The following is a 121,490-nucleotide window of genomic DNA, read 5'->3' as shown; positions in this document are numbered from 1 at the left end:
TCCATCACTTCGTTTTTGCTCTACAATAGAAATATAGAACATTTGATGTCAAGTGTGACACAGTCCCTTCCAAGGGGGCTGGTATGTTAATGCATTTTCTTGCTACAGACATGTCTGAAAATGGTATTCGAAAGCACTATGAACTGAGACATATTTGGGTGATTTTGGTTGCAAACAAAGCCTTGTCCAAATGTCAGTTTTATATGGTAACGGTAACCATGGCAGAGACAGCAATGAGGTCTTTCATTAAGAAAAGGGAGCCTTGTTCTGATGTAAATGCTGATCATTTTGTATTCAGTGACTGTTTCACAGGTAAAATTGGAATGATCAATGTTATGATCAATGCTGTTAAAAAAACGTATGCTCTTATGTTTGGATAGTAGCAAGCTGTAGTATGTCTATGCCTGCCTTCACATGTGTGTGTCTGACAGTCCTCGAGTGTGAGAGACAGTGTGTGTGTGTGTGTGTGTGTGTGTGTGTGTGTGTGTGTGTGTGTGTGTGTGTGTGTGTGTGTGTGTGTGTGTGTGTGTGTGTGTGTGTGTGTAGGATGCACAAGCATGTAAGTGTGTGGCGTGGTGTTTGTTTGAATGGATGGGAATGAGGTCATCCTAAAGATGGTGTCATGATGATAAGTGATGGGACTGACTTGGAGATGGTGTCTCATTTCTATATGAACAATCTTTTTATTCAAATGACAATTATACTGTATGTAGCTACTATTAGTAATAATCAGATACTGTTTAGCGTTATACATGTTAAACTGTAAATATAACTGTGTGAATAAAGCTTTAAAATGAGATGTGGCTTTGACTTTATTGCCTTTCAGGACAGTGTGATAGAATGGTATGCAGGATTCTGCGACTCCTCTCCTTCTGACCCAGATTTCTGCCTCCCACACACACAGAGAAAGAGAGACTGCAGCTCTGCTCTCTGTACTGCTCAGAGGCTGATGCAGAGAACACGCACACAGACACACACACACACACACACACACACACACACAGACACACACACCCTCGAACTCACTGCCGTATTTTGCACCCAGCCCCATCCTTACCTTCCCAGCCCCCACCCACATCATTGTGCATCCAAACCCCCAAACCAGACACACCCTGTTTCTGTCTCTCATTCACACACACACACACACACACACACACACACACACACACACACACACACAGACACACCGAACAGACAGACACACAAGCACACACACAAGCACAGATGATGCTGAGCAGAACAGTGGATGCTGCGTGTTACTAGGCGACAGCAGTCTTTCTTTGACAATGCTGATAGATTATGGGTGGGGCTTGGGATGTGTGTGTGTGTGTGTGTGTGTGTGTGTGTGTGTGTGTGTGTGTGTGTGTGTGTGTGTGTGTGTGTGTGTGTTGGAGGGGGGCTGTAAAAAAGAATTATATGGTGTCATCTTATAAAAAAGGTTGAATTAAAAATTAGGAGAATGAGGAAAACACAAGATTCGACCGTAATTCACTTTAGGTACATATGGCGTTGTCCCCTCCCCCACCCCTTCTCCTTCTCCAGCGCCTTGCCTCAGCACCGCGGACAACGACCTGCCTCGTGCAAGGTCCGTTGCCATAGAAACGCCGTGCTCGCCGGGAAAGGGGGAGAATGTGCTGAGCTCTCGAGCAGTGTGTAATTTGATATTCTGACATGCGCCCCTGCTCGTCTTACACTACACCACGCTGCAGTCAGACTATTACCCTCATGTGATATGAAGAACATATTTTTGGAATCTTTAGAATATGTTTCGCACATTCACTCATTTTCGGTAAGAGAGTTATGAATATGACGGAGGACACGGCTAGATAAATCTGTACAGCTAATGTCAGCGATGTCTTACTCAGTATGCACAGCTAATTTTATAGCTGTGTTTTCGTTGTGTGTCATTAAATGCTCCATTTCCTTTAAAAGAAAAGAAATAGTGCTAGTATAAAAAAACAACGGCTGTCAATCATAGTGAATCTTGTACATTTTAGACAGCATTAACGGAGCTGCATATAGTATACAGGTTACCGGTATGGAAGGCATTATAAGGACATGAGGCATGAGACATGTTCAGCTGGCGTCAGAGCTGAAAAGCCCGCATGCTCACAGCAACACAGTTGTGACCGCAAAAAAAAAAAAAATCAGGTCACGTGGTCTGCCCCCAGTCACCACATAGCGTCGCTGTTCACCAGTGTTAGAGTGTTTTTTGCCATGGCTGGGAAAACCAATCACGTTCTCTGGATGCTGTGCAAATCCTACTCAGCAGAAGCAATGTTACAAGGGCACACGAAGAGGTGCACCACTCTTCTAATACCACATGCAAGCACACTTCATCTACACTATTACACAATAATCTTTAGAATGTGAACTAACGACATAACTAAATACATATTTGCATTAATAAGAAAAAACCTGGCTACAGTTTTATAATTATGCAAAATTGAACTGTTGCATAGATAACTGTGCTTTACAAAATATGCAGCTGTAAAATTCATGCTGCTCTTTTGACTGTCATTCGATTTAAGTAGAAAAATGCGACCATCAGAGTGCCTCTGTGTGTGGTCTGCATCCAATGAGCATAATTGGGGTTTCTTACTCCCGTCATCCTTTCCCGCCGCGCAGGGGCGCTGTCAGATCATTGACGCATTCCACTGGGTGTATCACTACCAGCCTCCATCCCAGATGCAGCTTCGCGACGGGGGAAACAAAAAGGAAGAGGCACAGAACGGACCAACGATGAAGGCTGCGCATACTATTATTAACATCACATAGAACATGACCAGTCTTGTCGGTAGTGTGGTTAATATTTGTCAATGAAATTCTGAGAATGGCGAGGGAAAGTGTTCGAAAGAGATTACTCGGATGGACGCCCCTTCATTTTGCGTGTTTGTTCTTTCTCTGGAGAGGTATAGCGGCTCAGATACGGTACACCATCCATGAGGAATTAAAGGTTGGATCTTCGGTTGGGAATATTGCTAAAGATCTGGGATTTGACTCTACGACATTACCTGATCGCAACCTGCGCATAGTCACAGGGTCCAAACAGGAGCTGTTTCAGGTAAACCAGAGAGACGGTGCTTTGTTTGTCAGTCAAAGGATAGACAGAGAGGAGTTATGTGGCAAAACGAGCCCGTGTTTGGTTACTCTCAAAGCTGTGATCGAGAATCCATTAGAGATGCATCAGATTAATATTGAAATTACTGATGTAAATGATAATCCTCCTTTATTTACAGACGAAAATTATAATTTTGAAATACTGGAATCTGTGACAACGGGCACACGATTCCAGCTGGAGGGTGCACATGATCCCGATTTAGGGAAAAATGAACTGCAGTCTTATAAACTCAGCCAAAATCAGTATTTTCGTTTAGAAACGGATGACTCTGGAGACGAGGGTAAAGTTCCCTTTTTGATCTTGCAAAAACAGTTGGACAGGGAGCATACTGGTAAATTAAATCTAACGCTGACAGCTTTAGATGGTGGGAAGCCACAGAAATCCGGTGTTCTGAATATCACTATCATTGTATCAGACGTAAATGACAATGCACCTGTATGCAATAAATCTAAATACACAGTCAGTGTCAAAGAAAACGCGCCAGAAGGGACATTTCTAGTGCGGGTTGACGCTTCTGATGCAGATGAGGGGGTCAACGGGGAAATTGTGTTTTCATTACGAGGCAAATTCAGAAACGGTGCATCTGATGTTTTTACACTGGATAACAAAACTGGAGAATTGAGAATAAAAAGTGGCCTCGACTTTGAGGAGAAGCAGGTGTATGAACTTAAGATTTTGGCCGCAGACAAAGGAGCAGTTTCATTATCCACACACTGTAATGTTGTAGTTAAGGTGGAAGATGTGAACGACAACCAACCAGACATTGACATCACATCACTGTCCAGCCGTATACCGGAAGACGCGCCACTGGGTACGGTCGTTGCATTGATGGGAATAACAGATCGAGACTCCGGAGTGAATGGGCAGGTAGTTTGTTCAGTACCTCACGACATACCGTTTGATCTTAAGCCGTCATCAGATGGCAATTTTTACTCCCTCATAACCAAAGAGCACCTTGATAAAGAATCCAAGGGAACATATAGCATTGAGATAACAGCTAGGGATTTAGGAGCACCCCCATTATCTTCAACTAAGATAATTCAAGTGGAATTAGAAGATGTAAACGACAATAGTCCTGTATTCACTCAAAGCCCCTATACATTTTACTTGCCTGAAAATAATAAACCTGGCATGTCTATTTTCACTGTTAGCGCAAATGACATGGATGACGGAGATAATGCACGTGTTTCATATTCACTGGATAGAACAAGCACTGGGCACAGCGTAACATCTTTCTTAAATATCAATGAAGACAATGGAACTATTTACGCATTGAAAAGTTTTGATTTTGAGACACTGAAAACATTCCAGTTTCATGTTATTGCCAAAGACTCGGGAACTCCACCACTTAGCAGCAACGTGACTGTAAATGTGTTTATTATGGACCGGAACGACAACTCACCTGCGATTCTTTCTCCAGTAAGCGCAAATGGTTCCGCTGAAGGAGTGGAAGAAACACCACGCAATGTGAACGCAGGGCATCTGGTGTCTAAAGTGAGGGCCTATGACGCAGATATAGGATACAATGGCTGGTTACTCTTTTCACTGTTGGAAGTTAGTGACCACACCCTCTTTGGCTTGGACCGCTATACAGGACACATAAGAACTCTCCGTGCATTCACAGAAACAGACGAAGCTCGGCACAAAATCGTCATATTAGTGAAAGATAACGGGAACGTTTCACTCTCAGCTACAGCAACTGTGAATGTTAACGTGGTAGAGCCCAAAGAGGCTTTTGCAGCATCCGATGTAAAAAGCTCGATACACAACGACGAAGAACACAACATTACATTCTATTTGATTATAACTTTAGGTTCGGTTTCCGTGCTTTTTCTCATCAGCATCATAGTATTGATAATCATGCAATGCTCCAAGCCAACGGACTACTCCTCAAAGTATTTACAAGATCCAAACTATGATGGGACATTGTGCCACAGCATCCAGTACAGATCTGGTGACAAAAGATACATGCTGGTTGGGCCCAGAATGAGCATCGGTTCTACAATAGTTCCAGGAAGCAATGGAAATACTCTGGTTGTACCTGATCGCAGGAGGACAGCTTCTTGTGAGGTAAGAGTTGGTCTTTTGTTTAGTTGGCATGTCTCTCTTGTATTCATTCCCAACTCTCTCTCACACACACACACACACACACACTCTCTCTCCCACACACACGCACCTACTTATTATGTGGCTGTGTCTGTCTGGGTATCAATGGTCATGCGATTGCGCAACTATGGAGCTCTCCGAGGTGCTGAAAAACTGTACTATTCTCTTATTTTACGTGTGTGTATCGTCTGGTTTGTTCCCCATATTCTGTGCAAGAAAATAACGTTTTAAATGCGCAGGTTCTGACATAAACCTCTAACCATCTTAAAGAAAATGGCTGCTTTCCATATGCACTTTACAACAGCAATGAACCTAGTGCAGGGTGCGTGCTATGTTTCGTGTGGCCCTCTTTATGCATTTGGCCCTAAAGACTGTCAACAGTCTCCAAAGATGCAAAACCAGGCACAGTAATTTCACTCATTAGTGCTGTAGATAAAGACTCTGGTGTCAACGGAAACATGTGTGTAGTATTTCCGGTGATGTGCCATTTGAGTTGAAACCATCAGTTCAAGATAACATGTATTTCCTGGTTACTAAAGGGAATCTTGACAGACAGATTGTGTCATATCATATTATGCCATCACAATAGCTGCGTTCGACTTTGGCCAGCCGCCACTTTCAACATTCAAAACTTTGACGTTCAGATATCGGATGTGAATGATAACCAGTTTCTCCAGAATCCACTTGAACTTGACCTGTTTGAAAACAGCGTTCCAGGTGCTCTTTCTTCTATGTCAGTGCGACTGACAAAGACTTGAACGAAATTGCTGCGATATCTTATCAAATTGCTCGAGGAGTTCATAGCGAAATGGCGTCGTTTCTCAATATCAATTCGGAAAACGGTAGGATTAGCGCGCTCAAAAGTTTTGACTTTGAAAGAGTAAAAACTTTCCAATTCCAAGTAATAGCGACTGGTTCTGGAAGCACGTTTTTAGGCAGTAATGTAACTGTAAAAGTGTTCATTCTGGATCAGAATGATAACGCTCCAGTCATCATATCTCCAATAAGCACAAACGGCCCTGCTGAGGGCGTTGAGGACATTCTGCGCAATGCCAACCCAGGATATTTGTTCACTAAAGTGAGGGCGCACGACGCAGACACTGTGCCACAGCATCCAGTACAGATCAGGAGATAAACTGTACATGTCAATTGGTCCCAGAATGAGTATCGGCTCCACTATAGTCCCAGGCAGTAATGGGAATACACTAGTCGTGCCGGATCGCAGGAGGAGAGCTTCTGGGGAGGAACTTTAATTTCATGCACATTTACCTGTTATCTACTCGATTTAGCCTTTATCTTCAGAGTGGCAAAACCGCTGTTTAATGAAAGCTCTCTTATGGCGTATACCAACGACGGGCGTCAAGTCAGGTTTACATGTATGATTTAAGCAGACTTTCATAGTGCGACTTCGAATGTCTCTGACGGAGACTGACAAACATCCACACGGTGTCAGTGTTGACTTGGAAAGGACTGGCCCTGCCCTTTATATTGCTCGGTGTGATGTTTGTCTCATTCTTTCCGAGAAAGAGCCACGGGTCGGTATTGCTGGTGGACATATTGTAGTTGACCATGTTATGTTATATAGAATGTCACTTTTTGTAACAACTGGACACATTTCGCATCATATATGAATCAGTAACTGGATATTGACTGGGAGTTCAGCGAGGATATTCCGCTATGACAGACCCTGGACAAAGACACAGAGGGGAGTTGTGGTGGCTTGCTTTATGTTTCCCGTTGCTGTTGTCTTTTGGAGAGCGGACTTCTGCACAAATAAGGTATTCCGTTCCAGAGGAAGCAAAGGAGGGAACCGTTGTCGGCAACATTGCTAAGGATTTAGGTCTCGAAGTGAGTACTCTGGTTGAGCGACGGTTTCGAGTCGTGTCTGGGTCTAAGGACGCGCTTTTCCAGGTTAATCAGAACAATGGCGTGCTGTATGTTGAAAAGGAAATCGACCGGGAGATGTTATGCGATGGCAATGAAGCCTGTGTAATTAATCTGAAGTTTGCTGTTGAAAATCCGTTAGAGATACATTATATTGCAATTGAAATAACTGATATAAACGACCATTCACCCACTTTTGCTGATAAAGAGAAACGTATTGAAATCGCAGAGAGTACGCTTGCTAGTGCTCGATTTCAACTCCAAACAGCGCATGATCCTGATTTAGGGACACATGGTGTCCGTTTGTATAAATTAAGTCAGAATGAACATTTTGATTTAGAAATAAGAGATCGAGGAGATGATAAACTGCCTTTCTTAGTACTTCAGAAACCCCTCGATAGGGAGCGCAAGGCTGAGCATACTTTGATTTTGACAGCTACTGACGGAGGCAGTCCACCAAGATCAGGGCAACTGAACATTACAGTTTTTGTACTTGACAGCAATGACAACCGACCTGTTTTTAGCAAGGATGTATATTCGGCAACATTAGACGAAAACGTAGGCGTGGGGACAACTGCAGTAAAGGTATTTGCCACTGATTTAGATGAAGGTCCAAATGGGGATGTGGTGTACACATTCGGAAGTGACGTTAACTCTAGAATGTACGATATATTTAGTCTGGACAGCAAAACAGGGGAAATTGTAGTGAAAGGTGAGATAGATTTTGAGAAAACTGCAGTTTATAAGTTGGATATCCAGGCATCTGACAGTGGACAGCCTCCTTTGACAACAGACTGCAGAGTCATAATAAAAATTCAAGATGCTAATGATAACACACCTGAAATTGAGGTTACATCTTTGTCCAACGTGGTTGCTGAGGATAGTAAACCCGGAACCGTGATTTCGCTCATTAGTGTGACAGATGAGGATTCCGGTTTGAACGGCAAAGTACAGTGCACCATTACAGAAAATGTACCATTTGAGTTGAAACCTTCAATTCAAGATAACATGTACTCACTGGTAACAAAGGCACGTTTAGATCGAGAAAGCCAATCTCACTATGATATCACATTGACAGCAACTGACTTTGGCCAGCCACCTCTATCTGCATTTAAGACTTTAAACATTGACATATCAGATGTAAACGATAATAGTCCAGAATTTCCTCGAAATCCTCTTGAATTGTATTTAGTGGAAAATAATGCAGCTGGCGCATCTATATTTTCAGTAAATGCTTTTGATAAGGATTTGGATGAAAATGCAGAAATTAAGTATCATATCCTCAGAGGAGATGGAGCACAGACCGACATGGCTTCTTTTCTGAATATCAACCCTGATAACGGCCACATACATGCACTCAAAAGTTTCGACTATGAAACGATTAAAAAGTTCAAATTTCATGTGCTAGCCACTGACTCTGGGACTCCGTCCCTTAGCAGCAACGCCACAATAAACGTGTTTGTTCTGGACCAAAACGACAATCCTCCAGTTATCTTGTCCCCAGTCAGTGCTAACGGCTCTGCTGAGGGTGTGGAGGAGCTTCCGCGCAATGTAAACCCAGGGCATTTAGTGACCAAAGTCAGGGCGTATGATGCTGATACTGGATATAATGGCTGGTTACTATTTTCTCTCCATGAAGTTACGGACCACACTTTATTCGGTTTGGATCGCTATACGGGGCAGATAAGGACTCTCCGTGCATTCACAGAAACAGACGTGGCTGAACACAAATTAGTTATTCTTGTAAAAGACAACGGTAACGTTTCTCTTTCTGCAACTGCCACCGTGGTAATTAAAGTTGTGGAGCCCAAAGAAGCTTTTGCAGCGTCAGATCTGACAAGAACCGTTAAAGACGAAGAAGACAACGTAACTTTCTATTTGATGATAACTCTGGGATCTGTTTCGGTGCTTTTTATAATCAGCATCGTTGTCTTGATAGCTATGCAGTGTTCAAAACCTAATGACCATTCTTCAAAGTACTTGCAAGACCCGAACTATGATGGAACTCTATGTCACAGCATCCAGTACAGATCTGGTGACAAAAGATACATGCTAGTTGGGCCCAGGATGAGTATCGGTTCTACAATAGTTCCAGGAAGCAATGGAAATACTCTGGTTGTACCTGATCGCAGGAGGAGAGCATCTGGTGAGGTAAGGGCTGGTCTAATTCTTCACTCGCACAGTTTACGTTTGGTCGGGGTTTTAAATGAGAACATGTCTGAGTTGTTATTGTTTCGGTATTGGTTTTACTTTTATTGATCCAGTTTTAATAAATTGGGACACATTGAATGAAATGGTTTATGACTTTGCAGGTGTAAATGTGCAGTGAGAGAACAGGTTGTTTCAAGTGCGAAAATCTTACACGTTGTGAGGGGGAAACAGTCATACTCTGAATGGAGCTCTCCAGGGTCCTGGATATTTCTGCTAATGTGTGCTTTATGTCTGCCATTACCCAAGATTTTCAGGGGAGGTAAACGACAGCTTTAATTTCAGGAGCATTTCATTATTATTTATTGGACTTCCTTATCCACTGTGGCCACAGATAAACTAGCTTCTGTTTGTTCTATTATCCACGTGGTGTCAGTGTTGCCTTTGAAGGGAGCTGGCCCTGCCTCTTATAGTGCTCGGTGTCATTTCAGTCTCATTCATACAGAGGAAGAGCTCCAGAACGGCATGGCATCCCTTTTGAAAATGGTTTACTATATTGCCGACTGAGTTTTGTTATCAAAAATGTCACGTTCTGTAGCAATTACACATTTTGCAGCATCCATGAAGCAGTAACAGGACATTCTCTGGGAGTTTTGCGAGGATTCTCCGCGATGGCAGACGTCGGACAAAGACACGGAGGGGAGTTGTGGCGGAGTGCTTTATGTTTTTTGCTGCTGTTGTCTTTCGCAGAGCGGATTTCTGCACAAATAAGGTATTCCATTCCCGAGGAAGCAAGGGAGGGAACCGTTGTCGGAAACATTGCTAAGGATTTAGGTCTGGACGTGAGTACTTTGGTCCAGCGACGGTTTCGAGTCGTTTCTGGATCTAAGGACGCTCTTTTCCAGGTTAATCAGAACAATGGCGTGTTGTATGTTGAAAAGGAAATCGACAGGGAGATGTTATGTGATGGCAATGCAGCCTGTGTAATAAATTTGAAGATTGCTGTTGAAAATCCGTTAGAGATACATTATATTGGAATTGAAATAGCGGATGTAAATGATCATTCGCCCACTTTCGCTGATAAAGAGAACATTTTAGAAATTGCGGAGAATACGCTTGCTGGTGCTCGATTCCAGCTCCAAACAGCGCATGATCCTGATTTAGGGATAAATGGAGTACGTTTGTATAAATTGAGCCTAAATGAACATTTTGATTTAGAAATAAGAGATAGGGGAGAGGATAAACTGCCTTTTATAGTACTTCAGAAACCACTCGACAGGGAGCGCAAAGCTCAGCATACTTTGATTTTGACAGCTACCGATGGAGGCAGTCCACCAAGATCAGGGAAACTGAACATAACCGTTTCTGTGTTAGATATTAACGACAACCGCCCTGTTTTTAGCCAGGATGTTTACTCGGCAACATTACAGGAAAATGTCGCGGCTGGAACAACTGTAATAAAAGTATTTGCAACCGACTTAGATGAAGGTCCAAATGGTGAAGTTATATACTCCTTTGGAAGTCATGTAAACTCTAAAGTTTATGACATTTACAATTTAGACAGCACCACAGGGGAAATTATAGTTACAGGTGGAGTAGACTTCGAAAAAAATGCTGTTTACAAGTTGGACGTTCAGGCCTCTGACAATGGACAACCTCCTATGACCACTGACTGTAGGGTTATCATAAAAATCCAAGATGTAAATGATAACAGACCAGATATAGAGGTCACATCCTTGTCCAACGTGGTTGCTGAGGATAGTAAACCTGGCACTGTCATTTCGCTCATTAGCGTGACAGATGAGGATTCCGGTTTAAACGGCAAGGTGCAGTGCAGTATATCAGAAAATGTACCGTTTGAGTTGAAACCTTCAATTCAAGATAACATGTATTCACTGGTAACAAAGGCACGTTTAGATCGAGAAAGCCAATCTCATTATGACATCATAATTACAGCAACTGACTTTGGCCAGCCACCTTTATCTGCATTTAAGACTTTAAACATTGACATATCAGATGTAAACGATAATAGTCCAGAATTTCCTCAAAATCCTCTTGAATTGTACTTATTCGAGAATAATGCAGCCGGTGCGTCTATATTTTCAGTAAGCGCTTTTGATAAGGATTTGGATGAAAATGCAGAAATCAAGTATCATATTCTCAGAGGAAATGGAGCACAGACCGACATGGCTTCTTTTCTCAATATCAACCCAGATAACGGCCACATACATGCACTCAAAAGTTTCGACTATGAAACGATTAAAAAGTTCAAATTCCATGTGCTAGCCACTGACTCTGGGACTCCGTCCCTTAGCAGCAACGCCACAATAAACGTGTTTGTCCTGGACCAGAACGACAATCCTCCAGTTATCTTGTCCCCAGTCAGTGCAAACGGTTCTGCTGAGGGTGTGGAGGAGCTTCCGCGCAATGTGAACGCTGGGCATTTGGTTACCAAAGTGAGGGCATTTGACGCTGATGTTGGATACAACGGCTGGCTACTATTTTCAGTCCAGGAAGTAACGGACCACACTTTATTCGGTTTGGATCGCTATACTGGACAGATAAGGACTCTGCGTGCATTCACAGAATCAGACGAGGCTGAACATAAATTAGTAATTCTTGTAAAAGACAACGGGAACGTTTCTCTTTCTGCAACTGCCACTGTGGTAATTAAAGTTGTGGAACCCAAAGAAGCTTTTGCTGCGTCTGATCTGACAAGTGTAGTGAAAGACGAAGAAGACAATGTTACTTTTTATTTGATCATTACTTTGGGATCTGTTTCGGTGCTTTTTATAATCAGCATCGTCGTCTTGATAGCCATGCAGTGTTCAAAACCTAATGACTATTCTTCAAAGTACTTGCAAGATCCAAATTATGATGGAACTCTATGCCACAGCATCCAATACAGATCTGGTGACAAAAGATACATGCTGGTTGGACCCAGAATGAGTATCGGTTCTACAATAGTTCCCGGAAGCAATGGAAATACTCTAGTTGTACCTGATCGCAGGAGCAGAGCTTCTGGTGAGGTAAGGGCTGGCCTAATTCTTTTACGCTGTTTGACACCGTCTTCTCGCACTGTAACATAGTTGCAGATGGTTCTCAAAAATATGAGAGCAGTAACACATATGTCCAATCATGTTTTGCCTCAGTCATGTATAGTCTATCTGTTCTTCCGTTCTTCCTACACTGCTATACATTTAGGACCGATCATATTTCTCCTACACATTCATATACTGCCCCCCCCTCTCTCTCTCTCTCTGTGTTTGCGTGTGCGCGAGCGTGCACGGGTTCTGCGTGCTTGCGTAATGTACGTGCTGACTAGCACATTTGACTTGGTACATTGGCAATTAGAAGGAGAGGTTTGTTTTGCTACTGTGTGTGTTTTGTACACGTTCACAAGCAATGGAGTTGGTTATTCACTGCCATCTGGAAGGAGAGGTTTTAGCAATCAGTGATACTGAGATTAATTTACAAACCCTACGACTGTGTTTGTCACTTCTTCAGGTGTCCATTCCTTCCTTTCTAAAAGTGTTTTGTAGTGTGCGATTGTGTAATGAACGCATGTCGGTGAAATCCCTTGATGTAGATCTCCTTTACCAGATGGTGTCACTATTGCACAAGATAACTGCGTAGACATTCAGCCCTGCCCCATATCCTACGTACTCGGCATTGTTCTGAACCACCGAGAGATGTGCAGTCATTCTGACTTCTAACGGAAAGCCTGGTTTTCCGAGGGATTTATCGTTATCTGATGAACATGCTGTACTTTAAACGTAAGATCAATCGCAAACTGTAACTGGGAATACAACATTTTGATGTAGAAAATTCGGCAAAGCCACGTCAGTCATGATGGGAGACCGCGGACAAAGGCACAAATGGGAATACTGTTGGTTTGCTTTCATTTGCTTTCTGGTTCTGCTATTCGGCGAGCAGGCTTCTGCACAAATACGGTACTCTATTTCCGAGGAAGTGAAAGAAGGGTCAGTGGTTGGAAATATTGCCAAGGATTTGGGTCTTGATGTCAGTACTTTAACAACGAGACGTTTCCGCATGGTATCCGGATCCGAGGACAGTCTTTTCCAGGTAAATCAGAACAATGGAGTCCTATATGTTCACAAAAATATCGACAGAGAGGCGTTGTGTGATGTTAACGCCGCTTGCTTGATCAACCTGAAAATAGTAGTGGAAAATCCTTTGGAGATTCATTATGTAGGAGTTGAGATTGCGGATGTGAATGATCATTCACCGAAATTCGCAGAAAAAGAGCTGCTTCTTGAGATCGCAGAGAGCACCCATCCAGGAGCGCGTTTCCAGTTACATGCAGCTCGTGATCCAGACGCTGGAATAAATTCAGTTAAGGCTTACAAATTAAGCCAAAATGACCACTTCGATCTAGAAATAAGAGATAGGGGAGACGAAAAAATCCCCTTTTTGGTTTTACGGAAATTACTTGACAGAGAACAGCTTCACAAACATATGTTACTCCTAACTGCTGTTGACGGAGGGAATCCGTCCAAATCAGGGACTCTGAACGTGACTGTTTTAGTTCTAGATATTAATGATAACCGCCCTGTGTTTCAGCATGAGGTTTACACAACAAATTTGCCAGAAAATGTACCTGCTGGGACTATTGTAATTACAGTAAATGCAACGGATTTAGATGAAGGCGTAAACGGTGAAGTGGTATATGCTCTTGCCAGTAACTTACACCGCAAAGTATATGAAGCTTTTCAGTTAGACAGCAAAAGTGGCGAAGTAAGAGTTAAAGGAGCGATTGATTTTGAAGAAACTGATGTTTATAGATTAGATGTTTTGGCCTCTGATAAGGGCCAACCACCAATGACAGTTGACTGTAGAGTTATTATTAAAATTGTAGACATAAATGACAATGAACCTCAGATAGAGGTTACATCTCTCTCTAACCTGGTATCTGAAGATTCAAACCCTGGAACTGTTATTTCCCTAATTAGCATCACGGATAAAGATTCCGGCGTTAACGGTAAGGTCTTATGCAGCGTAGATGAAAGTGCGCCATTTGAACTAAAACCATCTGTACAAGACAACATGTATTCCTTAGTAACAAAGGAGCGCTTAGACAGGGAAAGTATATCAAATTATGATATCACATTAACGGCAACGGATTTGGGCCAACCACCACTTTCAACCGTTAAAACACTGAACATACACGTTTCCGATGTGAATGACAATAGTCCGCAATTTTCTCAAAATCCTCTTGAACTTTATTTAATGGAAAACAACTCTCCCGGCGCATCTATATTTTCTGTCAGCGCCCATGACAAGGACTTAAATGAAAATGCACTGATATCTTACCAGATAATCAGAGGTGATGGTATGCTAAATGATTTGACATCATTCCTCAACATTAATTCTGAGAATGGAAACATACACGCGCTTAAGAGCTTTGACTTTGAAACTGTTAAAAAGTTCAAGTTCCAGGTGAGTGCTGCAGACTCTGGAACACCATCTCTCAGTAGTAATGTCACAGTTAATGTTTTTATCTTGGATCAAAATGACAACGCTCCTGTTATCCTATCACCTGTAAACGCAAACGGTTCAGCAGAGGCCATAGAGGAAATTCCGCGAAATGTGAATGCAGGCTATCTGGTCAGTAAAGTCAGAGCCTATGACGCTGATATTGGATACAACGGCTGGCTGCTGTTTTCATTTCAAGAAGTCAGTGATCACACACTCTTTGGATTGGACCGCTACACTGGACAGATAAGAACTCTCCGTGCGTTCACAGAGACAGATGATCCGCGGCATAAACTGGTTATACTGGTGAAAGACAATGGCAACGTTTCACTTTCTGCCACAGCGACTGTGATCATCAATGTTGTTGAGCCCAAAGAGGCTTTTGCTGCATCTGATGTCAAGACTGTAATGAAAGACGATGAAGAAAATAGCGTTACGTTCTACTTGATCATTACTCTAGGATCGGTGTCAACTTTATTTCTTATTAGTATCATCGTCTTGATTATCATGCAGTGTTCTAAATCTACAGACTATTCATCCAAAGATCCAAATTATGATGGGACATTGTGCCACAGCATCCAGTACAGATCTGGTGACAAAAGATACATGCTAGTTGGACCCAGGATGAGTATCGGATCTACTATAGTTCCAGGAAGCAATGGGAATACTCTGGTTGTACCTGATCGCAGGAGTAGAGCTTCTGGTGAGGTAAGGGCTGGCCTAATTCTTATCTTGCACTTTTTACACTGTTTGACACCGTATTCTCGCACTCGCATAAAGTTGCAGATAGTTCTCAAAAAATTAGACCAGATACACCTGTTTAATATGTCAAATACAATTCTGCTTCAGTCATGTATGGTCTATCTGTTCGTTCTCCCTACATTGCTATACATTTAGGACCGATCATATTTCTCCTACACATTCATATACGGCCCCTTTCTTGCTCTCTCTCGCTCTCTCTCTCTCTCTCTCTCTCTCTCTCTCTGTCTGTTTGCGTGTAGAATAGAATAGAATAGAATATATGTATTTGTCATTGCACAAGTACAACGAAATTGAGGTAGCAGCTCTCAGACACAAAAAGAATAAAAATATAGATTGAACATATATATATATATACATATATATATACATATTTACACTTTAAAGACACACGACATATAACACAACAGAGAGACAAATACAGGTCAGTTTTGTGCATTGTTAAGTGCTATGATGGCTCTGGGATAGAAGCTGTTTCTCAGCCTGTGTGCGCGCGCGTGCTCGTGTGCAAGTTTGATTGTCTGCGTACTTGCGTAATGTACGTGTACACTAGCACATTTGAGTTGGTAAATTGGCAACTAGAAGGAGAGGCTTTTTTTGCTAGGGTGTGTGTTTTGTGCTTATCACTTCTTCGTGTGTCCATTCCTTCCTTTCTTAAAGTGTTTTGCAGTGTGCGATTGTGTAATGAACGCGTGTCTGTGAAATCCCTTGATGTAGATCTCCAGTACCAGATGGTGTCACTATTGCACAAGATAACTGCGTAGACATTCAGCCCTGCCCCATATCCTACGTACTCGGCATTGTTCTGAACCACCGAGAGATGTGCAGTCAGTCTGACTTCTAACGGAAAGCCTGGTTTTCCGAGGGATTTATCGTTATCTGGTGAACATGCTGTACTTTAAACGTAAGATCAATCGCAAACTGTAACTGGGAATACAACATTTTGATGTAGAAAATTCGGCAAAGCCACGTCAGTCATGATGGGAGACCGCGGACAAAGGCACAAATGGGAATACTGTTGGTTTGCTTTCATTTGCTTTCCGGTTCTGCTCTTCGGCGAGCAGGCTTCTGCACAAATACGGTACTCTATTCCCGAGGAAGTGAAAGAAGGGTCAGTGGTTGGAAATATTGCCAAGGATTTGGGTCTTGATGTCAGTACTTTAACAACGAGACGTTTCCGCATAGTATCCGGATCCGAGGAGAGTCTTTTCCAGGTAAATCAGAACAATGGGGTCCTATATGTTCACAAAAATATCGACAGAGAGGCGTTGTGTGAAGTCAATGCCGCATGTTTGATCAACCTGAAAATAGTAGTAGAAAATCCTTTGGAGATTCATTATGTGGGAGTTGAGATTACAGATGTGAATGATCATTCACCGAAATTCCCAGAAAAAGAGCAGCTTCTTGAGATTGCAGAGAACACTCTTCCAGGAGCACGTTTCCAGTTACATGCAGCTCGTGATCCAGACGCTGGAATAAATTCAGTAAGGGCTTACAAATTAAGTCAAAACGACCACTTCGATCTGGAAATAAGAGATAGGGGATACGAAAAAATTCCATTTTTAGTTTTACGTAAATTACTTGACAGAGAACAGCAACGCAAACATATGTTACTCCTGACCGCTGTTGATGGAGGAAATCCGTCCAAATCAGGGACTCTGAACGTGACTGTCATAGTTCTAGATATTAATGATAACCGCCCTGTGTTTCAGCAGGAGGTTTACACAACTGATTTACCAGAAAATGTACCTGCTGGGACTATTGTAATTACAGTAAATGCAACGGATTTGGATGAAGGCACAAACGGTGAAGTGGTATATACTCTTGGCCATAACTTGAACCAGAAAGTGTATGAGTTTTTTCAGTTAGACAGCAACAGTGGTGAAATTCAAGTTAAAGGAGCAATTGATTTTGAAGAAACCGAAGTTTATAGACTAGACATTTTGGCCTCTGATAAGGGCCAGCCTCCAATGACAGTTGATTGTAGTGTGATTATAAAAATCTTAGATAAAAATGATAATGAACCTCAGATAGAGGTGACATCTCTCTCTAACCTGGTATCTGAAGATTCAAACCCTGGAACTGTTATTTCCCTAATTAGCATCACGGATAAAGATTCCGGAGTTAACGGTAAGGTCTTATGCAGCGTAGATGACAGGGCGCCATTTGAACTAAAACCATCTGTACAAGACAACATGTATTCTTTAATAACAAAGGAGCGCTTAGACAGGGAAAGTATATCAAACTATGATATCACACTAACGGCAACGGATTTGGGCCAACCACCACTTTCTACAGTTAAAACACTGAGCATACACGTTTCCGATGTGAATGACAACAGTCCGGAATTTTCTCAAAATCCTCTTGAACTTTATTTAGTGGAAAACAACTCTCCCGGCGCATCTATATTTTCTGTCAGCGCCAATGACAAGGACTTAAACGAAAATGCAGTTATCTCTTACCAAATAATCAGAGGTGATGGTATGCTAAATGATTTGACATCATTCCTCAACATTAATTCTGAGAATGGAAACATACACGCGCTTAAGAGCTTTGACTTTGAAACGCTTAAAAAGTTCAAGTTCCATGTGGGCGCTGCAGACTCTGGAACACCATCTCTCAGTAGTAATGTCACAGTTAATGTGTTTATATTGGATCAAAATGACAACGCTCCTGTTATTCTATCACCTGTAAACGCGAACGGTTCAGCAGAGGCCATAGAGGAAATTCCGCGAAATGTGAATGCAGGCCATCTGGTCAGTAAAGTTAGAGCCTATGACGCTGATATTGGATACAACGGCTGGCTGCTGTTTTCATTTCAAGAAGTCAGTGATCACACACTCTTTACATTGGACCGCTACACTGGACAGATAAGAACTCTCCGTGCGTTCACAGAGACAGATGATTCGCAGCATAAACTGGTTATACTGGTGAAAGACAATGGCAACGTTTCACTTTCTGCCACAGCGACTGTGATCATCAATGTTGTTGAGCCCAAAGAGGCTTTTGCTGCATCTGATGTCAAGACTGTAATGAAAGACGATGAAGAAAATAGCGTTACATTCTACTTGATCATTACTCTAGGATCGATGTCAACTTTATTTCTTATTAGTATCATAGTCTTGATTGCCATGCAGTGCTCTAAATCTACAGACTATTCATCCAAAGATCCAAATTATGATGGGACATTGTGCCACAGCATCCAATACAGATCTGGTGACAAAAGATACATGCTGGTTGGGCCCAGGATGAGTATCGGTTCTACAATAGTTCCAGGAAGCAATGGAAATACTCTGGTTGTCCCTGATCGCAGGAGTAGAGCTTCTGGTGAGGTAAGGGCTGGCCTAATTCTTACTTAACAGTTCATGTTTTTTTTTTTTCCTTTTGGTTCATGATGTACGAGTTGACTGATATTGTTGTTACTGTTATTGTTGATGTTGATGGTATGCAGTTGGGATGGATATTTGTGTGCTATGCTGTGCTGTGATACAAGACGTAGATAAATGTGTCAGAAATCATTTTGCGCCTATTCATTGTGTGTGGGGGGGGGCACCCTATTTGCTGTTCTGGAGCTCTCCATGGTGCTGAATTGTATTCCTGCTGTCAGGTCATGCTTAAAGCTGTCTAAAACACGACCTGATTCATTTACCTGAATATTACACAAGCTAAAATTGTTTTCAAACTGGGTGCCTCCTGTTTTTCAGCTTTTAAAGTCAGACATTTCGGTTGTCATTCAGCAATATCGCATTCAGCAACATCACCGTCTGCGCCAGACGGTGTCACTATTATACAAGGAAATTCTTCAATGATTAAGCCCTTCCCGTTCCTATGCGTTGTGGATGTTGTATTATTTCTGACTGGTTCACTGAAGAACTGGGTATGTCGCTCCGGAGTAGACACGCAGGCTGAGACGGATTTACGTATATCACCATGGTACTAAAGATGAAATGATATACTTTATTTGAAGACCGATTAAGTGTTAAGACCGGGTACCTGATTCACACTGATCTTTGGGAAACACCACGTAATTTACGATGGAATATCGAGGACAAAGGCGCAGATGGCTACACTGGTGTGTTGCTTCGCTGTTTGTATTGTTGTGCTTCGGGCAGCATGCATTGGCACAGATAAGGTATTCTATTCCAGAGGAAGTGAAAGAAGGATTCGTTGTTGGAAATCTTGCTAAAGACCTGGGCATCGACGTCAGAACATTAGCAGACAGACAGTTCCGTATAGTTTCTGGATCCAAGGAAGCTCGTTTTCAGGTAAATCAGAACAATGGAGCCTTATACGTGATAAAGAATCTCGATAGGGAAGAACTGTGTGAGGGCAGTGTCAGCTGCATGGTTAACCTGAAAACTGTAATTGAAAATCCTCTTGAAATCCATTATGTCGAGGTTGAGGTAACTGACGTAAATGACCACTCTCCAATATTCCCAGAGTTAGAACAGAATTTTGAGATAGCTGAATCTACAGCACCGGGAGAGGATTTCCAGTTGCACCCGGCACGCGATCCTGACCATGGGCAAAATTCAGTCCGTCATTATAAATTGAGTCAAACCAGCTATTTTCAGCTTGAGCTACGGGACAACGGGGATGATTCTAAAATGCCTTTTTTGAAATTAAAAACGGCCCTGGACAGAGAACATCAGTCGAAACATAATTTATTATTAACTGCTATAGACGGGGGGAATCCGCCGAGATCAGGTAGCATGAACATAACTATACTCGTGTTGGATAACAACGACAACAGGCCTGTGTTCGATAAAGATGCATATTCTGTAACCATTCCAGAAAATATTCCAATTAACTCCCTTGTACTTAAAGTCAATGCAACAGATATGGATGAGGGCCTGAATGGTGAGGTAGTATATTCTTTTATAAAAAGCCTTAAAAGAAAAGTATACGATACTTTTGACTTAGATAAAGATACAGGTGAAATCACCGTAAAGGGAAATGTGGATTTCGAAGATACTGAAATGTACAGGGCTGACGTTACAGCGTCTGATAAAGGCCAGCCCCCTAAAACAACAAACTGCAAAATTGTTATAAAGGTAACTGACGTCAACGACAATAATCCAGAGATAGATGTAACCTCACTGTCTAACGTAGTTCCTGAAGATTCGAAACCAGGCACAGTTATATTTCTCATAAGTGTTTTGGACAAAGACTCTGCAGAAAATGGAAAAGTTAGGTGCAGTCTGTCCGAAGGCTTGCCTTTTGAGTTAAAACCGTCCTTCAAAGATAACATGTATTCTTTAGTGACCAAAAGCACGTTAGACAGAGAACATAAATCGTCGTATGAAATAACAATAACAGCCACAGATGCTGGCCAACCACCACTGTCCACTTTAAAGTCACTGACTGTGGAGATTTCAGATGTGAATGATAATTACCCAGAATTCTCTCAGAATCCTCTAGAACTTTACCTGCTGGAGAACAATGCCCCAGGTGCCTCAATATTCTCCGTGAGTGCCAGTGACAAAGATCTAAACGAGAACTCGGCAATAACATACCAAATTGTTCGGGGCAACGGAACGCAGAATGATATGACATCATTCCTAAATATTAATCCAGAAAATGGACATATTCATGCATTGAAAAGTTTTGATTTCGAAACAGTGAAAACATTCAAATTCCAAGTAGTAGCCACGGATTCTGGCGTTCCATCGCTGAGCAGCAATGTTACAGTAAAGGTATATATTCTCGACCAGAACGACAACGCACCTGTCATCTTGTCTCCAGTTAGTACGAACGGGTCAGCTGAGGGTGTTGAGGAATTACCGCGCAATGTGAACTCTGGGCATTTAGTGACAAAGGTTCGGGCCTATGACGCAGATATCGGATACAACGGTTGGTTACTGTTTTCAGTTCAAGAAGTGACGGACCATACCCTCTTTGGTCTGGACCGCTATACTGGACAGATTCGGACCCTTCGCTCATTTACGGAGACTGATGAGCCACGACATAAACTTGTCATTCTAGTGAAAGATAATGGGAACGTTTCACTTTCCGCTACAGCAACTGTGATTGTTAATGCTGTGGAGCCAAAAGAGGCTTTTGCAGCATCTGATGTTAAAAACACGGTGAATGACGAGGAGGAAAGCAGCGTGACATTTTATTTAATGATTACCCTGGGATCAGTCTCTGCTCTTTTCCTCATCAGTATTATAGTCTTGATAGCCATGCAGTGCTCAAAATCAACAGACTATTCATCCAAATATTTACAAGATCCAAACTACGACGGAACCCTTTGCCACAGCATCCAGTACAGATCTGGAGATAAACGGTACATGCTGGTTGGGCCCAGAATGAGTATCGGTTCTACAATAGTTCCAGGAAGCAATGGGAATACTCTGGTTGTACCTGATCGCAGGAGGACAGCATCTGGCGAGGTAAGGGCTGGTCTCATTCTTAACTTAACAGTTCACTTTACTTCTCTTTGGTCATGGGGTTAAAGAAAAATATACGCACGAAATGAATTGATAATGTTATGGGCATGCGCACACCTGACTCGCCGTGCTGTTTTACTAGTTAAGTTAGGAGTTAGGAGAGGTGGTTATGTTTAGAGAGCATTGCGTCGTGAGATGAGCCTGACAGTGGTGACACCTGAACTTGCATTCACATCGGGACCCCAACCCCCCAAAACAGATATTTAGTAAATATTCAGCCAAGCTGAGTTGCTTTTCTCGTCACTAAATTCTGTGCACACAAAGCTGGATATACACCTCACGGTGTCAGTATTGCACAGGAGGACAGTTTGCCTTCATGATTTGGCCCAGCCCCTTGTAGTGCATACAGGGTATTTAGTTCGGCACAGAACGATGGACACGAGCGGACCGTGTGGCTGGGGAAACGACAAAACAATGAAATGAGGAACTAAAGAAGTCTGGATATCACACGACAGAATTTGGAAGATATGAGTTCATGTTCTTTGTGACGTATTTCATACATCCAGTTTTCAAAAGGCTTGTTTATTTCCTCGGCGATGGAGAACAGGGGACAAAGGCGCAGATGGGAGTACTGGTGGATGGCGTTGCATTTCTCGTTGCTCGTCTGTTTTAAGGAGCGTGTGTCGGCACAGATAAAGTACTCGATTCAAGAGGAGGCGAAAGCGGGCTCGGTTGTTGGCAACATTGCTAGAGATTTGGGTCTGGATGTCAGTTCTTTGGTGAACAGACGATTTCGTATCGTCTCTGGCTCCAAAGACCCTCTTTTCCAGGTAAATCAGAACACTGGCGTAATATACGTGGACAATACTATCGACCGAGAGGAATTATGTGATGGCAGTGGCGCTTGTCTGATAAACCTAAAACTCGTGGTAGAAAATCCTCTGGAAATACATTACGTGGGAGTTGAAGTTACCGATGTAAACGACAATTTTCCAGTGTTTCATGAAAAAGAACAATTTTTAGAGATAGCAGAAACTACCACAACAGGGACACGCTTTGAACTCCAAACAGCTCGAGATCTTGACGCAGGTATTAATTCTGTGCGTTACTATAAATTAGGTCAGAATGACCATTTTGATTTGGAATTAAGTGACAATGCGTATGGTGACAAGAGCCCACATTTGGTGTTAAAAAAAACGCTTGACAGGGAAAAAAATGACAAGCACATATTACTTTTAACTGCGCTGGACGGTGGCAATCCACCAAAATCTGGCACTCTTAACATTACTATCAATGTTCTAGATATAAATGATAATCGTCCAATATGCAGCAAAGATACGTATTCGGTAACCCTTGAAGAGAATGCCCCCGAAGGAACTATCGTAACTACTGTAAACGCAACTGACTTAGACGATGGTATCAATGGGCAGGTGGAATACAGCTTTGGGAGAGCAGCAAAACATAAAATACACGATATGTTTCAACTGGACAAGGAAACAGGTGAGATACGAGTTAAAGGCAAACTGGATTTTGAAGAGAATGAAATTTATAGTCTGAATATTAGAGCATCTGATAAAGGACAACCTTCAATGAATAATGACTGCAAGGTTGTCATTACAATTGTTGATTTAAACGATAATGAACCTGAAGTAGAGGTGACATCACTCTCTAATTTAGTTTCTGAAGATTCAAAACCTGGGACGGTAATTTCTCTCATTAGTGTAACAGATAAAGATTCTGGTGTTAATGGCAAAGTGCATTGTCATATTCCAGATAATTTGCCATTTGAATTGAAACCATCTGTCCAGGATAATATATATTCTTTAGTTACTAAGCAGAGTTTAGACCGTGAACTTGAATCTCACTTTGACATCACTATAACAGCAATAGATTTAGGCCAACCTCCCCTTTCAACAACAGAAACTTTATCCATAGAGGTCTCCGATGTGAACGATAACAATCCGGAGTTTCCCTACAATCCACTTGACTTATATTTACTAGAAAATAACGCACCGGGAGCATCCATTTTCTCTGTTAGTGCATCAGATAAGGACTTGAATGAAAATGCAGCAATTACCTATCATATTGTTAGAGGTGACGGAACGCGAAATGATCCGTCATCTTTTCTTAATATCAACTCTGAAACTGGAAGTATTCATGCACTGAAAAGTTTTGACTTTGAAACTACAAAGAAATTCAAAATCCACGTGATTGCCACTGACTCTGGAACTCCAGCTCTTAGCAATAACGTCACTGTGAACGTGTTCGTTCTGGATCAGAATGACAATGCTCCCGTGATCTTGTCTCCAGTCAGTGCTAACGGATCCGTCGAGGGTGTGGAGGAAATTCCACGAAATGTGAACGCAGGGCATTTGGTGACTAAAATACGGGCCTATGACGCAGATATTGGATACAACGGGTGGCTATTATTTTCACTTCAAGAAGTTTCTGATCACACACTATTTGGTCTTGACCGTTACACTGGGCAACTAAGAACTCTTCGGGTATTCACAGAAACAGACGAATCAGAACATAAAGTCGTTATACTTGTCAAAGACAATGGAAACGTGTCACTTTCAGCCACAGCGACTGTGATCATCAAAGTCGTCGAGCCTAAAGAGGCATTTGCCGCCTCTGATAGAAATAGTATTGTAAAAGATGACGAAGAAAACAGTGTCACGTTTTACTTAATCATAACACTTGCCGCGGTTTCAACACTTTTTCTTATAAGCATCATTGTGCTAATTGTCATGCAATGTTCAACGTCTACGGACTGTTCATCCAAGTATTTACAAGACACAAACTATGACGGGACCCTGTGTCACAGTATTCAGTACAGATCTGGAGACAAACGGTACATGCTAGTTGGACCCAGAATGAGCATCGGGTCTACTATAGTTCCAGGCAGCAATGGGAATACTCTCGTCGTGCCAGACCGAAGGAGGAGGGCTTCTGAAGAGGTAAGCAATCATTACAAACTATAGTTTCAGAAACAGTTTATGTCATTACGTTCCTGGGATGAGCTAGGGGCTGAACCGTTTCTTGGTGTGGCAATTTTTTTTTGATAAGGTACTTGTTTTACGAGAAAATAAATGAGCAAATTTCAATTAACTGTTACACTCAAAATTACTCAGGATAATCCAGCTCCAAAGAAATTAGACGGGTCGTACGCTGACCATGGTGCTGAAACAAATACATCTGCTTTTCCGATGGATAAACCTCGTGCTCATGTGACATTTACTATAGAATAACTGTAGTGCGTTTGTCTGAATATGCTTTCAGGAATTTGGGATGATGTCAGTCCCTACCACTGCTGAAATCAAACAAGAGTATCCATATATGTATGTACATGTTCAAAAAAGAAGTTAATTACAAATATACATGTTAGGTTTGCATTCAATAACATAGCTACTGCGGCCCAGAGGGTGTCAGTATGACACAGAGAAAGGTCTGAAAAATAAGCCCAGCCCTCTCATTGACAGGAGTGCTTTTTCCTTCTATTTGACGTAACACAGTAGCTTGACGTTAGTACTAGAGAATCGGTGGTATCCACAGCACATTTCCTCATTTACAGACAATGGCATACTTAGTAGTCTGAGTAGAATTTTGTTTTCTAACAAGCAATGCATTTTTTGTCGATATACTAACCAAGACACAACTACGTACTCCACAATGGGAGACCGGGGACAAAGACCCAGACGGGAGTGCTGGTGGATTGCGCTGCGTCTCTCCTTGATTCTGTGTTTTCGGGATCATGTTTCTGCGCAGATAAGATATTCAATTCCGGAAAACGTCAAAACAGGATCTATTGTTGGAAATATTGCAAAGGATTTGGGTCTTGATGCTGGAGCTTTAAAAGAGAGAAGATTCCGTATTGTGTCCGGATCCGATGTTGCTCTGTTTCAGGTAAATCAGAACAATGGCGCCTTATATGTTGACAAGAATATTGACAGAGAGGAGCTTTGTGATGGCACGGAGGCTTGCCTAATAAACCTGAAAACCGTCGTTGAAAATCCTCTTGAGATACATTATATAGGAGTGGAAATTACCGATGTCAATGACAACTCCCCGTCATTCTCTGAAAATAATCTCCATTTAGAAATCTCCGAGAACACTCTTCCCGGTGCACGCTTCGAACTACCCTTAGCAAGAGATCTGGATGCCGGAATCAATTCCGTACGTATCTATAAGTTAGGTCATAACGACTTCTTCCAACTGCAGCACAGAGGTAATGAGGATGAGGGTAAATTCTTGTTTTTAGTGTTGGAAAAGACGTTGGACAGGGAGAAAAATGCTGAGCACATATTGCACGTGACAGCAATGGACGGTGGAAATCCTCCAAAATCCGGAAGTTTGAATATTACCGTGTCAGTTCTCGACATAAACGATAACAGACCTGTATTCAGACAGGAAGTTTATTCTGCTACGCTTCAAGAAAACGTTCCACTTGGAACAGTTGTAACTGTTGTAAATGCAACTGATGCTGATGAAGGTCCGAATGGAGAGGTTGAATATACATTAGGAAGATCTTTGAAAACAAAAGTAAATGACATATTCACTTTAGACAGCATCACAGGAGAGATTCGAGTAAAAGGTCCGATTGACTTTGAGGAAAACGAGGTATACCGTTTAAATGTTCAGGCTACCGATAGAGGGACACCTCCAATGACTACTGATTGCAGAGTTATAATAAGAATAAAAGATGTAAATGACAATACGCCAGAGATTGAAGTAACGTCTCTCTCCAACATGGTCTCTGAAAGTTCCAAATCAGGAAATGTAATTTCACTTATTAGCGTTGTAGATAAAGACTCTGGTGATAATGGGAAAGTAGTGTGTCGTTTATCAGATAACATACCTTTTGAATTGAAGCATTCAGGGCAAGATAATATGTATTCACTTGTAACAAAGGGACAACTGGACAGAGAGGCCTTGTCACATTATGATATTACTGTCTCAGCCACAGACCTAGGACACCCACCACTCTCTTCATTCAAAACACTTCATGTAGAGTTGTCAGATGTGAATGACAACAGCCCAGAATTTCTCCAAAATCCGCTTTACCTGTATTTAGCGGAAAATAATGTCCCTGGCTCATCCATATTTTCTGTCAGCGCGTCTGACAGAGACACCAATGAAAACGCTTTAATCTCTTATCAAATTCTAAGAGGCAATGGTTCACAGAATGACATGACATCGTTCCTGAACATTAATTCTGATACCGGGGATATCCATGCGCTGAAAAGCTTTGACTTTGAAACTTTAAAAACTTTCCAATTTCACGTGATTGCCAAGGATTCCGGAGCTCCGTCGCTTAGTAGTAATGTGACGGTGAACGTCTTCATACTAGATCAGAACGACAACCCGCCTATAATACTTTCTCCAGTCAGCAGTAATGGCTCCGCTGAGGGTGTGGAAGAGGTTCCACGTAATGTAAATGCTGGCTATTTAGTGACAAAAGTCAGAGCGTATGACGCTGACATAGGTTACAACGGCTGGTTACTTTTTACTCTCCAAGAAGTTACAGACCACACGCTTTTTGGGTTGGACCGCTATACAGGACAAATAAGGACCCTTCGTGCATTCACAGAAACAGACAATGCTGAACATAAACTGGTCATAATGGTCAAAGACAATGGAAACGTTTCACTTTCAGCAACTGCAACTTTGGTCATAAAGGCTGTGGAGCCAAAAGAGGCTTTTGCAGCGTCTGATATGAAGAGCGCAGTAAAAGACGACGATGAGCTGAATGTGACATTTTACTTGATAATTACATTGGTGTCAGTTTCAGCGCTTTTTCTCATCAGTATAATCATCTTAATTGTGATGCAGTGCTCAACAAGCAAAGACACATCCAAGTACTTACAAGACACAAATTACGACGGAACATTATGCCACAGCATTCAATACAGATCCGGAGACAAAAGATATATGTTAGTTGGTCCTAGAATGAGCATCGGCTCTGCGATTGTTCCGGGAAGTAACGGGAATACCCTTGTATTACCGGACCACAGAGGGGGAACGTCTCGAGAGGTAAGATTCAATGACACTTCTATTATCCTTATAATAGCCTTATTAGGGGTATTTCAAATGTGCTGTTACAATAATGTTTTTAAATCTTTGAGGAATTCTGAACTTGCATAGTGTGCAACCATACCGACATTGAGATGACCAGTGCTATGTGGTCTGAATAATTCATTGTAAGTTGCTCTCTATACTTTCCCTCGATCTATTCTAGACAAGCTAAGGATACATCATTGGAACAAATAATCGTGTGATGTGTATTATGGTTGATGGTGGTAAATTGGTCTGTGAACTGTATCTTGCAGTGGCTTACATGAAAGTCTTATGAATAGGCTTTGTGCAATAATTTCAGTACACATAGTCTTAATGTCAATGGAGCACCAGGCGATGTCAGTGTTACACAAGGAAGTAGTTTTGAGACTAAGCCCTGCCCTCTTGGTACGTCTGAGCTCTTTGTGCAGCTCTGACAGAAATGCGTGCGGCCACATCGATGTAGCCTGTATATGACATCTTCTATTCGCCTACCCGGACTTGAAATGGCACGGCTTACTGATAATACTGATTTACTCAGCTAAATTGAAAAAGAGCATTGCGTCCATTAAGGCCAGATGAATTAGTTGTAAGCTATGTTCGCGATGGGAGACCGAAAACAAAGACGTGGATGGGAGTACGGGTGGACTGCACTCGGATTCTACTTGCTGTTGTGTTTCGCGAAGCAAGCTTCAGCACAGATCCGTTATTCCATTGCAGAGGAGGTTAAAGAGGGATCTGTTATTGGAAACATTGCAAAGGATTTGGGTTTGGACCTCAGTACTTTGGCAGACAGGCGGTTGCGTATCGTTTCTGGATCTAAAGACACACTGTTCGAGGTAAATCAGAACAATGGCGTTTTATTGGTCGGTAGAAAACTGGACAGAGAAGAGCTGTGCGATGGGATCGAGGCATGCTTGATCAACTTAAAAATTGTTGTGGAAAACCCTCTTGAAGTTCATTATGTTGGTGTTGAAATTACTGATGTAAATGACCATTCGCCTAGTTTCTCCGAGAACGACTTGCATTTGGAAATAGCGGAGAATACGCCAAAAGGCGCACGCTTCGAGCTACAAAGTGCTCGTGATCCAGATGTCGGTGTCAATTCCATACGCTCATATAAATTGCTTCCGAATGATCATTTTGACTTGGAGTTACGCGACAGTGGATACGGAGATAAAACTCCATTTTTAGTTTTGCAAAAAACACTAGACAGAGAAAACATTAAACAGCATACATTTAAATTAACAGCAATAGATGGTGGAATTCCACCCAGATCGGGTACTCTTAACATTACAGTTAAGGTGCTTGACATAAACGACAACCGCCCAGCATGCAGTCAAGACGTGTACACAGTACAGTTGCCGGAAAATGCCCCTGTTGGTACCATTGTTATGGCAGTAAATGCAACAGATGCTGACGAAGGCATTAATGGAGAAATTGAATATACTTTTAGCAGAAACATAAAACGTAGGGTGCATGACATTTTTACATTAGACAGTGTCACAGGTGAAATTAAAGTTAAGGGCGAAATTGACTTTGAAGAACATGAACTTTACATCTTAAACATACAAGCCACTGATAAGGGCCAACCCCCTACGGCTGCTGACTGCCGAGTAATGATAAAGATACAAGACGTAAATGACAATAAACCAGAGATAGACGTGACATCCCTGTCTAATGTGATATCTGAAGATTCAAAACATGGGACGGTAATATCCCTTATTAGTGTTCGGGATATTGATTCTGGTGCAAACGGTAAAGTTATCTGTAGCCTCTCGGAATCTTTACCATTTGAGTTAAAACCGTCTATCCAAGAAAATATGTACTCGTTAGTAACTAAAACAAATTTAGACAGGGAGAGGACATCACTGTATGATATCACGATACAAGCTACAGACCTCGGAGTGCCCCCAATGACGGCATTCAAAAGTTTGGTTGTACAAGTATCGGATGTAAATGACAACAGCCCACAATTTCTTCTAAATCCCCTTGAGCTGTACCTACCAGAAAATAACGTCCCAGGTGCATCTATATTCTCTGTTACTGCTTCAGACAAAGATTTGGATAAAAATGCTGCAATCACGTATTCCATTTTTAGAGGCGATGGGAATGGTATTGCGTCTTTCTTGAACGTTAATTCTGAGACAGGAGTAATCCATGCGCTAAAAAGTTTTGATTTTGAAACGACAAAGTCGTTCAGATTTCAAGTGGTGGCGAATGACTCTGGAAGCCCTTCAATGAGCAGCAATGTTACAGTGAATGTATACATTTTGGATCAGAACGACAATACCCCAGTCATTTTATCTCCTGTCAGTGCAAACGGTTCGGCCGAAGGCGTGGAAGAAATTGCTCGAAATGTGAACGCAGGCCACTTGGTAACCAAAGTGAGAGCTTATGACGCCGATGTTGGATACAATGGATGGTTACTATTTTCTCTTCAGGAAATTACTGACCATACTCTTTTTGGTTTAGACCGCTATACTGGACAGATACGGACTCTTCGTTCTTTCACAGAAACAGACGAGGCTGAGCATAAACTGCTCATACTGGTGAAAGACAATGGAAATATTTCACAGTCTGCAACAGCGACTGTTATCATTAAAGCAGTGGAGCCCAAAGAAGCGTTTGCTTCGTCTGATGTTAAAACAATAGGGGAGACAGAGGACAATGATATCACTTTTTACCTCATTATTACTCTAGGATCAGTTTCAGTGCTTTTTCTCATCAGCATAATAGTTTTGATTGCGATGCAATGCTCCAAACGCACAGATTCTTCCAAGTACCTACAAGAGGCTAACTATGACGGAACACTGTGTCACAGCATTCAGTACCGATCCGGGGACAAACGTTACATGCTAGTTGGACCAAGAATGAGCATCGGTTCTACCATAGTACCCGGAAGTAACGGAAATACCTTAGTTGTTCCCGATCGCAGGAGAAGACTCTCTGAAGAGGTAAGATTTAATAGATCATTAAGTTGTCCTTAATGTCATAGAAGTACACTTGCACACTTGTTGGAGTTATGTTTAGTGTCCAAAATATTTCCCCACTTAGCCCCACAAAGTCCCTACATTAGCCCCATGAAAAGTGATGCATACATGTCTCTGTCCATGGTACTGAAATTATTTTAAACATAACAACAGTGCGCGGTCGAAGAAACTTTGTCACATCTACAGATTCATTTCAATTTCTCACTGAGGACCAGATGATGTCAGTGTTGTATTAGCTAACCGGCTGAGATAAAATAAGCCCTGCCCATTTAGCTTCCGTTCAGCTTTTTTTTGTTTCAGACGCAGTGTGATATTTCCGAGCTTGGTGATAGAAAACGGTGCTGTGGATATGAGGCAATGATTTCACATTGACTACAAAAATGTTGAATACTAGTGTTGAGACAGGATTTCGAGATTGATCGTACGTACCAAATACTTTGATCGATACTGATTTGTTCGCTATGGGAGACGGGAGACAAAGGACCAGATTGGAGTATCCATGGATTGCTCTACAGCTCTTTCTGCTTTTGTGCTTCGAGGAGACGGCCTGGGCACAGTTACGATACTCTGTTCCAGAACAGGTGAAAGAGGGATCTGTTGTCGGAAATATTGCAAAGGATTTGGGCCTGGGCGTTAGTACTTTGGCAGAGAGAGGTTTTCGTATTGTTTCCGGATCTAAGGAGGCTATTTTTCAGGTAAACCAAAACAATGGCGTCTTGTATGTTCATATGAATATTGACAGAGAAGAGTTGTGCGAAGGCAATTCAGTATGCTTAGTGAACCTGAAAATAGCAGTAGAAAATCCTTTGGAGATACATTATGTGTCCGTTGAGATCCTGGATGTGAATGATCACTCTCCACGCTTCTCGAAGAAAGAACAACATTTGGAAATAGCAGAAAGCACTCTACCGGGTGCGGATTTCCCATTAATAGCTGCCCGAGATTCTGACTCTGGTGTTAATTCTCTGCGTCTTTATAAACTGAGTCAGAACGAACATTTTGAGCTGGAAGTACGAGACGATGGTGAAGAGAACAAAATTCCACTTTTAAAATTACAGAAGCCTTTAGACAGAGAACATCAATCTAAGCATCATTTAGTGTTAACTGCAATTGACGGTGGGAAACCGCCGAGATCAGGAAGTATAAATATAACTGTAACAGTGCTAGATAATAATGATAACAGACCAGTCTTCAGTCAAAAAGTCTACACAGCATCTATCAAAGAGAATACCCCAGCTAATGCATTTGTAGTAAAGGTAAATGCTAGTGATGCTGATGACGGCGTAAATAGCGATGTGCTGTATTCATTTGATAGCAATTTAAAACAAAATGTTTATGACACTTTTGAAGTAGACAAAATAACAGGAGAAATTCGGGTGAAAGGCACCCTTGACTTTGAGGACACTGAGGTGTACAGAGCTGATGTGACAGCTTCGGATAAAGGCCAGCCTCCTATGACGACAAACTGTAGAGTAATGATAAAAGTAATTGACGTGAATGACAACAAACCTGACATAGAAGTTACTTCGCTATCTAATGTAGTTTCTGAGGGGTCTAAACCCGGAACTGTCATTTCTCTGATTAGTGTCACTGACAAAGACTCCGGTGTTAATGGCAAGGTTCTCTGCAGCTTATCAGAGAATGTTCCCTTTGAACTGAAACCTTCCTTTCAAGATAATATGTATTCCCTCGTAATCAAAAGACAGCTGGACAGAGAACTTGTGCCGGACTATGATATCACCATAGTAGCGACTGACCTTGGTCAGCCAGCATTGTCCACCTCGAAAACGTTTAATGTGCAAATATCCGATGTTAATGACAACTCTCCAGAGTTTTCCCAGAATCCTCTGGAGCTTTACCTAGTGGAAAATAACGCACCTGGTGCCTCTATATTTTCTGTAAGTGCGTCTGACAAGGATGTGAACGACAATGCCGTCATTACGTATAACATCATTAGGAGTGAGGGAGCGCAACAGGAAGTAATATCTTTCTTAAATATAAACTCCGAAAACGGAAATATCCATGCATTAAAAAGTTTTGACTTTGAAAGTGTAAAAACTTTCCAGTTCCAAGTTCTCGCCAAAGACTCTGGCAACCCACCACTAAGCAGTAATGTTACCGTTAAAGTATTTATTCAGGATCAGAATGATAACGCTCCAGTAATTTTGTCTCCAGTCAGCGCTAACGGTTCTGCTGAAGGTGTGGAGGAGATTCCACGCAATGTGAACGCAGGTTATTTAGTCACGAAGGTGAGGGCCTACGACGCTGATATAGGATACAACGGATGGCTACTGTTTTCTCTACAAGAAGTGACTGATCACACGCTCTTTGGTTTGGACCGCTATACTGGACAGATAAGAACACTTCGGCCATTCACGGAAACAGACGAGGCTCAACATAAACTTGTTGTACTAGTCAAAGATAACGGGAACGTTTCACTCTCAGCCACAGCTACAATGATAGTCAACCTTGTCGAGCCCAAGGAGGCTTTTGCAGCATCTGATGTTAGAAGTTCCGTAAACAATGACGAGGACAGCAACATCACATTTTATTTATTTATTGCCTTGGGATCAGTTTCAAGTCTATTTCTGGTCAGCATCATTGTGTTGATCGCAATGCGATGCTCAAAATCTGCCGACTATACTTCTAAATATTTGCAAGAGACAAACTATGACGGGACATTGTGTCACAGCATTCAGTACAGGTCTGGAGACAAGCGATACATGTTGGTTGGGCCAAGGATGAGTATTGGTTCCACTATCGTTCCTGGCAGCAATGGGAATACTCTAGTTATTCCTGATCGCAGGAGGACAGCTTCTGGAGAGGTAAGAGTGTCCCGTATAAATGTACTCTAAACGTCTTTATACCAATGACAAATATGTTTTAGTATGGACTTGACTAAGGTTGATTTACTCTGCTCGCTGGCTTGAAGCAGTAAATATTCATTGTGTTTGTATACCTTTTACGCATGGCAACACATGGTATGACATGATATCCGTTAATGTGGAACAACATTAATAATAAGTGTGAAGACGTAATCGGACGCATTTCACATGAAATAGAATGGAACATCTAATACAAGTTTGCATAGAACTATGGTGTACTTCGTCATCACATAACCATACAATAAGATTGTAAACCAACAGAGAAAGGGTGGAGTCAGTTTTTATCTTACCAGGTTTACCAAGGAAAAAGTATGTGTTTCTTTTAATGCACAGACAAAAGTTGATTGTGCAGATGGATTTTGTATAGTTTGTGGCCATATTTCAGCGTAACTAGGCATTCAGAACAACGGAGATACAGAACTGTCCATTGTGCGGAAAGTTGCCTTCCTCTTGTTTGTAATGTTTGCTGTTAATTCGTTAAGCATCCGTAGTTAGAGAGATAGATGCATGACTATATACTTTGATGCCCCTTGAAGGGAAACTTGTTGCACACATACAAACATAGTTCTTTGCCTTGAATGTGTACCTCCATGGAAAACATTAAAGATGACGCAACACTGTTGGAACACTCATAGTTATATCCTCAATTTAACTAGAACTCAGCACTTAATGTGTGTATATAGCCTATTCTATGCTCGTTTGATCTCTGCATATACTGATTTGTTTTCCACGCATGGCTCGAAACGACTATATATTGAACACAACAACTAAACTGAGACAATTCATCTGTTCCGTCCAATAGTAAAACATTTGACTATAAAAACAACATTCTGGCTTTTTGTAGCAATTTCGTAAACCACATGATGTCAGTGTTACCCAAGCAAAAGGTAGAAGGCTGAAGTCCTGCCCCTTTTCCGGCGTACCCCTTTTGGTTCCACTAGACATAAATGTTCTTCCGAGCAGGCTATATGTGGCATGAGAGCGTAGCTTCGGTGATGTTTAGTCGATGAAAAAGCACTAACCATTTCTTAAAATGACATGTACGTTAGATATTTAAGACGCAGCATTTTTCAGACTGGCGCCGATTCAAATTTCTCGTTCAGGATGGGAAACTGGAAAACGCGCAAATGGAATTGCTTGGAGCTTGCAGTGTGCTTCGCTTTGTTGCTGTGCAGCGGGATACCAGTTTCTGCCCAGATACGATATACTGTTCCGGAGGAGGTGAAAAAAGGATCTGTTGTTGGAAATATTGCTAAGGATTTGGGTCTTGATACAGGTACTTTGGTGGAAAGGCGGTTTCGTATTGTTTCCGGATCAGAGGAGCCTCTTTTTGAGGTAAATCAGAACAATGGCGTTTTATACGTTCATAAAAATATTGACAGAGAGGAACTGTGTGATGCAAGTGGCGTCTGTTTGACAAATTTAAAGATTGTTGTCGAGGACCCGCTAGAAATTCATTATGTAGACGTGGAGGTCACTGACGTTAATGATCACTTTCCCATGTTTCAAGAGAAAGAACAACATTTTGATATAGCGGAACACACCATTGTGGGGACACGTTTTCAAGTCGAAGGTGCACATGATCCAGATGTGGGAGCGAATTCTGTTCGTCTTTATAAAATTAATCAAAATGATCAGTTTGACATTGAGACAAGGGAGCGACTCGAAGAAAAAATTCCCTTCATTGTTTTGAAGAAAGCCCTTGACAGGGAGACCCAAATTACACACAGGCTTGTGCTAACTGCGATAGATGGAGGAATCCCTCCGAAATCAGGAACCCTAAATATCACCATCACGGTCCTTGATTCAAATGATAACCGCCCTGTATTCAGTCAGGAGACATATGCTGTTGACCTAAAAGAAAATGTTCCTGTCGGAACAGTTGTGATAAAAATAAAGGCGACAGATTTAGATGAGGGTTCAAATGGTGATATTGAGTATTCACTCGGCAGAACTTTAAAAGGTAAGGTGAATGAAGTATTTCAGTTAGACAGCATAACAGGTGAAATAAGAGTTAAAGGGAAAGTTGACTTTGAAGACACTGAGATATACAAACTTGACGTAAAAGCTTCAGACAAAGGACAACCACCTTTGACAGTAGAATCAGGCCTGATTATTAAAATAATCGACGTGAATGATAACACTCCAGATATTGATGTGACGTCACTTTCCAAAGTCGTGGCGGAAGATTCCAAACCAGGTACGGTTATTTCGCTAATCAGTGTGACAGACAAAGACTCAGACGACAATGGAAGGGTTTTGTGTACTCTGCCAGAAAATATACCGTTTGAATTAAAGCCATCATTTAAAAATAACATGTACTCTTTAGTGACTAAGGGACATTTAGACAGGGAACAGACGTCACATTATGACATAACAATAAAAGCAACTGACTTTGGTGAACCTCCCCTGTCTAACTTTAAAAGTTTAAAAATAGAGATATCAGACATCAACGACAACAGTCCAAAATTTCCACAGAATCCTCTAGAACTTTATTTGGAAGAAAATAATGCCCCTGGCGCCTCTATATTTTCTGTTACCGCATCTGACAAAGACTCGGATGACAACGCTGCCATCACATACCACATTGTAAGAAATGAGGAAACGCAGACTGACATGGCTTCTTTTCTTAATATTAACGCTGATAACGGACATATTCATGCGCTGAAAAGCTTTGACTTCGAGAAAGTAAAAACCTTTCAATTTCAGATTCTTGCAAAAGACTCTGGAAGTCCTCCTCTAAGCAGTAACGTTACAGTGAAGGTGTATATTCTTGATCAAAACGACAATACACCAGTCATACTGTCTCCTGTTAGTACCAATGGCTCCGCAGAAGGTGTTGAAGAGATTCCTCGCAATGTCAACGCAGGACATCTGGTCACGAAAGTGAGAGCCTTTGACGCAGACGTAGGGTACAATGGATGGCTACTGTTTTCATTGCACACGGTTACTGACCACACTCTTTTTGGCCTGGATCGTTACACGGGACAGATAAGGACTCTTCGGTCATTTACAGAGACAGACGAGGCTGAACATAAACTGACCGTAGTGGTCAAAGACAATGGCAATGTTTCATTTTCAGCCACAGCAACAGTGACCATTACAGTTGTTGAGCCAAAAGAAGCCTTTGCAGCATCTGATGTCAAAAGCACAGTAAACAACGAAGATGACAATAACGTTACATTTTATTTGATTATCACCTTGGGCTCGGTGTCAGTGCTCTTTATTGTCAGTATCATAGTGCTCATCGCTATGCAGTGCTCTAAATCAACAGACTATTCATCCAAATATTTACAAGATCCAAATTATGATGGAACATTGTGCCACAGCATCCAATACAGATCTGGAGATAAACGTTACATGTTAGTTGGGCCCAGAATGAGCATCGGGTCCACTATTGTCCCTGGAAGTAATGGAAATACTCTTGTCGTACCAGATCGAAGGAGAACTTCTGGAGAGGTAAGATGATCCAAACGGGATCAATCTATATTATGAATGCTAAAGAGCAGTGGCGAGCACTAATACAGTGACAAAATGTAACACACAATAATACATCTCGACATTCTGACAATTACATATTCAGACTGAATTGTACGGCCTTTGAATTGCCTTTGCCTCAAGTTTCACACATTACGTTCTTGGGTAGGGTGTTTGGATACATGCTAATAGTATTGTGGTGGCATCTGAAACTAATTTAACTTTATTGTTGTAAAATAGTAGGCCTAGGCCCTATGTATATGTATTTATATATTATACACAAATATACATTATATACAAATACATATTATATTATGATATATTGTTATATGCATCGTTTAAGGTTTTGAGTGTATATTCTTTTAAGTGGCAGATATTTGCCATTTTTACTGAACACCGAGTGGTGTCAGTATTACACAAGAAAATGGTCGAGTATATGGTCGACTTTTCAGCTACGTGGGGCTGATCTGTCGAACACAAAGACAACGATATGCACAGATCGTCAGACGGTGTTGTCCAAAGATGCACGTCCGTTGCTAAGAAAAATGTGCCGGATCTTATGCACACGTTTTAGGAACTATAAATGGTATTAGCTGACGACTTCTGAGACGGGTTGGCTATAATATTCGTGATGGAGGGCAGAGAACAAAGGCGCAGATCGGAGCACTGGTGGATTATTCGTGTTTTTTCTTTAGTGCTTTACTTTGGACATGTGTCGGCACAGATTAGATACTCCGTACCAGAAGGGGTGAAGGAAGGATTCACCATTGGAAACGTTGCAAATGATTTGGGTCTTGATGCTGGTACTTTGATGGATAGGCGATTCCGTATTGTTTCTGGATCTAAGGACGCTCTGTTTCAGGTAAATCAGAATAATGGCGTCTTGTCTGTCAGTAGTAACATCGACCGAGAGGAGCTGTGTGAGGACAACGTCAACTGTTTAATTCATTTAAAAATGGTTGTCGAAAACCCTCTTGAGATACATTATGTTGCTGTTGAAATTACGGATATAAACGACAACTCCCCTAGCTTCCCTGAAAAGGAACAACATTTTGAGATGTGGGAGCATACAGCCCTAGGAACGCGCTTCCAAATGCATGCGGCGAGAGATCCGGACACGACAACGTATTCTGTACGTGCCTACAAATTAAGTCGAGATGACAGTTTTGAAATAGATTTTAGGAAGAACGACGAAGACAAAATTCCCTTTTTAGTGTTGAAAAAGCCATTAGACCGAGAGAGTAAGAAAGAACACCGACTCATTTTGACAGCAGTAGACGGTGGAAATCCACCTAAATCCGGAAGTATGAATATCAGTATTACTGTGTTGGACACGAATGATAACCGTCCAATATTTAGTCAAGAAACATATTCGGTCACCATACAAGAAAATACTGCAATTGGGACAATAGTCGTTAAAGTTAATGCTACCGACTTGGATGAGGGCTTAAACGGTGATATTGAATATGCGCTTGGGAAAACACTGAAACGTAAAGTTTATGATATATTTCAACTGGATAAAATGACAGGGGAAATATCCGTGAAGGGACAGGTAGACTTTGAAGATACAGAGGTTTTTAAACTTGACGTACAGGCCACCGATAAAGGGCAGCCTCCTTTGGCAGCAGAAAGCAGAGTCATCATAAAGATACAAGACGTAAATGATAATGAGCCAGAAATTGAAGTTACCTCATTGCTGAACTTAGTTCCGGAAGACTCTAAACCAGGGACTGTCATAGCCTTAATCAGTGTTGCAGATAAAGATTCTGGTCCCAATGGTAAAATAACAGTTAGTCTATCAGAAAACGTGTGTTTCGAACTGAAACCTTCCATTCAGGATAATATGTATTCTCTTGTAACAAAGGCACTCTTGAACAGAGAGGTAACGTCATTTTATGACATCACAATTACAGCGTCAGACTTGGGTCAGCCCTCTCTGTCAACATCCAAGTTATTGAAAGTGCAGATATCAGATGTAAACGATAACGCGCCAAAATTTCCACAAAATCCTCTTGAACTGTATCTAATGGAGAACAATGCCCCTGGTACAAGTATACTGTCCGTGAGCGCAACTGACAAAGACTTGAACGAAAACGCTGCCATCACGTATAACCTTATAAGAGGCGACGGTTTACAAAATGATATGTCCGCCTTCCTTAATGTTAATTCTGATAATGGACATATCTACGCGCTTAAAAGCTTTGACTTTGAAAATATGAAAACTTTCCAATTCCATGTAGTGGCCACGGACTCAGGAACCCCGCCACTTAGTAGCAACGTTACAGTCAATGTGTATATTTTGGATCAAAATGACAATACTCCAGTTATCCTCTATCCAATTAATAACAATGGTTCCGCCGAGTGTGTAGAGGAGATTCCGCGTAATGTGAACCCTGGCCATTTAGTCAGCAAGGTGAGGGCCTATGATGCTGATATCGGTTACAACGGCTGGTTACTCTTCTCTATTCAAGAAGTTACTGATCACACTCTCTTTGGTTTGGATCGCTACACTGGACAAGTCAGAACACTTCGATCATTTACGGAAACAGATGAAGCTCAGCATAAAATTATTATTCTCATCAAGGACAACGGAAACACGTCACTTTCTGCAACAGCAACAGTTATCGTACATGTAGTGGAACCAAAGGAGGCTTTTGCTGCTTCCAATCCTAAAAACACAGTGACAAATGAGGACGAAACCAATGTCACATTTTATTTGATAATTACTCTGAGTTCAGTTTCGGGCCTATTTATAATCAGTATCATTGTACTGATTGTGATGCAGTGCTCAAAAACAACAGACTCATCAAAATATCTACAAGAGACAAATTATGACGGGACACTATGCCACAGCATCCAGTATAGGTCTGGAGACAAACGGTACATGCTAGTTGGACCCAGAATGAGCATCGGGTCTACTATAGTTCCAGGCAGCAATGGGAATACTCTCGTCGTGCCAGACCGAAGGAGGAGAGCCTCTGTCGAGGTAAGAGGTGCTTGGAGTCTATACATGTTTTGTACACTTTCACGTTTTTTTTTTCAGTGAAACCTGTCAGTGTTCTTCATTAGTGGACACATCCTGAGTAGGAATTGTCCATTGTGCTGAAAGTTGCCTTCCTTTGCAATTGCCTTGTTGTGTTTCCTGTAATTCGTTCATCATCCCCAGAAATGGATGGCTATTTACTTTGATGCCCCTTAAGGGGAGATCTATATAACAACTTTTTGCATTAAATGTGTACCTCCACGGAAAATGTTGTTGGAACAGAGTGATCTAGTTGGAATCCTTCATTTGTCTCAAGTGTTTTACAATCTATTGTATGTTTGTTTGACTTCTGCATGTACTCGTTTGTTTGCACTGACTCCGTGTCTCGAAACAAATATGCATGGGACACGATTTATCTTATTCGTCCAATAGTACATTTTGTAGCAATTTCGTAAACCACATGATGTCAGTGTTACCCAAGCAAATGGTAGATGGGAAAGTCCTGCCCCTCTTTCTGGTTTGCGGGTGTGTTTTGTTCCACCAGACATGAATGTTCTTCCTGGATGGACAGACACTGTAGCATGGGAGCCGGTCTTCGATAATGTTTACTCGATGAAAAAGGACTAAACACTTCCTAAAATGACATGTACGTTAGCTATTTAAGACGCAGCATTTTTCAGACTGGTGCCGTTTCAAATTTCTCATTCAGGATGGTAAACTGGAAAACACGCAAATGGAATTGCTTGGAGCTTGCTGTGTGCTTCGCTTTGTTGCTGTGCATCGGGAGACCAGTTTCTGCCCAGATACGATATACTGTTCCGGAGGGGGTGAAAAGGGGATCTGTAGTTGGAAATATTGCTAAGGATTTGGGTCTTGATACTGGTTCTTTGGTGGAAAGGCGGTTTCGTATCGTTTCCGGATCAGAGGAGCCTCTTTTCGAGGTAAATCAGAACAATGGTGTTTTATACGTTCATAGAAATATCGACAGAGAGGAACTGTGTGATGAAAGCGGCGCCTGTTTGACAAATTTAAAGATTGTTGTCGAGAACCCGCTGGAAATTCATTATGTAGACGTGGAGATCACGGACGTAAACGACCACTCTCCAAAATTCAGAGAGACTGAACAGCATTTTGACATAGCGGAACATACCATTGCGGGGACACGTTTCCAAGTTCAAGGCGCACAGGATCCAGATTTGGGAATTAATTCTGTTCGCTTTTATAAACTTAACCAGAATGACCAATTTGACATTGAGACAAGGGAGAGACATGAAGAAAAAATACCTTTCATTGTTTTGAAAAAAGCCCTTGACAGGGAGACGCAAAGTACACACAGTCTTGTGCTGACAGCGATAGATGGGGGAAATCCTCCAAAATCAGGAACACTAAATATTACAGTAACGGTCCTTGATTCAAATGATAACCGGCCTGTATTCAGCCAGGAGACATATGCTGTTGACCTAAAAGAAAATGTTCCTGTCGGAACAGTTGTGATCAAAATAAAGGCGACAGATTTAGATGAAGGTTCAAATGGTGACATTGAGTATGCACTGGGCAGAAATTTAAATCCTAAGGTGTATGAAGTGTTTCAGCTAGATAGCATTACAGGTGAAATACGAGTTAAAGGAAAAGTGGACTATGAGAATACTCAGATATATAAATTAGACGTGGAGGCATCAGATAAAGGACAGCCACCTTTGACAGTGGAATCCGGTCTCATGATAAAGATTATTGACGTAAATGACAACACTCCAGATATCGAAGTTACTTCGGTTTCTAACATCGTTGCTGAGAACTCCAAACCGGGAACTGTTATCTCGCTCATAAGTGTGACAGATAAAGACTCTGGCGACAACGGGAAAGTGACGTGTTCTCTGCCACACAATGTACCATTTGAACTAAAGCCATCGTTTAAAAATAATATGTACTCTTTGGTGACTAAAGGCCATTTAGATAGGGAAGTGACATCGCACTATGAAATAGCAATAACTGCAATTGACTTCGGTCAACCTCCCTTGTCTACCTTCAAAACCTTGAAAATAGAGATATCAGATGTCAACGATAACGGTCCACAATTTCCCCAGAATCCTTTAGAGCTTTACCTGGAGGAAAATAATGCCCCTGGCGCCTCTATATTTTCCGTTACGGCATCTGACAGAGACTTGGATGAGAACGCTGACATTACATATCAGATTGTAAGAAATGATGAAACACAGAATGACATGTCCTCTTTTCTAAATATTAACGCAGATAACGGACATATCCATGCGTTGAAAAGCTTTGACTTTGAAAAGGTAAAAACTTTTCAGTTTCAGATTCTTGCAAAAGATTCGGGAAGTCCTCCTCTTAGCAGTAACGTTACAGTGAAGGTGTATATTCTTGATCAAAACGACAATACACCAGTCATACTGTCTCCTGTTAGTGCCAATGGCTCCGCAGAAGGTGTTGAAGAGATTCCCCGCAATGTCAACGCAGGACATCTGGTCACGAAAGTGAGAGCCTTTGACGCAGACGTAGGATACAATGGCTGGCTACTGTATTCACTTCACGAAATTACTGACCACACACTCTTTGGGCTGGACCGTTACACGGGACAGATAAGGACTCTTCGGCCATTTACAGAGACAGACGAGGCTGCACATAAGCTGACCATAGTGGTCAAAGACAATGGAAATGTTTCTCTTTCGGCATCTGCAACAGTGACCATTACAGTTGTTGAGCCAAAAGAAGCCTTTGCAGCATCTGATGTCAAAAGCACAGTTAACAGTGAAGATGAAAGTAACGTTACATTTTATTTGATTATCACCTTGGGCTCGGTGTCAGTGCTCTTTATTGTCAGTATCATAGTGCTCATCGCTATGCAGTGCTCTAAATCAACAGACTATTCATCCAAATATTTACAAGATCCAAATTATGATGGGACGTTGTGCCACAGCATCCAATACAGATCTGGAGATAAACGGTACATGTTAGTTGGGCCCAGAATGAGCATCGGGTCCACTATTGTCCCCGGAAGTAATGGAAATACTCTTGTCGTACCTGATCGCAGAAGAACTACTTCCGGAGAGGTAAGAGATATCAAAATAATAAATGTATACTACGAACGTGCGATGGGGATACAATTGCACGACAACCTAACAAAAACACACAAAAACACACTGCATCTTAATATGAATAACATTTCACGTTAAACTTAAGGCTATGTTTGAAATGCATTAGGTGAGTTTACTTGAAGTTCTGTTACATGAAGTTTTGACAATTGGGGAGGATGTTTGGATACATGTTCAATGTATTTTAGCGTCAAAAGTCCAAAGGGTGCAGTATCATGTTTACATTTTAGTACATACTCTGAGTTTGCAGACATTTGCTATTTGTTGCTGTACACCAAGTGGTGTCAGTGTTGCACAAGAAAAAGGGTCAACGTTTTGCTCTGCCTCCTCAGCTACGTGGAGCTGCTCACGGACAAAGGCATAGGAGATGCGCAGTCCGTTTGACTAAGGACAGACGTGAAGTATTTTGCCATGAGTTCACATAGTATTTAACGAGGATGTGTCGGGTATTCAACACATATTTTTGGAAGTATCAGTGCTAATTGAAGGCATCTGATATAGGTAGCCTGCAACATTCGTGATGGGAGGCAAAGAACAAAGGCGCAGATCGGTGTACTGGTGGATTATTCGGGTTTTTTCGTTACTGTTTTGCTTTGAACATGTGTCGGCACAGATAAGGTATTCTATTCAAGAAGGGTTGAAGGAGGAATTCACTGTTGGAAACCTTGCTAAGGATCTGGGTCTTGATGTCAGTACACTGAAAGAGAGACGATTTCGTATCGTTTCTGGATCTAAGGACTCGCTGTTTCAGGTAAATCAGAATAATGGCGTCTTGTCTGCCAGTAGTAACATCGACCGAGAGGAGCTGTGTGAGGACAACGTTGCCTGTTTGATTAATCTAAAAATAGTTGTGGAAAACCCCCTGGAGATACATTATGTTGCTGTTGAAATTACGGATATAAATGATAACTCGCCTAGCTTCCCTGAGCGGGAGCAACATTTTGAGATGGGAGAGCAGACTGCCCTCGGAACTCGCTTGCAAATGCATGCAGCAAGAGACCCTGACACGGGAATGTATTCTGTACGTGCCTACAAATTAAGTCGAGATGACAGTTTTGAAATAGATTTCAGGAAGAACGACGAAGACAAAATTCCCTTTTTAGTGTTGAAAAAGCCGTTAGACCGAGAGAGTAAGAAAGAACACCGACTAATTCTGACAGCAGTAGACGGTGGAAATCCACCTAAATCCGGAAGTATGAATATCAGTATTACTGTGTTGGACACGAATGATAACCGTCCAATTTTTAGTCAAGCCACATATTCGGTCACCATACAAGAAAATACTGCAATTGGGACAATAGTCGTTAAAGTTAATGCTACCGACTTGGATGAGGGCTTAAACGGTGATATTGAATACGCGCTTGGGAAAACACTGAAACGTAAAGTTTATGATATATTTCAACTGGATAAAATGACAGGTGAAATATCAGTGAAGGGAGAGGTAGACTTTGAAGATACAGAAGTTTTTAAACTTGACGTACAGGCCACCGATAAAGGACAGCCTCCTTTGGCAGCAGAAAGCAGAGTCATCATAAAGATACAAGACGTAAATGATAATGAGCCAGAAATTGAAGTTACCTCATTGCTGAACTTAGTTCCAGAAGACTCTAAACCAGGGACTGTCATAGCCTTAATCAGTGTTGCAGATAAAGATTCTGGTCCCAATGGTAAAATAACAGTTAGTCTATCAGAAAACGTGCATTTCGAGCTGAAACCTTCCATTCAGGATAATATGTATTCTCTTGTAACAAAGGCACTCTTGGACAGAGAGGTAACGTCATTTTATGACATCACAATTACAGCGTCAGACTTAGGTCACCCCCCTCTGTCAACATCCAAGGTATTGAAAGTGCAGATATCAGATGTAAACGATAACGCGCCAAAATTTCCACAAAATCCTCTTGAACTGTATATAATGGAGAACAATGCCCCTGGTACAAGTATACTGTCCGTGAGCGCAACTGATAAAGACTTGAACGAAAACGCAGCAATCACGTATAACCTGGTAAGAGGCGACGGTTTACAAAATGATATGTCCGCCTTCCTTAATGTTAATTCTGATAATGGGAATATCTACGCGCTTAAAAGCTTTGACTTTGAAACTATGAAAACTTTCCAGTTCCATGTAGTGGCCACGGACTCAGGAACCCCGCCACTTAGTAGCAACGTTACAGTTAATGTGTACATTTTGGATCAAAATGACAATACTCCAGTTATCCTCTATCCAATTAATAACAATGGTTCCGTTGAGTGTGTAGAGGAGATTCCGCGTAATGTAAACCCTGGGCATTTAGTCAGCAAGGTGAGGGCCTATGATGCTGATATCGGTTACAACGGCTGGTTACTCTTCTCTATTCAAGAAGTTACTGATCACACTCTCTTTGGTTTGGATCGCTACACTGGACAAGTCAGAACACTTCGATCATTTACGGAAACAGATGAAGCTCAGCATAAAATTATTATTCTCATCAAGGACAACGGAAACACGTCACTTTCTGCAACAGCAACAGTTATCGTACATGTAGTGGAACCAAAGGAGGCTTTTGCTGCTTCCAATCCTAAAAACACAGTGACAAATGAGGACGAAACCAATGTCACATTTTATTTGATAATTACTCTGGGTTCAGTGTCAAGCCTTTTCATGATCAGTATCATTGTACTGATTGTGATGCAGTGCTCAAAACCAACAGACTCATCAAAATATCTACAAGAGACAAATTATGACGGGACACTATGCCACAGCATCCAGTATAGATCTGGAGACAAACGTTACATGCTGGTTGGACCCAGAATGAGTATTGGTTCAACAATAGTTCCCGGTAGCAATGGGAATACTCTCGTCGTGCCAGACCGGAGGAGGAGAGCCTCTGTCGAGGTAAGAAGTGTTTAATGCCTACGTATACTTTCTGTTAAGTAATACTGCATTTCCCCACTTAACTGTGCCTCTAATGTTAGTTTGTGGATACATCCTGAGCCGTTAGCCGACACACCTGCAGAAACAGGCTATCACTGACGGTGGTCGCTGTCCAGGGTTCTGAAACCATTTCTGACTTTGTAAACATCGGCCAGTCTTTTGAGAGAGACCGCAAATGTTATTCTCTTCGACACAAAATTAGCAGGCTGGTGTACTGTATTTTCGAACTAGATGTTCCGTAAGAATTGTCATTATCTGTCATTGCCCGGTGGGTGTCAGTAGAACATACTGAATCTTAAGCCCAACCCTACGTTACTCCCTTTTTATTGTTATTGCTAATGTTTCTTGCTGGCTGAATACGCTTGCAACGCATACAGAATATTTGGGGTAGAGAACGCTGTTTGAACTCTTTTTTTTTTATGGACTGGCGTTCTGTTTATGCATTATAAGGGTTAAATGCCTGATTCTACAATGTGGGGCGGTGGACAAAGACCCCGGTCGGAGTATTGGTGGACTGCAATATACGTTTCTTTGTTGCTTTGTTTTGTGAGACCGATGTCGGCACAGATAAGGTACACTATTCCGGAAGAGGTGAAAGAGGGATACACAGTTGGAAATACTGCAAAGGATTTGGGTCTTGACGTCCGCACTTTGCCGGACAGGCGACTTCGTATCGTTTCTGGATCTAAGGACTCGCTTTTTCTTATAGACCATAGCACAGGAGTGTTATATGTTCGTGAGAAAATCGACCGTGAGGAGCTGTGTGACGGTAATGGAGCGTGTTTTGTGAATCTTAAAATAGTTGTCGAGGACCCTCTGGAAATTCATTATGTGAGAGTAGAAATTACAGACATAAATGACCATTCCCCCTATTTCCCTCATACAGAGCAACATTTTGAAATAGCTGAACAGACCCTCCTGGGGACGCGATTCCAGGTTCAGTCAGCGCGTGACCCCGATGTGGGAATTCATTCCGTGCGTCATTACAAGCTAAGTCATGATGAGCATTTTGAAATTGACGTTCGTGAGAGACATGAGGACAAAGTGCCATTTCTTGTGTTGCGAAAAGCGCTGGACAGGGAAGACAGAATAATGCACAAACTGGTTTTAACTGCGATTGATGGAGGCAATCCGCCAAAGACAGGCACTCTTAACATTACTGTTAACGTGCTTGACTCAAATGATAATCGGCCTGTGTTTAGCCATGAAACATACACAGTTTCATTGCTAGAGAATTCACCAGTTGGAACAGTTGTAGTTCAAGTAAATGCAACTGATTTAGATGAAGGTTCCAATGGTGCTGTAGAATATGCCCTAGGGAGGAATTTAAATGTGAAGGTCTACAATGTTTTCGAATTGGACAGCACCACTGGTGAAATCCGTGTTAAAGGAAAGGTTGACTTTGAAGACACTGATGTATTTAAATTGGACGTACATGCTTCCGATAGAGGTCAGCCCCCACTGACAGTTGAATGTGGGGTGATAATACGAGTTTTAGACGTTAATGACAATTCACCCGAAATAGAAGTCACCTCGCTGTCCAATTTAGTTCTCGAGAACTCAAAACCAGGGACAGTTGTTTCGCTTATCAGTGTTACAGATATGGACTCTGGCATCAACGGCAAAGTGCTGTGTAATCTGTCAGAAAATGCTCCTTTTGAATTAAAACCGTCATTTCAGGACAATATGTATTCCTTAGTAACAAAAGGACGTTTGGACAGAGAGGTAGTTTCTCATTATGATGTATCAATTACAGCAAGTGACTTTGGTCAGCCTCCTCTGTCCGCAATCAAAACCATAAGCGTAGAAATAGCAGATGTCAATGACAACAGACCAGAATTCTTCCAAAACCCCATTGATTTGTATATGATGGAAAATAATGCGCCTGGTGCTTCTATATTCTCTTTAAGTGCACATGATAAAGATTTAAATGAAAATGCAATGATCTTCTATCACGTTATTCGAGATGAAGGGGATCACAATAGTATCACAACTTTTCTCAACATTAATCCTGATAACGGAGTCATTCAGGCACTCAAGAGTTTTGACTTCGAAGTCATTAAAACATTCAACTTCAGTGTAGTCGCCACTGACTCCGGAACACCCTCGCTCAGTAGCAATGTCACAGTCAGTGTGTTCATTCTGGATCAAAATGATAATGCACCAGTGATTCTGTTTCCAATCAATTCAAACGGTTCCGCTGAAGGTGTTGAAGAGATTCCACGCAACGTGAACGCTGGGTATTTAGTGTGTAAGGTGAGGGCCTATGATGCCGACATTGGATATAATGGCTGGCTGTTGTTTTCCTTACAAGAAGTTACTGATCATACTCTATTTGGGTTGGACCGTTATACTGGACAGATAAGAACTCTCCGTGCCTTCACAGAAACGGACGAAGCTCGGCAAAAATTAATTATACTTGTCAAGGACAATGGCAATGTTTCATTATCTGCAACAGCAACTATTATTGTTAATGTTGTGGAGCCCAGAGAGGCGATTGCTGCGTCCGATCTTCACACAACAAGCGACGATGAGGAAAGTAACGTTACATTTTATTTGATTATTACACTGGGGTCAGTGTCTGTGCTTTTTCTAATCAGTATCGTCGTGCTGACCATCATGCAGTGCTCAAAACCTACTGACTACTCCTCAAAGTATTTACAAGAGGCAAATTATGACGGGACGCTGTGCCACAGTATTCAATACAGATCGGGTGACAAACGCTACATGCTAGTTGGTCCCAGGATGAGCGTGAGTTCAGCTGTCGTTCCAGGAAGCAATATGAACACCTTAAAATCTGCAACCTGCCACCGGATGTCTACTCTAGAGGTGAGTTGTTGGACTTTGTTTTTACACGTTGCAGTCAATGCACACCTGAATTTGTGCTTAACTCAAGTCAGTGGAGAAAATCTGTTTGGTGTATTAGAAGATGTTGGGTGAACATTTGAAAAGAAATATAAATGGTACAAGTGAAGTGGTACAAGTGATTTTAGGAAAGACGTGCTGGTATAACACCAAAACTGACAGGGGAAACTTCTATAATGCTTGCTTATTTAGTGTTCCCTTGCAGCTTGAGCATGACATACTGCGTTATTATATCACTTGGTGTCGCTGGCAGGGGCGGAGATCCCATTTCGTTGTACCAATACATGGTAAAATTTCAGAGAGTAATTCCTGGGGGGGACACACAAAAATGGCTGTCTGGCCCTTTCGCCCTCTCTCTCTCTCTATGCTGTCCTCTCACTGCGTTTGCTACCTTGCAGGACTAGACAGCTAGATAACACTTTTCTTTGCAGAATAAAGATGATGAATTTCAAGTGAATCCACAAGTCTTGTTTTGTTTGAGTTTACTGAAGTTATCAGCATGCAATTATTCATACAGGACGTTTGATTTTGTAAAACTGTCTGGAACAGACAGAAATAAAGAGACACATACATTTCACGTGAAATAATGTGGCATAAAGGTAGCACTATACCACGAGAGCTAGCATAACTTAGCTGCTAAATACCGAATGCTCTTATAACATTTACGACGTCATTTTTAAATTCTCTAAACGGCATTAAATGTACTTACACAAAATATCTACTCACAGACAAATAATCTAAAAAGTTCAAAGGCAAATTAAGGCTCTTCAAGGAGGAAATCAGCTGCATGTAAATTAATGTCTTTTCCATTCTATTCCACCATTACTATATCCACGGGCTTGAATTTAGTGCTTATTTATTTATTCAATGCCATTTGCAGTGTTCATGTAGTGCTTTTATTTATGTTAGGACATCACGATGCCTCGTAGAATCGTGACTTTAAATGTGAAACGTAATTGTTTATGATACAAATATTCTCGTATTTATTATTATCATAATTATTTAAATCCGAGTAGGTCGTAGAATTGATGTGAACGGAATCACCAACGATTTCTCACAAATTCAGCCCTTAGGAACATGGGCGCACTCCAATCTGGCCGATTTACTACTGCTATTTAGCGTTCTTAAATTCTGTTCAAAGTTAAGAACAATACCAGATGAGAAAACTTTCATGAATGCCAGAATTGTCCCGGGAACTTTGTAACATGTTGAGAATGAGATCCAATGTCTGTCAACCTCTTTACATATCCTGTAGCATAGCGGCAGTGACAGGGGAGAGAGGAGGAAAAAGAGGAGTGTGTGTGCTTTGTCCAAAATCAGCCTCTTTTTAATCAGCACGCTGGTTAAGCCACTAGCTAATGATTGTTAACAAGCTCAAGTTGAGCTTTTGGACCGCCTGTGCTTGTTGAACAAGTGGTGTGATAAATTATTTACTGGCTTTTACTTGATGATTTACTAGTGAGGGTGGTTTCCTCACAATTTGACCGTGTATTGGGCTGATTGACTGAAACACGGAGCTGCCCCACTCGTTGGAAACAGCATGTGAACCAAACCACTTTTCAACACTTACAAAACACATTGTTTTACGTTTATAATTAGCACCGCTTGTGTTGTGGTGCTTTTATCTAATATTAGTATATTATATAAAATTATTTATTTGTGTTAACAATGATTATTGGGGGGGGGGGGGGGGATTTATTTGATGGAAAATAACACACCTGGTGCTCTACTATTCTCCATCAGTGCGTCAGATTTAGACCAACATGAAAATGCCCAACTAGCTTATAGCATTTCAAAAGGTGAAGGTGCTGACCAATCAGTGGTGTCCTACCTAAACATTAACTCTGAGAATGGAGATGTTTACGCACTTAAAAGTTTTGATTTTGAAACAATCAAGACCTTTCAATTCAACGTGCTAGCTACAGACGCTGGAAAGCCGCCCCTAACTAGTAATGTGACAGTACATGTATTCATTCTGGATCAAAATGACAATGCTCCTGTCATTCTGTCACCAGTCAGTACTAATGGCTCAGCTGAAGGCGTGGAAGACGTTGCGCGCAATGTAAACGCTGGTCATTTGGTGACCAAAGTGAGGGCGTATGACGCTGATGTTAGATACAACGGTTGGTTACTATTTTCTATTCAAGAAGTCAGCGACCACTCGCTCTTTGGTTTGGACTGTTACACTGGATAGATTAGAACCATAAGGTCACTCACAGAGACAGAAGAGCCTAAACATAAACTGGTCATATTTGTGAAAGACAATGGGAACATTTCCATTTCTGCAACGGCTACAATTATTATTAACACCGTGGAGGCCAAAGAGGCCTTTTCTGCATCTCATATCAATAATGCCCTGCCGGACACCAACGAAAACAATGTCACATTTTATTTAATAATAACTTTGGGATCAGTTTCTGTTCTGTTTCGTCATCTTGGTTGTAATGCAGTGCTCCAAATCGACAGACTATTTGTCAGGTAAGACAAGTTTTAAAAAAAAAATAACCATACATTTTCAATTTTAAACATGGAAAGCGTTGGAAGTGAAAATCGTTGGAAAAAGCCATAGTGCTCAATTGGTACGTCTGGATGCGGTCTGGGACTGTCGGGTGCTGAAAATGCTGGGTGTAGCCACATTGACGGTGCTCACAATAAATGTGTTTGGGGTCGTGTGAATGTTTTCCCTGTGTATTACTTAGTGATATGCATTTAGTTCCTAAATGCAAACATGTCTACTTCAAACTGCCATGCATAGAATACTCGCGTGGTGTCACTGTGAACAAAACAAATGGTGTTTCCTTGGGGGCAAATACATCACAGCTTCCCAAATCCGCCCTTTCAGACGTTTCCTTTGTGTTTGGTCTCAGTTCTCCGGTGAGAGAAGTGTGTCGGTATCGCTTGCTTTTCAGTCATTGAGGCAGTGTAGTTAACCATTAACGGGTTAACAATATGTGTGGACGTTCATTCGAGTTGTGACAACGCTTGTTATAAATAATGTGGGACGTAATGGATTCAAGTCGACGTGTCTCATGGAGGAGTATAAGGTACTGGCTGTTTTTCCTGGCCATGCTGTTGGTTCGGAAAGGGTGTTTTGCGCAGGTACGGTACTCAGTTTCGGAAGAACAGAAAGAAGGAACTGCTGTGGGAAATATTGCCAAAGATCTGGGTATCGATCAACGAACATTGAAGGAGCGAGGATTTCGTATTGTGTCCAGTTCAAGCGAATCCATTTTCCGGGTAAATCAAGACGATGGCATACTGTATGTGAATGGGAAAATAGACAGAGAAGTGGTCTGCGAGCAAAATAATTTGTGTTTGATCAGCCTCAAAACTGTTTTGGAGAATCCACTCGAGATTCATCACGTAGCGGTAGAGGTGATTGATGTTAACGATCATGCACCCAGCTTTACCAGAAACGAAACACGGTTGGATATATATGAATCGGCGCGGGCAGGTGCACGATATCAGCTTCAGGCTGCGCACGACCCGGATAGTAGCATGAATTCAGTACAGATGTACAAACTCAGTAACAACGATCATTTCCGTCTTGAGGTCAAAGATCGTGGTGAAGACGGTAAAATACCCATTTTAATTCTACAAAAACCATTAGACAGAGAAATGTCAAAAAACCAACACTTGTTACTCACTGCATTTGACGGAGGGCGACCTCCTAAGTCTGGATCAATTAAACTGTATGTGGATGTGCTGGATATTAATGACAATACGCCTGTTTTCACAAAAGATGTGTACTCTGCCAGATTAAATGAAAACGCTCCAATCGGCACAACAGTTATACAAGTAAATGCCACCGATTTAGATGAGGGTTCAAACGGCGAGGTCATTTACTCCATAGGAGAGAACGTAAACAAGAGGTTACTTAAACTATTCGAAATAGACCCAAATACAGGTGAAATTTTTGTTAAAGGAACGATAGACTTTGAGGTGAGGGATAGCTATGAGATTGATATACAAGCTTCAGATAAGGGAGCCGCTCCTTTAACGACAGATACAAGTGTAACTATAAAAATTGTTGATGTAAATGACAACACGCCAGAGATGGAAATAACATCATTCTCAAATGCAATCCCTGAGGACTCCAGGCCAGGGACAACTGTAGCATTGATCAGTGTAAATGACATGGATTCTGGGCTTAATGGTAAAGTGTCTTGTTCTTTACCCGATAACATCCCTTTTAAACTAATGCAGTCCCTAGAAGATAACACATACTCTTTAATTACAAATTCCCCTCTAGATAGAGAGACCACAGACAAGTACGACATTACAATTGTTGCAAAAGACGCAGGAAAGCCCTCGCTGTCATCTGAAAAAATCTTAACTGTATTAATATCAGACGTGAATGATAATGTTCCACGATTTGAGCACACTCCATACACTTTTTACGTGACTGAGAACAATGTTCCTGGAGAGTCGGTGTTTTCAGTGTCTGCATTTGATCGGGACATGAATGAAAATGCCATAGTTACCTATCAAATTTGCAGAGATTGTGGCGAGGACAATAAATATACATCTTTTCTCAACATAAATTCCGAAAACGGAAATGTTTTCGCCCTCAAAAGTTTCGACTTTGAAACGATGAAAATGTTTCAATTTCAAGTTATAGCAACAGACTCTGGAACTCCGTCGCTTAGCAGTAACGTCACAGTGACTGTCTTCATATTGGATCAGAATGACAACATTCCAATAATTATGTCTCCAATCAGTGCCAATGGTTCTGCTGAAGCAGTAGAGGAAATTTCGCGCAATGTGAACGCTGGCCATTTGGCAGCTAAAGTGAGGGCCTATGATGCTGATGTAGGATACAACGGCTGGTTACTATTTTCACTCCAAGAAATTACCGACCACACTCTCTTTGGTTTGGACCGTTATACAGGACAGATAAGGACTCTACGATCTTTCACGGAAACTGACGAAGCTGAACATAAATTAGTCATATTAGTCAAAGACAATGGTAACGTTTCGCTTTCGGCAACAGCAATCGTGAAGATCACTGTGGTGGAACCAAAAGAGGCCTTTGCCTCTTCTGATGTAAAAAGCACAGCCACTAATGACGGGGAGTCCAATGTGACATTTTATTTAATTATTACTTTGGGATCCGTCTCGGTGCTCTTTCTCATCAGCATATCTGTGCTGGTTGCCATGCAGTGCTCCAAACCAAATGACTCCTCCTCCAAATACATGCAAGATACGAACTATGATGGGACATTGTGCCACAGCATCCAGTACAGATCCGGGGACAAAAGATACATGCTAGTTGGGCCCAGAATGAGTATTGGTTCTACAATAGTTCCAGGAAGCAATGGAAATACACTCGTCATTCCAGATCGAAGGAGAACAGCCTCTGAGGAGGTAAGAAGTAGTGCCTTACAATATTTTGCAATGCGACATATGAGGTAAAAAAAAAAAAAAACTCAAAATGTGTTCATAAAAGCATATTATGGGGACACAAATAATAGGTGTGGGGCTTAAGCATTTGCAGAATGCCAGCTAGTTATAAGTCATTTGACATTGTTTCTATGCATAATTTGATTCTTGCTGACATGTTGGCATTCGCATTTTCAGGTGGTCTTTTGTTTGATGCACATTCATACAGATGTTTGATATATTAAAGCTTTTGAAAGGATAGTCCACTCCACAAAAGTCGCTGTCCATTCCCCTGGTGCTGAATGCTGAGTGCTGAGTTGTTCCTTGACCTTACCTAGAAGTGTGGTGTTTTTTTTTTATTAGTTGGTGAGCCGTTTTATTATTGATTGACATATAGTACATCTATATATTTCTCTCTATATATATATATTGTAGTATATTACAGAAGTGCAATGTTCTCTCTAATCGCATGGTGTCAGTGTAAAACTAAAACAACACGTAACTGAGTGGCATTGGTTGCAGCGCTTTGGTCCCGCCTATTCATGTGGTCACACTGAATAGATGCTTCCGACTGCATCTGTCATCGGCCGTGCAAAAATCGCTCCACACAACGGATTTGTTTCTGTTCACTTTTGAGATTTATTCTACAAGTACTGTCTAATGGATATACATCGAATGTTTCTAGTTTTACTGTGACAGCGTGGGTGCACGTTACTTGCCTTTATCGGACATGGAACAAAGAGGATGCTGGGCATTGAGGGAGCCACGATGGTGGCTGTTAAGCATCGCCGTAATATTGTTTAGGAAAGGGTGCTTTGCCCAGATAAGGTATTCTATTTCGGAGGAACAGAAGGATGGAGCCGTGGTGGGAAACATTGCAAAGGATTTAGGGATTGATCCACGAATTTTAAGGGAGCGAGGATTCCGTATCGTAAGCTCGGGTGAATCGCTTTTCCGGATAAATCAGAAGGATGGTGTATTGTACGTGAATGGGAAAATTGACAGAGAGGAGGTTTGCGATCGAAGCAGCGTGTGTTTGATCAACCTTAAGATGGCCCTAGAAAACCCTCTTGAAATACATTACGTTGCAGTGGAGGTATTGGATATTAACGATCATATTCCAAATTTCCTTGAACCGGTGAAAAAGTTAGAAATTTCCGAGTCCGCCTTACCTGGAGCCCGATTTCAACTACAACCCGCTCAAGACCCTGATGGAGGCACTAATTCTGTGCAGCAGTATAAACTCAGCCAGAGCGAGCACTTTCGAGTTGAGGTGAAAGATCGCGGTGCCAATGGTAAAATCCCGTTTTTAATTTTACAAAAGCAACTAGACAGGGAATCCATTCCAAACCACAGGTTAATCATAACTGCCAATGACGGAGGACGGCCACCCAAGACAGGCACTATGGAGATAAGTGTTGATGTTTTGGATATTAATGACAACTCGCCAGTTTTCACCAAAGATGTCTATTCTGCCTTTCTCGATGAAAATGCTCCGATTGGCACAACAGTGATGCGAGTAAACGCAACTGACTTGGACTATGGTTCAAATGGAGAAGTTTTTTACGCATTCAGTAATGACGTTAACAGTAAATTTCGAGAACTTTTCAATATCGATTCGACTACTGGTGACATTGTTGTGAGTGGCCTAATAGATTTTGAAGAAAATGATGTTTATGAGATTGATATACAAGCGTCCGATAAAGGGGCGGCTCCTTTGACAACGGATAAGAGTGTACTGATAAAGGTTGTTGACATAAATGATAATGCGCCCGAGATAGAAGTCACCTCCTTTTCGAGTGCTGTTCCTGAAGATGCCAGAATAGGTACTACAGTAGCTTTGATTAGTGTGAATGATTTAGATTCTGGTATCAATGGAAAGGTGTCCTGTTCATTAACCGAAGGCCTACCATTCAAATTAACGCCGTCTTTGCAGGATAATGTATATTCTTTAGTTACAAACTCCCCTTTAGACCGAGAAAATACATTTCAATATGATATTACTATAAGTGCAAAAGACGCAGGAAAGCCGCCCTTGTCATCTGAGAAAACAATCAAAGTGTTAGTGTCAGATATAAATGACAACCGCCCCGAGTTTCCGCTGACGTCTTATACGTTTTATGTGAAGGAGAATAATATACCAGGGGAGTCAGTGTTTTCTATTTCGGCCTCTGACCGTGACAATGGTGACAACGCACTCGTCACTTACCAGATTTGTAGAGATTGTGGCGATAATCCGTTCACATCTTTCCTAAATATAAATTCGGAAAATGGGAACGTTTATGCCCTAAAAAGCTTTGATTTTGAGACTATTAAAATGTTCCATTTCCACGTGTTGGCCACAGACGCTGGATCTCCCTCCCTTACTAGCAATGTCACAATAAACGTCTTTATACTGGATCAAAACGACAATGCTCCGATGATACTGTTTCCTGTAAACGCCAATGGTTCCGCTGAAGGTGTGGAAGAACTTCCCCGCAATGTGAACGCTGGCAATCTGGTGACTAAAGTGAGGGCCTACGATGCCGACGTCGGATACAATGGCTGGTTACTATTTTCATTACAAGAAGTGACTGATCACACTCTTTTTAGTTTGGACCGCTATACAGGACAGATACGGACTCTACGGTCGTTTACAGAAACAGATGAATCTGAACATAAACTAGTCATAATAGTCAAAGATAATGGAAACGTTTCGCTTTCAGCAACAGCGACTGTGGCAGTAAAGGTTGTAGAGCCCAAGGAAGCTTTTGCAGCATCTGACAACAAAAGCATGGCACGGGGTGAGGAGGAAGGTGGTGTTACGTTTTATCTAATCATCACCCTGGGAGCAGTTTCTGTACTTTTCCTCGTCAGTATCATTGTGCTAGTTGTCATGCAGTGCTCCAAACCAAAAGATTACTCATCCAAGTATTTACAAGACGCGGCGTACGACGGGACACTGTGCCACAGCATTCAGTACAGATCTGGAGACAAGCGCTACATGCTAGTTGGACCCAGAATGAGTATTGGTTCTACTATAGTGCCAGGCAGCAATGGGAATACTCTTGTCGTACCGGATCGAAGGAGCAGAGCCTCTGGGGAGGTAAGACACAAGTATAACAAATGATATAATCTAGTTTGTTCTGATGAAGTTAAATAGGCGTTCCTGTTTATTATCTGAAGTTTGAGCAAACACGCTGGAGTATAATGTGCAGAAACAATGGATTAAACTGCTTTTTGGGGGGATTTGTGCTTAATTGCACTGTTCTACGGTGTTCTCTTGTTGGAATGAATGACATTTGTTTTGGTGGCGGCAGCCTTTTGGTTACCAGTGCTGTGAAACTGACCTGGCAGAGCCAACACGATTTGTTTAGTTAAACAACCTGTTTCCAGTACCTCTTCGTAACAGTTTGCTTGATTTCATTAAACACGCTTTCCCAAATCAAGCTTTTTCTGGTAATTATCAATGTTTGACAAATAGGAAAGGTACATTTGGTCGGTAGCATGAGAAATATCACCTGCATCACCATTCAGCAACATGTTATTTCACACTACGTAAAATTGATAGTGGTATTCAGTGTCTCTCCTTTCCTGTTGATGACTGCTGCCTTATATCAGCATGTGACATTCTTATACATTGCACTAGTAATTTTGGGTCGAGAATGAGAGTTTGCTTAAGACAGTCGCTGTCCACATCCCGAGTGCTGAAATGCTCTACGAATATCCTACACAATGTTTAGTGCCTGTTTTTAAATATTGCTCTAACTCTTAATACACCGACTGTGCGGAAGTGTAGTATGAGTTGGCATCGCATGGTGTCAGTGCACCTCTAAAGTATCGCTCCACATAAAGTGATGAGGGGGACGCATCATCAGGTCCACCCTATCAGGTTAGAAGAAGGGAACTAAACACATTTGGCTATATCGGCTATTCCACGGATGAAATTCATTCTCTTATTGCATGGTGGACGTCTTACCATTTGATCGGAGGTAACAATTTGCAAATGGATAAACAAGCTTCGCGTTTGAACACACAGTAATAAGGGTGGGTTGTGACTTACCTCACGGAATATGGAACAAAGACGACGTCCATCGTGGTGGAAGTCACTGCAGTCGCTTATCTTCGGTTTTGCCTTTTTGTTCTGGAGAGGATCTTTGGCGCAAATACGATATTCCATTTCGGAAGAACAGGAGGATGGAGCAGTCGTGGGCAACATCGCAAAGGATTTAGGGGTTGATGCCAAAACCCTGAAGGAGAGAGAATTTCGTATTGTGTCAAGTTCAAGCGAATCTCCTTTCCGAGTAAACGAGAACAGCGGTGTATTGTATGTGAATGGGAAACTTGACAGAGAGCAGGTTTGCGAGCGAAGCAGCATTTGTTTGATTAATCTGAAAACTGTCTTAGAAAATCCTCTCGAGATCCATTATGTTGAAGTAGAGGTTATAGACATTAACGACCATGCCCCCAGCTTTGTCGAATCAGAGAAACGTTTAGAGATATCAGAGTCTGCACAACGCGGTGTGCGTTTTCAGCTACAGCCAGCCCGTGATCCAGACGGTGGTGCAAATTCGGTTCAGCTTTATAAACTCAGTGAAAACGATCATTTTCGTTTAGAGGTGAAAGATCGTGGCAAGGACGGTAAAATCCCAATTTTAGTCTTACAAAAGTCATTAGACAGAGAGACCACCCCAGCCTACAAGTTAGTACTTACAGCCATTGATGGAGGAAAACCTGTGAAATCGGGCAAAGTGAATATAATAGTTGATGTACTTGATGTAAATGATAATACACCTGTTTTCACAGAGGAAGTTTATTCTGTAACGTTACATGAAAATTCAGCAATCGGAACCACTGTGGTGCAAGTAAATGCCACTGATTTAGATGAAGGTTTGAATGGAGAAGTTATTTATTCATTCGGAAATAGCGTAAATGACAAATTACGCGACCTTTTTGACTTAAACACCATTAATGGGGAAATTACTGTTAAAGGACATATAGATTTTGAGGAAAACGATGTATATGAGTTAGATATACAAGCATCCGATAAAGGATCAGCACCGTTAACCACGGATAAAAGTGTGACTATAAAGATTGTTGACCTAAATGACCACACACCTGAGATTGAGGTAACATCCTTCTCAAGAGCTATCCAAGAGGATTCTAGACCTGGAACTACAGTTGCACTCATAAGCGTTACTGATTTAGATTCTGGTGTAAATGGAAAGGTGTCTTGTTCAATAACGGAGGATCTGCCTTTTAAATTAATGCCTAGCTTAAAACATAACATGTATTCTTTAGTTACATCTTCACCTTTGGATAGGGAAGCAGTGTACCAATATGCCGTTACTTTAACTGCAACAGACTCAGGGGAGCCACCACTGTCATCGAGGAAGACAATAACAGTGATGGTGTCTGATGTGAATGACAACAAACCAGAGTTTTCCCATAATCCATATACGTTTTATGTGGCGGAGAACAACGTTCCCGGAGAACCCGTGTTTTCCGTGACTGCCTCCGATCGAGACATAAATGAAAATGCTGTGGTTCGCTACCAGATTTGTCGAGGATGTGGGGAAGAAAGCAAACATGCCCCCTTTTTGAATATCAATACAGAAAATGGGGATGTTTACGCACTTAAAAGCTTTGACTTCGAAACCATGAAAACGTTCCAGTTTCAAGTATTAGCGAGTGACAGTGGGAAACCATCTCGAGAAAGCAATGTAACAGTGAACGTGTTTATACTGGATAAAAATGATAACGCACCAGTCATTTTGTATCCAGTAAGCTCAAATGGTTCTTATGAAGGTACAGAGGAACTTCCTCGTAACGTGAACGCGGGTCATTTGGTCACAAAAGTAAGGGCATATGACGCCGACGTAGGATACAACGGATGGCTGTTATTTTCTATGCACCAAGTTACTGATCATACCCTTTTTGGTTTGGATCGCTATACTGGACAGATAAGGACTCTTCGTGTGTTCACAGAAACAGATGAATCTGAACATAAACTTATCATTCTCGTCAAAGACAATGGGAACGTTTCACTTTCTGCGACTGCGACAGTCATTGTTAAAGTAGTGGAGCCTAAGGAGGCTTTCGCAGCTTCGGATGTGAAGGGCCCAGCGAACATGGGCGAGGAGAACGATGTAACATTTTATTTAATCATAACATTGGGGTCGGTTTCAGCACTTTTTATCATCAGTATCATTGTGCTGATTGCCATGCAGTGTTCTAAATCACCAGACTATAACTCCAAGGATGCGAATTACGACGGGACACTGTGTCACAGCATTCAGTATAGATCTGGAGATAAACGATACATGCTAGTAGGGCCCAGAATGAGTATCGGTTCGACTATTGCTCCAGGCAGTAATGCCAATACACTGATGATGCCAGATAGAAGATGCCCGTCTGGAGAGGTAAGATAATGCTTTATAACACATGCGTCCACCATTCCAGGCATTACTTTACGACAGGTTGGTTTCGTCAGGTTTCTCACAGGTCTTTCCTGTAAATGGCAATCGGTGGTGAGACAATCGGTAGCCTGCACTGGTGTATCAGAGAAAGGCTGTGGAACGTCGTTGGCTTAATTCAATAATGTTGTACATTTAAAGCGGAACATACAGTAGGTGTTGCGTGGACTGGCAGAATGAATGGACTGGCAGTTTGTGCTCTGTTTGCATTTTCACCTGTTGAATGTATTTGTCTGTCTTGTAGTTTAGGAATGTAGTTTGTTGACAGCGCTGCTGACACCTCCTTTCGTTCTCCTTGCAGTATATCTTAGTCATTCACTTCACCGTCATCCATCTTTTTTTCTCTTTGCCTAAATTATTGAACGGTACCACATGGCCCATTATGGAAAGACTCTGAACGACCATTTCGTTGTGGCTCATGGTTACGTGGCACTTAAAAGCCCTTTCTCTCTCTATCTACTTTTGATGGGAGTAGTAGCACAGATGTAAAGGCGATGAAACCAATACATGTGTTGTGTGGGTTTCCACAGCTGAAAATGTGTTATATACTTTACAGATATGCATACGTCATCTGTAGGATGACGACTGAATCGCCAATTTTGTACACGACTGCTCAAAAGCAGTCAATGTCCATAGCCGACGTACAGCTTCAAACATGGAAATATGCTAACAAGGGTATCGGTGTTTTCTTATATTATTGAAGTTAATGGAAAAACTAGTCAAACAAGACTTACACTGTAATACACAGCCAGACGCATGGTGTCAGTGTACATCTAATGTTGCACTTCCACTTTGAGAGGAAATGCATCATAGTTTTAAGGTCCTGCCTATCGGAGGGGTCCAAGTAAACTGGCTTAGCTACACCTGCCTTTCACCGCACAGACGAACCATATCGCGGATTCAGATATCGGTTTTCGCCAATATCAGGAAAACTATTAACTGCAGATCTGAAGGTCAATGGATGGACACTGTTTTGATTTGGATATGATTTAAGAAAAAAGCACAGTTCTTTGTGGTCGAGAACATGGAACAAAGGCGATGTGGATGGTGGGAGAGATGGCAATGGCTAGTATTTTTTGCTGCCTTTTTGTCTGGGAAAGGATCTTTGGCACAAATACGATACTCTGTTTCTGAGGAACATGAGAAAGCTATTGTTGGGAACATTGCAAAGGATTTGGGGATTGACGTACGGACATTGAAGGAACGAGGGTTTCGTATCGTGTCAGACTCAGACAATTCCCTTTTCACGGTAAACCAAAGCGATGGTACTTTGTATGTGAATGGTAAAATAGACAGGGAAGATGTTTGCGAGCAAAGCAGCACGTGCTTGATTAATCTCAAAACAATTCTCGAAAACCCGTTAGAGATCCATTATGTGATGGTGGAGGTGGTAGATATTAATGACCATTCCCCGAGCTTTCTTGAACGAGAAACGCGTTTAGAGATATCAGAATCTGTACCCCGTGGGGTGAGGTTTCAGCTTCAGCCAGCACACGACCCGGATGGAGGTATACATTCAATTGCGCTGTACAAACTGAGTCAAAATGATCATTTTAGTTTAGAGGTAAAAGATCGTGGGGAAGATGGAAAAATTCCCATTCTGATCTTACAAAAAACTCTAGATAGGGAAGTTTCCACAACCCACAAGTTAGTGCTTACCGCTATCGACGGTGGGAAACCTCCAAAGTCGGGAACAACGGAGATAACGATTGATGTTTTGGATGTGAATGATAACGCACCACTTTTTACAGAGGACAAATATACGGTCACGCTAAAAGAAAATGCACCAATTGGAACAACAGTTATCCAAGTAAATGCGAGTGATTTAGATGAAGGTTTAAATGGCGAGGTTGTGTACTCTTTCGGTAACATTGTGAACAGTAAATTACGCAAGTTGTTTGATTTAAACCCAGTCAGTGGGGAAATCACTGTAAAGGGGCATATAGACTACGAGGGAAAGGATAACTATGAGTTAGACATACAAGCCTCAGATAAGGGACCTGCTCCTCTGACAACAGACAAAAGTGTTACTATAAAGATTGTGGACGTTAATGACAACATACCTGAGATTAAGGTGACATCCTTCTCAAGAGCAGTCTCAGAGGATTCTAGGCCTGGAACAACAGTTGCATTGATCAGTGTGAGGGATTTAGACTCTGGTGTCAATGGTAAAGTGTCTTGTTCATTACCTAAGCACTTACCTTTTAAACTGGTGGCGTCCTCACAGGATAACATATACTCCTTAATCACTAGCTCCCCACTGGACAGGGAGAAAGAGTTTCAATATGATGTCACTTTAACTGCCGTAGATTCGGGACAGCCACCTTTGTCATCTGAGAAGACAATAACAGTGCTGGTATCAGATGTCAATGATAACAGTCCGGAGTTTTCAGTCAGCCAGTATGAATTTTATGTGGTAGAGAATAATGTTCCTGGTGAATCTATTTTCTCAGTGTATGCCTCCGATAAAGATCTTGACGAAAATGCCCTAGTTCGCTATCAGATTTGCAGGGATTGTGGAGATGACAGTAAATATGCATCTTTTCTAAACATCAATTCAGAAAACGGGAACGTCTACGCGCTTAAAATCTTTGATTTTGAAACATTGAAATCTTTTCAGTTTCAGGTATTAGCAAGTGACAGTGGGAAACCATCCAGAGGAAAGAATGTCACAGTTAATGTATTTATACTGGATCAAAATGATAATGCCCCAGTGATCTTGTCTCCTGTGAGTCTTAATGGCACCTCAGAAGGTGTAGAGGAAGTTCCTCGTAATGTGAACGCAGGTCATTTAGTCACAAAAGTGAGGGCCTATGATGCTGATGTGGGTTACAACGGATGGTTGTTATTTTCATTACAAGACGTCACCGACCACACGCTCTTTGGTTTGGACCGTTACACCGGGCAGATAAGAACCCTTCGGCCCTTCACTGAGACGGACGAATCCCAACATAAACTGGTCATACTGGTCAAAGACAATGGGAACGTTTCACTCTCTGCGACTACGACACTCATTGTTAAGGTGGTGGAGCCAAAAGAGGCGTTTGCCGCTTCGGATGTTAAAAACTCAGTAAGCAACGAGGAGGGCGATGTTACATTTTATCTGATCATCACATTGGCATCAGTATCAGCACTGTTTATAATCAGTATCATTGTGCTGATTGCCATGCAATGTTCCAAATCAACAGACTATTCGTCCAAGTACTTACAAGATCCAAATTATGATGGAACCCTGTGCCACAGTATTCAGTACAGATCTGGTGATAAAAGGTACATGTTAGTTAATCCCAGAATGAGTATCGGATCTACTATAGTTCCGGGGAGTAATGGGAATACTCTCGTGATTCCAGATCGAAGACAACGACTCTCTGTGGAGGTAAGATAAAGTTACCAGTCAAACTGACCCCAAAGTTTTGTTCCTAAGTGTCACTCATTCAAAGTTTCACATTTGTACGCAAATTCACTGAAGATATACCAGATATTACAAGAATTATATAGGTGGTGCATTTTCAGAGTCTCTCTATTTGACCATTTGCCTGCTTTTTTTATTTCCATTGTTCTGTATTGTGTCCTAAGCAATATGACGCACCTAGGCCTTGAGGTAGGTAGTAAGTGTTGTTAGTGGCAGCTGACAAGGGAGACAATGCTAATTGCTGTCCACAGTGTGAGAGCTGTAAAGTTAAAAAGGGTTCTGTTTTAAATTTAGAAAAGTGAATGAACCTCTCCTTTACAACATGCAAAATAACGACCATTTCCCTAATTCTTCTTTCCCATAGTTTTTCAGCAATATTGCGCAACTATACCTAGACGTAATAGTAGGCTGCAGTGGCAGCTAGCAAGGCCGTTGACATTGCTGGTCGCTGTCCACAGTGCGAGTGCTGAAATTAACACAAATCGCATATCGGTTTTATATTTTAAAGGTTGTAAAACTCTTTGGGGCACACAAAATAGCCAATGGCAGTACGTGGTATTATTACAAGTAATCAGATGGTGTCGCTGTACATCCAAAGAAGCGCTTATAGGAGGGAGGAACAGAACAGTTCTTTGAATCGGTTTCATAAGCACGTTAGATGGCTTCGAGTACGCGAACTTGGCTACATCCGTCGCTGTGGAGATCAGACAGAAAGGATTTATTTCATTGTGTTTACTAAATCTATACCACAACAATCGCCAATGCAGAGAGAGGTTATCCTTAGGCATCAGTCGTTTTAACGCGGTGTGGCGTTCATTTTCGACAAAATGGGACATAAAAGACTTGGAGCGTGGAGAGAGCGTTGGCAGCGCCTGGTTTTCGTCGCTCTGCTTTTATTTTTTAAGGGGTCTTTTGCGCAGATTAGGTATTCTATTTCTGAAGAAATGAAGGACGGGACTGTCGTGGGGAATATCGCAAAGGATTTAGGAACTGATCCACGGACACTGAAAGAACGAGGATTTCGTATTGTATCAAGTTCGAGAGATTCTCTTTTTCAGATTGACCAGAATGATGGCATATTGTACGTGAAAGGAAAAATAGACCGAGAGGAGATTTGCGAGAGAAGCAGCGTGTGTTTGATTAATCTAAAAACTGTTTTGGAAAACCCTCTAGAAATCCACTATGTAGCGGTGGAGGTTGTGGACGTAAACGATCATGCTCCGAGTTTCCCTGAGCGAGAGAAACGGCTGGAGATATCGGAATCAGCCATGCCAGGCGCGCGTTATCAGCTTCCGGCAGCCCGTGATCCGGATGGTGGCACCAACTCCATACAGATGTATAAACTAAGCACAAACGACCATTTTCGTATTGATGTCAAGGAGCGAGGCGAAGATCGAAAAATGCCTTTTCTGATTCTGCAGAAGTCGTTAGACAGAGAGTCGAAGAAAATTCATAAACTACTGCTCACTGCAGTTGACGGTGGTCGTCCGCCAAAGTCTGGCACAATGGAGATAACTGTAGATGTGCTGGATGTCAATGACAACATGCCTGTTTTCACAAAGGATGTATACTCTGCCACTCTGAATGAAAACTCACCTTTAGGAACAACAGTTATACAAGTAAACGCCACTGATTTGGATAACGGTCCAAGTGGTGAGGTGTTTTATACGTTTGGAAACGACGTCGACAGCAAGATGCGCAAACTCTTTGATTTAGATCCCATCACAGGAAAAATTATCGTGAAAGGGAATTTAGATTTTGAAGAACAAAAAAGCTATGAGATAGACATTCAGGCATCAGACAGGGGTCCTGTCCCATTAACAGCAGATAAAAGCGTAACTATTAAGATTATTGACGTTAATGATAATGTTCCAGAAATCGATGTGACGTCATTCTCTAGTGCCATTGCCGAGGATTCAAGACCAGGAACTACAGTTGCACTTATAAGTGTGCATGACCTAGATGATGGACAGAATGCTAAAGTATCCCTTTCACTTCCCAACGATACAGCTTTCAAACTAATGCCATCAACACAAGATAATATATACTCTTTGGTGACAAATTCTCTACTTGACAGAGAAGACGTATATGAACACGACATTGTTATGGTTGCTAAGGACGCGGGTGAACCCTCACTGTCATCTCATAAAACCATTAAGGTTATTGTATCAGATGTCAATGATAATAGTCCAGAATTCTTACTAACCCCTTACACGTTTTATTTGGCGGAAAATAACATTCCAGGAAAGTCAGTGTTTTCAGTTTCAGCGTTTGACCGCGACTTGAATGAAAATGCATTGGTAAATTATCAGATTTGTAGAGATTGTGGCGACGACAGTAAACACACATCCACCCTAAATATCAACTCCGAAAATGGGATGGTTTACGCTTTAAAAAGTTTCGACTTTGAAACAGTAAAATCATTTCAGTTCCATGTACTTGCTACAGACTCTGGAACTCCTGTGCGCAGCACCAACGTCACAATAACAGTCTTCATTCTGGATCAGAACGACAATTCTCCCCTGATTCTGTCACCTCTCAGCAGCAACGGATCTGCTGAAGGAGTGGAGGAGATACCCCGAAATGTAAATGCAGGTCATTTAGTGGCTAAAGTAAGAGCCTATGACCTCGATGTAGGATACAACGGCTGGTTGCTTTTCTCACTGCAAGAAGTTTCTGACCACACCCTCTTCAGTTTAGACCGCTACACTGGTCAGATAAGAACCCTTCGGCCATTCACAGAAACTGATGAAGCTCAGCACAAACTGGTCATCTTGGTAAAAGACAATGGAAACGTATCACTCTCAGCCACAGCGACTGTACTCGTCAATGTTGTGGAGCCCAAAGAAGCATTCGCAGCTTCAGATGTTAAAGGCTCCTTGAAAGATGAGGATGAAAACAATGTCACATTTTACTTAGTTATTACACTGGGGTCAGTCTCAACCCTTTTTCTCATCAGCATCATTGTACTGATAGTCATGCAGTGCTCCAAATCGACAGACTATTCGTCTAAATATTTGCAAGATCCAACTTACGATGGAACTCTCTGTCACAGTATCCAGTACAGATCTGGGGACAAACGCTACATGTTAGTTGGGCCTAGAATGAGTATTGGATCTACAATAGTTCCAGGCAGTAATGGCAATACACTGGTTGTGCCAGATCGCAGGAGCAGAGCTTCAGGAGAGGTAAGCAGGGGAAAACCGTCAGGCAGGTATTTCAAAACATGTTTCATGGCTGTCATGACCTGTGAACACAGGACACACACACGAACGTGTGAAATGCCGCTGCCTGTGTGAGAGTGCGTGCGAGTCCTGTAAGATGAACACTTCTTCATACATAAGATTATACCCTGGAGCGCCTATGTTTTGTTTAGCCATCTTGCACAGTAACTGAGGTGTTGAATTAATTGCTAATTTTAACGACACCATCCATTTTCACATCAAAATGTTTAAACATAGCTGTCACATGCTATTCCGTGTTCAGTAGCAGAGGGGCTTGCTGTTGTTTTATTTACTCCCTTTTCTCTAATGTGTGACTGGCAAGCCGGCCAGGGCTCTCTGCTGTCAGCACTAACAGGGACCGTGGCCGTGCTGCCAGGGCTGTGATGCCACTCGCTACAGGCTCTGGATGAGTCAGTGAGGCAGCACAGGGGATTGGGGGTGGGGGATGCTGCTCCATTCCCCTCTCTTTCTCCCTCTCCCTCTCTCTCTCCCGCTGACGCTCTTTCTCTCTCCCTGCGTGGCTCCCATTCATTATTCACATCCACGCGCGTGCCACACTACCAGCCTGGGGTGGACCTTTCCCTATGCATGAGTGGCATGTTAACGTGTGACAACACGAAGGCCGAGTGCTCAGGAGAAAAGCGCCTACTTTCAGTTGCCTGTATATCTGCGCTGTTTTATAACCATTTTCTGTTGGGGTTACAGTCTGTGCTTTGTGCTAGTTTCTGTAGCTCAGCTGGCAGTGGAGAGGATGCTGCTCTGGTTTCCCATGGAAACACACTCGTTTCTTTCCTGCGACGCCATTGGCTGTGTGGCTCTGTCTGCATGACGGAGAGCCTTGGTAGCAGAGCGAAAGAAAGGAGGAGGAGGAGGAGGAGGAGAAGTGGACGTGTGTGTGTGTGTGTGTGTGTGTGTGTGTACGGGGTGTCTTTTGTCTGAGCTCCCCATCACGCTCAGAACGAATGAAAGGAAATGGGTTTATTTTGATCAAACCAGATGGATTACGTTAGGAGGAAAAAGCCGCATTTTAATTTGGGCAACAGATGGCGATGACCGAGCCACCACAAAAAAGCATGAATAGATGATCCTATAGAATGTAATAAACTAAAATATGATTTGACTGCCAAGGGTGCTCTTGTGTGAGTGTGAGTTGAGGAGGGGGCAGGGAAAGGGGGGGTTGTTGTCTCAGTGTTCCCCTTTTGGGTGTGGTACATCATGCTCTGGTGCATTTCAGTTTGTTTGTGTAATTGTGTTAGTGTGCCAAGCATCGCACTCTCATTAATTTAGTGACTGTGGGTTTCGCACAAAGCAATTCCTTACGACAGCCATGTACATTTAAGCACATCACTAAATCACTGTGTTTAGTTAGAGAAATGTGTTGATCACACCCTCAGTGATTTGAGCTGGGCTTTAGTATGCATTTGGAGGAGTGCAAAAAAAAAAAACACCTCAGGCTTTTAAACTGGCATATTCTACACCATCAGGCAGACAGAAACGACCTTATTCTATGCCGCTGCACAGCTCCGATTCCCTAAGCCCCTGTCCTTTTCAATTCCCTTTTCCCTCTCTTGCCCTCTTTCTGCAGCACATTCCTACACATTCTCCTTTTATTCATGTGTCTGACCCTCTTTTCACAAACAAGCTTCCTCTGCCTTCTCTCTCTCTCTCTCTCTCTCTCTCTCCGTCTCTCACGCACTCTCCTTCTCCCTCCTTCCTTTTTCACCTATTTTTAACAAGAGTGTGCATCGCTTAATTGTTCACCTACATTTTTGGTTTGCATTCTTCATTACTCTGTATATTTACCCTCTCTTTTACTCGTGCGTGTCTATCCGCTTTCAATCAGTGTATTCCCCCCCCCCCCCCCCCCCCCCCCCCCCCCCCTCCTATCTCAGTGCTTTTTATGCTCATGTTCTCTCTGCTCCATGTCTCATTGTCTGCATGCCCTGCCCAGGGGTATGTAAGCTGCTGTGTGTGTCTGGGGTGAGCTGCTGTGTGTCAGCAGGCCAGGCAGCTATATTATGTTGTTACTGTGTTACCTATTGGTTTGTGTGTGTCAGAGAGAGAAAGAGAGAGAGAGAGAAAGAGAGAGAGAGAGAGACAGCTAAAACTGGGCTTTCTGTGTCACTGGGCCATGGCATTAGACGGGTGTTTGCCCTGGACTATCTGTGTATCTATCAATACTGGCTGGTGCTTTGGTGCCCTGGCTTTGTCGATCGTTAAACAGGATGCTATTGACGTCACTGTTCAGAAATTCAGTGACCTATTAATTCTGTTATCTAATACAAACACCTGAATTAATACCAACCCACCTACATCTAAATATAATATTTCTGAATATTTCCCTTAACCGGCTGATTTTCAAATATATCAAAACTTATGTTTGGTTATGTATGTATGGTTATCTAATATTTGTATCATTTTGAATGCATGCTTACATTCAGACTTTGGAAAGATTTCCATAGTTAATAGCCTAGAGCTAGAGCACAGCTGGAACATTTATGCTGGACTGCACCGACGGCTCTGGCATGAATAACTGTTTCACAGTACCCAGTCAGTTAGACCATAAAATGTATGCATGGTAAACAAAGTTGAGGAAGAAGGACAGCGCTTAATAAAAAAAAATATTCCATGGGTGAGTGTATAGTCCTTCTTTGCATGCTTTGGACTGTGTTCGTATTCCTGCTCTAATAACAGATCAAAATGGTAATGATGGAATCCCAGTACAACCCAATGCTTTAGGGACTTCTGCAAATACCTAACTTCTTCTGAATGCCTGATATGGACCACCGGGATTGGCTCTCACTAAATATGCTGACATAACCAACAGTGAAATATTTTAAGAAGTACATAACTATGCTCTTTACAAGTACCTAGGCACTACACTCAGGATGTGGGCATGAGCAGTCTTTTATCGTTGAGAGATGCTTGTGATTCCCATAAAACCTATTTCAGGCTCTTACAGAGACCCCCCAAATCATTAACTCTTAAATCCAGTACCCCAAATCCAAGCATGTATAATCCAAAGTTAAATCATGTGGCTGAAATCACTTTCCTAAGTCTTGATAAACTAAATCTAAATCAGGCCTTGTAGATTTAGTTAAACCCAGGCTACCCTCAGCTAGGCTATGAAAATGTGGTCTTAAACATATAGGCTGTAAGTAAGTAAGACTTTATTTATATAGCACATTTCGTACAATAGTTGCAGTTCAAAGTGCTTTATTCTGTGCAGAATGTATTGTTAACATCATATGACCGACAGATATAATGGCCTCCCTCTCCATTGAGCACCTTCAAATGACCTCGTCTTGTTAGTACTTTCTTTACTCCGTCAGCAGCACTGTCCAAGTGAGTTCTCTTCCACAGATATAATGTGTTGTTGAAGCCTAATTACTGAGTGAGCCATTTGGTACTGTAAATAATGATGTGACTGATCGATGTGACAGCAGACTCAATGTGATGCATGGAAATGATGCATTTTCAACCTCTTCCGTCTATGCTAACATACTAGATGAATAATGTTGTGTTTTTGCATTTATAACACTTGATGAACAAGTAACAAAACCACAATAACCAAACCACATTCAACAGAGTGTCATTGCCCCCTTTCTCATCTGTATGTGACTGCTTGTGATGGTGTACTAGTGCAGCTGTTAGCCAACGTTGTGTGTCAGAAGGGCATATTTGCTTTTTGGCTGCTGGGTTTGGTTCAAGGGTGCAAATCTGCTTGCAAGGGTCAGCTTTGTGATTCTAGGAGTGCAATAAGCCACATTTGGGAGCAAACATACACACACACGCGCACACACACACGCGCACGCGCACACACACACACACACACACACACACACACACACACACACACACACAAACCCTCATCAGACTCATCCTTGTGACTTGTGGCCCTGGAGAGCCATCGTTCTCATGACGGGGAGAATGCGTTGAGGGTGACACACACTTCCTCGCATGCGAAGGGACAGAGGGCGCATTATGTAACGTTGGGTTCTGCCAAATTGACACACTTTCTGTGTCCCCAGACCTCCTCCCATCTCCCCCTCCTCCTCTATCCTTCTGTTCAGGGCCAGAATAATAAGACAGAGACTCAAAGATGTTTCTCTCTTTCAAACATTCCCCCACCACTCTCTTCTATACTAAAGATACTCTCTTGTTTTTGATATCTCTGTGCATATTTGTTGTCTTGGTGCTGATAAATTTAAGCACTGTGCGACCTGTGTCGGATAAGAGGGAGGCTTGATTTGAATCTGTCTTTTTCTGACACTTATTTGCTGCTGTATAAGTCTGACTTTGCTGAAGTTCAGGCTTTTAAAGTGGCTGCAGTGGTGGCACATCCATCTATTGCACAGATCAGCACATCGGAGGCCCAGGCAGAGTGAAGGTCAGCTAGTCTGGAGGGATAAACTGCACATTTTAAACAGAAACTGCACTACAGCGCCTTCCCCGAGGACTCGGACAGTTACTCTTTAATGAGGGGCTGCTTATTTATTTGTTTGTTTACAAATAACTGCCATTTAAGATGGTAACCAAAGTTTTTTGATCGATGTTTGCAACTCAAGATGTACCTGGCTAATTGGACAATACCGAGACCATTTCCAGATCACTGATTTGAGTTCTCAATGCAGTATGTTTCTGTAGTAGCTCTTGTACAGCAGGCGTGTGTATGGGAGAAAACCGTCACCATTCTATTTTTAACTGAACTTTTCAAACTGGTGTGATTCGAAGTGTACATCTGCCTATGCCTACTGCATGATTCACCCCAATTGGTCAACTGGAAACGACCAAGACGCCAGATAACATTGCATTCTGCTCCCGCGTACACCCACGAATCTGGTTTTTGGGAAGCTAAAACAACTATGGCTGCTTACCTCTGGATTATTCTTTGATGCAGGAAAGGGAACGTCCATTGTTGGTAAGCAGACGGGCCCTCCTGGGTTTCACGGCGTTGTCTTTCAGGAGATACTACAAAACCGCTGAGGGAGTGTTACATGTGGCTAACTTACTGTTCGGCTACTGCAGCTAGCTGTCCAGGTAGCAAAGCTAACTTTTGGCTAATAAACAAACGCGTTCCCCTACAAACAAACGCGAATGACACCACACAGGAATGTGAGGTTTAAACAACTGAAATGCTGGGATATGCAAGCAGTGAGGAAGGCCTGGTTCAGTTGAGAAGTTGAGTTCCATGAGCACACAATATAAAATCACTCGCTTATAATTCTGTTTTAAGTTGGTATAGTGTTGTTAAAAGGACAGGTTTTGTGATTCTAGGCATTTACTGGTGTCAGAAAAAAAAAATGCTCAAAATGAGTAGGGCATTAGGGCAAAATAAGCTTTTAAGTTGCCGTAGGTTACCATATAAGGAAACTGAATGTCTCTATGGTCTACTGTTTTTGTTTGTTTGTTTGATTGTTTGGCTTTGCTATGTTTTGTTTTTTGTTTGTTTGCTTTTCTCCCCTCTTGGTGTGTGTAAGAGAGAGGGTTGAGCTAGGAGGGTTGCCTTCATGGGAGATATCTCTGAAATAATTTTCAGGGAGAGAGTCATTAGTCATGTGTTCTATCATATGAGATTTTATAAAATATTAAAACGGAGCTAGTGCAAGAAGTGGTGACTTCTATATACATTTGAACTGTCACTGTGAACTAGGCTTAGGCCCTTTGCCCTAAGATAGGCCCTGTAAGCAAGACATATTTCAGGAATTAAGTGATTTTACTGAGTTTGTGTTAATACAATTAACAGACTGAAGGATGCCATGAAACCCTATCAGATTAATAGTGTTTGGTGCTCTTTTCTGTTAACAGCTTTCATAAAGATTTTGAGAAGACTTGGGACACTGTCAGATTGATGGTCACACAGTAGAACTATTAACATAAAAATATATTATATGAAAGTTATATTATTATTTGTGTCATCAATATCTGGCTATTATTATCATCATCTGAACCATAATGGTTCGTATCACATGGGCTGTTAAAGAAACAATGCCATCCATCAAATCCTTTTGCACGAGGATATTTGTTTCAGTTAAACCAACAAAAGAGTGTTGTGATTGGATATTATGTCAAATTTCTTATCCTTGTTTGATTCCTTGCATTTTTTCAGAAATGGTCTTTTCCTTAGTGAACCTAAATCCTTTTGGAAGTTTTCTTAACACTGCACCATGCAATTGCTCTGTGGCTGCTTGTGTACATTATGGCCACAACAACCACCTCTTGCCCTGGGCAAAAGTTATGCTGACTTTATTTTCTAATGGTCTATGGTTTATGGTTCTTTTGAGGAAACTGAGCTTATGAAGAGGGTGACTTTAGCTAAGGCTGTCGAGTTCCAATTCAATGTATTCTCTTAAATACATCACATGTAGCCAGACAGCAGATGAAGTTTATCTTGATGAGAATTCATGCTCTGTGGTTAATCATGGAAACTGTATGCTATGCTCAATAGGCTTTTGCCATTATTATAAAATGTACCTGAACATTCTTAACCAACTCCTACGTATTTTCAGCTCTTAGGCCTATGCCACAAGAAATCCCACAATAACTGACTGACTGAACTAACTGAAGCCATGTCTGATGGAGAAATATGAAACTCTGACTTTAATCAAGTATGAATTCAGTGCCTTGAGTGAATTTTCACCTAACAATGTCTCTCTGTCCTTCCTTTTAATATCTCTCCCCTCTTTTTTTTCTTCCTTTTATTAAAAAACTCTGTCTAAGGCCAGTCTCTGTCTGTGCTCTAGCTTCGGCTGAGAAAAGATTCTAGATGGTCCTCTAAAAAATTAAGAAATTGTAAATATGCGTTACGTAATATGATCTTAAATACTGACCTCAACTGACAAATTTAATGAGTTCCAGATTCTGGCAGAGCAGATGAGGTCGGTGCAGAACAGTTTGAATTGAAGGCTGTAGTAGGTCAAGACGGTTCTGGTTCAGGGCTGGTCTGATATAACTGGGTCTGGCCTTGTTATCTCACTTTTTGCAGCTTACGCCAAGTGCATGGCTTTTTATATTGCCTCTCTCTCGTTTTCTTCAGCTTTTCTCTCTCTCTCTCTGTCTCTCTCTCTCCCTCTCTCTGTCTTTCTCCCTCTCTCTCTCTCTGTCTTTCTCCATCCCTCTGTACACTAGTCTTTTGACAGGCTGCCATAGACACTCACAAGCACACACATACACTCAAACAGTTCCACAGTCTTATATAACCCCTGACTTTATTCAGTCTCTCTGCATCCAGTGATCTCTCATCAAAGGCCTTTCCGCAGTGGGTCAGACTGGGCCTGTGATCCTGCAGTGCTCCGTTGTAAAGTCCTGGGATGGTGCTGGTGCCTTGGCATTAGATAACTTATCAGTAATTTCACTGACATTTTCTTTCAACACAATAGTGAGAGCTCTAACAAGCACTCAGCGCGGACCGCCTAAATCAACTAGGCAGCAAATGTAACGGCAGTAAAAGATGACTGTATTATTAACAAGACTTAAATGAGTTTCAGTGTAACCGTCCACAAGGACACACGGCCTATTCCAGCAGATCGAATATACTGCCGGTGCATCCTATTCCGAAGGTGTCCCAAAAATAGCCAAACGGTAGGGCCTCAGAGGGACAAACAACCATAATCCCTCGGTGCGTCAGATCATACACTGTATTGAACAGGAGCAATTTAATTTGCCTTTCCGTGCTTATTTATTTATTTATTTTGGCCCGCAGATGGGGGGGGCGGGCTATGTTTGCCGTGCTGTGCCATGCAGGGCGGTGCAGGTTTGTGGCGGTTGCTGCAGTGTCTGGGTATTTGCGTTCGCCTGCAGTCGTGGTCCTCAGCTGCCAGGTCACTACTCCCCCGTGGCCGTTTGTTCTTCTTGTTCTTCTGCTTGCCTCGCATTTGCACTCTGGGTAATTCTTAGCCAGGCGTTTGAATCAATCCGTTGCATGTCGGTGGCCCTTACGCGGCCTCACTGCTGCACCCTCTGTCGCAGACACACATGTACACACAAGGCATTTGCATATTCATATCCGTGACTCACATTTGTGGCTTATTTGTGGAACAGAAGGTCCACGCTTTCTCTTCACGCCATTAGCACCGTGGCCCCTTTGCCACATTCTGCTTTAAAATTACAGGGAAACATGATAGAATCATGGCTCCAGTTGTTTTGCCTGTGTGAGGATTAATGTCAGAGTGATTGAGTATATTGTGCCGTGTATTATCCCCAACCTGCACAGACCAGTGGCTGCTGTGTGAGCAGGAGGGAGGGAAATGACAAAGACTAAATGCTCACAGGGCTGAAGCTGAAGCGATCCATGTGTGGTAGCAGTAGGTGGAGGTCTTTTAAGTTTGAAATGATGCTCTCTGACCCATATTTGTCCTCTTCCTAGTGACGTCGTGCTGCAGCCTTGTATTAGTGCTGCTCTGTGTCTCAGGTGCTGTGGTGCTTAGCGCCCCTTAAGACTGCCCCCCAAATCTATCTAGATTAAGTATGCGTCTCATTGTAGCACGTTCAGCAATATGTAGCCTGTTTCCAGCCTTGCTTGTCTTGCACAAGCCCCTCTGTGAGTAGAATCACAGATGCAGTCCTCCTCCCAGCAGGCTGCTGTGTACTGTTCTCTTTTCTCTGCTCTCATTCGTTGTGACCTTAGTGCATCACAACCCACACAAACCTTGTGATAGCAAGAGCATAGCATACCCCCACAGTATTATAGACCTGGCTCTCATATCCCCACAGTTTAATAGACCTGGCTCTCTGGTTGTCTTGTGGTTGTCCTTGAAGTAGCCTCTTACCACACTGACAGAAAGCAATTTATGTCTCTGTTACCACACCCCTCAACACTCCCACCTCAAGGGGTCAGTATTGGGTCCAATTTCACTGTTATGTATCTTCTTTGACACATCATTGTTATGGGGCACCATAACATCAATGTCCTCTAATGTGCTGATGTGTTATTATCCTAACCAGTCCTAAAGCCACTCCTGTTCTTTTTTTTGCAGTAACTTACTGATTTAAAAAGGGACAAAAAATACTGACACTTTCCTTCAAGCTGTTGGGCCTAGTACACATTTATTAGGAATATAAATAGTAATACTACATACTGTTTGAATGCATCAGGAAGTAAGCATATGGGATACATACATAACATAACTGTTGCATATAAGGACACACATTCACACTCATAATCATTTGCGTCACTGATATTTGTTATTTTTACCTTTACAATCAAACATTACATTATTATTACACTTTCTGTCATTTATACATTCCTTTTTTCCTCATTACATTTAGGGCTGAGTGGATGCAATGATAGTGTGTGATGGTACAGGTCATTACCAGCTATAGTTTGATCTCTAAAAGGGGACAGTAAAAAAACAGCAACTGAGTATTGTGAAAAGATAACAGCGAAACTCAGTATGGTAGCTTTTCAATGGAAGCACACATTAAGCTCTAGAAAGTTTTTCCTCAACACTTCTACTTCTAGTTCTTGAGCATCTTTCGCATGATTAATAAAACAAGTAAAACTTGAAGTGTAAAATTTAAAATATGCATAGTTTCTGCCTCACCACACACTCTTTTGTCTCACCTTGTATGCAACACTACCACAGCTAAGATGACTAGTGTGAAAACAGCATTGCAGTTTTAATTGATTCCTCCTTTTCCTGAGCTATTTGATGAACATCATATAGCATTTATAATGTTGCTACAGTGGCCCACTGCTTTGTAAAGATGTCATGATGAAATCTGCTTTGTGTGTCACTGCTGGATTGGTTTGTCCATTTCACAGTATCTACTGTAAATGTGGCATGTCTGATGTGCTACTGTCTGATGTGGTTTAGCACAATAGATAAAACAATAGAATGAGATAAAAAAAAAGAGTGGGAGAGAGAGAGACGGGGAGAGGGAGAGCGAGAGAGAGGGAGGGAGAGGACAAGAACAGGATCTGACTGGGAGGTGACTCATAGTCATATGGAAGCACCTTGGACTCTTTTGCCTCGTGTGTGTGTGTGTGCACCGTGTTGCTAACGCTGTTATAGACCATGTTAAATGAGTGTTGTCATTTGAATAGATTAATTGTATAATGATCCTTCCATCTGAAGGTAAAACATAGCGAGGGAGGATGGCCGCTGGGGTGTCCCGCTATGCAAGATTAATGGACGAGGTGGAGGCAAAGAACTGGTGGAGTTTCCTTCACCAATTTCATTAATTTTGTATGAGGGGACACCTCAGCGGCCATTATCCCACTTATACCCCAGTTGCCACACATGTATCCAGGCATGCATGTGTAGCCCGCAAAGGAAACATTTGGTTCTGTTTAAAAAGAAGGCAACCTGTTTAGTTCATAGTACTTCTGTCTTTAGTCGCGGACAAGGAGAATGTTGGGTAGTTTGCCTGGTTACAGTTGATTCCACTGTTGTTAAGCCCTTTAGCTCGCTAGCTGTTTCTGATTCTAGGCTGGCTAGTTCTCCAGATCACATGTTATTTAACAATATAATTCATTTTTCACCAGAAGTACTTCATAGGTGTCCCTTCACAGAGAATTAATGGACCCCTGCCAGCCAATCAGAAAAGAGTATTTCTCTTCTCTGGGGTGTAAATCAATATATCAAGCATATATTGTACATATTTTAAATCATAATATCATAAAGCCTTAAAAAAAGACCTTATGCTACTACTGTCCATTTCACAATAGCTTCTGTCTGTGTGGCGCATCTGGTGTGATTATTCCCTGCCATCTTTTAGCATAACAGAAGGAGAGAAAGAATAAAAGGAGGAAAAGAGAGGACAGCGACAGGATGCGACTGTGAGATGACTCACTGTCATATGGGAGTAAGGACTGGTCTGTGGGTGGGGCAGACCTCTCACAGCGCATCACAGCTGTCAGGCCTCCTTGTTTTGGTACTACCCTTAAATGTAACCACTCGTGACTGCCCGTGTGCTAGACATACAGACAGTATGGGGGAAAGGGGTCATATAGTGAGTAACTCTCAGATGACTAAACCATAGTCAGTCTATCTCTATTTTTCTCTCAGTCTGTCTGTCTGTCTCTCTCTCTCTGTCTCTGTGTGTGTGTGTGAGTGTGTGTGTGTGTGTGTGTGTGTGTGTGTGTAGCCAAAGATGGAAGCAGTAGCCATGGTCCTTGTGTTCAGGTCCTTACCTTCTGCAGAGGAGCATAGACCTACATGTTGGCAGTGGTTCACTTTCTTCCTGTAGTTGTGTGTGTGCACATGTCTTTGATTTCCTTACCATAGATTTAGTCAGGAATTGTTTTATTTTTCTTCTCCACACTGGAGTCTGGATTAATTTGTTGTCACAACTCAAGAGGATTTCTCGTTTATTATGTGGAGACAGAACAGTAGAACTAAATTGAGGATTTAGGCATTAAAAGGCAAACGCTGTTTGACAACACATCACGAATACAACGAAAACAAGGCAATTTCATAGTATTTACATACCATAATACATGTTTTAATGTACACATGTTTATGTAACTGTGGCTCTCTGACAGAGAGCATTTCCATGTCACTGCTCACAGGTCTGTTTATAGTTCTGTCCAAATATTCCCAAGTAGCCATGTGTTCATGTGTCTTACTCATTGTGATCACTGACCTAAAAGAATTGCGTGGGCCATACAGTTGCATCCGCACACTGGAGAGCCTGACATAAACTGAGATGAAGCTTCTGCCACATTGACTGGAGATCACCTTCGCTGTTTGGGGGGGAAAAAAACATCTGTCTGCAGCAGTTATCTTGCTGTAGCTGTGTGTGATATTTTGCATGTGTTGTGTGAATTTTTAGATGGAAATGCAAATACAGAGGCAATAGACTGTGTGTTTTTGTTCCCACACTTCTGTGTGTGAGTGTGAGTGTGAGTGTGAGTGTGAGTGTGAGTGTGAGTGTGAGTGTGTGTGAGTGTGAGTGTGTGAGTGTGAGTGTGAGTGCGTGCGTGCGTGCGTGTGTGTGTGAGTGTGAGTGTGTGTGCGCGCGTGTGTACGCGTGTGTGTGTGTATGTATTTATAATGCTAGATGAGCTAGAGCCTCTTAGTCTCCGTCACAGACACATTAAGGCCGATCCTCTCAGTGTACAAGCACTCGCACGCCGCCCACCAATCCTGGCCTGTAGATTTAGGGCATACACTAAATTATTCAGCCTGCCCACAGAATGGCCAAGTTTAGTTTAGTTTTTTTTCAGTCAAAAAAGTCCTCCGCTTCAGAAAAATCTGATGCTTTTCTTTTGATGTACTCCTGCTGATAGATTCACGCCTGGTTAGCTGTATTGCATTGAAGTGTAACCACTGTAGACCGTTTTTCCAAATATCATGAATTGTTCATGCTAGATTCTCTAGAGGAGGGAATTGACAAGTCTGAATGTGTTTAGGAGAAGGAGGCCCCAAGTTTGCTTGTGGTTCGTCTGATTTCCGAGCAGTGGTTGTGGTTTGTCTGTGTCTCAGCCTCTCTCCCTCCCTTTCTAGTTGGTGTGTTTGAACCTTTGAGCTCATTAGACCTCTGTGTAATTGCTCTACATCAGCTTTCCCTTCTGCGGTTTTAGTTCACGTATGTGTGTGTCTGTGTGAGAGAGAGAGAAAAAGACTGTGTGTGTGTATATGTGTCTGTGTGAGAGAGAGAGAAAAAGACTGTGTGTGTACATTTGTGTGTGTGTGTGTGTGTGTGCGTACGCATGCAAGTGTGTGTGTGAGTGTATGTGTGTGTGTATATTTGTCTGTCCCTTTGTGTGTGTGTTTCTGAGAGAGAAAGAAACAGGGCTGGAATTGGTTAAGAGATATTGTGGTACTCTGTGCCCGTGAGCAACAAGGAGACAGAGCACACGCCGAGGACATAATGCCTGCGCCTCCATCTCGTGTGCATCTGTGTGTTTGTGTGTGTGTGTGTGTGTGTGTGTGTCTGTGTGATTCTGTGTGTGTGTGTGTGTGTGTGTGTGTGTGTGCGCGTGCGCGTGCGCGTGCGCGTGCGTCTGTGTGTTTGTAGGGCAGGAGGGGAGATTGCGGCGATATTTTTGGTCCGCTGGCTAAACGAGATAGCGTCTCTGATTTTAGGAATCAGACATGGGGGAATGGGAAGCTTAGTGTGGCCAGTGTGGCAGCTGCGTTAGACAGTGAGATTAGAGCCTGGAGTGTGTGTGACTCACACACTCTCACACGCATATTCTGGGTTTTATCGTTCCCTCTGTACTCGTCTCTGCGTCTTCACTCGTTCTCGTTCTCTATTGTCTTCACTTCTTTTTTCCCCTCCCTCCACCTTTCCTTTGTTCACTCTCTACCCTGGTCTTTATTTAGGCCCTGGTGTTCACACATCTCTTATTTTTTTGCTAACCCTCCCACTCTCTTCCTTCCGTCTCTCTATTTTCTCTTTCTCTCTCTCTTTTCCCTTGCACATGTGGGTGTGATTATAAAATGGCTGATGCCTAGCCTGCTTGCTGTGAGTCACAGAGGTGCTAGAGAAAAAGGAAAAACACTAGGTGGCTCCTGATCTTATCTTTTGCTCTCCATCCCTCATTTTCACTCTCCATCTCTTCTTCTCTCATTCACCCTCTTCTTTAAATCTCTCTCTATAGCCACTCCACTCTTCTGCATTTGTATCTATTCTTGCACTGTCTTTATATTGGGTCTGACAGCTGAATGAATAATTCACCTGACTGCAGTGGGTGAACGGAGCGCTCAGTGATCAGACTGGCGTTGTGTTTTTTTTAAGGCTGTAATTAGTGTCTGTATGGCCGTCACGACACAGAGCAGCCTCTGTAAGGTCACAGGGGTGAGTTGAAAGGCCGCCGCGCTCACAGCGGCCTAAATACCACATATCTAAAAGGCGCACAGACACTTCTTCCTAGTGTGTGACATGTGACGGCATCAGAGGCTCACGGTCCGTTTGCTATCAGAAAAAAGCGTCATCTGGTGGCAAACGCATTCGAGGATGTGACCGAGAGGCTGTTGCAGTTTTGCAAGATGCGCATCGGATCAGCTGACCTTTAGGAATCTGGAAGGCACGCAGAAGGCCCGCAGATGCACCCCTCGAGTCGCACAGACCTCTCGGCTCTGTTCCAGTTTTCCTCTTGCGCCTTGTTGCCATGGTAGCCATGGTTGCCTGGAAGGCTTTATTAACATCCTGTCTGTACAGCTCACACACTTGAGTGTCCAGTGTGTTCACAGCGTACCGAATCAAGACAATATCTCCATCGCGTGGTTGTCATTTCAATGTAATTAAAAGCACTGATTCTTGGGGAGGGGTTTGGTGTCAATGACAGTGAACAGGGAGGTAAAATTGTGTGTTGTCATCATCTGTCACAGAAGTGTCATTCGCTCTGTTTTCAGCATCGGACTTGAGCTGTTGTCATCAGCTTTTATTTTCTAGAGGACCTGTGGCGGTCACTGTGACTGACATCAGGTGTTAATCTCATCCAGCGGTAAGGCTGAGATGACAATTCATGTCAATTCAACAGTAATCCCCTGCAAATGAGATTTCTCTAACCATGTAAAAAATTTACACTGGGTAAAAAAAAAAAAGCTTATTTAAAAGTGTAACAATCAGGGATTATTTTCAAGATGACATTGACAGAGCTGCCTTCTGTAGCAGTAGCTGAATTTTTTTTTTTCTCAGTTTGGTTCTGTTTGTGCCATTCATCATTTTATAATCCTCCAGGACTTCTTGTTTCTTTATTTTTGGCTCTTCTCTGTATTGTGTTCCTAATCTTGCTCTGCCAAGGACATGGCATCTAAGGACATTAGTGCCATTTCACTGAGAGTTTCCTGTCATATTCCCCTGGTGGGAGACCAGCAGTGGTACTCCAAAGGGAATGAGACCTGTCTATTCTAAAGGCAGCCCTTTTTAAAATACAGGCAGTGTTTTGCCATGCATGGGTACATACAGTATACAGGCCTAAAAAGCATGCATTTGCTTTGCTCTCCTATATCCCTGTTGGCTTTTAATAGTATAGTATAGAGCTGAGCACATTCTTTTTGTTGGCTTGTTGTTGGTGTTGTTGTTTTTCTCCAGGTGTTGGGCTGATAATCACTGCTGAATGTGTGCCCGTGTCCCTTGGTGTAGTCACAACAGCGGAGCTGGATTAGGCCATCAGTGTAACAGCGTAGGGCGTAATTCGACTTCGGAGCCTCGTAATGCGATTAGAGGCAAATCATCTTAATGGCAGCATGAAGGGGAGAGTGAAAACTCCTCTCGCAAACTGACAAAGAGCCGAGCCGATCCTCACCGGTGCGCCGACAAGCCTCAAAAGAGTTTTCTCCACCTTCTCTTCACCGCCCCTCTCATTCTGTCGTTCACTGTGTTCGGTATCCTCTCTCCATGTCCGCTCCACTGGCCTTTCTGTCGTTCTTCAGCCTCCGTCTTTCCTTCCTGTCTCTGTTCTCTCTCTTTTCTCTCTCCTCTGGCGCTAACCTGCTGCCCTATTTTCTCTCAGATCACTCCTCTGTAGTGTGTACCCCTCTGATAGCGCTAGTGTGTTACCACCCCTCATGTTCATGTTCAATACTCCCCGCTCTTGCCAATGTGTGCAGAGCTACACTGGCTTATCACTGGATTCCTCGCTGTGTTTTTTTTTTTTTTTTTTTTTTTTTTCATCTACTTCCAAAATAGCATTATGGGATTAAAAAAAGAAGCTTTTGATGATGCATGAGTTAAGATGAAATGGGCCCACATGATTAAGTTTTGATGTAGGAAGTGAAAGATGGTGTTCTCACTGCTCAGGGACCTGGGCCGAGTCGGAATGGGTAATGGACAGAGGGGTGGAGAGATGGAAAGAGGGAATGAACATAACAGGTGCAAGGAGAGAGAGAGAGAGAGAGGAGAGAGAGGAGAGAGAGAAGAGAGAGGAGAGAGAGAGAGAGAGGAAACTAGCAAGGGATGCAATGGCATGAGAATAAAGAGAGATTCACAGACATGAAGAGAGAGAGAGAGGAAACTAGCAAGGGATGCGATGGCATGAGAATAAAGAGAGATTCACAGACATGAAGAGAGGGTGCATTCAGTTTGAGATAAAGACGTGCAGTGACAGAGAGAGACAGGGATGGAGTGAGAGAGAGAGGGGGGGGAGAAAAGAGAGAAAGAGTGCTGTTGAAGATCACTGGTTTATGAATGACAAACCCATTTGGGTCAGTTTGATTACATGCAGTCATCTAAGGATTTGAAACAGTCCACTGTAAATGGACATTACTCATTGAGATACTTCATTTAATTGTTGTCTTTTCTAACCCTGCTGAAAATTAAGGGTCTGGCCTATCTCTGCGTGTACCTCATCAGCTAATTCAATGGCTGCCCCCAGAGAGGGACCAAGTCTGATTGCGATTGGGTGTTTAGATGATGAATTTGCGAAATTTCATTTTGATTTTTCAGTCTCTACATCAAATTATGAATACGCCTCGTCAGCCCTGACTTCTTGTGTTCTATTATTAATTGCTAGGAAAGTAATAAATGGAATGTCTGACTTACGCACAGGGACATTTTATTGCAATCCATTGCGAGAACATCACAAGGATCTTTCAGTGGTGACAATCTTTCAGTGGTGACAATATGTTTTATGGCAAACTGGTTAAGGTTCTAATTGTCATTTGTGTGTCCCTTATGTTAGTGATGTTGTGGTTTAGGACACTGAAGGGAACCCGTTGGCTGTGACATCTCTCTGCTTATTGTGAACACCTGATAACCCCACAACTTTCTTTTGAGACTTTTATAGGAAACTTTGTTGCAATACCATGAGATTTTAATTTCCATGTCTTGGAATGTATCCTGCGGTTCTAACATGATGTACTGTCTCTTGTAATGTATGTAATGTGATGTATGTATGTGTGACAGTCACATCTATGCATTGTGCCAAGTGTATGATCATTTATGACCTTACTAATCAATGTCTTTCCTCTTCTTCTGTCCTTTTCTTCCTTGCTTGCCTCTGGATTGTGTTGCTGCATTGCATAGGTGAGTACTCTTCCTATCACAGACACATACACTGAGACCAGAGAATTCCTCAGAGTTTCTATACTCTAATGCAAAATCCATCTTTCAATTTCCAGTCTTCAATTCATGAAACTATTTTATGAAAATAGTTTATTTTGAATTTCACCTGAGGAAAAAAACCCTGAGAATTCTGAGGTCTCTAAACAATGTGCTCTTCCATGCATTTACCACACCTTCATGCCTAGGAATGACACTTCGGAAAAACACACACACACACACAATACAAACAACATCCAAATGACATTTCTCAACAACAAAAAAAACATCCTCACAATACAAACGTCACCCATTCATGTCACTGGCCATACTGACTCACAATCTGACCTTCTTCACCCAAATGAAACATCTGAAATCTCCCCTTACATCTTTGACTCTCTCCTCCTCCTCCTCCTCAGTCCAAAAGCCCCTGTGCCTCGCATCCCCTGTATTATTCAATGCGTTCTCTGAGTAAGTGCGTCGAGGCTGCAGCGTTGACCTCAAGGTGATGCGGATCTGCAAAGCGGTGTGTGTGTGCCGCACCGCTGCAGGTTTGGCTTCCCTAAGCCAGACTTGGACAAAGGCATAATGTGATGAATTGCTTCCCCTGTAGGTCATTGTAGCATTAGTATTGACAATAGATGTGTGTGTGTGCGCGCATGCGTGTGTGTGTGTGTGTGTGTGTGTGTGTGTGTGTGTGTGTGTGTGTGTGTTACAGTTGCCTCCATACATGATGAGAGTGACTCAGTAATACACTTTGCTAGGGGGCATATTGGTTCCACCCACTCCACTAACCCTAACAGAAATCCATATTCTTTGCTGCAAAAGAGACAATGGTGTGCTGGTGCTGCTTGTAGAGCAAGCGCCTTACACTCACGCAGCCACACTGCACTCCTCCAGAATGATTTTGGTTTGAATCCACCTTGTCGAGGGGAGAATGATATTGCTGTGCTTCTTGATTTTGCTATTGACGTGCAGTATATGATATAATAAAGAGAATGGGTGTGTGTTTAACTGTGCGTGTGTGTGTGTGTGTGTGTGTGTGTGTCTGTGTGTGTGTGTGTGTGTGTGTGTGTGTGTGTGTGTGTGTGTGACAGAGAGAGAGAGATACGATGTATTGCCTTTCAAGGAGCGTAGTGTCGAACGCCATGAGGAGGGGCTCTGTGCTCACGGGTGACACAGCTGATTCTGTTATCTGATAGCCAGGATGGGGAACATTATGAGACGATCATTTCATTTCCCTGAAGTGCGGGGTGGCACAGCTTCACAGAGGGAGAAATGTAATACTCCTGTGTGTGTGTGTGTGTGTGTGTGTGTGTGTGTGTGTGTGTTTGAGAGAGAGAGAGAGAGAGAGAGAGAGAGAGAGAGAGAGAGAGAGAGAAAGAGCATGTTATAGCAGTCTATTGTCTGCACCACAAAGCACTGTCTGATTTCTCCTGTGATGAGGTTGACTCAAAAATGGTAATCTCCCCCTGGTGGTCAGTGGTTGTACCTGACCCGGCTGCGTGTCTCTGTGTGTGTGTGTGTGTGTGTGTGTGTAGGTGGGTGGGTGTGCCCATGTGGGAGTGTGTGATGGAGTGGGGGAGGGGGGGAGGGGGAAGCCAATGTGCAAATTGGATTTGTAGGTGGAGTAGAGGAGAGAGCAGCTGTATGTTTAAATTGTGTGTGTGTGTGTGTGTGTGTGTGTGTGTGTGTGTGTGTGTGTGTGTGTGTGTGTGTGTGTGTGTGTGTGTGTGTGGATGTGTGACCCTAATGACTTGCATGTTTTTAAGCTAGTGTGTCAGTATTGATCAGGGTCAGTGGGTGTTGTCCCATATGCTTGAAAAAACACAAATAGCCTATTTATAATATGCTTCATGGTATATGTGTGTATGTACTGTATTTGTGTGTGTGTGTGTGTGTGTGTGTGTGTGTTATATCTCTGTGCCTTTATACAGGAGATTTATCTCCATTGTGTCCTTGTGGATATCCTGTCCCGTGGGATTTATGATCCGGAGATGGTACTGATGTGTCACTCATGCTAAAATGGGAGGGAAATGTATTCATCACACTAAAAGCCCCCAATGTATCGGAGGATATACCACCAATGAGGGCATCTGATATATATTCAGTGGTCACTCTCTTTGTCCCCAGCCATGCTGAAACAGCCAATCCCAGACCTTAATGCAGCCCCAGGCAACACTGGATCCAATCAAAACGCCTCAGGCAGCTCAGAGCTTCATGGATAACCAATTAGCAATGCCATACTGCTGACTTTCAGGAGCCAATCAGGGTGTGTGTTGTGTAGCAGCCTGAATGCAGCACCAATAGCTGCCCCACCCCCTGATTCTTAATACTTAAAGAACGCGTTTATGTGATTAAATGGGATGCATTTAAGCAAGGTTTTATTGTTACTAAAATCAATTTTCTTTCTCTCTCTCTTTTCTCTTCTCTCTCTCTCTCTCTCTCTCTTGTTTTCTCTCTCCCTACACACAAACGTGCACACACCTACATAAACACACTCACACTCCCTCCCTGCCTCCCTCCCTCACACACTCAGACACACATATAAAAAGAAACAGATACTCTTTGACACATACATATATATTTATATACAGTATATATATATATATATATATATATATATATATATCTTCACTGAATCACTGTATTTCTTGAGTATGAAAATACCCTTGGGAACATCTCTCTCTCTCTCTCTTTCTCTCTCTCTCTTTCTCTCTCATTAGTGCCTATATATCTCTCTCTCACACACACATACACAAATACACACACACACAAACATAGATTTTGCTTGGGCTCAGCTTTAAGCTCTGGGTCGGCTGTTGCGTTTGTCTGTGCCAGTTTTTTTTTTCTTCTATCCCCTGGTCCAAATGCTCGGTTTGCCCATTGCCAAATCATGATCCCGGACATGAGACATTCGAGGGCACACCGGCCACCAATTCACTTCTGCCACAGCCAATCAAAACACTACAAGCCCTGTGGTTCTGAAAAATTATTTCAGTTTTCTCCATATTCAGGTCACTTGCTCTTTTTCCTGATTGTTTTAGGGAGTTGGCTGTTTTTTTTCCATGTTAAATTGTTTGGAAAATAGAACAAGACAACAAAACAAGAACATGAGCCTTGATTGTAGCTATTCATGACCATATTGAATTGTTCCATTGTTCCATTGAATTGGTACATCCGCTTTAATTGCGTGCATTCTCATGCTAAAGTTAGGAATAATATTGTAAGAATGTTGTTATTGTAAGTATACTAAACAGGCCAATAGCGTGACATCAATTTGAAGGAGGGAGTGTTTGGTCACATAACCGTTATCAAACCATGTAAGCCTATTTATGAGAAGGGTCACTCTTCATTCATGGTGGGATTTTGGGCAGACCAGCGAGCACGTGGCGGCAAACCATCGTACTCTGATCTGGATTAGTGTAAACTGTGACGAGGTGGCCTTTGCTCTTCGGATGCAGATGCTCCCAGTGATGTTTATATGGGGGATGTGGGCATGCAGGCCCTGTAATTATATTGCCCACATGTTGTCTTCAAGTGTCAAGTTATACATGGCTTCCATGTAGTGTATGTTCTCTCCATTTATCTTGGATCAGTTGGTAGAATTAGTTGCACGCACATTTCGCTCTCTCTTTCCCCTACCCCTCCCTCCCTCATTCATCTTCCCCTCTTTATCTCTCCTTCTCTTCTTCCTTCTCTCTCTCTCACTGTCTCTCTGTCTGTTTGTGTGGGTTGGTGTGTGTGTGTGTGTGTTTGTGCTCTCAGTTTAGGGTGTATCTCTGTGCCCTAATTTTCATTCCTTTGCCGAGAGTCACGCCCCTGTCCTAGTTACTTCAAGAACGGGGGGAGAATCTGTGTGCAGATTTGGAAATAAATGATTAAGCATTAGTTGGATTAAAATTCATGGAGCAATTTCATCTTTCTCAAGATGTTTACTTTCTCTGTGTGTGCATGTGTGTGTGCGTGTGTGTGTGTGTGTGTGTGTGTTTGTGTGCGCTTTCCCATCCTTGTTGGGAAGGAGCTGCATATGGTGAGGTACATTCTCTGCCAATCAAAAATACATTAAAGGAATATGATGCATATTAATTGAATTTATAAGTATTTGTATGCCTGTTATAATTTAAAGGAGTTTAATGAATTAACACAAGCACAGACAGATGTGCCAGAATGGGTGTAGTGTGTGTGCGTGTGAGTGGGTGTGTGTGTGTGCATGTGTGTGCATGTGTAAGTGTGAGTGTGAGTGTGAGTGTGTGGGCGTGTGCGTGTGCATGTGTGTGCGCGTGTGCGTGTGCGTGTGCGTGTGCGTGTGCGTGTGTGTGTGTGTGTGTATTTGTGTGTCTACTCTGTGCCTCATTAGATGCACATAGCCTTGGCTAAAGCCCCGGTTCCATGCTCCTCCTCCCACCAGTATGTGTGTCCTGGCTGGGGGAGGAAGCGTATGGAGAGAGGCAGCAGTGCGCCAGTGAGCTCCTCTCCTCTCCCCTCCTCTCTAACCCAGATTACGGGTGTGGCGTGCCGGGGCTTGGCGCGGCGTAGCGGGGGTATGGCGCAGCTCTGAGGTCAGCGTGTGGAAAAGGGCAGCCGCTCCGTGGGGGAGGTGAAGGCCCTCGTGCTGCTCATGTCAGACCGGCTCTCTGTCACCCCACAGTCTAGTGCTGTGGGAGGGAGGCTCATTCAGAAAGAGGGCACTGCCTTGGTTGTTTTTTTTTACTGTATTTTATTGCTGTTATGAAAGCTTCACAATGCTTGCTCACTGTATGTGAGTGTTCTTTACAGATGCTTCTGTTGGCATGTTTCTTTACCTACCCATATGAAAGCACCTACTGAGCTGGTTGTTTGGGCTCTCGTGTAAACAATAACCAGGATGTGTTGCCCATAAACCTGACAGAATTTTAGATTTGTCTGGACAGGTGCTTGAAGCATTTCGCAAACCTGCAGTGTAGCTTACATCGGTGTGAGAAGCAGCTGTGAATTAGAGATAATGTTCTTTTCATAGCACTGAAGCTAATCCATTAGTGATTAGGAAACGGTGCACGCACTATTCCTCTTCTCCTCCCTTAATTATCTCTCAATCTATCTCTCTCTCTCTTTCTTTTTAACCCTCTTTATCTCTCTATCTCACTCTTACGTCCTCTCTTCCTTCTGCTTCTGGAGGAGGACAAGGCGTTAGCCGCCGCCCCTCACCACTGTAATGAGGTTGCCATGGCAATATGTGGTCTCTGCAGAAGAGAAGAAGAAGAGGAGGAGGGGGTGCTTTCTCCTGCCAGCGCTCTCTTGCATCACCCCTCCCCCCTCGCTCCATGTGCAGCACTTACATCCACACACATATACGTATGCACACTCCACACGCTCCAACACACTAACAGGCACATTGGAGAACATGTCCCGCTGCCCACAACACAAAAAAATCTTTATTTTGAATTTATACTTACATTTGCTACAGAAGCTTTTAGCACTCTCATTTAAACCACACACACACACACACACACACACACACACACACACACACACACAGACATCAACCAACCCCCAGACACAAATCCCTCTTTACAGTGAGATTGAACAGATTCCCTCCGCACATGAATTCAAGCATGCAACTCACCCCCTCTTGTGTCCAAACCCACAAATGCGCAGCTGACACAGAAATAATACAGACCTTCATTGCGATGACGTTTATCATTAAAATGATGATAGCACAGGATGGGTGTTGAATCACTTCATCTTGGCTGTGTCTTGAGTAGTCATGTGTCTCTGCATTTACCCACAGTTAACCCCCAAATTAAAAATGTAGCACGTTTAGTCTTTAAGCCCTCTGGACATGAAATTAAGATCAAAGCTGTTTGTTCTTATTTGTATAAATGCCTCAGAAGAATTGTGTGGGTGATGTAAGAGTTTTGGGTTTATGCACATTCATTAAAGAATATCTATGACTAAGGGGAAAAGTTTTAGTTATCTAAATTAGAGGGCATATTACAACACCTTTTTGTACAGTAGGAGATGAATGTACACGTGTGTGTTTGTGTTTGTGTGTGTATGTGTGCGTGTGCGTGTTACGTGTGCGTGTGTGTGTGTGCAAGCTCATGACTGAATATGCATGTTTATATACAGTATGTCCAGCTATGTGTGTGTTTGTCCTGCAGTGAAGCCTCGCCCAGCTCACTCTTAATCATTTTTCTGCAGGACACACTGAGCATGCTCAGAGGAATGTATGGTTTTCCATACAGGGGTGCTGATAGTTCTGGTTGTCTCAAGTTACAGCCGCAGTGTGAAGTCTGATGTCCACTGGCTTTACTGCACACAGAGACACAGTGTGTTTGATTCAGAGAAAGCGAGTGGTTACTGTACCACATGTGGCCTCATTTGAGTAGCATTGTAATAAACTTCACTGGCTGGCATGCATGAATGAATCATTATGCTTTGTCTTTATTTATTTATGTGTGTGTGTGTGTGTGTGTGTGTGTGTGTGTGTGTGTGTGTGTGTGTGTGTATGTGTGTATGTGTGTATACACTTAATCATTACTGCAGCCTGATCAGCAGAACTGATGTTAAGAGTTGTTGACGTCTGCTGAATGATATTGCAGTGCTGAAAGAGTCTGCATATGGCCTGGGTGTGGACTTGCTATAATATCCCTGTCTGCATACCTCTGCCACAGCACTTCTGGCTCTTGTGGTGACTGATAGCATACCGTCCTTATAACAACAGCAGAATTTCAACAAAGGCTGCAGTTGCAAAATAAACTATCAGAACAACTTAAAGTTTAGCCTCTACCTTCGATGAGGTACATGTAACTTACTCAATTATGTACGGAAAGGCATTGTTAGCCATGAAATACATACTGTTTTTAAATGCACAAAGAAATGGTTTACCAACCGCATTTGAGTTCTAGTTTTAGAGTTTTAGAGTTTCCCTGGTTATAGTAGCATGTTTGTGGTAGTCAGTTTGACCCAAGCATATTGTAAGAGCACTCTTATCTGATCTCCTTGTTGAGTCTTGAGTTCATGTGTTTGTGACATCATCGTATCAGTCAGAGATTGAGTCAGCAGAGGACCCACACTCCACTTTGGCATTTTTACGTCAAGTTATTTTTACGCCAATTCCTCGTTACCAAGTACGTGAGCAGAATCCCCAGTTGTAGGTATTTGTCTTTGTATATCTGTCATGGTTAGACTACAGCTGGTTGTTACTCGTTGGCCTGAAGCACACAATTAACCCATCTGCTGAGTTAATGAAGTGCAAAGGCAAGAATATGGCAGCACTTCAGCAACACTGCTTGCTGTATATGACACTAACATGGCAGCAATGAAGCAAGAACTCCTGTCTGTGTTGGCATCATCCCGTCCATGTTGCATTAAACGCCCCCTTTGCACCTTATCAAGTGCTGCAAGCACAGATGGGTGTGATAATCTGGCCCTAAATGCTTTCCAACAGATGACGGGGTTTGTGTGGGCGACCCTCTCTGCCCACCCCACTGGCCTGTGCTCCGCGGTGACCTGGCAAGGCCGCCTCTGTCAATGGCACGAAGGGAGGGAGGGGGTGGAGGGCAAGGCGATTACTGTGCGCGCTGATGGTTATGATTGTGAATATTTGAAATCATGTTCTCTGATGAATGCAAATGGGACAGGAGCCTCAGCCTCCTGTGCCTAATCCCGGGATTACTCGCAGCGCAGCGTTGGTAAGCTCATAACCGCAGGGTCCGGACATTCAGGAAATATGATGATGGAGGGTGCCGGAATGCGCACAGCCGTGCATCGATGAGGTTGAGTGACCAGCGCATTGGCGTGGCCTACTTTCCTACCAGCAATAGCATTTGTGCCTCTAACCTTTCATTCAGACAGAAAGAGAGAGAGAACAAGAGAGAGTAGGAGTGTGTGTGTGTGCATGCGCACACGTTTGTGTGTGTGTATGTGTGTGAGAGAGAGAGAGAGAGTGTGTGTTTGTGTGTGTGCGTGTGCGTGTGCGTGTGCGTGTGCGTGTGCGTGTGTGTGTGTGTGTGTGTGTGTGTATGTGAATGTGTGAGAGAGAGTGTGTTTGTGTGTGTGTGTGTGTGTGTGTGTGTGTGTGTGCGTGAATGAGAAAATAAGACATGGGAAGGGAGGGTATGGATAAATGAGCTATTTTTAGAGCTGGCTCCTTTAAAATATGTATTGTCAGTCAATAGCATGCATTTTGTATGTGACTAATTAGCTCACAGCAACCTCCTAACATTTATACATTCCTTACTAATTATTTCCTGTAAAAAGTGTTTGAGCTGTGGTTTTCTGTATATTATAAGGCCAGCTTTCTGTATCCACCATATAGCCATACCGTAAGCCACACCGTATGACGTGGTCAATTGGCATGGAGGGTTGTACTTCCAGGTTTGGTTCATTTGAGATTAATATGGTTAATTCAGCACCATAGATCACCATGATTTCATATTCTTAATGATTTACAACAGTAAATAAATACAGATCATTTACCTTGGACAAGCAATAACCCAAGCTGACCTGGTAAAAGCAATTATTTGTGGTTTTACAACTCAGTTTATCCAAATTCAGTTTTGTTGGTTAATAATTTATGTTTTAGCCAACAAAGTAATAGTTTCTACACTCCAACTCACTATTCATGCTGAAAAGGTCATGGTATTTGGTAAGCCATTGTTAAACCAGCCCAGTACAGTATTTTTTTTTTCATTGTAAATGAAACCATCAGTGTAGTGCAGAATCACACCACATTGTGTCGCTCTTGCTCTATTAGTCCAGACATCATAAAAGACTAATATGCCCCTCCTCTTCGCTCTCTCATGGGCTTGCACTCTCCCTCTCTCTTTTCTCTGTGTATCTTCTCTCCCATGTACTCGTCCAGTCGATGAAGATCTTGTCGTGAAAAGCGTCTGTATATCAAGGATCTATCTTTATTCGATGATTTGGACGTGTACAGGATAAACAAACATCTTCGGGGACCCTGTGGATGTATTTGGGCAGTGTGGATGTACTGTGGAGTGTGGTCGTCGTGGAGCTTTAAGCGTGGAGGATAAATGTGCCAGCGCTTTCTTTTGTCTCCGGTCGCCCTCTGACAGGGATCTCCGGTCCAAGTCAGCATGGTGTTTCTCTGTGGACTCTAGATACAGTCTTTTATGGTTTCTAAATTGTGTCTTCAACGGCAATCATGCGCGTTTCGGTCAGCATCCATGGGGTGGTGAGCCTTCTATTATTTTTGATAACTCATCTGGTTCATCCTGTGTCAGGGCAGATAGCATATAGTGTGTCTGAGGAAGTGAATGTCGGGACCACTGTTGGAAATATAGCCAAAGATATCAATTTGTCGGCGATGGAGCTTGTCTCTCGGGGCTTTCGGATCGTGTCTGGGTCTAAAAAACAGTATTTCAGTGTTAATACTGAGACCGGAGCACTGCAGGTGAACGAACGCATTGACAGAGAAGAGCTGTGTGCGGGCGCAGCCTCTTGCACCGTTAATCTTGAGGCTGTGGTGAACAGCCCCCTTCAACTGTATCGGGTAAGGATAAACATCCTTGATATTAATGATAACTCTCCCGTCTTTCCAGTTACTTCGACACATTTGAATATTACTGAAATCACCGCCCCAGGTGCGCGGTTTCCATTGGAAAATGCTCAAGACGCAGATATAGGTAGTAATTCGCTAAAAACATACAAACTTAATCCCAATGAATACTTTACTTTAGATGTGCAAACTCATAGTGACAAAACTGTCTCTGCTGAACTTGTTCTCCAAAAAGGATTAGATAGAGAGAAAACTCCTCGTATTGATTTGTTAGTAACAGCTGTTGATGGCGGATCGCCTGCCAGGACAGGCACTTTAATAATCACTGTGAATGTATTAGATGCAAACGATAACGCACCGGTCTTCAACAAATCACTTTATAAAGTATCCATACCTGAACATACACCAATAGGGAATGTTATAACAAAGCTTCAGGCTACAGACGCAGACGAAGGTTTAAATAAAGAGGTGGTTTACTCATTTAGTAGCCGCACTTCTAAAAATGTACTGGACACATTTGAAATCGATGCACGAACAGGTGAGGTCAAAGTAAAAGGCAACGTTGACTTTGAAGAGAGCCAGGCTTTCGAGATTCGCGTACAGGCCACAGACAAAGGTCAGGTGCCTATGTCAGGTCACTGTAAACTGTTAGTAGCAGTTGAAGACATAAACGACAACCCACCCGAAGTTGTTGTGACGTCACTGCTCAGTCCTGTAGACGAAAATGCAGGCAAAGGGACAGTAATCGCGCTCATGACAATTTCAGATCCTGATTCTGCAAAAAATGGAGCAGTTCATTGCCGTCTGATCGGGTTCAGTCCCTTTAAGTTACAGTCATCCTTTCAGAACTACTACTCTCTGCTCTTAGATGATGTGCTAGACCGAGAAAATATTTCGGAGTACAATGTCACAGTGCTTGCGGAGGATGAGGGATCCCCTCCTATGTCTAGTAAAAAGTTGATAAGCATATCGGTCGCCGATGTAAATGATAACCCGCCCCAATTCGAGAGCCCCGAAAAACAAGCCTATCTCCGCGAGAACAGCGAAATTGGCTCCATTGTATGCACGCTGTCGGCTTTAGACCGAGACACTGGAGAAAATGCACACATAACTTACTCGATAGCACAAAGCGTAATCAATGGTGTGCCAATCTCATCTCTATTTAAAATAAACCCAGTCACAGGTGAAATACATAGCATGCAGTCCTTCAACTATGAAGAGAATCAGACTTTTCGATTAAAAGTTCAAGCCTCCGATGCTGGTGTTCCTTCACTAACCGGCAACATGACGGTGAATGTTTTTATTCTGGACGAGAATGATAACACACCTGTTCCCCTTCCTCCCTATTCTGAACACGGTTCTGTCAACACCGAAAATATTCCTTATACCGCAGAGGCGGGATATTTTGTTGCTAAGATTAGGGCTGTGGATGCTGACTCTGGGTATAATGCGCTTCTTTCTTATCACATATCTGAGCCTAAAGGAAATAATCTTTTCCGAATAGGAACTAGCAATGGAGAAATTAAGACTAAACGGAGAATGAGTGACAATGATATGAAAACTCATCCATTGGTTATTTTGGTTTCGGATAGTGGGGAACCATCATTATCAGCGACTGTATCCATAGATGTTGTGGTGGTAGAAAACATGGGAGAAATCCAAACTCAGTTCAGAAACGTCCCAGTAAAGGATGATAGTTTCTCGGATCTAAATTTCTATTTGCTCATCGCCATTGTCTCGGTGTCGGTCATCTTTTTACTGAGTCTCATCAGTTTGATAGCTGTGAAATGCCACAGGACAGACAACAGTTTCAGTGACTACAACCCCCCAATGATCACCACACACCCTGATGGAACCTGGTCTTACTCCAAATCTACACAGCAGTATGACGTGTGTTTTAGCTCCGACACACTGAAGAGTGACGTGGTAGTTTTCCCAGCTCCATATCCGCCAGCAGATGCGGAACTGATCAGTATTAATGGAGGGGACACGTTTCAACGCACCCAAACACTTCCAAACAAAGATAAGGTAAGACTCGTATTGTCTCCTAATTCATAAAATGCGCTGGCATCCATGCAATGACTCTTGAGAGTCTCCTCAAACGGTTGTGTCCATTTGTTAACTGGTAAAAAAATATCCAAATACGACTGTGCTTTAAGAAGAGTTTCTTGCTACTCTCTGGTGTGGCCAGAACTGTCCATGGTGCTGATTTGCGAAGTTCTCTGGCTCTAATGAAGGGTCTTTGTAAGTGCACACTGGACGGCCTACGTGGTTTTGACTACTGCTGGTATGAAATTGAACCCAGATCCTTTAGTGGTAGCCTACGAGTGTTTTGCTAAGCCTATGTTGTTAAAGTGATCGTGGAACAAAAGCCATAATAGCTTTAAGTTTACACAGTATATGTTTGAAAGTGTAGTATGTGTAAAACCTATATCATGGAATGTTTGTGTACCGGAATTATGCACCTGATGTCGCTGCAGACCGAGAATCAGATTGCTCTCCGCATCTTAAGGCTCCTCCCGATTCGGGAGGGTGGGGAATTTCACTGAGCTTTTGTTTGAGAGAGACGCGGTGTGTGAACACGGTCGGTAGACCATTCTTTGAGTGGCAAAATGTCGATTGGATTCCTCATATGTTCGTAATACCTGTGCATCCTCGTTGGAGTATTGCTCACTGGATATGTGCGTGGTCCATACGAATGGAATAATGTTGAAACAGAAAAGAGCTAAGTCTTTTGTGACGTTCTTTTTTATTATGACGCTGGAGTGTTCTTTGCAAGCGGTGTCGGGGCAGCTGTCCTACTCGGTGGCAGAGGAGGCGAGCAGGGGGACTACTGTCGGAAATATCGCGAAGGATTTAAACATTAATGTTCAGGAACTGGAGTCGCGTATGTTTCAGATTGTCAGCGGATCCAGCAAAAAATACTTCGAGGTAAATTTAAAGACTGGTGTGCTCTTTGTGAATGAGAGAATAGACAGAGAGACGCTCTGCGCTAAACAGTTGAAATGTACTCTAAGCGTAGAGGCAGTTATTAACAATCCCTTGAAACTGTATCGTTTAGAAGTGAATGTTTTGGATATCAATGATAACTTGCCTTCTTTTAGTTCGAAATCAAAAGCTATGAACATAGCTGAAAATACATTAACCGGGGTTAGATTCCCTCTCCCTCTTGCAAATGATCCCGATGTTGGTAAAAATAGTGTTAATGCTTATAAACTCAGTCCAAACGAGTATTTTTCTGTATCGGCGCACAAAGGAAGCGAGCATAGTTTGTCCGCTGAGCTGGTCCTACAGAAAGCTTTAGACCGGGAAAAGCAGTCAGTTATCACACTTACGTTAACGGCTGTAGATGGTGGAAATCCACCCAAATCAGGGACAATGGAAATAAATGTAAATGTTCTGGACACTAACGACAATAGTCCGGTTTTTAGTCGGCCCTTGTACAAAGCTTCTATTTTAGAAAATGTGCCAGTCGGGACCATAGTTGTCGCTTTAAATGCAACAGACACGGACGAGGGTATCAACAGTGATATATTTTATAGTATAAGCAAAGGGGATCAAGACAAAATTTTGGAGGTTTTTGATGTTGATCAAAAGACTGGCGTCATTACTGTCAAAAGCAATATTGACTATGAAAAGAACAACGCCTTCGAGATCCGTGCCGAGGCGAGCGATAAAGGTCAGCCTCCTATGGCAGCGCATTGTAAAGTGCTCGTGGAAGTTATAGACGTTAACGACAATGCCCCTGAAATAACTGTGACTACACTGCTTAACACAGTGAGAGAGGACGCCAAAGTTGGCACCGCTATTGCACTCGTGTCTGTCCAAGACCTGGACAGTGGCAAAAATGGTGTGATTCATTGTTCTATGTCGAATAAAGCGCCTTTCAAACTCGAAGCAAACTACAAGAATTATTACTCATTAGTCGTAGATGGCCCACTAGATAGAGAGAATACAGCTCAGTATAATGTCACACTTATCGCTACGGATGAAGGGACACCGTCTTTGTCCAGCACCAGTGTAATCACTGTGCGAGTGTCTGATGTGAATGACAATGCGCCTCGCTTTTCAGAGCCCGTTATTAACATTTATGTCAAAGAGAATAGTCCAGTTGGTGCGCGTTTATCAACTGTATCTGCATATGACGCTGATGTAAACGAAAATAGTCAAATTGCCTATTCGTTTCTAAACCATAATAATCGGCTTCCTTTAACGACGATGGTGAATATAAATCCAGCTACTGGAGATATAGTCGCCTTGCAGTCGTTTAATTATGAAGAAATTAAGACTTTTCAATTCAGTGTTCTGGCCACAGACTCTGGTGTCCCCCCAATGAGCAGCAACGCAACTGTAAATGTTTTTATTCTGGATGAGAATGACAACAGTCCCAGCGTTCTACCTCCTTATTCGGAGCACGGGTCCGTGAATACAGAAAACATTCCCTATTTTGCTGAAGCTGGTTACTTTGTGGGCAAGATCAGGGCTGTAGACGCAGACTCTGGATATAACGCGCTGCTTTCTTATCACATCTCTGAACCCAAAGGAAATAACCTCTTCCGTATCGGAACCAGCAATGGGGAACTTAGGACTAAAAGGAAAATGAGTGACAATGATTTGAAAACCCACCCCTTGGTCCTTCTGGTTTCTGATAATGGAGAGCCATCTATGTCTGCGACAGTGTCCGTTGATGTTATGGTTGTTGAAAACACAGGAGAAATTGAGACTCGCTTCAGGCGTGTCCCGTCAAAGGATGATACATTTTCTGATTTAAATCTTTATTTACTGATAGCCATAGTCTCGGTGTCAGTGATCTTTTTACTGAGTCTCATCAGCTTGATAGCTGTGAAATGCCACAGGACAGACAACAGTTTCAGTGACTACAACCCCCCAATGATCACCACACATCCTGATGGAACCTGGTCTTACTCCAAGTCTACACAGCAGTATGACGTGTGTTTTAGCTCCGACACACTGAAGAGTGACGTGGTAGTTTTCCCAGCTCCATATCCGCCGGCAGATGCGGAACTGATCAGTATTAATAGTGGAGACACCTTTCAGCGGACACAGACACTACCAACTAAAGAAAAGGTAAGAACTCCCTATCTAATAGACTATTACTATCACCATCCCCTTATCCCCAACACCTGATCTTATTTCGGATTTTCTCAACGTTTACTGACATGACTGTATAGCAATCCAATGTATTACAAAATACTAACATCCTTGCAATGACTATTGAAAGTCTCCTCAAACTGCTGTGTCCATTTGTTAACTTGTAAAGACTAGGCAAATACGACTGTGCGTAAACACGTGTTTCTAGCCGGTGTCCATGGTGTGACTGGTACTGTCCATAGTGCTGATTGGTTGGTGCGGTTCTGTGACCTTAATGAAGGGTCTTTGTAAGTGCACACTGGAAAGACTGAATTGTTTTGACTACTGTTGGTATGAAATTGAACCCAGATCCTATAGTTATAGCCTTCAAGCGTTTTGCTAGGCCTATGTGGTTATAGTGTTCAGGGATCACTAGCCATAATAGCATTCAGGGTACATTGTTTAGACACATCTGCCATTAAAAAAAATGTATTCATCATTATGCTCGCTCTATGGTTTGTTAATCAAGCGTAGGCGTTTTCACAGTGTAAGTTTTAAAATATTGTAGCGTGTGTGAAACCTAAGATATATCATAGGGTATGTGTGTACTGGAATTAGGCACCCGGTGTCGCTGCAGACCGAGAATCAGATTGTCCTCCGCATCTCAGGCTCCTCCCGATTCGGGAGGGTGGGGGATTTCACTGAGCTTTTGTTTGAGAGAGGCACGGAGTGTGAACACGGTCAGTTGACAATTCTGAGTGGCAAAATGTCCATTGGATTTCTCATATGTTCGTAATAACTGTGCATCCTCGTTGGAGTATTCCTCACTGGATCTGTGCGTGGTCCATACGAATGGAATAATGTTCAAACAAAAAAGAGCTACGTCTTTTGTGACGTTCTTTTTTATTATGACGCTAGAGTGTTCTTTGCAAGCGGTGTCGGGGCAGCTGCCCTACTCGGTGGCAGAGGAGGCGAACAGGGGGACTACTGTCGGAAATGTCGCGAAGGATTTAAACATTAATGTCCAGGAACTGGAGTCGCGTATGTTTCAGATTGTCAGCGGGTCCAGCAAAAAATACTTCGAGGTACATTTAAAGACTGGTGTGCTCTTTGTGAATGAGAGAATAGACCGAGAGGAGCTCTGCGCTAAGCAGTTGAAATGTACCCTAAGCGTAGAGGCAGTTATTAACAATCCTTTGAAATTGTATCGGTTAGAAGTAAATATTTTGGATATTAATGATAATGCACCTTATTTCATTTCGAAATCAAAAGCAATGAACGTAGCCGAAAATACTTTGACCGGGGTTAGATTCCCACTCCCTCTGGCAAATGATCCCGATGTTGGCAAAAATAGTGTTAATGCTTACAAGCTCAGTGCCAACGAATATTTTTCTGTGTCGACACACAAAGGAAGCGAGCATAGTTTGTCCGCTGAGCTAGTCCTACAGAAAGCTTTAGACCGTGAAAAGCAGTCAGTTATCACACTTACGTTAACGGCTGTAGATGGTGGAAATCCACCCAAATCAGGGACCATGGAAATAAATGTAAATGTTCTGGACAGTAACGACAACAGCCCGGTGTTCAGTCGTCCCTTGTACAAAGTGAGTGTGTTAGAAAATGTACCAGTCGGGACAGCAGTTATAGTTTTAAATGCAACAGACGCAGACGACGGCCCTAACAGTGAAATATTTTACAGTATAAGTAAAGGAGATCAAGACAAAACCTTGGAGGTTTTTGATGTTGACCCAAACACAGGCGTGATAACAGTCAAAAACAATATTGACTATGAAAAGAACAACGCCTTTGAGATCCGTGCCGAGGCGAGCGACAGAGGGCAGCCTCCTTTGGCGGCGCATTGTAAAGTGCTCGTGGAAGTCATAGACGTAAACGACAATGCCCCTGAAATCATCGTGACATCATTGTTAAACACCGTGAGGGAGGATGCTAAAGTCGGCACCGCTATTGCACTCGTGTCAGTCATAGACAGAGATAGTGGCAAGAATGGTGTAGTTAATTGCCTTATGTTGACTAAAGCCCCTTTCAAGCTAGAGGCAAACTACAAAAACTATTATTCTTTAGTTGTAGATGGCCCTCTAGATAGAGAGAATACAGCTCAGTATAATGTCACCATCATCGCTACGGATGAAGGGAGCCCATCGTTGTCCAGCACCAACGTTATTATTATTCAAGTGTCTGATGTGAATGATAATGCGCCTCGCTTTCCGGAGCCACTTATTAATGTTTATATTAAAGAGAATAGTCCAGTCGGTGTGCGTCTGTCAACTGTATCTGCATCTGACGCTGATATAAATGAAAATGGTCACACCACCTATTCTTTTTTTAACAGCAATAATGAGCTTCCCTTGACAGCGATGGTGAATATAGATTCAGTTACAGGAGAAATACTTGCAATGCAGTCATTTAATTATGAAGAAATTAAGACTTTTCAATTTAAAGTTGTCGCTACAGACTCTGGGGTCCCCCCAATGAGCAGCAACGCAACTGTAAATGTTTTCATTCTGGATGAGAATGACAACAGTCCCAGTGTTCTACCTCCCTATTCGGAGCACGGTTCCGTTAATTCAGAGAACATTCCATATAGTGCGGAAGCTGGATACTTCGTGGCCAAGATTAGGGCTGTAGACGCAGACTCTGGATATAACGCGCTGCTTTCTTATCACATCTCTGAACCCAAAGGAAATAACCTCTTCCGAATCGGAACCAGCAGTGGGGAAATCAGGACTAAAAGGAAAATGAGTGATAATGATTTGAAAACGCACCCCTTGGCCATTTTGGTTTCTGATAATGGAGAGCCATCTATGTCTGCGACTGTATCCGTTGATGTTTTGGTTGTTGAAAACGCAGATGTGCAGACTCGCTTCAGAAATGTCCCTAAAAGGGAGGACACGTTTTCTGAATTAAATCTTTATTTACTGATAGCCATTGTATCAGTGTCCGTGATCTTTCTACTGAGTCTCATCAGCTTGATAGCTGTAAAATGCCACAGGACAGACAGTAGTTTCAATGACTACAACCCCCCAATGATCACCACACATCCTGATGGAACCTGGTCTTACTCTAAGTCTACACAGCAGTATGACGTGTGTTTCAGTTCTGACACACTAAAAAGTGACATGGTAGTTTTTCCTGCTGCATATCCGCCAGCAGATGCAGAACTGATTAGCATTAATGGAGGAGACACCTTTCAACGAACACAAACACTTCCAAACAAAGATAAGGTAAGACTGTTGCATTCTCATTTTACTACACAAGTATATGTTGGATGACACAGAGGTTTTGAAAATTGTTATCACATGCGAACGCTGCAGGCTGGTTATTACCCATTTATTAGCGTCCATTTTCGGTGTTTTCGAATTGAACTGTCATTATTGTTTCTGAAACAAGCTGCTCTCTATAGTTTGTGGTTGTAGGTATTGTATTGTTAGTTCTTAACCACGCACTGTGCGGCTCTGCAGACTGAAGTGGCACTGTCGCTGCCAGTGCTGTCCGTGGTGCTGATCGTATTTGTACCATATTTCATGGTTTGTGACTTTCGTTCTTTTGCTGTTCATAGCCTTACAAGGCTATTATATCTATTCGTTTTCTCTAACCCATATCTTAATCTGACTATAATTTCCATTATAATATACAAAATAGGCCTACTCTGAGACCCTCCATACTGACATAGTCAGTGATGTAAATATTTGTGAGAGGAGCCATCTTTGTCAGACAAAGCTAAATAGCGTGGTTGTTAGCATCTTATTCAAGCACTTGGGGTCGCTGTAGACCGACACATGAGGTTATTCTTGACATTATGAAACTCCTCCTGGTTCTGGAGGGTGGGGGATTTCATGAGGCTTTGTTAGAGCAAGCCGCCGCAGCAGCAGAGTGTGAACCTCGGGCAGCAGACATGTCTTTTATCAGGAAGAATGTCGGTTGGATTTATGCGCGCATTTAAATGTTCCTTATGCTAAGCGTTTCCTTGGATGTATACATGACGTGAACGAACGGAACGATGTTTATTCGGAGAGGAACAAAATCTTTCGTGGCGTTTTTTGTCGTTACTACGCTGGAGTGTTGCTGGCAAGCGGTGTCAGGGCAACTCTCTTACACCGTCTCAGAGGAGGCGAAAACGGGGACAGCAGTCGGTAATATTGCTAAGGATTTAAACATCAATGTCCAGGAACTGGAGTCACGCATGTTTCAGATTGTCAGCGGATCCAGCAAAAAGTACTTCGAGGTAAATTTAAAGACTGGTGTTCTGTTTGTGAATGAGAGAATAGACAGAGAGGAGCTCTGTGCTAAACACTCCAAATGTACCCTTAGCGTAGAGGCAGTTATTAATAATCCATTGAAACTGTATCGCTTAGAGATACATATTGCAGATGTTAATGACAATTCTCCGTCTTTCAGCTCGAAATCAAGAATCATAAACGTCGCAGAAAACACTTTACCTGGAATCAGATTCCATCTCCCCATTGCAACTGATGCCGATGTTGGTAAAAACAGCGTTAATACTTACAGGATTAGTACCAATGAATATTTTTCATTAGAGACAAGTAAAGGAGGAGAACACAGTTTATCTGCCGAGTTAGTTCTTCAGAAAGCTCTAGACCGTGAAAAACAGTCTGTTGTTCCACTCACTCTGACCGCAATAGATGGTGGAAACCCACCCAAGTCAGGGACAATGGAAATTAGGGTTATAGTCCTTGATATTAATGATAATGTTCCAGTGTTTAGTCGCACTTTATACAAGGCAAGTGTAGTCGAAAATGCACCGGTCGGAACATTAGTTGTGGTTTTAAATGCCACAGACGCGGATGAAGGTGCTAACAGTGACATAGTTTATTCGATAAGCAGAGGAGATCAAGACAAAATCTTAGAGATTTTTGACCTCGATTCAAAGACTGGGGCTATTACCGTGAAAGGCAATATAGATTTTGAACAAAATAGCGCATTTGAAATCCGGGCTGAGGCGAGCGACAAAGGCCAGCCTCCAATGGTGACACAGTGTAAAGTGCTTGTCGAAGTGATCGACGTGAACGACAATGCCCCAGAAATTACTGTTACTACACTTCTTAGCACAGTAAGCGAGGACGCTAAAGTTGGCACCGCTATTGCACTTGTGTCAATCCTAGACAGAGATAGTGGGAAGAATGGCATGGTTCATTGCACTATGTCGAATAAAGGTCCCTTTAAACTGGAGGGTAACTACAAAAACTATTATTCCTTGGTTGTAGATGGCTCTCTAGATAGAGAGAGTGCAGCTCAGTATAACGTCACCATCACCGCTACGGATGAAGGGACTCCGCCTCTCTCTAGCATGAGCGTAATCACGGTACATGTCTCTGATGTCAATGACAATGCACCTCGCTTTCCAGAGCCCGGCATTAATGTTTATGTTAAAGAGAATAGTCCAGCTGGCACGCTTCTATCAACTTTGTCTGCGTCTGACGCTGATATTAATGAAAATAGACACATTACTTATTCTGTTCTGAACAACAACGAGCTTCCTTTAGGAGCAATGGTTAATATAAATTCAATTACAGGAGAAATACATGCAGTACAGTCCTTTAACTACGAAAAAATTAAGACATTTCAATTCAGTGTTCTTGCCACAGACTCTGGGGTCGCCCCGCTGAGCAGCAACGCAACTGTAAATGTTTTCATTCTGGATGAGAATGACAACAGTCCCAGTGTTCTACCCCCCTATTCGGAACACGGGTCTGTGAATACAGAGAACATTCCCTATAGTGCTGAAGCTGGATATTTCGTGAGCAAGATCAGGGCTGTAGACGCAGACTCTGGATATAACGCGCTGCTTTCTTACTACATCTCTGAACCCAAAGGAAATAACCTCTTTCGTATTGGAACCAGCAATGGGGAGATCAGGACTAAGAGACGAATGAGCGACAGTGATTTGAAAACTCACCCGTTGGTCATTTTAGTCTCTGATAACGGAGAGCCTTCACTTTCAGCCACGGTGTCTATTGATGTTGTGGTTGCTGAAAACGCTGGAGAATTGCAGACTAAGTTTCGGAATGTCCCAGTAAAGGAGGAGAGTTTTTCTGACTTAAACCTTTATTTGCTTATCGCCATAGTTTCAGTCTCGATAATATTTTTGCTGAGCCTAATCAGTTTGATAGCTGTAAAATGCCACAGGACAGACAACAATTTCAGTGAATATAACCCCCCAATGATCACCACACACCCTGATGGAACCTGGTCTTACTCCAAGTCTACACAGCAGTATGACGTGTGTTTTAGCTCTGACACACTGAAGAGTGACGTAGTAGTTTTCCCCACACCGTTTCCGACAGCTGATGCGGAACTGATCAGTATTAATGGTGGAGACACCTTTCAGCGGACACGGACGCTTCCAAATACAGAAAAGGTAAGAACTCTTTATCTCATAGACTACCACTTTTACCAGCCCCTTATCCCCAACTGACATGACTGTATAGCAAGCCAAGCTAGATAGCCCTTGCACCAATAATTAATCTACGGTGAACCGGTGAAGGCCTACTCTCTCTCTCTCCCTCTCTCTCTCTCTCTCTCTCTCTCTCTCTCTCTCTCTCAGTTAAATTAAGAAACAGTATTGCCAAAGTTAACTTGAAGATCAAAACACATACAAGGCTATATAGGGATAAAAAAGAAAAACAAAATAGTTGTATCTTTTGTCAAGCATGTAATCTCCCTTCAAAACATTAAATAAAGACAAGCCTCAGGCAAAATTGATTTAGCCCCAAATCTTTTCAATAGATAGAAACGCCCCTGTTCTAAGTTATACGAGCATTTTTTTAAATGGCCTGCTTTTTTTATCTAAGGCCATGCCACTTGAGTATGCCAAGGATAAACTGTCACTCGCATCATCCTTAGCCCGCTGAACTTTATAATGCTGATAACTGCATTAGTAATAATGTTAGTCATATTTCCTGGGTTGAGTTATGTTTTATAATGTTACTTGTTCACTTGTCCATTTGCCAAAAGATGTAATTCATTTAGAATAATTCAAATATTAGAGAATTATAATAACTGACAAGTGTAAATTATTGAGAATACCCTCTTTGCAGCGGGATGAGTTTGTGCGTTTATGATTGTGCCACAAGGTGTCTCTGCAGACCGAGAGTTGGAGAAAGTCACGTCTGTGTGTAGTGGCTCCTCCCGGTCTTAGAGGGTGGAGATTATTCACGATGCTTTGTTACAGTCATAGGCAGAGATGCGAGTGGCGGCGATGGTGCTGGTGGATGTTTTCTTGACGCCGTTGTGTCGACGGAATCCCTTGATATTGTGCCTCTAGTTCTTCGGCTACATTACGTTCATGGATCTATGATTCGCTCATATTAGATGGAAATAATGGATTTCTCGAGAAGAAGGAACGCATTACTGTTGGATGTACTGTTTTGGATCATGGTGCTTTCTGTAGAGGCCGTGGCGGGGCAGCTGTCTTACTCCGTATCAGAGGAGTCAAAAACAGGGACTACAGTCGGGAATATTGCCAAAGATTTAAACCTCAGTGTTCAGGATTTGGAGTCACGAATGTTTCAAATTGTCACCGGGACCAAGAAAAAGTATTTCGAGGTAAATCTAAAGACTGGTTTTCTCTATGTTACTGACAGAATAGACAGAGAGGAGCTGTGCGCGGAAACACTTAAATGTACTGTAACCGTAGAAGCGGTCATCAACAGTCCTTTGAAATTGTATCGTATAGAAATAAATATTTTGGATGTTAATGACAATGCTCCTGGTTTTAGTGCAAGCTCACAAACGATAGATATCGCAGAGACAACATTGCCAGGAGTTAGATTTCCTTTGCTGTCAGCATCAGATTCAGATGTGGGTAAAAATGCCATTAATACCTACAAACTTAGCCCTAATGAACACTTCTCGCTCGCCACACACAAAGGAGAGCATAGCGCCTCCGCTGAGTTAATTCTGCAGAAGCAATTGGATCGTGAAAAGCAGCCGGTTATTCAGTTAACACTTACGGCCATAGACGGAGGAAATCCTCCACGGTCAGGTACATCTCTCATCATAATTAATGTTCTAGACATTAATGATAACATTCCTGTGTTCAGCAAGCCCCTGTATAAAGCAAAGGTTCTTGAAAACGTACTTGTTGGGACCACAGTTGTCACACTTAACGCAACCGATCTCGACGAGGGCACAAATAGTGAAATTGTGTATTCTTTAAGCAAAAAGGATCAAGATAATATTTTAGAGATATTCCACATTGATCCGTCGACAGGCGCTATCACTGTAAAGAGCAACATAGATTTTGAGCAGCGTAGTGCATTTGAGATTCGTGCACAAGCGAGTGACAAAGGCCAGCCTCCCATGGCGGCGCATTGTAAGGTGCTAGTGGAGGTGTTAGATCTAAACGATAATGCTCCTGAAATTACGGTGACTTCATTATTGAAAACCGTTAAAGAAGATGTCAAAATCGGCACTGCAATCGCGCTAGTCTCAGTGTCCGATGAAGACGGTGGGAAAAATGGCATTGTGAATTGCGCAGTGCGAAACAAAGTTCCATTTAAACTTGAGCTGAACTACAAAAACTATTATTCATTAGTGGTGGATGGTCCATTGGACAGAGAAAACGTTTCCGCATACAACGTCACTATCACAGCAACCGATGAGGGTATACCATCTCTCTCCAGTTCTAGTATTATAACTGTTGACATTGCTGATGTGAATGATAACGCACCTCGTTTTGCAGACCCTGTCCTTAATGTATATATCAAGGAGAACAGTCCAGTCGGCGCAGTAATGACCACTGTATCTGCTTCTGATGCTGATATCAATGAGAATGGCCTGGTTACTTATTCAGTTTTAGATATTAACAGTAACAGTGGTGCACCTACATCCACACTGGTGAATATAAATTCAGTGACAGGAGATTTGAACAGCTTACAGTCTTTCAACTTCGAGGAAATGAAAACCTTTCAGTTTAAAGTTCAGGCCACAGACTCTGGTGTTCCTCCTCTAAGAAGAAATGCAACTGTTAACGTTTTTATATTGGATGAGAATGACAATAGCCCAGTGGTTCTTCCTCCATATTCAGAGCACGGCTCTGTTAACACCGAGAATATTCCCTATACAGCCGAAGCTGGATACTTTGTGGGCAAGATCAGGGCTGTAGACGCAGACTCTGGATATAACGCGCTGCTTTCTTATCACATCTCTGAACCCAAAGGAAATAACCTCTTCCGTATTGGAACCAGCAGTGGGGAAATCAGGACTAAAAGGCGAATGAGTGACAATGACATGAAAACTCACCCATTAATTATTGCAGTCTCTGATAATGGAGAGCCTTCGCTGTCAGCGACTGTGTCTATCGATGTTGTCGTAGTTGAGAGGACTGGCGAAATTCAGACTCAGTTTAGACATGTCACAGCGAAGGATGACACTTTTTCAGACTTAAATCTGTATTTATTGATCGCCATTGTTTCTGTGTCAGTGATCTTTTTACTGAGTCTCATCAGCTTGATAGCTGTAAAATGCCACAGGACAGAAAACAGTTTCAATGACTACAACCCCCCAATGATCACCACACACCCTGATGGAACCTGGTCTTACTCCAAATCTACACAGCAGTATGACGTGTGTTTTAGCTCCGACACACTAAAGAGTGACGTAGTAGTTTTCCCCACACCATTTCCGACAGCTGATGCGGAACTGATCAGTATTAATGGAGGGGACACTTTTCAGCGGACACAGACCCTCCCAAGTAAGGAAAAGGTAAGAATAAACTTTTATTTAGGAGAAAGGTTTGGGAGGAATTTGTGTGTTCTCAATGCATTGTCCAGGCTTGCTTTCATTTGTAGCTGGCAGAAGAGGCATGTGACCTTTTTGAAATGGTGAAAAGCAGTTGATGTTATTTAATATGGTTTGTGTGTGTGTGTTGGAATGGATGGCCGGCATTTTACTGTAAAGGGGTCTCTGTTTCTCTGCTGTCAGTGCATTGCACGCACTTTGGCGCTCTCCGTGGTCCTGAAATGGTAGCGTGGTTGGTGTGTCCATGATGTTACAGCATAACTGAGTATTTTAACGCTTAGGTTTAAACCTTCAGTCACGGACTACATTATTAAAAGGGGGTAGAGTTTGTTTTGGGGCCCATGTTATGTCCGTGTTTACATTTTTAAATTGAGCTCCAGTTTTCTTCTTGCTTGTTTTTCAGTGTTGTCCATTGTACGCATTTCTATAACGTAAGATACATTTATCGACATGGCATTACAGTAACCTAATCTAACGTTTGGAGGGCTGATGGTAGTCTTGTCCACGCGGTGTCGCTGTAGACCGATGGGATGAGAGGTACCGGACTCGATTTCCAAGCTCCACCCGATTTCTAGTGGGTGGGGAGACGTTTCTGGGCTTTGTTGTAGTGAAGCACAGGGGGTTAGAGTATGTGTAAGCAGACTAGAGTGCTCTCCATCGACAAATACAGTTTTTACACACCATGGATGTATTGTGTTCTTGATTAAGGGTTTGTTCAATTCGACGGCACGTTTATTTGGATCTATGACTGGCCCACCTTTTTGGAACAATGCTTTTGCCAAGGAGACGGGAATATATTGTTGCGTATTTAGTGACTGCCATTCTAGAATTCTGTTTCGTCTCGGTGCACGGACAACTGTCCTATTCGGTGTCCGAGGAGGCCAGCGTAGGAACAACAGTGGGAAATATCGCCAAGGATTTAAATCTGAATGTCCAGGACTTGGAGTCGCGTATGTTTCAACTCGTCACCGGATCAAAGAAAAAATATTTCGAGGTAAATCTCAAGACGGGGGTTTTATATGTCAACGAAAGGATAGACAGAGAGGAGCTCTGTGCTAAAGCCACAAAATGTACTCTCAGTTTAGAAGCGGTAATCAATGTTCCTTTAAAGCTGTATCGCATTGAAGTGAATATTCTTGATGTGAATGATAATGATCCTTCTTTTAGCGCGAAATCACAGCATCTGAACATCGCAGAGAGCACTATACCCGGCGTGAAATTCCCTTTGTCTTATGCTTCTGACCCAGATGTTGGTAAAAATACTGTAAATACGTACAAATTAAGTCAAAATGATCATTTTTCCCTAACGGCGCATAAAGGCGGAGACCAGAGTGTTTCTGCAGAGTTAGTACTACAGAAAGCATTAGACAGAGAGAAACAGCCGGAGATTCGACTTGTTCTGACTGCAGTAGATGGGGGAAATCCCCCGAAATCCGGCACGTCTCAAATACTCATTAATGTTCTCGATGTTAATGACAATGCCCCAGTATTTAGTGCTCCATTGTATAAAACAACCCTTTTTGAAAATGTTTCTCCAGGCACCCAAGTAATAACTCTCAATGCAACTGACGCAGATGAAGGGACAAATGGCGAGATAATCTACTCTCTTAGAACTGATCAAGATCACGTTTTAAACGTTTTTACAATCGATCCCAATAGCGGTGCTATTACAGTAAAAGGAAAAGTAGACTATGAACAAAACAATGCTTTCGAAATTCGGGTAGAGGCAAGCGATAAGGGGCAACCTCCTGTGCTTGCGCACTGTAAAGTACTGGTTGAAATAATGGATCTCAACGACAATGCCCCAGAGATCACAGTGACGTCACTTCTGAATACAGTGAAAGAAGACGCACAAAAAGGCACTGCTATTGCTCTAGTGTCAGTACTTGACCGAGATGGTGGTAAAAATGGTCAAGTTAAACTTGCGATGTCTGATGAGGTCCCGTTTAAATTAGATACAAACTATAAAAATTACTACTCACTCATAGTAGACGGACCCCTTGACAGAGAGAAGACGTCTCATTACAATATTACAATCACAGCTACAGATGAGGGGACTCCAAATCTCTTTAGCAGTAAAGTCGTTAATGTACAGGTGTCAGATGTAAATGACAACGCACCGCGATTTTCAGAGCGAATTATTAACATTTATGTGAAGGAAAACAGCCCGGTTGGCGCTCTAATGAGCACTGTGACTGCAGCTGACTTGGACATAAATGAAAATAGTCAGATAACGTATGCTATTATGGAGAGTAATGCCAACACTGCAGTACCAGTTTCCTCAATGATAAATATGAACTCTGCCACGGGAGATATGCATAGTATAAAGTCTTTCAACTTTGAAGAAATTAAAACATTTCAGTTTAAAGTTCAGGCCACCGACTCAGGTATGCCTCCTCTAAGTGGCAACGCGACTGTAAATGTTTTTGTCCTGGATGAGAATGACAATAGTCCGGTCATTCTCCCTCCTTACTCAGAGCACGGCGCAGTTAACACCGAGAACATCCCATATTCTGCCGAAGCTGGATACTTTGTTGCCAAAACCAGGGCTGTAGACGCAGACTCTGGATATAACGCGTTACTTTCTTATCACATCTCGGAACCCAAAGGAAACAACCTATTTCGAATCGGAACCAGCAATGGAGAAATCAGGACTAAAAGGAGAATGAGTGACAATGACATGAAAACTCACCCTTTAGTCATTTTGGTCTCTGATAATGGAGAGCCGTCACTTTCAGCGACTGTTTCTATTGATGTTGTGGTTGTTGAGAATATGGGGGACGTGCAGAGGCCGTTTAAAACTGTTTCGGTAAATGATGACACTTTTACCGACTTAAATTTATATCTGCTGATTGCCATTGTCTCGGTGTCAGTTATTTTCTTGCTGAGCCTCATTGGTTTAGTAGCAGTGAAATGCCACAAGACGGATAGCAATTTTAGTGGGTACAACCCCCCAATGATCACCACACATCCTGATGGAACCTGGTCTTACTCCAAGTCTACACAGCAGTATGACGTGTGTTTTAGCTCTGACACACTGAAGAGTGACGTAGTAGTTTTCCCCGCACCGTTTCCCCCTGCGGATGCGGAACTGATCAGTATTAATGGAGGAGATACTTTCGGCAGGACACAAACGCTGCCTAACAAAGACAAGGTAAGCTGCTTTATGTTCTTGTTGTGATTTAAACAGTTGTAGAGAAGCTTACTTCGTGTCCAATCAGCTCAAATCGTGTGACTCCATCATACCACTGCCACCGGATGAGTATAATACAACATTCAATATGAACGTATTCTAGGACTGGATGTGCACTTTTAGTATTTGTTGATTGAAAAACAGTGAAGAATATAATCATTAAACGTTGTATTAGTTCTTTAGAATGCCATAATGTGTGCTGTGTAATTTCCCTAAACTATCAACTTGGCACATAGCTGAAAGGCTCTCCAGTTTTGGTTTTTAAACAAGTTTGGGCTGCGAAAGATGATAAAATCAATCGCTCTTTCCCCTGTTTATTATACATATCTATAATTATCTTGATATACTAAACGTCTACATGATTACAGGAGTGTGTTACTACAAAAGTAGCACACGGTGTCGCCGTAGACCGTGGTAATGCGAGTTCTTCAAGCCCCTCCTTAAGGGAGGAATATTAAACTGTAAGAGTCTCAGAGTGCTTTGTTAGAAAATTCGTGGATCATATGAGTAGGGACTGTTGGAGATGCCGATCGCGGATATCAAAGGGATTTTTGGGCTTTGATGGATGGCACACCGATGCCTTGTGGATATATTTATTGTTGGTCCGTTTGATTAGCACCGCAATGGCTGTGCGGAAACAAATGGAAAGCTTGTGGATTCGAGGCTTTGTCCTGCTTTGTGTTTGTGAATGGTCTGCAGCGCAGATTTCGTACTCCGTCTCGGAGGAGGTTGATAAGGGTACTTTTGTGGGGAATATTGCAAAGGATCTAAACCTCAACGTACAATACTTGCAATCAAGAGGACTTCGGATTGTATCAGGACATTCTAAGAGGTATTTTGAAGTGAATTTGCAAACGGGTGTTCTCCACGTCAGCGATAGGATAGACAGAGAGGAATTATGTCCTAATGCAGTTAAGTGCTCTTTAAATATCGAGGCAATACTGAGCAATCCTATGCATCTTCACCGAATAGAAATAAATATTCTTGATATAAACGACCACGCTCCAGTTTTTCTAGAAAAAGTCCATACATTGAATATCACTGAGGCGGTTTATTCCGGTGAAAGATTCCCGTTACCCATAGCAAATGACGCGGATGTAGGATCTAACTCTGTTAAGAACTACAAGCTTGGTCCCAATGAATATTTCTCTCTTGATGTTCAGAGCGGTGGCGAGCAAAGTGTATCAGCCGAATTAGTGCTTCAAAAACCTTTAGACCGAGAAAAACAGCCTGTAGTTCAGCTTACGCTAACCGCTATTGATGGTGGCAAACCTCCAAAAACGGGGACCTTACAAATTATTGTTAACGTTGTAGATGTAAACGACAATAGTCCAGTATTCAGCAAACCTCTGTACAAAGTCCGCGTCAGTGAAAATGTTCCTTTCGGTGCTACTATCATCACACTGAATGCAACCGATTTGGATGAGGGAGTTAATTCTGAGCTTGTTTATTCATTAATGGGGAGGGGAAGTTCGGGCGCTTCTGACATGTTTGCCATAAATTCGGCAACTGGAGAGATTACTATCAAAGGACGTTTAGATTACGAGGAAACTGCCGCATATGAAATAAGAGCTCAGGTTATGGACCGTAGCCATTCTCCTCGTAGCACGCACTGTAAAGTCTTGGTTGAAGTGGTTGACCTCAATGATAATTCTCCTGAAATAATAGTGACGTCACTCATGAGTCCTGTGAAAGAAAATGCAGAGATGGGAACTGTAGTTGCTCTGGTGACTGTTACTGATAAAGACAGCGAGAAGAATGGCCAGACGAAGTTAGAGACCCTGGGTTCCGTTCCGTTTAAATTGAAGTCATCTTATAAAAATTACTATTCCTTGGTTGTCGACGGCCCTTTGGACAGAGAAAGCGCTTCTCAGTACAACGTCACCCTCACAGCTAAAGATGAAGGAACCCCACCTCTCTCCAGCACCAGTGTACTCACTGTGCATGTCTCTGATGTTAATGACAATGCTCCCCTTTTTCAAAACCCCGTACTTAACGTGTATGTTAAAGAGAACAGCGAAGTTGGTGCCGTAATTTACACTGTCTCGGCTTTCGATTCGGATGTTGATGACAATGCAAAAATATCTTACTCATTAATAGAGGGATCAACGAAAACATTTCCAGTGAACTCGGCAGTTAACATAAATCAAGATACTGGAGATATATATGCATTGCAGTCATTCAATTATGAGGAAGTAAAAACAATGCAGTTAAGAGTTCAGGCCACAGACTTTGGTGTACCACCGTTAAGTTCTAACGCGACCCTAAACATTTTTATTCTTGATGAGAATGACAACAGTCCTGTGGTTCTTCCTCCCTATTCTGAGCAAGGCTCTGTTAACACCGAAAACGTCCCTTATTCTGCTGAAGCGGGATATTTTGTGGCCAAGATCAGGGCTGTAGATGCAGACTCTGGATATAACGCGCTGCTCTCTTATCACATCTCTGAACCCAAAGGAAATAACCTCTTTCGAATCGGAACCAGCAGTGGGGAAATCAGGACTAAGAGGCGAATGAGTGACAATGACCTGAAAACACACCCGTTGGTCATTTTGGTCTCTGATAACGGAGAGCCTTCTCTGTCAGCGACTGTTTCTATTGATGTGGCAGTGGCTGAAGCCATGGGAGAAATAAAGACTCAGTTCAGACATGTTCCAGTAAAAGATGATACGTTTTCTGATTTAAATCTGTATTTACTGATCGCCATTGTCTCGGTGTCGGTCATCTTTTTACTGAGTCTCATCAGTTTGATAGCTGTGAAATGCCACAGGACAGACAGTAGTTTCAGTGACTACAACCCCCCAATGATCACCACACATCCTGATGGAACCTGGTCTTACTCCAAATCTACACAGCAGTATGACGTCTGTTTTAGCTCTGACACACTGAAGAGTGACATGGTAGTATTCCCTGCGCCATTTCCTCCAGCAGATGCTGAACTGATCAGTATTAATGGAGGGGACACTTTTGCGAGAACACAAACCCTCCCAAATACAGACAAGGTAAGAAAACTCAGCTATATGCTTTCAACAGTGTGTATGAATGGATAGAGCTGGCACAAGGCTGCAGTCACTGTTTTTACGTGTTTTAAATGTGTTATAACAGTGAAGTACTTTTGACAACATTTTCTGTTTTTTTTTTCTTGAGTGCCTTGACCACCGCTTTAAATGGTAACTCTCCATGGTACTGAAATGTCATATGGATCATGGAAAAGGCGTGATGCACTCTTTCTTTACATTGCTAATTAAGATAGCTTTATCAATATCTTGCGCCAATGAAATAGCCAGATTATTGTTTCTGCTGCATAAGTGTGGAACAGATTTAAATGGTCTGCAATTAGCTTAGGCTAAAATTAGAACGACCATCAGAACACTGGTTCCTCTCCTGACAGAGCTATACAGTGGTTTGACCGCCTACATAGTTGTTTTAAGACTTACGCCACTATACTTGAATGTACTTGTCCACATGGTGTCACCAGCGATCCGCGGAAGAATTTTGTGTTTATTATTGTAGACTCCTCCCTATTTTTTGAAAGGGCGTGTGGCCTCGCAGACGGCTTTGTTCATTTGACTTTCAACATGCATCAGTTCGAGTCGCCCCCAATGCTCTGACAAAAGAAGACATTGTACAGAGCTATGTACAAATACTCTATCTGTATAAACCATACGGCGATCGTGAAATATGGCATTCATTTCAAGGCAGGGGAGTAATCTGCGGATTGTATTCATTTTTTGCTTCTGGAATATTGTATCAGGACAAATAGTATATTCTATCTCGGAGGAAACGCACACTGGCACTAACGTCGGAAATCTTGCCAAGGATTTGAATCTGGATAAGAATGAACTTGAAAGTCGAGGTTTTCAGATAGTATCCGGGCCAAATAAGAGGTATTTTGACTTGAATGTGAAGACCGGAGTTCTTCACGTTAAAGAAAGAATTGACAGAGAAGGATTATGTGAACGAAGCTTGAAATGTTCTTTGGAACTGGAAGCCATTGTTAATTCACCACTGAATATGTATCGCTTCGAGGTAAATGTATTGGACATCAATGATAATGCACCAGAATTTCGATCGACATCTTTGTCTATTAATATTTCAGAGTCTGCCCTTCCTGGGCAAATATTTGTATTGCCTCGTGCATATGATGCGGATGTGAGCAGTAACTCGATGAAAAGCTACAAGCTAAGTCAGAATGATCACTTTTCTCTGGATGTACAGAGCGCTGGGGAGAGTCTCTCTGCCGAATTAGTGCTTCAGAAAGCTTTAGACAGAGAAAAACAGCCTATGATTAAGCTAACGCTGACCGCTATTGACGGAGGGAAACCTCCCAGATCAGGAACAATGGAAGTGTTTGTAAATATCATAGATGTGAATGACAATATTCCCATATGTAGTAAACAGCTTTACAAAGCGAAAGTGAACGAGAATGCTTCCCCGGGCACATCGGTAGTAGTGGTGCATGCAAGTGATTCAGATGAAGGACTAAATGGAGAAATCCATTATTCTTTTGTTAATCACGACGGTGACAAAAACATAGATATATTTGCGATTAACCCTGTATCTGGAGAAATCACCGTTACTGGAGAGGTAGACTTCGAAAAAAACAATGCCGTTGAAATTCGTGTAAAAGCACAGGACAAAGGGTCAACTCCAACTGCATCTTATTGTAAAGTTCTTATAGAAATAGTAGACATTAATGATAATCCCCCCATTATAACGGCAACTTCCTTGGCTGAGTCTATTAAAGAAAATGCCAGGTTGGGCACCATGGTGGGGTTATTAACCGTAATAGATGGCGATGCCGGTCAAAATGGCGCGGTGAAGTTAAATATTGTGGATCCTGTGCCATTTAAAATACAAAATACTTATAAAAACAAATACACATTAGTTGTAGATGGTCCCTTGGACAGAGAGAATGTTCCATTGTACAACATAAGCATACAAGCTATAGATGAAGGCTCTCCCCCTCTCTCAAGTACGAGCCTTATATCTGTACACATTTCAGATGTTAATGATAATGCACCACGCTTTCCAGAGCCCATACTTAATGTTTACGTCAAAGAAAATAGTCCTGTTGGTGGTCTTATTTACACCGTGTCTGCTATTGATCCTGATATGGATACAAATGCCAAATTAGTATATGCAATTGCTGAAGGGTCGGCAAAAGGTTTTCCTGTACCATCTGCTGTGAATATAAATTCAGACAGTGGAGATATTTATGCCATACAGTCTTTTAATTATGAGGATATAAAAACTTTTACATTTATGGTTCAGGCCACTGATAGCGGTGATCCTCCACTGAGCAACAATGTTACAGTGAACGTATTCATTCTTGATGAAAATGACAACAGTCCCAGGATTCTTCCGCCATATTCTGAACATGGATCAGTAAACACCGAAAATATTCCTTATTCTGCTGAAGCTGGATACTTTGTTGCCAAGATCAGGGCTGTTGATGCAGACTCTGGATATAATGCGCTGCTTTCTTATCACATCTCTGAGCCCAAAGGAAAAAACCTCTTCCGAATCGGAACCAGCAATGGGGAAATCAGGACTAAGAGGCGAATGAGTGACAATGATCTGAAATCTCACCCCTTGGTGATTTTGGTCTCAGATCATGGTGAACCGTCTCTTTCAGCGACTGTGTCAATCGATGTTGTGGTTTTGGAAAGTACAGAACTCCAAACTCAACTCAGACACATTCCTGTGAGGAACGACACTTTTACAGATTTAAATCTGTATCTGCTCATCGCCATTGTCTCGGTGTCAGTGATCTTTCTACTGAGTCTCATCAGTTTGATATCTGTGAAATGCCACAGGACAGACAATAGTTTCAGTGACTACAACCCCCCAATGATCACCACACATCCTGATGGAACCTGGTCTTACTCCAAATCTACACAGCAGTATGACGTGTGTTTTAGCTCCGACACGTTGAAGAGTGACGTAGTAGTTTTCCCCGCACCATATCCGCCTGCAGATGCAGAGCTCATTAGTATCAATGGAGGGGAGACTTTTAGTAGGACACAAACACTTCCTAATAAAGAGAAGGTAAGGCTGATTCTACTCATACATTGTACAATAGTCGATGCCAACCAATGCTGTTCATTTGTATTACATTCGTTCGAAACATACGTACATTCTCACGTATTTCTCTGTTTTGCTGTCTAACTAAATGAAACTATGCCACCAACTATGGAAGATGTGTACTGGTGTCATTAAGTCATATCCAACTCCCATCACCTACAGTATTGATACTATTCCCTTTCATGTATGTAGTAGCCTTCCAAAAGAGACCTGCCATTGCTTGATGACAGACAAGTAGGCAGCTGCTGTCAAACATTCAGACAGATTGGGTCTCATGACTTTGGTCTACTGCTGGCACCTTCTCAGTCCCTTTCGTAATCAGATATAAGATGTTGAGATGTCAAGGCTGCTGGATGGTGATTTGTAGTGATGAAAAATGATAGATGTGTTGACATGGTCATCCTTTTTGTTAGAGAGTGAATGAAATAATTGGTAGGTGTTTCTTAATCTTGAAAGTACTGTAATAATGCAAAGCAAGACCGCTCACAGAGCAATACATATAATTGATTTTCAATGGATTCTCCCCCACCACATAAAGGATATGCAGGCCAGATGGGCTCCAGGAGCAGGATTAGGAACCTATGGCCCAGTATTCATTGGAAATGTAGTATATGGTCTTCCAGTTTGGGGGAGTTCATGTTTTGTTCAAAGTTCAAATCCCCATGCATGTATTTGTCTACTTCAGTGAAAGAATGAGATAATATATATTATATAACAAATAAAATATATTATATAAGAAATTGTACAACATCAGTAGAGTAATCATAATTTAATTAAAATCAGAACATCAGCATACAGGACCTGATTTGCGAGTTTAGTGTTACAATACGAAATCATCTTGATGTCTTTAAGGTACCAATAATTCTTAGTTCTTATATACCCTAAAGGCATTTTTAGAATAAATCACATCATAATTTAGTAACGTATCCCCTCTTCGTGACTGTCCACATGGGGTCACTAGCGACCTACAGTTAGAAATCACCCGCTCGGCTCCTCCCATTGAGAACAACCGGACGAAAAAGCAAAAACCTTTGTTTGAGGACCTGCCAGTTTGTCAGGACCATGAGAGCGATAACTTGACTGGACATATTCTACAGAAATGTGACCCATTTGTTTAATTTATGCTGCAGAATTTACACCGAGGACGAAACATGTTCGCGATGGTGGACCGGGGCTATCGGCAGTGCATCTGTCTGTTTGTTTGTCTGCGACTTTTGGCTTTGGTGCACGGACAAATTGTGTATTCAATATCAGAGGAAACGAATCCGGGAACTACCGTCGGAAACCTGGCAAAGGATTTAAACCTTAATGTTCAGGACCTTGTTTCTCGAGGATTTAAAATCGTTTCTGGACCCAACAGGAGGTATTTTGAGTTGAACGTGAAGACTGGATACATTCTTGTCGGAGAGAGAATTGATAGAGATGAGTTGTGTGGGCGCAGTGTGAAATGTTCTTTGGAATTAGAAGCCATTGTGAACTCACCACTGAACATGTATCGCTTTGAGGTTAATGTTTTAGATATCAATGACAATGCACCGATATTTCGTTCGGTTATGACTGAGTTAAACATTTCAGAGTCTGCATTTCCAGGTGAAAGATTTTCTTTACCAAGCGCGTATGACGCGGATGTGGGCAGTAACTCTGTTCAGACCTACAGGCTTAGCACAAATGAATATTTCTCACTGGATGTGCAAGGGCGGGGTGAGCAGATTGCATCTCCAGAACTAGTTCTCCAAAAAGCGTTAGACCGTGAGAAGCAAACCATGATAAAACTCATCCTAACTGCTACAGATGGTGGTAAACCTCCTAATCCCGGAACCTTAGAGATAAAAGTGAATATTGAGGATGTAAATGACAATATTCCCGTCTTTAGTAAGGCACTGTATAAAGGTCGCGTTACTGAGAATGCATCACCTGGCACAAGTGTGATAACCGTCCACGCAAGTGATTCTGATGAGGGCCTTAACGGTGCAATCATTTACTCCATTATAAATCACGACAATGACAACAATATAGATGCATTCGCGATTGACTCGGATACTGGTCTGATTATTGTAATAGGGGACGTTGATTACGAGGCGAGCAGTGCTATTGAGATTCGCGTCCAGGCAAAAGATAAGGGACATAAACCAAGAGCGGCCTACTGTAAAGTATTAGTTGAAATAATCGACATCAATGATAATACTCCTGAAATATCCATAACATCGTTGGTGAATACAGTGACGGAAGACGCAACTGTTGGTACAATGGTCGGGTTGATAACAGTAAAAGATGGTGATGGTGGGTCGAACGGTGTCGTTCATTTAAAGTTAAAAGGCCCTGTGCCATTTAAAGTACAGAACATGTATAAAAATAAATATTCACTGCTGGTCGATGGCACATTGGATAGAGAGAATGTGTCTCAGTATAATGTTACCATCATAGCCTCAGATGAAGGGAGACCGCCCCTCTCCAGTACCAGTGTCATTACTGTACATGTATCTGATGTGAATGACAATGCGCCGCTCTTCCCTGAGTCAGTCATTAATATATTTGTAAAGGAAAACAGCCAGATAGGTGATGTGATTTACACTGTCTCTGCTTTTGATTTAGACGTAGAAAACAATGCCAAAGTGTCGTACTCGTTATTAGACAGTTCAACTAAAAGTGGTCTTGTGACATCTTTGGTTAATATAAACCATGAAAATGGTGATATCCTCGCTTTAAAATCGTTCAATTATGAGGAAATTAAAATGTTTCAGTTTCAGGTTAAGGCTACAGACTCTGGGGTTGTAGCACTAAACAGCAACGCTACTGTAAACATTTATATCCTGGATGAGAATGACAACAGCCCCGTGATTCTTCCCCCGTATTCTGAACACGGATCAGTAAACACAGAGAATATTCCCTATACAGCCGAGCCTGGGTACTTTGTGGGCAAGATCAGGGCTGTAGACGCAGACTCTGGATATAACGCGCTGCTTTCTTATCACATCTCTGAACCAAAAGGAAATAACCTCTTCCGAATCGGAACCAGCAATGGAGAAATCAGGACTAAAAGGCGCATGAGCGACAATGACATGAAAACTCACCCTTTAGTCATTTTGGTTTTTGATAATGGAGAGCCTTCATTGTCAGCTACAGTTTCTATTGATGTTGTTGTTGTTGTTGAAGGTACAGGAGGAATTCAAACACAGTTTAGACATGTTCCTGTTAAGGATGACACATTTACGGATTTAAACTTTTATTTACTTATCGGCATTGTC

At 42.3% G+C, this 121,490-nt stretch overlaps 5 protein-coding genes and 1 long non-coding RNA gene across 8 annotated transcripts; 5 read left to right on the top strand and 1 right to left on the bottom strand.

Moving 5' to 3' along the window:
- Nucleotides 1–27,949: 27,949 nt before the first annotated feature.
- On the top strand, nucleotides 27,950–31,413 carry LOC105912964 (protocadherin gamma-A11-like). Its single transcript, XM_012841975.2, has one exon. The coding sequence runs from the start codon at nucleotides 28,557–28,559 to the stop codon at nucleotides 30,948–30,950; it is 2,394 nt and encodes a 797-aa protein (XP_012697429.2). The 5' UTR covers nucleotides 27,950–28,556; the 3' UTR covers nucleotides 30,951–31,413.
- Nucleotides 31,414–40,307: 8,894 nt separating this feature from the next.
- LOC105892701 (protocadherin beta-15-like) lies at nucleotides 40,308–43,499 on the top strand. Its single transcript, XM_031587312.2, has one exon. The coding sequence runs from the start codon at nucleotides 40,943–40,945 to the stop codon at nucleotides 43,487–43,489; it is 2,547 nt and encodes an 848-aa protein (XP_031443172.1). The 5' UTR covers nucleotides 40,308–40,942; the 3' UTR covers nucleotides 43,490–43,499.
- A 427-nt stretch (nucleotides 43,500–43,926) lies between these two features.
- LOC122133840 (protocadherin alpha-3-like) lies at nucleotides 43,927–46,421 on the top strand. Its single transcript, XM_042710821.1, has one exon. It carries the CDS (start codon nucleotides 43,929–43,931, stop codon nucleotides 46,296–46,298), a length of 2,370 nt encoding a protein of 789 aa, XP_042566755.1. The 5' UTR covers nucleotides 43,927–43,928; the 3' UTR covers nucleotides 46,299–46,421.
- A 326-nt stretch (nucleotides 46,422–46,747) lies between these two features.
- On the top strand, nucleotides 46,748–49,385 carry LOC105892703 (protocadherin beta-15-like). The gene has a single exon (XM_031587315.2). It carries the CDS (start codon nucleotides 46,779–46,781, stop codon nucleotides 49,260–49,262), a length of 2,484 nt encoding a protein of 827 aa, XP_031443175.1. The 5' UTR covers nucleotides 46,748–46,778; the 3' UTR covers nucleotides 49,263–49,385.
- An 8,276-nt stretch (nucleotides 49,386–57,661) lies between these two features.
- Nucleotides 57,662–86,140, top strand: LOC105912965 (protocadherin alpha-3-like). Of its 3 annotated transcripts, none has more exons than XM_031587320.2 (2): nucleotides 57,662–60,970; nucleotides 84,578–86,140. In XM_031587320.2, exons 1-2 carry the CDS (start codon nucleotides 58,622–58,624, stop codon nucleotides 84,644–84,646), a joined length of 2,418 nt encoding a protein of 805 aa, XP_031443180.1. In that variant the 5' UTR covers nucleotides 57,662–58,621; the 3' UTR covers nucleotides 84,647–86,140. The 3 variants fall into 3 exon arrangements, with proteins under 3 accessions (XP_031443180.1, XP_042566754.1, XP_031443178.1); XM_042710820.1 differs by lacking the exon at nucleotides 57,662–60,970 and adding an exon at nucleotides 60,977–64,400 and having other exon boundaries at nucleotides 84,578–86,133; XM_031587318.2 differs by lacking the exon at nucleotides 57,662–60,970 and adding an exon at nucleotides 64,407–67,624 and having other exon boundaries at nucleotides 84,578–86,133.
- Nucleotides 58,618–74,091, bottom strand: LOC122133841. Its single transcript, XR_006153022.1, has 4 exons — nucleotides 72,538–74,091; nucleotides 63,226–63,357; nucleotides 63,088–63,138; nucleotides 58,618–58,798 (listed from the first exon to the last, which is right to left on the bottom strand). It is a non-coding gene; the product is annotated as an uncharacterized LOC122133841 (long non-coding RNA).
- Nucleotides 86,141–121,490: the final 35,350 nt, after the last annotated feature.

Source organism: Clupea harengus, chromosome 20, assembly GCF_900700415.2.
Source record: "Clupea harengus chromosome 20, Ch_v2.0.2, whole genome shotgun sequence".
In the NCBI taxonomy this organism is placed as follows: domain Eukaryota; kingdom Metazoa; phylum Chordata; class Actinopteri; order Clupeiformes; family Clupeidae; genus Clupea; species Clupea harengus.
The sequence above is the reverse complement of the archived record's forward strand: the minus strand, read 5'-3'. Positions and strand labels throughout refer to the sequence as shown.

Bases quoted from the DNA above. Each gene is read 5' to 3' on its own strand.
- LOC105892701 (XM_031587312.2), top strand. From the start codon at position 40,943: ATGTACGTTAGCTATTTAAGACGCAGCATTTTTCAGACTGGTGCCGTT.
- LOC105912965 (XM_031587318.2), top strand. From the start codon at position 65,264: ATGGGACATAAAAGACTTGGAGCGTGGAGAGAGCGTTGGCAGCGCCTG. The intron at 67,625-84,577 runs GTAAGCAGGGGA...TGCATTGCATAG, and splicing joins GGAGCAGAGCTTCAGGAGAG to GTGAGTACTCTTCCTATCAC.
- LOC122133840 (XM_042710821.1), top strand. From the start codon at position 43,929: ATGGGAGGCAAAGAACAAAGGCGCAGATCGGTGTACTGGTGGATTATT.
- LOC105892703 (XM_031587315.2), top strand. From the start codon at position 46,779: ATGCCTGATTCTACAATGTGGGGCGGTGGACAAAGACCCCGGTCGGAG.
- LOC105912964 (XM_012841975.2), top strand. From the start codon at position 28,557: ATGTTCGCGATGGGAGACCGAAAACAAAGACGTGGATGGGAGTACGGG.